This window comes from Ovis aries, chromosome X, assembly GCF_016772045.2.
Source record: "Ovis aries strain OAR_USU_Benz2616 breed Rambouillet chromosome X, ARS-UI_Ramb_v3.0, whole genome shotgun sequence".
Classification (NCBI taxonomy): domain Eukaryota; kingdom Metazoa; phylum Chordata; class Mammalia; order Artiodactyla; family Bovidae; genus Ovis; species Ovis aries.
Genome location: NC_056080.1, coordinates 138,597,410 through 138,741,588, shown reverse-complemented (window position 1 = coordinate 138,741,588; position 144,179 = coordinate 138,597,410). Strand labels below are relative to the sequence as shown.

At 40.3% G+C, this 144,179-nt stretch overlaps 1 protein-coding gene, 1 long non-coding RNA gene and 1 pseudogene across 2 annotated transcripts; 2 read left to right on the top strand and 1 right to left on the bottom strand.

The window, feature by feature from the left end:
* The first annotated feature begins 3,502 nt into the window (after positions 1-3,502).
* LOC101104212 (small ribosomal subunit protein eS25-like) lies at positions 3,503-3,876 on the top strand (annotated as a pseudogene).
* A 70,377-nt stretch (positions 3,877-74,253) lies between these two features.
* LOC132658722 (uncharacterized) lies at positions 74,254-121,093 on the bottom strand. The gene is made up of 2 exons (XR_009598708.1): positions 117,372-121,093; positions 74,254-75,546 (listed from the first exon to the last, which is right to left on the bottom strand). It is a non-coding gene; the product is annotated as an uncharacterized LOC132658722 (long non-coding RNA).
* A 302-nt stretch (positions 121,094-121,395) lies between these two features.
* LOC101102964 (E3 ubiquitin-protein ligase SIAH1-like) lies at positions 121,396-122,241 on the top strand. Its single transcript, XM_027963516.2, has one exon. The coding sequence runs from the start codon at positions 121,462-121,464 to the stop codon at positions 122,239-122,241; it is 780 nt and encodes a 259-aa protein (XP_027819317.1). The 5' UTR covers positions 121,396-121,461.
* Positions 122,242-144,179: the final 21,938 nt, after the last annotated feature.

Sequence of the window (144,179 nt, the reverse complement as noted above, 5' to 3'; positions counted from 1 at the left end):
CAGGCAAGAATACTGGAGTGAGTTGCCTTTCCCTCCTCTAGGGGATCTCCCAGCCCAGACACTGAACTCATATCTCTTACGTCTCCTGAATTGGCAGGCAGGTTCTTTACCTCTTGCATCACCTGGGAAGCTCAATCAACTATACTCCAATATAAAAATTTAAAAAAAAATAAAGAAATGTTAGTATCAAACAACCAACCACCATACTATAATTTTCACGACCTTTGCTTACCCTTCTTATCTCATCTTGGTCACTATGTTCCTGCATCACTGGTTTTCTCTTTATTTCGAACACACTAAGTTCCTTTTCATCTCAGGCCCTTGCGCTTGTTTGCTCTTCCTGCATTGTTTTCCCCCTACATTCACCTGCTGGTTAAATCCTATTCACCCTACAGTAATCAATATGAATATCATTTCCTCACAAAACCTTAACTATCTCCTCGGATGAGTTTTTCTTCCTGTTACATGCTCTCAGTGCCCCCTGTACTTTTAAATTTTAGCCCTTGCATACTAAAGAATGTCACTCCCCATCTGGTTCTACAAGAATGAAATCACGAGCCACTACAGTCACTGACCTTCAATACCCTCTAAAAGGAGTTCAGGGTGGAAATCAGGGAAGAAGCACTCTGTGCTTTGTGAAAAACTGGCATAAAAGGACTTCACACATATTTTCAGGATAAACTTTTATGAAACATATTTCTTTCATCTTCTCATACCTAGATAATCTCTAAAATTATTAATGGAAACACATCTGCTCCTTGTGATTAGCACCAAACTTCTACCAAGATATGTGTGATTGATCACACGTATCCCCTTCTCCAAAATCTGTTATATACTGACCTCTCCCTCTGCCTCTTCAGAGCAGTTCCTCAAAGCTATCTGAGAGTCTGTCTCCTGGGCTAAATCCCTTAGTAAACCCCAAATAAACCTGAACTCACAGCTCTCATGTTGTATCTTTTATTTTTCAGTTGACACCCAAATCTCATTGTAATTAAATAATTATCCATGTAATTGCTTATTGTCTGTATCTCCCACTAGACTAGACTGTAAGTGTGACGAAGACAGGATTACATCAGTATTATTCAGTATATTCCCCATGGACAGCACAGGGCCTGGAATATAGAGTTGCTCAGTGAACATTTACAGAAGGAAGAGAGAAGAAAAGGAGAAAGGAAGATGAAGAAGAAGGAAAGGAGGGAGAAAGGAAGGAAGGAAGGCAGGCAAGCAGACAAGAAGATTGAATGTGCATTAAGAAGAGAGCGACTTATCCTTGTTTATGGGAGTCAGAGGCACTAATTTTTGAGGTTTGTCTTTTCATCAAAGTTATTTATTCTGTTTCTTCATAACCCCTTTTCTTTTTTTAACTTTTATGGTGGTTCAAAGGGTAAAGAATCTGCCTGTAATGCAGGAGATGCAGGAGACATGAGCTCAATCTTTAGATCGAGAAGATCCCCTGGAGAGGGGCATGGAAACTCACTCCAATATTCTTGCCTGGAAAATCTCATGGACAGAAGAGTTTGGTGGGTTACACTCCATAGGGTCCCAAAGAGTCAGACATGACTGAAGTGACTGAGCACAATAGTTGATTTACAACGTTGTGCCAATCTCTGCTGAAGAGCAAAGTGACTCAGTTATAAACATTTACAGATACTTTTAAAAATATTCTTTTCCATTATGGTTTATCACAGAATATTCAGTATAGTTCCCTGTGCTATACAGTAGGGCTTTGTTGTCTATCCATTCTATATATGATAGCTTTCATCTGCTAACCCCAAACTCCCAACCCTTCCCTTTGCCACTACCCCACTTGGCAACCACAAGTCTGTTCTCTATATCTGTGAGTCTGTTTCTGTTTTGTAAATAGGTTCATTTGTGGCATATTTTAGATTCCATATAAGTGATATATGGTATTTGTCTTTCTCTTTCTGACTTAGTATGATAATCTCTATTTACATCCATGTTGCTGCAAATGGCATTATTTCATTCTTTTTTATGGCTGAGTAGTATTCCCGTGTGTGTGTGTGTGTGTGTGTGTGTGTGTGTGTGTGTTGTACTGCACTACTGTGCTTTTCAAGGTACTGGACTGTAAGATTATTTTTTAAATTTTTGTATTTTTTTAATGTATTATTTGTGTGAAAAGTTTTATAAACCCATTGCAGCACAGTACTATATAGCCGACTGTGTTAGTTGGGTACCTAGGCTTACTCTGTTGGACTTATGAACAAAGAAAACTTACAAATGTGCTCTCAGAACAGAATTTGTTCATGTGTAGATAATTACTTTATCTCTAGTTTCCAAACCAGGAAGCTGTGCTAGCACTAACTTTAAAGTGACCTCAATACAGTACAACCTCAGTTCGTTTCGATATGGGGCCTGCTGAATGCAGTTCCATACTCATCCCGACTCCTTCCTTCTTTAGTTAAACCTTTTGTGTTATACCTGCATCTGTGTCTGCATCTCTATCTTGATGATGGAGAAAGTAGAAAAGAAACATCAAAAATTTGATCCTTTAGGTCATGTGTAAAGCACTTTTTCAATCTGCCCTCCATTCCCATGAATAATTACAAGTTACTTGTAGAAAGTTATTGTCATCAGTCTTAGATTAATGTGAGCAAAACTAACAATTCCATTCTCTCCAAGTTAATGCCTTCAGTCAGAGTTTTTTTACATTAATATAAAAAAGAAAGCAGCCAAGACAAAATCAGTCTTCTTAGAAGCTTCAATAGCAATCTAGTCTCTTTCAAATATCAAACAGCAACTCCCTCTCTATATTTCAAAAGATTAATATAGCATTTGAAATTATCTTTTCATTCTACTTTTATTATAATGTTCCAATTTCAAGTTACTATAGTAACCACTTTGGATTTAAGTGAAAGCTTCATTATTGTCACTTTAATTGTTTGATTTTGTTTTCTATTCTATCTACATTGGAGTTAAAAAATAGAAAATAGATTTATCTTTTACTATTCTCTGAACATTATGGAGTGCAAAGACAATTCAGACAATGATTCTGTATCACTATTACTGAAACTATCTGTTTATATACTAATCAATGATGTCTGTTTAGAAACAGCAGATTTTGTACTAAAGCAGACCATTGTTCCATATAATTAAACAGAAGAATTCTGGTAACTAATATTCAACATTTCACTAAAAAGCATACAACATGCAACTACTTCTGTGATATTTAATTATTAAAAACATTTATTTGTTACTTATATTGAGGAATGTAGAGATAGTGGTCATGATACTTACATCATAACACAATCTGTGCATTCAGAGAGAGGACCTCATAATGAATTAGTCTGATTTAGTCATAATAGTCATCAAAGTTACCAATTAATATAATTTATGTTGTCCATGTCTCTTTTAAAAAAATTTCCTATGTGTCTGATTATCTTCAATTGTTTTACCAGTTATCGCCCTTAAAAAACTGTTTGTGGACTTTGGGTCCAGCGTCTTAGCAAGGTAGCAGTGGCAGCAGCACTCTCTAAGCTTCACTATGCCACTCAAGGATGACAAGGAGAATAAAAATGCCAGAAAGCTAGCTAAGAAAGACAAAGACCCAGGGAACAAACTTGGCAAGGCCAAAAAGAAGAGGCGGTCCAAAGGCAAATTTTGGAATAAGCTCAAAAACCTCAATTTGTTTGACAGAGCAACGTATGACAAAGTCTATAAGGAAGTTCCCAGCTGCAAGCTTAAAACTGCAGCTGTGGTCTCTGAGAAACAAGATTTGTAGTTCCATGGCCAGGGCAGCCCTTCCGGAGCTCCTTAGTAAAGGACTTTCAAAACTGGTTTCAAAGCACAGAGTTCAAACTAACTTACACCAGAAACACCAAGAGTGGAGATGCCTCGACTGCTGGTGAAGATGTATGAACAGGTCCCACCAACTATACATTTTGAAAAATAAAACTTTATTAAATCAAAAACAATTGTTTGTGGAGATTCTCCAAGGCTTGTAATAAGCATACTTTCCTTCTTCTGGCTGTGTTTTGGGGACTCTACAAGTTGGGGATCGCATCAAGCCAAATTCTTTGACTATCTATGCTATATATTCCTAGGGTACAAATCTGCCATATATTCCTAGGGTACAGATCTTCTCAGGAGTATTTTATCCCCCTTCCTTTCCCTTCTTTTGCTCTGTTTAGATTGGAGGATCAGGATGTGACCAATTAGTTCTGATTTATCCTAATCTTGATAGTGTGTACCCCTTGGGGATCCAGCTTAATGTAGGTAAATGTATCGTGTAGAAGTCTCTACATTGAATGTGCTCTGTGCCTTGAATTCTATCACCATTACCCCTCCAATGTCTTCAAGGCAAAAGCAACTTTGACACTCAAACAATCTGCTAGCCTCTTTGGTCAAAGTGTTAGTCTCTCAGTCATGTCCAACTCTTTTGTGATCCCATGGGCTATAACCCACCAGGCTCCTCTGTCCATAGAATTCTCCAGGCAAAAACACTGGAGTGGTTTGTCATTTCCTTCTCCAGGGGTTTTTCCAGACCCAGGGATCAAACCTGCATTTCTTACATCTCCTGTATTGTAGGCAAATTCTTTACCATCTGAGCCTCCAGGGAAGCCCATGCTTCCCCTCAGAATGGGCCTGCTAGGACTGCATTATCTTTTCAACTCCTCAGCGGTTTTTTTTTAGGGTAAGTTTCCTATGCAAATTTATTTATTTTTGGCCATACCAAGTGGTTTGCAGGATCTCAGTCTCCTGACAAGGGACTGAACCACAGTCATGGCAGTGAAAACTCAGAATCCTAACCACTAGGCCACCACAGAATCCCTGAAAATTCTCACTGTTTGTACGGTGATTTATTCAGTTGTTTTCAGCCAAAGGATTTGATCCAAATAATCTGCTGCCTAGTTTGCCCTTATGGGAAATAGCTATTACATTTTTATTGTATGAAATTATGCATTTGTATTTAACAACTGTGATATTTCCTTTCAGGAACTTCACAGGGCAAAAAGATGAAGGCAATGTAGCCCCACAAGTTTTATTTGAGAAATTAGTAACCATATGGAAGACTGCTCTGCTGTAGACTTTTGGGGGGAAAGGGTGTGAGGCTTTTGATAGATTGTCCCATTAACATTATAAAACAGAAGAACCCATCTTGCTGATGACAGTTGTTTTTTTCCTCAAGGGGTAACTTCAATTGGTTAGCCAATAAATTGTATCTTTGCCTTGAAAAAATAACCATCAAAGGAAATTCACTCCTAGCTGGTTTCCCAACCACCTCCGCCTAATCTTGAGCTGCCTTGTGGCGGCCAAAGTCCAGCCTCATGCAGGAAAGCTGTTGAGGGCACCTGGCTGAATCAGACAGTAGAGACATAATTTACTCAGGAGCCTTGTCTCAGGTATCCTGCTGCCTTTGAACTCCAACGTATGTCTGTGACAATGAAGACAGAGTCCAAACTCTGGCACAAATAAGTGGATAAGCTTGGGCCGAGTTTGTGACTTCACAATTCGTTAACAACAGCACCATTCATGGCTCCATGCTTAACTACCCAGAACAATGGATTTGATTCCAGAAAGAACAAATCAGTGACGCTGGACACCACAGCTTTGAGGGCAGGATTATGATGAAAGTAGTATTTTATATCTTACAAAGGAACAGTAAATTTACATTTACTAAAGACATAGTTTAGGTATTAACATACTTTCTTATAGTGGAGAGGGAAATGGCAACCCACTCTAGCATACTTGCCTGGGAAATCCCATGGACAAAGGAGCCTGGTGGGCTACAGTCCATGGGGTCACAAGAGTTGGTCACAACTGAGCGACTGAGCATGCATGCACATACTTCCTTATATATATTTAAATATATATATATACTTAAAGCTTGTCTAAATTACCCAATATTAACCAAAAGGAAGCATAGGAATGCATTGCAAATATGAAAAAAACACTAAACGTAAAATCGCAACAATGTGCTATTCTTCTCTTAGCATATAAACATCGAGGTCATCTGAAATTCACTGAATATTAACTTGTTGTTTTTGCATGTACATAAATAACACATTTTACCTAAGACACTGGACTTTTTATGAAAATAACTAGTCCATTAAAATTAGTTCAGTGCCTTTACAAATGAATAAGCTGAAATACAAAGTAAGATTTATTTATCCAAAAACAAACTGAACCAGGATTTTAATTTATTAGTGAAACAAAATTATTAATCTTCTACTAAAAATTATTTGTATAATATCCCACAGTTTATAAAGTACTTACACACCCAACATCTTATTTAATCCTTTCAATAGCCCTATGAGGTAAACATTACCACCATTTTACAGATTAAAGACTCATTTAGAATATTGTTGCTATTTAATCACTAAGTCATGTCCAACCCTTTTGCAACCCCATGGACTATAGCCTACCAGGTTCCTCTGTCCATGAGATTTCCCAGGCAAGAATACTGGAGTGGGTTGCCATTTCCTTCTCCAGGGGGTCTTCCCAACCTGGAGATCAAACCTGCATCTCCTGTGTTGGCAGGCAGATTCTTTACCACTGAGCCTCCAGGGAAGCCCCATTTAGAATATACATCTTCCTAAGTTCACAGAATAAATCAGGGGCAAATAAGTCTTAAATTCAGTCATCTGACTTACAGTCCAGTGCTTTTTACACTGTTTATAATTTACATTGTTCTCATCATTGCAGAAATCACTACTAGCATCATCATAGGAATAAAAGCAACCCTTACAACTCTATGCCATGTGTGCAGATAATCCATGAAAAAATACAAGTTTCATGAACTTGCAGTTCAAGTTTGTCAATCAAAAGATTCTATATTTACATGTGTACTCAGTAGTGTTCAACTCTTTGGGACTCCCTGGACTGTAGCCTGCCAACTTTTCTGACCATGGGATATTCCAGGCAAGAATACCAGAGTGGGTTGTCATTTCCCTCTCCAGAGGATCTTCCTGACCCAGAAGTCAAACCCCCTTGTCTCTTGTATCTCTGGCATTGGCAGGTGGATTCCTTACCACTGTACCACTTGGGAAGCCCTACAGACAGAGGAATTCCTCCATGATGAATTCATAGCAATGCCTAGAAAATATTCTCCAAGTCTAAATGAACAACACTTCAACTATCTAATAAGGGAATTCTACCTTCTAACAAAAAGAGTTTTTCCCTCCATACAAGTGAAGTTAAATCCTAGCTTAAGGCCAGAGAGTTAAATTATTTTTGTCATCCTTAAAGCTAGAAGTTGCTCTTCTTAACTAAATTCACAGAAACACTCTATATATTTTAAGAATTTTCATTTAGTGTTATATCAACTTTCACCTTTACTTTATGGCTGAAACTTTGAATGCATGCCAATAAATCATGACTGAGATGAACAAGATCCTTAGAAGCAGAATAATCAAGACATATGCATTTGAGAGACCTGGAAGTATAAATGAATGTTACCTGCTCCTTCAATTTAGCTTGCATTAAATTTACATTTATTCTGCCTAAAATTATTAAGACTTGAATTTGATATACCTCCTAAGTCATTAGTGCTTAAGATATCATACCATTTTAGAGGAAATATTTAAACATTATATGAATATTGACCTATAAACTACACGTTTGTAGGAACTTCTCAATACAGTTAATAATTCTGTTAAACCCCAGTGTTTTTATTTCTTTCTACAAACTATAACATTCCAATGATATTTATCTATATATTAATGCATTCATTAACGATTCATTTCATATTTGTAAATTAAAAGTTAACTTTACAGTACATATTCCAAGTTTATAGGCCAAAAGGATTATTTTTCTCTAATTGACATTGAAACAAATGATTAGCATGCTACAGTACTTGTCCAACTCTTTTATATTCATTAATTATTTAGGATTAATTCTGTGAAAATCCAGAGAATGCTCATGATGATGAGATTTTAAGATATATAACTGTTCCAGGAGATAAGAAATGTTCATGAATTTATCATGTGTTGAAATACACTATAAAGCTCTTGACTGCTAGAAATGTCTTCTATATTTTTAAAAATATAATTACTAAATGTTGGTGGATAATGCACATTAACATTTGCCCATTAACACTCAATTATACTTTTATGAACTATTAAGATTTATTAACCTTGTGCAAAGTTATATACAAGCTATTCAAATGCTTTTTATTTGTGAAGTACTTTATATATACATTTGGGCTTCCCTGGTGCCTCAGATGGTATAGAATCTGCCTGCAATGTAGGAGACCCAGGTTCAATCCCTGGGTGGGGAAGATTCCCTTGAGAAGAGAATGACAACCCACTCGATTATTCTTGCCTGGAGAATTTCATGGACAGAGGAGCCTGGCGGGCTATGGTCCATGGGATTGCAAGAGTTGGACACAACTGAGCGACTTTCCCTGATATTATTTCACATGCATTGTCTCATCTGATCCTCTTAACAATCCTGGCAATATGGGGAGCAGTTAGTAAGCCCATTGTAAAGGAAGAGAAGACATGTCCCTACTAGAAGCCCAGCAGAGGAAGTGTCAACTCTATGTCAGGTACAGTAGTAGATACTTATGATGTAATGAACAAGCTGCATAATCAGACTGTTTTTGATCTAGCAGAGAAGACAATTAAATAAGAATTAAGAATAAGTTGTGATGCTAATGGAAGAATCAAAGATGCTACAGATGCTCAGAAAATGCAATGTAACTTCATCTCAGAGCAGTCAGGAAAGTGTCCTTGAAAGAAGATAGATTTGGCAGACACAAAATCAGAAACTTCCTTGCATGATATGTTCACTGGTTTGTATCTTATTGTGAAGGCTATAGGAGCAGCGGGAGAAAAATGAGAGGAGATACTGGAAACACAGGTCTGAGATATAAAACACATTTTTGAAAATTATACTAGCATTCATTAGCCACTTAAAGGTGGGGCAGGAATTGTGGTGAATCTATTTCTGCGATCTACATTTTATTACATGCTTACATCAACCCTGGGAGTTAGTTACTAATGGTATTGATATTATTACTAGTAGCAATAGTAATGGTAGTGTTTGACCTAAATGTCTAAATATTTGTTGATTACTTAAATACTGTGTAACAGGTATATAGCAAACATAGTAATTACCCATCTCACATAAAATAAAAGAAAATGTCATACAAATGGTCCATCCTCAAAAAAGTAATGAGAGTGATTGTTATGGATTGATTTGTGTCTCCCCCAAATTCACGTATTAAAGCACTAACTCCCACTGTGATTGCATTTGGAGATAGGGCCTTTAAGAAGATCCCAAGTGTGAGGCCCTAATCCAATCTGACTGGCATCCTTAGAATAAAGGGAAAGAGACACCTGGGCTATGGATGCACAAAAGAAAAAAAAAGGCTACATGAGGACACAGCAAGATGGCCAGCCGCAAGCCAAGGAGAGAGGTCTCAGGAAAAATCAAGCATGCTGACATCTTAATCTTGGACTGCTAACCTCTAGAACTGTGAAAAGTAACTTACTGTTGTTTAAGACACCCAGTCTGTGAGATTTTGTTATGACAGCCTGTTGTGCTGTACCCACAGTTAGAGGGAGCATGATGTCAGAAGAGCTCCTTCATTGCAAGGGCAGCCAAGGCAAGGACTGCTCCTTTCCTACTGATGGCCGAATATACTGGGCTTTTCTAGTGCCAGGGCTAGAACAATCATTAGCTGAGGGTCAAGCCAATCACACAGACAATTACTGATGAAATTTTCAGCATAGGAGAAGGAGGCAATCATACACAGAAAGTAGAGGCAGGGCCAGGTAGGGAAAAGGTTGCACAGAGAGCAAGAGAGCAGCCATTTTATGGGCCTTGACCATACCTTGCAAGAGCAGAATAACACAGTTACATCATTTATTTTCAACCAAGTCATCATATTGACCAGCCCACTTTCAGCCAAAAGAAAAAAATAATTGTTTTGGATAACATTTTGCTCATTTGTTTGCTTTAAGTCTTGTATTTTCTAGTGAAAGGAGGGTGGATACTCTGCCCCAAGCTTCAGCAGAGTGTGAGCCACAGGTGTGGAAGCAAAGGAAACCAAGCCTATGTCCAAGGCACTCACACCTTATACATATATGTAAATTCCTTAGAAGATTTCTTACACATTGTAAGTGTAGTACATATATTGTTTATTTAGTTGCTAAGTTGTGTCCGACTTTTTGTGACCGCATGGACTGTTGCCTGCCAGGCTGCTCTGTCCACGGGATTTCCCAGGGAAGAATACTGGAGGGGTTGCCATTCCTTTCTTCAAGGGATCTTCCCAACTCAGGAATCGAACCCATGTCTTCTGCATTGGCAGGCAGATTCTTTACCACTGAGCCACCAAGGAAGCCCAAAGGGGAGGTGGTATACATATTTTAAATGTCATTATATATGAGAGTATGGGGGTCATCATTTGTTTTACAAAGATGGTATTATAACACACAGATCCTTTTGGAAGGAGGATCATGTTTTCCTGATAGGTGAGACATAACAATGTATTTCATTAAGTCTTTAAATGCACTTGATTGAGAGATGCATTATTACTTTGTGCACCACTAAGAAAGAAAAGCAGGGCTCCCCAGGTGGATCAGACGGTAAAGGATTTGCCAACAGTGTGGAGACATAGGTTCGATCCCTGTGTCAGGAAGATCCCCTGGAGATGAGAATGGCAACCCACTCCAGTATTCTTGCGTGGAGAATCCCATGGACAGAGGAGCCTGGCAGGCTATGGTCCATAGGGTTGCAAAGAGTCAGACACAACTGAGCAACTTTTACTTTTTGCAAAGAAAGAAAGTGTTACCAGTTAAATATGACACAATGTTTTCTTCTCATTTAGTCTTCATTCTTATTAAAAGATTTATTTGAGACATATTTACACATAGAATTTTATATTATTCTTATGCATATGTTTGTTTTAAAAACTATAAAAGAACTAAATTAGTTACAGTATTCTTTTAAAAACTTTCTCAGGAGTCCAATTCTTCTGCACACTCTCAAGTCAGAGTTATCATAACCCATGGGTTTATACCCATTTTTTCCTGTGTCATCAAGAGCATTGGTGTTGAGTCATTTCTTTAAGAAGGGCTTCACTATCATCACTGGGATTTTATTTGAAGCCACGTACACCCATTCTGCAATTCTTGATGCTGCAGTCATCTTGATCACATTAGAAAGTGTTAATACAAAGTTTTCAAAAAACAGGGGAATTCTCTGGTGGTCCAGTGGTTAGAACTCTGTGCTTTCACTGGCAAGGTCCTGGGTGCGATCCCTGGTTGGGGAACTAAGATCCCACAAGCTGCATGGTGCAGCAAAAACCAAAAAACTGTCAGGACTCATATTCTTTTCTCCAATGATTTGCTTGAGTGAAATATTGAAGAATTGTAGTTTCCTAGCCATGCTTCTGGGAGAAGGCAGTGGCACCCCACTCCAGTACTCTTGCCTGGAAATCCCATGGACGAAGGAGCCTGGTAGGCTGCAGTCCATGGGGTCGCTAAGAGTCAGCCACGACTGAGCGACTTCACTTTCATTGGAGAGGGAAATGGCAACCCACTCCAGTGTTCTTGCCTGGAGAATCCCAGGGACGGCGGAGCCTGGTGGGCTGCCGTCTATGGGGTTGCACAGAGTTGGACACGACTGAAGCGACTTGGCAGCAGCAGCAGCCATTCTTCTGGGAGCAACAGCCATTCTAGTGCATATGCAGTGGGGTAACTATGTGCTGTGCTATGCTTAGTCGTTCAGTTGTGTCCGACTCTTTGCAACCCCATGAACTGCAGCCCTCCAGGCTCCTCTGTCCGTGAGGATTCTCCAGGCAAGAATACTGGAGTGGGTTGCCATGCCCTCCTCCAGGGTGGGTAACTATAGCTTGACTGTTACATAGCCCACAGTGACTATAGAATGTCATCAATTCTAAGGTACATTCCAACTTTAGAAATGAAAATCTGACAGAAAAAACATGTGTTTGAACTAATGCAATATTGTAACCCATTATTCTGATTAAAAAATATTTTCCCTGACTGCCACTGAGCTTAGTAGGAGGAGGATGTAGTCTTCTGTGATTTGTTTTTTTATCTCGTTAATTTTTCTACTGGGCTATTTTCTGTTTTTTTGTTTTATTTTGTTTTGTTTTTGTCATTTCATAACAGTTCTTATATATATGATAGATTTAATTCTTTGTTATCATCAGTACTAGAATTTTCCCAAATCTGTAATTTTATCTATTGACTTACTGGACTTTTTCTCATACCAAACAGTTTCATTTTTATATGGTCAACATGTACACTTTTTAAAATAACTTTTCATTCTCCTGCCTTGCCAATGTCTCTTCTATTCCAAAGCTGTAAGTATAGTCACTTTATTTTGCTTCCGTGATTTTTATTTTGTTTGCTTACACACAGTATTTAACTCACCGATCTGTTTCTCTGGTGTTTTTTTTTTTTTAATATGTTTTGAAATTGGAGTCTAACATTATTTTCTTCCATATAGATAGCCAGTTGTCCCAGAACCATATATCAAGTATTTCATCCTTTTCCCACTGAATTTGAAATACCATCTTTGTTATAGATTATCTTCTCATATACATTGGGGTTGATTCCATTCTATGTGGTAGATTCCATTCTTCAAATTCATCTTGAATTTATTCTTTGGCAAATGGTTATCCAGTTGTTTACAGTTATATATTGAGTAATTATGCCTTTTCCACTGATTTGAAATGCCATGTGTGTCTGTTCCATTCATCCTTCAACTTTGGCAGTAACATCACCCCATTTCAATTTTTGGCCCTCTATACTATATTTTTATATCTAGTAGACAAGCCATCTCTTCCCATTCTTTCATTCTTCCTTATCAGAATTTAACTGAATATCTTCTTATGTTTATTCTTTCATATGAACTTAAAGATGCTCTGGTCATGTAACATCTCTCTCCCCACACACATAGATACTAAATAAATAATAAATATTGTGAAGTGGTTTTGATTAAGAGTGTGTTGCATGAATAGATGGATCTCTCCATTAAAATACTTTTCATAATATGTTCCTCCATTTACTAAAGTGTTCTTTCATGTCTTTAGTTAAGCTTTGTAGCTGTCTTAATTTGGTGGTGCACATGTTTTTGTAAACTTTATTATTATTTTTTGTTAATACAGTGATTTTTTTCATTTTATTATCAAATGAGTTAGTGTTAAAATATTAAAACATTTTGGTTTTAGTATATTAATGTCATAGTTTTGTACTTCATTTTCTAGGAGTTACAGATAGAGAATTGTACCACTTATGAATAATAAATTTTTGTATTTTTTTATTTATATTTGATTTGTATATTTGTATTTTAGAAACTCATGGACAAACATATCCATATCCATATTATGTTAAACAATAGAGATGGTGAACAATCCCATTTGTTTTGAATTTTAACAGGAATGCTTTTGGTATTTCCTCATTAAGTATGATGCTACTTTTAACTTGCATTAGTTTTTTTATCATGTGAAGAAATTCTCTATTTATATTTTACCAGGGGTTTTCTTTAGGAATGTCTGTTGGGTTCTTCCCCTCAAAAGATATTTAAGCATCTGTTGAAATATCTTTCTCCATTGATTTATTTTGAACTAATATTAGTTTCTTAATATTGAGTCATCTGTGTTAATGGTATAACATTTACTTAATCAGCAAATATTAATATTTGAATATATCACTAGATTCAATTTGGTTTGTCATTTAAGATTTGTACGCCAATATTTACAACTGGTGTTGAACAGATGTCAAAATTTGTGCTTTCAAATTTTGGCAACAGGTTTATACTAGCTTTGTAAAATAATTCGTAAAAGCTTTCTTTCTATCTCTACCGTCTCTCACTTGGAAGTTTTTAAATAATGTAGAATGAAATTGTCTTGACAAGTGGCTTTTACAAGGTGTTTTCTTTGATAAGTCTTAATTATAATCGTTTTCTACCTCTGCTTGGGTTGATTTTAATAATTAATATTGCCCCAAATATTCATGCATTATGTTGAGATTTTCAGATTTTTTATACTTTTTTAAAAGTGAATTTCTATCTCTAGTTATACCACTTATTTATTTCCTCAGTCAGTTCATCAGTTCAGTAGCTCATTCGTGTTTGACTCTTTGTGACCCCATGGACTGGAGCAAGCCAGGCTTCCGTGTCCATCACCAACTGCCAGACTTGCTCAGACACATGTGCATCGAGTCAGTGAGGCCATCCAACCATCTCATCCTTTGTCATTCCCTTTTCCTTCTGCCTTCAATCTTTCACTGCATCAGGGTCTTTTCAATGGAGTCGGTTCTTCACATCAGGTGGTCAAAGTATTGGAGTTTCAGCTTCAACATCAGTTCTTCCAAAGAATACCCAGGACTGATCTCCTTTAGGATGGACTGATTAGATCTCCTTGCAGTCAAAGGGACTCTCAAGAGTCTTCTCCAACACCACAGATCAAGGGCAACCATTTTTCGGCATTCAGCTTTCTTTATGGTCCAACTCTTTCATCCATACATGACTACTGGAAAAACCATAGCTTTGACTGGATGGACCTTTGTTGGAAAAGTAATGTCTCTGCTTTTTAATATGCTGTTTAGGTTGGTCATAGCTTTTCTTCCAAGGAGCAAGCATATTTTCAGCATCTGCAGTGATTTTGAATCCCGAGAAAATAAAGTCCGTCTCTGTTTCGATTGTTTCCCCATCTACTTGCCATGAAGTGACGGGACCAGATGCCATGATCTTAGTTTATTGAATGTTGAGTTTTAAGCTACCTTTTTTACTTTCCTCTTTCACATTCATCAAAAGGCTCTTTATTTCCTCTTCACTTTTTGTCATAAGGGTGGAATCATCTGCATATCTGAGGCTTCTGATATTTCTCCCAGAAATCTTGATTCTAGCTTGGGCTACATCCAGCCCAGCGCTTCTCATGATGTACTCCGCATATAAGTTAAATAAGCAGGGTGACAATATACAGCCTTGATGTACTCCTTTCCCTATTTGGAACCAGTCTGCTGTTCCAAGTCCACTTCTAACTATTGCTTCTTAATGTGCATACAGATTTCTCAGGAGGTAGGTCAGATGGTCTGGTATTCCCATCTCTTTCAGAATTTTCCACACTTTATTGTGATCCACACAGTCAAAGGTTTGGGCATAGTCAATAAAGTAAAAGTAGATGTTTTTCTGGATCTCTCTTGCTTTTTTGATGATCCAACAGATGTTGGCAATTTGATCTCTGGTTCCTCTGCCTTTTCTAAATCCAGCTTGAACATCTGGAAGTTCACAGTTCATGTACTGTTGAAGCATAGCTTCGAGAATTTTGACCATTACTTTGCTAGCATGTAAGATGAGTACAATTGTGTGGTAGTTTGAACATTATTTGGCATTGCCTTTCTTTGGGATTGAAATGAAAACTGACCTTTTCCAGTCCTGTGGCCACTGCTGAGTTCTCCGAATTTGTTGGCATATCGAGTGCAGCACTTTTACACCATCATCTTTTAGGATTTGAAATAGCTCAACTGGAGTTCCATCACCTCCACTAGCTTTGCTTGTAGTGATGCTTCCTAAAGCCCACTTGACTCTGCATCCAGTAAGTCTGGTTCTAGATGAGTGATCTTATCATTTTGCCTTTTCATACTGTGCATGGGGTTCTCAAGGCAAGAATACTGAAGAGGCTTGTATGGATGTGAGAGTTGGACTATGAAGAAGGCTGAGCACCGAAGAATTGATGCTTTTGAACTGTGGTGTTGGAAAAGACTCTTGAGAGTCCCTTGGACTGCAAGGAGATCCAACTAGTCCATTCTAAAGATCAGCGCTGGGTGTTCTTTGGAAGGAATGATGCTAAACCTGAAACTCTAGTACTTTGGCTACCTCATGTGAAGATTTGACTCATTGGAAGACTCTGATGCTGGAAGGGATTGAGGGCAGGAGGAAAAGGGACAGCAGATGATGAGATGGCTGGAAGGCATTACCAACTCGATGGACGTGAGTTTGAGTGAACTCTGGGAGATGGTGATGGACAGGGAGGCCTAGAGTGCTGTGATTCATGGGGTCACAAAGAGTTGGACACGACTCAGTGACTGAACTGAACAGAACTGAGGTGAGTGATCACACCATCATGATTATCTGGGTCGTGAAGATCTTTTTTGTACAGTTCTTCTGTGTATTCTTGCCACCTCTTCTTAATATCTTCTGCTTCTGTTAGGTCCATACTATTTTACTGTGCCCATCTTTGCATGAAATGTTCCCTTGGCATCTCTAATTTTCTTAAAGAGATCTCTAGTCTATTCCATTCTATTGTTTTCCCCTATTTCTTTGCATTGATCTCTGAGGAAAGCTTTCTTATCTCACCTTGCTATTCTTTGGAACTCTGCATCCAGATGGGTATATCTTGACTTTTCCCCTTTGCCTTTAGCTTCTTTTGTTTTCTCAGCTTTTTGTATTTACTTCCTACTATTGCATATTTATGCTTTTTTTTTTTCCTGTTTGGCCTTGCTAAAAATTTGTCCGTTTAATTCCTATCTTTGGAGAAAATAGCTCTGTTATTGTTCATCAGTAAAACTGTATAATAGAGGAAAACAATAGAATGGGAAAGACTAGAGATCTCTTCAAGAAAATTAGAGATACCAAGGGAACATTTTACTCAAAGATGGGCTCAATACAGGACAGAAATGGTATGGACCTAACAGAAGCAGAAGATATTAAGAAGAGGTAGCAAGAATACACAGAAGAACTGTACAAAAAAAAGATCTTCATGACCCAGATAATCACGATGGTGTGATCACTCACCTAGAGCCAGATATTCTAGAATGTGAAGTCAAGTGGGCCTTAGGAAGCATCACTATGAGCAAAGCTAGTGGAGATTATGGAATTCAACTTGAGCTATTTCAAATCCTGAAAGATGATGCTGTGAAAGTGCTGCACTCAATATGTCAGCAAATTTGGAAAACTCAGCAGTGGCCACAGGACTGGAAAAGGTCAGTTTTCATTTCAGTCCCAAAGAAAGGCAACGCAAAAGAATGCTCAAACTACCGCACAATTGCACTCATCTCACACGCTAGTAAAGTAATGCTCAAAATTCTCCAAGCCAGGCTTCAGCAATACATGAACTGTGAACTTCCAGATGTTCAAGCTGGTTTATGAAAAGGCAGAGGAACCAGAGATCAAGTTGCCAACATCCGCTGGATCATGGAAAAAGCAAGAGAGTTCCAGAAGAACATCTCTTTCTGCTTTTTTGACTATGCCAAAGTCTTTGACTGTGTGGATCACAATAAGCTGCGGAAAATTCTGAGAGATGGGCATACAAGACCACCTGACTTGCCTCTTGAGAAATCTGTATGCAGGTCAGGAAGCAACAATTAGAACTGGACATGGAACAACAGACTGGTTCCAAATAGGAAAAGGAGTATGTCAAGGCTGTATATTGTCACCCTGTTTATTTAACTTATATGCAGAGTACATCATGAGAAACGCTGGGCTGGATGAAGCACAAGCTGGAATCAAGATTGCTGGGAGAAATATCAATTACCTCAGATATGCAGATGATACCACCCTTATGGCAGAAAGTGAAGAAGAACTAAAGAGCCTCTTGATGAAAGTGAAAGGGAACAGTGAAAAAGTTGGCTCAAAGTTCAACATTCAGAAAACTAAGATCATGGCATCCGGTCCCATCATTTCATGGCAAATAGATGGGGAAACAGTGGAAACAGTGGCTATTTTTCTGGGCTCCAAAATCATGACAGATGATGACTGCAGCCATGAAATTAAAAGACGCTTACTCCTTGGGAGGAAAGTTATGACCAACCTAGATAGCATATTCAAAAACAGAGACATTACTTTGCCAACAAAGGTCTGTCTAGTAAAGGCTATGGTTTTTCCTGTGGTCATGTATGGATGTGAGAGTTGATCTGTGAAGAAAGCGGATGCTTTTGAACTGTGGTGTTGGAGAAGACTCTTGAGAGTCCCTTGTACTGCAAGGAGAGCCAACCAGTCCCTCCTAAAGGAAATCAGTCCTGAATATTCATTGGAAGGACTGATGCTAAAGCTGAAACTCTAGTACTTTGACCACCTGATGCAAAGAATTGACTCATTGGAAAAGACCCTGATGCTGGAAAGGATTGAAGACAAGAGGAGAAGGAGATGACAGAGGATGAGATGGTTGGATGGCATCACCAACCTGATGGACATGAGTCTGAGCAAGCTCCGGGGGTTGACAAAGGACAGGGAAGCCTGGCGTGTTGCAGTCCATGGGGTAACAAAGGGTCAGACATGACTGAGTTACTGAACTAAACTGAACTGAACAAAGACAGATTATCTTAAATAAGAACAAAAATTAGACTGAATAGCTTTTTTGAAAAAGCAATATTATGTACCAGGAAACAAAAAATAATATTGTCAATGTCTTAAGAGTAAAGTGTTATTCCCCCTTAAGTTACCATTCAAGAATGTTACCAAAGGAGGGAAGAAAAAGAGGAAGGAAGGAAATAAGAAAAGGAGGGAAGGAGGGAGAAAGAAACAAAGAAAGAAAGAAAATAGAATCCAGAATGAAATCACTGGATAGAAAAACACAAAGCTAAACAAAGAAGTTGTCAGTAAAACAAATTAATTTGTTTATTATAAAAATGAAATATCAGCTCTCTTTAAGCTTCAGAAAAAGTTTAATACAACAGTAGCAAAAATGCACATTAAAGTAAGTCCTTATTGTCATCAAATGGAAGAGAAAACCTAAGCAATCTATGAGAAAATATATATATATAAATTTAAGGTCCAACTTACATTTCTACCAATGGGGAAGACTAGATAACCTGAAAATTCCCCAACCACAAAACAGGTAGAAATGCTGGAATAATAAGATATAATTGACATCCTTTTAAAAGCATAGCTGCGCTTTTATGAAAGGAAAGGAAATCACCAGTTGCAAAGAATGAAGAGGAAGCTGAAAGCCAGAGAAATAAGTTTCTGAGCTGATATTGCAGGAGTGTTGAGGAAAGTTTCTGGTCACAAAAATTTAGGATTTTAAAGTCCAAGTAAGGATAGGACATCAGGCTTAGAGAATACACAAAGTGTGGAGTTGAAACTGAAAAATTCCTCACAAAAAAAAAAGGGTCTCCAATGGCTACAATTTGATTAAAAGGAAGAAGCAGAAAAATGTAAACAACTGGTACAAGGAGAAAACAAAAACAGTTGTCTGTATTGTCTTGCTTGATTTGTGGGGAGAAGGGTAGGCAGGGGATCACCTCTGAGAATTCCTAACCACAGCCTTGCTTTTAAACAATGCATTTGTGGTATGAACTTACATTACCTGCTTGATCGAATCTAAAGAAACTAGCTCATATGATTATAATGGTTGCCAAGTCAAAAGTCTTCAGAGTGGGCACATAGGCTGGATATTCAGTGAAGAGCTAATGCTGCAGTTTAAGTCCAAAGGCAAATAGCTAAAGACTTAGAAAAGAGCCAGTATTACAGTTGAAGTTTAATTATCATCTGCTGCAGAAAAGTCCATATAGTAAAAGATATGGTCTTTCCAGTATTCATGTATGTACGTGAGAGCTGCTGAACCATAAAGAAGGCTGAGAGCTGAAGAATTGATGCTTTTGAAATGTGGTGCTGGAGAAGAGTCTTGAAAGTCACTTGGACATCAAGGAGATCAAACCAGTCAATCCTAAAGGAAATCAACTCTGAATATTCATTGGAAGAACTGAGGCTGAAACTGAAGCTCCCTTTGGCAACCTGATGCGAAGAGCCAGCTCATTAGAAAAGGACCTGATGATGGGAAAAGTTGAAGGCAGGAGGAGAATGGGATGACAGAGAATGAGACGGTTGGATGGCATCACTGACTTGACGGACTTAGGTTTGAGCAAACTCCAGGAGATGGTGAAGAACAGGGAAGCCTGGTGTGCTGCAGTTCATGGGGTCACAAGAGTCCAACATGACTGATGGACTAAAAACAGCAGGGGAGATGAGTGTGTCTTCTATTCAGGCCTTCAACTGATTGGATAAGGCCCACCCATATTATAGAGGGTAATCTGGTTTACCCTTAAATCTGTTGATTCAAACGTTAATCTTACCCCCAAAACACTCTCACAGAAACATGAAAAATGTTTGACCACATATTTGTGCACTGTGGCCCAGCCAAAATGACACATAAAATTAACCATTACAGTTAGCTGACTCAACAGTCATCTACAGCTTTATTTTCCCTTGCCTCTTACCCACAAATACTAGAGATGGTGGAGAAAGTACATGCTCGCTTTTCCAATCTCTGGGAATGGCTATATGACCCAGATCTGGTCTCTGAGACTTAACTAGAAGTTGACTATTGCAAAGGGAGTGGTTTCTTTTGTGGGTAACAAAAATACCCTAAAATTGATTGTGATGGTTCCAGAATTCTGTAACACTTCATATAGGTGAGTTGTATGATAATGAATGAATGAATGAATGAATAATGTATGAATTATATCTCAATAAAGCTGTCACCAAAAAATACTTGTTTCTACACATCATTTTCTACCTAATTCTTTACACATGATTACAGTATAGAACTCTCCTCCCTGAAAGAAAGTAAGAAAAAAGAAAAGAGGAAAAGTCACCTCTGGCAACTCTTTTCAGGCCCTTGAAAGTGAAAGTGAAAGTGAAGTCGCTCAGTCGTGTCCGACTCTTTGTGACCCCATGGACTGTAGCCCACCAGGCTCCTCCCTCCATGGGATTCTCCAGGCAAGAGTACTGGAGTGGGTTGCCTTCTCCAGGGGATCTTCCCAAACCAGGGATCAAACCCAGGTCTCCCACATTCCAGGAAGACGCTTTAACCTCTGAGCCACCAGGGAAGCCCTTGAGAGAGCAGAAATCTGAACCAGACTATTTCCAGCTTTCTATGTGATAGTGACTAACCCAATCATACAATGGGTCAAGATTGATTGCTTTGTATTTGTTTATACTTTACTGCCTTGCTCCTAACTGAAATAATCTCTGACACCCTTACCAATATTCTTGGCAAGTAACTTTCTCTTGGGACAAAGAAAATCATCTTTATTTTTAAAAATGGTGGGGGAGGGGGTTCAGTGGGCAAGCGGAAAGAAAGCTATTTGACTTTGCCTTTCTTTGTGTCAAATTAAGCACAATGAGGTTCCTTCAATCCTTATGCAGTTTCCTTCGATCCTTATACAGGTTCCAAAGACAAACATGTACAAAACAATTTTAAAAACATAACAAAAGACTTCAGAGAAATTCCTCAGACTGGCTACTTTGGACTATGCTTCAAGAGTTACTAAAAGTGCACGTGTGACTGGGAGCTTTTAAAATGGCCCTGAGTGAGCTCCACCTCTTGATAGTCAGACATCCTGTAGTTTCATCCCCTTGGGTATGAAGTGGAATTTCTTTCAACAAATAAAACATGTCTGAAAAGATGGGATGCCATTTTTAAGTTACAAAAAGATGGTGGCTTCCATCTTGGGCTCCCTCTTTCACACTTTCACTTCAAGGGAAACCAGATGCCAGCTTGTGAGCTGTGCCATAGAGAGGCCCACAGGATGAGCATCTGAGGCCTGCCAACAGCCATATGACTGAGCCTGGAAATGTGCTCTTTCCAGTTGAGCCTTGGGATGATGGCATCCCAAGTAGACACTTATGGCAGTCTTATGAGAGACAGTGAAACAAAGACACTCAAGTGAACAGCACACAGACTCCTGATCAACAAAAACTGAGATAATATGTGTTTGTTGCTGTGCGTCTGCAGTTTGAGGTAATTTGTTAAGCATTAACAGATAACTACGGGCTTCCCAGGTGGTTCAGTGTTAAACCTGCCAATGCAGGAGACACAAGAGATGCGAGTTTGATCCCTGAGTCAGGAAGATCCCCTGAAGAAGGGAATGGCTACCCACTCCAGTATTCTTGCCTGGGAAATCCCATGAACAGAGGAGCCTGGCAGACTACAGTTCATCCGGTTAGAGTCAGACACAACTGAAGCAACTTAGCACGCATGCACGTGTGTGTGTGTGTGTGTGTGTGTATGTATGTATGTATAAATCACTGTTGCACATCTGTAACACAACATTGTAAATCAACTAGAGTTCAATAAAAAATTAAAATTTAAATGAAAAAGAGAAGACTGGTTATTGTATGTCCAGGGAGCCTTTTCATCCAGCTAGAGTTCTAGAACAGATGGCAATGCATTACAATTTATTGACATATCCAGAAACATAAACTATGTCATTTACTATGTGCATCACTCCCCTTTACACAATCCTTTACAAATCCATCCATGATGGGAACTGAATGGTGACCTTTACCCTTTAGTTTTACACAAGTTTGGGGCTTATATTCAGCATTGTTGTTTGACCCTCTCCCTCAGTTTGACATGCATACAACTAAGGCAGTGATTTTTCCATTATTAATAATTGCATATAAACTGATTTTTTGGTACTATAGATACTCCTATAGATACTCCTAGTAAATTATGCATGGGTTTGCCAAGAAAGTTATAATTCTGCCATTCCAAATACATTGTTCAACCAGGATATCTGGACTGATTTAAAAGTATGCTGTGATTGTAAACCACTTTGGGATCCTTTGGGATGAAGCGCAATGTATTATAATGTTACATCATATGAGATCCGGTAGAAACAAGAATGACAGAGCATATGAGGAGTTAATCTTTTAATATTATTTCTAAATTATGTAAAGTGATTCCCAAGACAAATGTTATCTTCATTTTGACATCAAATCCATGTCAACTTGATAAGTAGAAAGCAGACTGCTGCTTTATATTTTCTTTACCTTTTCCTTTAGATTCATAAGTCAATAGTAAGTTGGCTTGTTTCTTCACAAAAGACAGAACTACATCAATAGATATCATCCATGAAATAAAATTCAGATCATACCCCAGGGAAACAGATTTTCCCCGGATACTCTTAAAATCCCCGCAGTGGTCAACCAACTGTTCTAACCTCTCTGTCTTTCACATGGACAGAAATTGCTTTCTTTCTTGAATTCAACAGATTTGGCTTTTTCTAAGGCAGCCCTAAGGGACATTCTGAAAGCTTTCTCAAGATGGTATCATTTATTTATCTGCCACAGAGAAATGCAAGCAAAAAGCCACGTTGTAAGTAACAGCTAGAATTACATTTGAAGTCCTTCTCTCCTTACACTCAGGTCAAGGCCTGGCTGTTTAGTTCTCAACCACAGAGTAAGTCATTGTTACTATTTTGTAAAAGGAAGCAAACTGAGGGAAAGTGAGGCAACTCTTTTAGGGAAGAGGGGAAAAAATAAAAGATCAGTGAAACTCAATAATCTACTTTCTCCAGTTGGAGAGCAGGCTTTTATCTTTCCTTTCAAGAATATATATGGAAGAGCTCGTCTTTTCCTTCGATCACGTCAATGAAAATTTTCCTCGTGTTGCTAATGAGAATTCTGAAGACACTTCCAAAGGAGTTTTGACATCATCTTTATGATTAAAGGAAATATGTTTAAATGAAAGTTGGGAAGATTGCAGCAAAAAAATCATCAAAACAAAATTTAGCATTTTAGCTTAGGAGGCATCTCATATTAGTGGATTAAAGATTATATTTTTGAAGTCCTGCCTATTATAAAAACCCCCAGGTTCTGTGAAAAGGTTTATTTCCAAGACGTGGTGGAGCTTCAAAGAACATATACTCAGCCCAACATAAGCAGTCAATCTACTCGAAGACTCAATGCATTAAGGGCACCATATTTTTTTTTATTTTTTAAATTCATTTATTCATTTTAATTGGAGGCTAATTACTTTACAATATTGTAGCGGTTTTTGCCATACATTCACATGGATCAGCCATGGGTGTGCATATGTTCCCCATCCTGAACCCCCCTTTCCACCTCTCTCCCTATCCCATCCCTCAGGGTCATCCCAGTGCACCAGCCCTGAGCACCCTGTCTCATGCATTGAACCTGGACTGGTGATCTATTTCACATATGATAATATACATGTTTCAATGCTATTCTCTCAAATCATCCCATCCTCACTTTCTCCCACAGAGTCCAAAAGTCTGTTCTTTACATCTGTGTCTCTTTTGCTGTCTCACGTATAGGGTCATTGTTACCATCTTTCTAAATTTTATATATATTCATTAATATACTGTATTATTGTTTTTCTTTCTGACTTACTTCACTCTGTATAATAGGCCTCCAATTTCATTCACCTCATTAGAACTGACTCAAATGCATTCTTTTAAATAGCTGAGTAATATTCCATTCTGTACATGTACCCTGCTTTCTTATCCATTTGTCTGCTGAGGGACATCTAGGTTGCTTCCATGTCTTGGCTACCGTAAACAGTGCTGCAATGAACATTTGGGTACATGTGTCTCTTTCAATTCTGGTTTCCTCGGTGTGTATGCACAGCAGTGAGATTGCTGGGTCATAAGGCAGTTCTATTCCCAGTTTTTTAAGGAATCTCCACACTGTTCTCCATAGTGGCTGTACTAGTTTCCATTCCCACCAACATTCTCTTTTCTCTGCACCCTCTCCAGCATTTATTGTTTGTAGGCTTTTTGATAGCATTCTGATACCATTCTGACCAGCGTGAGATGGTACCTCATTATGGTTTTGATTTGCATTTCTCTGATAATGAGTGATGTTGAGCATCTTTTCATGTGTTTGTTAGCCATCTGAATGTCTTCTTTGGAGAAATGTCTGTTTAGTTCTTTGGCCCATTTTTTGATTGGGTCGTTTATTTTTTTGGAATTGAGCTGCAGGAGCTGCTTGTATATTTTTGAGATTCTTTGTCAGTTGTTTCGTTTGCTATTATTTTCTCTCATTCTGAAGGCTGTCTTTTCACCTTGTTTATAGTTTCCTTCATTGTGCAAAAGCTTTTAAGTTTAATTAGGTCCCATTTCTTTATTTTTGCTTTTATTTCCATTACTCTGGGAGGTGGGTCATAGAGGATCCTGCTGTGATTTATGTCAGAGAGTGTTTTGCCTATGTTTTCCTCTAGGAGTTTTATAGTTTCTGGTGTTACAATTAGATAAAAAATCCATTTTGAGTTTAGTTTTGTGTATGGAAGGGCACTATTTTTTGTGTCTTGAGAATCACGTATATAAATATGTATCCCTCTGCAAATGAATATAAAAACTGATGGCACATGTCTGTACAACTGAATTATATATAAACTATAAAGAATTAATAAGCAGGAACCTCAATTAAATAGATTTGGGAAACCAGAAGGGAGAACTCTCATGCCCTGTGATGATAACAGAGCCCAACAGAAAGAAGAAACACTCCTATTCTTTCCTAGCAAGGACTTAGCCAATGAAAAGCCATGGATTCTTTGTTTACTACAGGCCACCCAACTTCCTTTTCTATTTAAAATATGTTCTCGTTCCTTGCCCTGTGAGGACTTGCTTGCGGCTTGCCATAGTTGCAGACCCTGAATGGCAATTCTCTGCTGATCTAGTCTTTGCTAGAGAGATATCTGATGGTTTATTTGATGCTAATCAACATTTGGTGCCCTTACAGGAACCAGAGAAGACTCCTGTTGGTTCTAGGACTGGTAAGCAAATAGGTGTGGTGCCCAAAATTGAGCCCTTGTTGCACACTGCTTTTCTTGCCAACCCTGGAGTTCAAAGGTACATCTTTCTCCTGGATCTGAATTCATGTCCGTGTGAAATGGAATATCTGCCATATCAGTAAACAAGGATGTCACAGCTATCTGGGATTCTGGTCCTCCAATGTTAATTTCTGAGTCATGTGGACAAGCAGCAGACATGAATTCCAGAACCATGCTGACAAGCAGTGTCACTCTTTACAGGAGGAACTTCAGGGTGTCACAGTCATCAGTAATTACAGCCCTTGTGTGTGAGCAGAAGGCCTTAAGGGAATTCAAGAAAAAGAACAAGATCTCTGTAAACATGCAGGATGCTGGCCCCAGATAGCTGAGATGCAAATAAAAGGACTGACTTCAATAAGCCCAGACTCTTGCATCTCCCCATGCACAGAAGAATGTCAAATTCCTTAAATTTATACATGGTTTTCCTTACTTAAAAATAATCTTTAAAATTCATATTGTCTGCCCCTTTGTTGCAAGCTTGTATATACCGTGACTTATGTCCTGCCTCCTTGGAGCAGTCTCTCAGGGCTACTTAACATTCCCACCAAATAAAATAACTCTCTACATTCAGGTTGTAACTGTATTTTTTAGTCAACACCCTCTTTGCATTTGAAGCCCCCCCAGCATGGCACTAGTGGTAAAGAACCTGCCTGCCAATGCAGGAGACACAGGTTTGATCCCTGGGTCAGAAAGGTCCCCTGGAGGAGAGAATGGCAACTGTCAGGGGAGTGTGTAATTTCCTCAGTTCTGTCTCGTCACAACAAAAATTTGAACTGACGGATGTTAAAGCCCTTGGCACATCACAGCTCTCAGACAGTGTTACTGCTCCATGTTACAGCTCAGTTTTATTTAGAAATAAAGGAAAATACATCCTTGAGGCATGAGGGCTGCTGCTGCTAAGTCGCTTCAGTCATGTCCGACTCTGCGCGACCCCACAGCCGGCAGCCCACCAGGCTCCCCCGTCCCTGGGATTCTCCAGGCAAGAACACTGGAGTGGGTTGCCATTGCCTTCTCCAGTGTATGAAAGTGAAAAGTGAAGTTGCTCAGTTGTGTTCAACTCTTAGGAACCCCATGGACTGCAGCCTACCAGGCTCCTCCAGAGGCATGAGGGCATGCTGACCCAAAAGACTTGAAGAGGAGAGAGAGAGAGAAAAAAAAGAGAGAGAGAGAGAGAGAGAGAGAGAGAGAGAGCACATGCGTGCACGCACAGGAGGGAGACCCCCGGCCCTTTGACTCCTCTTTTCATATGTTTTTTCCTCCCCCGGGCCTGCCCTATGTAAACTGGGATAGCCAGGAGTGCTCTTTGCTCTACCTGAAGTCCTCACTCTGGTCCTCTTGAAGGAGGAAACAGACAGAACAGACTCCATCTTGAAAGCAGGACCCCATATTGGGCCGGACTGTGGACTTTGAGCTATATGCTGAGTATCTATGGAAATAACATACCAACTGGAAAACCAGACCTTCCCCCCCACACCTTGGAAGAGCCCCAGGGCTCATACCTAGACTCTCCATCACCTAAAAGAATACCCTAATTGTCTGTGTAACCAAATAGAATCATAAATTCTATTATGCTTATTGGGGTATGATCACAGGCCTATTGATAATTCTCCACTGTTAACTACCTAGGCTTAAGGCAAATGAATCACTGGTTAACTTCGATTGTATCTTTTTTTTCCTTTGTTCAGACTAGTTTCAGGGAATTTGGAGGGGTGGATTCGGACACATACACTTAGGGTATATAATGTTTTCACAAAAACTGGTCAGGGTCCTTGGCTAAGAGGAGACTCTGCCTTGGGCCCACTGGTGTAATAAACTGCATTCCACTATCTGCTTTGTCCTTCTGAATGAGTTTGTTTCCCAGAACGCACTGGTACAGCATTTGGTGCATTGGCTGGGAAACTCCTCACTTCAAGGAGACAAGTCCCATTTGGGTCTACTCTGAGGCCTTGCAGCTCAAATCTTCTAGAAGGGGGAAGGCACCTCACCCTTCTAGAAGGATTCTGCTTCTCAATGCTGGACCTTTCACGTTAGCAGGTAGTGGATGGCAGCAGGGGAACTGAGCACTCAGGTGAGGAGGAACCCCCCCAGAAAGGTGAAAGAGGAGGCCTGATCACCCCACTGGAGGGACTAGAAGGGGCACGGACCCACAGGAGCCTGGAATAGGCAGGTGGTAGCTTGCTTGGTACACAGGTTGACAAAACTGTTAGAGCTTAGGAAGGAAATTTGTGAATATCATTGAGAAGGTGGTGTCCACGCCATCTTGGGGAAAATTATTACAAAGCAATTGCCAGGGGATTGTTAGGAGAAGAAGCTTGGTCTTTGGGTGTTCATATTCTGCCCTCCCCAAGGAGGTGTCTCATCTGCTGTGAAATTCTTGACCCCCTCGGAATTGTCAGGCTAGAAGGAGGGGTATACATAAGTGAATATGAATTGACTTTTCCGGAGACGGCCTGGGATGTGGGATATTTAACCCATCTGTGTTTTCATCCGCACCCAATCAAGCCCACCAAGGCAGAATGGACTTTAAAAGTTAAGGGAGAAACAGTCGTGGACCAGGTGGTGTTCTGGTTTGGCAGTGCTGACTGGCAGGTGAAGACACACTGATCCCCCTTCTCCCTCTGAGATCTGGCAAGTAGGGTTCTTCTCACCCCAATTAGGAAGGAGGTGGAATGGCAATTTAAGTGTTTCATGGAGTGGAAATATCAGAAGTACATAGGGTACTGAGAACTTCTTAGACAGAACGAAAAGGAAAAGTAGAAGAAGGTCCGAGAAGGTAAGCAAGATGAGGGGAAGTGAATCTAAGGCAACTGTATTGGAGTGCATAGTCAAAATTTTAAAGAAGGGATTTGGAGGGGACTATGGGGTGAAGATGACTCCTAACTGCCCCCACATATTCTGTGAGGTCAAATGGCCCCCTATGGGAGTAGGATGGCTGCCAGAGAACACCATGAACTTAAAAATAGTGGAAGCAATCTATACAGCAGTCATAGGAGAGCCAGGACACCTGAATCAATATCCATATATTGACTCATGGCTAGGGTCAGCTCAAGACCCTCCTACTTGGACAAGGTTCTACATCCAGAAAGAAAAGGGGAAAATATTAATGGCACAAACATTGACTGATGATTAAAAAAAAAAAATTCTACAGGATTTGGACGGGGATGACCTGACCCCTCCCCCATACTGAATAATGATGTGCCTGCCTCCCAGTGCTCCACCAGGATCGGAGGCTGCCTTAACGCCCAATTCAGGGCCAGGTGAAGTTCCTGCAGTGGTCGCTGCTCTTCCACCAGCTCTCCCAGAGATCACAGAGCCGCCATTTTGGGAGGCTCTGATTCCAACAATGGAGATCTCTGGTCAAAGTCCCCAGAATTCCACCTCAGCTGGACCTCCTAGACTGTATCCCCCTCTCCCAGTGAGCAGGGGAAGGGGGAAGAAAACAGGAATTAGACAGAGGCTTCCCTCCACCAAGGAACAGGGGATGCCACTACAGATGCCCCTCAGAGAGCTACAACACCCTCCGGTTCAGGACGCATGTGGGCACTACCATCAGCCCCTTGTAGCCTATTATTACCAGCCATTTTCCTCTACAGATATATTAAACTGGCAGAGACACACTCCACCATACTCAGGAGAGCCACAAGCCATGATTAGGCTAGGAGACTATTTTTCAAACCTACCACCCTATATGGGATGACATAATCCAACTACTAGTCTCCCTTTTCAGCCCTGAGGAAAGATACAAGATCCTAACTGAGGCCAGAAAAGGGTTAAGAGAAATGGAACCTGAGGGTACTGCAAATCTGCAGCAGTGGGCAGAACTAGCCACCCCTGATGAGAGGCCCAACTGGGACTGTAACACAGAGGAAGGGAGGGGCCACCTGGAGAGATATCGGGCAGCTATTTTACAAGGTCTCAAGAGGGGGTCCCAAAAACCTATGAGTATGGCAAAAACCCTCCAAAGTGATTCAAAGGGAAAGCAAATCACTCTCTGAGTTCTTTGAAAGACTGTGCAAGGCCTGTAGACTTTATATGCCAAAAGATCTAGAGGCTGCTGGGTCTCAGATGGTGATAAATGCAGCCTTGGTGTCTCAAGCCTACCCCAAAAATGTCAGATGGGGGACTCCAAGTGACTCAATTTTTATACATCCCTGAATGCCCAGTACCTTTGTTGGGAAGAAACTTGCTGTATAAATTGGGGGCACAAGTGACCTTTCCCCACAACAAAAGACCCACTCTTTTGAGTGGGCTCAACCACCTGTTTACATTTCCTCTCAGTAACCCCTCAAGATGAATGGAGGTTGCACGATCTCCCGGAAGAGAAACCAGATGGGCTAAACAGTTGAGAAAGAGAGTTAACTCAACAATTCCCTGAGGTCTGGATGGAAGACAGCACCCCAGGCTTGCAAAACAAGTCCCACTGTTAACAAAACTCAAACCCAGTACAATTACATCAGCACCCGCCTTGGGCCTATAAGACCTTGCTAAGCCATTAACTCTTTACATGACTGAAAAGGACAAGGTGGCTATGGGAGTGTTGTCCCAGACTATGGGGACATGGGACAGACCTGTGGCTTATCTCTCAAAATGGCTGGACAGTGTTGTCACTGGGTGGTGGGATGCTTATGGGCAGTTACTGCAGTTGCCTTACTGGTCCGGGAGGCAACCAAGCTGACTTTGGACAAAGATTTGATAGTAAAAGTCCTTCATGAGGTCAACACTCTCCTGTGAGGGGACCCCCATAAATGGCTGTCGACATCCCAGATTACTCAATACCAGGGACTGTTATGTGAGAACTCCCATGTTACTATTGAGCCTTGTCAGGCCCTGAATCCGGCCACTCTCCTTCCTATGGGAAAATGTGGGCCCTCACATGATTGCAAAGAAATATGCCAGCAGACCTGTCTTGAAAGACCAGCCAATCCCGGACCCAGATTTGGTCCTGTACACCAATGGCACCAGCCTGGTGAAACAAGGACAAGGACTGTTGGGATATGCAGTAGTCACAGAAGAAACCACCGTTGAGGCTAGCTCTCTGCCATCATATTGGTCTGCTCAATGGGCCAAACTAAATGCTCTAATCTGGGCCCTCCAGCTGTCAAAAGGTAAGAAGACAAACATTTACACAGACTTCAGGTATGCTTTTGCCACACTACATGTACACAGGGCTCTGTATAAGGAGAGAGGCCTTTTGACAGCTAGTGAAAAAGATATTAAAAATAAAGAAGAAATTAAGACCCTATTAAATGCTGCCTGGGAGCCAGAAAGGGTTGCAGTCATACACTGCGGAGGACATCAAAAAGAGGATAACCCCCGAGCTTGGGGAAACAGACTGGCAGATGAGACCGCCAAACAAGCAGCTGAGGGCTTGGGGGTGACAAGTGAAGCCCCTATTAAAGCTTTTATATTTGCAGAGCTGTCTGAGCTAACACTGGACTCTCCAAAATACAGTGAAACCCAAAACCAACTAGCCAAAGTGGAAGGGCCCATCAAGACTGAAAAGGGATGGTGGGAACTGCCAAGTGGCAAATTATTGGTACCGGAGGAGCTGGCACCCACTCTGGTAAGCCAAACACACCAAGCGACCCACCTAGGCCATGATAAACTGGAAAAGCTAATTTGAAAATATTTCTTGGTTCCCCACCTATCTTCCCTATGCAGGACAAAATCTCAGAACTGCACTACCTGCTCACAGGTCAATGCTGCCTCTCGGCACAGACAAATGTCCGGGGATTCAACTAAAAGGCACGCTGCCCTTTGAACACCTTGAAGTGGACTTCACTGAAATGAAACCTCACTGACACTACCGTTACTTGCTGGTCATGGTATGTACGTTCTCAGGATGGGTAGAAGCTTTTCCTACCCGGACTGAAAGAGCATCAGAAGTAGCCCGGTGCCTGCTTAGGGAGATAGTTTTCAGATTTAGATTTCCTACCAGCATTGGATCAGACAGTGGCCCAGCTGTCGTAGCTGATTTAGTACAATGAGTAAGCAAAACTTTAAATATCAAGTGGAAATTACATACAGCATATAGGCCCCCGAGTTCTGGGATGGTGGAGGGAACCAACTGGACACTTAAAGAGACACTCTCCAAGTAGATCATAGAGACTGACTGTTCCTGGGTGGACTTGTTTCCTATGGCTCTGCTCAGACTCAGGATGACTCCACGGTCCCATGGCTATTCTCCATACAAAATTGTGTACAGGAGGCCCCCTCCCATAGTAAAACAAGTGTCAACAAATTTGCCTCAGGTAAGGGGAGATGAGATTTCACAACAAATGGAACAACTGGGTAAGGCAATAAATCAGGTAACTAAGTTTGTACAAGAAAGGGTGCCGTTCCCCCTTGGGGAACAGATTCACGAATTTGTGCCTGGGGATCAAGTGTGGGTCAAGGACTGGAAAGATGACTCCTCAACCCCCACATTGGAAGGGTCCATATACTGTTGTTCTAACCACCCCTATGGCAGTTAAAGTTGCAGGTGTCACCCCCTTGAATCCACCACATGAGGATGAAGAGAATATACCACGCAGACCCAGAAAACGCTGAGTGGACGGTGCGGAGGGACGCCACTGACCCTCGAGAGACTAAGATCATCCTTAAGAAGAAGGAAAAGAAGATCCTGGACAAGCCCCTTCAGGATGAAGCCACATAATCAACTCCTGCTGCTTGGCCTCATCAATGTGATTTTGAATTTAACTTCTGTTTCAACTCAGGACAATGTTTTCATTTCATGGATACATTCCTATGCGGACTTCCACAACACCTCCAACTGCTGCGTATGTGGGGCTCTGCCTCTGTCTGTGATGGATGGTCTTCCTTGGTGAGTGTCACCGCTCCACCAAGGAGATTTTAAACCATTCAGCTCCTTTCTGAGATGATGAAAAGAGACTTTCCTTTCTCTTGTCAATCATAATCTCTCCCTGCTGTCTTGGTGTAAGCCAGACCTACAGTCAATAGACTCGGATCATGGGGTTACATTTGATGTAAACACCAGTTTCATAGAAGTAACAAAATCCTATACCTCATATTTAAAGAACAAAAAGGAAAAAAGCTCCCTGACCAGCAAGGGAGGACAGGCCTCTAGGTATGTTAAACAATTCTACCAAGTCTGGGATGAATATTTCTGGATGACCCCAGAAAAGAGTGAATTAATTACTCCTGCCACTATATGCTGGGAACAAAAAGAACACAGGGTAGGGTTTAGTGTCCATCCATTAGACTCAAAAGAACTAAAATATATGGGGTATCTATCCCCCGAACAATGTAAATGAACATTCAAGGTCACATACAACCCCAACCAGTCCATCCATTAGCCAGGCTCTGATTGGAAATATAACCCTGGAATCCACTGAGTGGTGAGCAACAGAACCCAATGGTTTTGTGGGCCTAACATTTGCTCTTGGTTACCAATCGGCTGGGTAGGCTGCTGCACACTGGGATTTGCCTTTGCCCATGGCAGCATAAAGCCTAACCTACAGCAAGCCCTGGTAAATCTACTTATTTACATGCTAGGTGGACAAGGTCTGTGTTTCAATGGTATGAGTATATTGCTGCTTTATTCATACCTTCTATAGGGACAACAGATATTATGATTAAAGTAGAAGCCTTGAATAATTTCACAAAACAGGCCCTCCTAGATAGTGCTAAAGCCATCCAAGCCTTAAATGAAGAACAAATCCAAAAGAGAAAAGCGGTAATTCAAAATAGAATGGCTTTGGACATGTTCACAGCTACTCAAGGAGGGACCCGTGCTATAATTAAAGTTGAATGTTGTGTATATATTCCTAATTTATCTGACAGTGTATCAGTTGCTTTAGATGACATGAAAAACCAGGTAAAAGCAATGTCAAATGAAAACATTCCTTTCTGGACTTCGGTCCTATCTTGGGTGAAGGGCAATTGGTGGAAAACTATATTTACCATTGTTATAGTTTCCTTGATAGTTCTGCTTTGTGAACCCTGCATTTTACAATGTATTATGAACTTTGTAACCCAAAGGTTGGTGTCATTCTCCCAAATTGGCAGTCAGAGAGCCAGGGTGCAATATATCCCTAGATGCTCATACTATGAGTTAAGAGCATCAAGAAGGGGGGATGAAGGAGGAAACAGACAGAACAGATTCCATCTTGAAAGCAGGACTCCATCTTGGGCAGGACTGTGGACTTTGAGCTATATGCCTAGTATCCATGGAAATGACACACCAACTGGAAAACCAGAACCCACCCCATCGCCTCGCCCCCCATGGAAGAGCCCCAGGGCTTGTACCTAGACTCTCCATTGCCTAAAAGAATATGCTAATTATCTGTGTACCTGAATAGAATCATAAATTCTATTATGATTATTGGGGTATGACCACAGGCTTATTGATAACTATCTACTGTTAACTACCCAGGCTGTATGCAGGTCAGGAAGCAACAGTTAGAACTGGACATGGAACAACAGACTGGTTCCAAACAGGAAAAGGAGTACATCAAGGCTGTATATTGTCACCCTGCTTATTTAACTTATATGCAAAGTACATCATGAGAAACACTGGGCTGGATGAAGCACAAGCTGGAATCAAGATTGCCGGGAGAAATATCAATACCCTCAGATATGCAGATGACACCATCCTTATGGCAGAAAGTGAAGAACTAAAGAGCCTCTTGATGAAAGTGAAAGAGGAGAGTGAAAAAGTTGGCTTAAAAGTCAACATTCAGAAAACTAAGACCATGGCATCCAGTCCCATCACTTCATGGGAAATAGATGGGGAAACAGTGGCTGACTTTATTTTTCTGTGCTCCAAAATCACTGCAGATGGTGATTGCAGCTATGAAATTAAAAGATGCTTACTCCTTGGAAGGAAAGTTATGACCAACCTAGACAGCATATTACAAAGCAGAGACATTACTTTGTCAACAAAGGTCTGTCTAGTCAAGGCTATGGTTTTCCAATAGTCATGTATGGATGTGAGAGTTGGACTATAAAGAAAGCTGAGCACCAACGAATTGATGCTTTTGAACTGTGGTGTTGGAGAAGACTCTTGAGAGTCCTTTGGACTGCAAGGAGATCCAACCAGTCCATCCTAAAAGAAATCAGTCCTGGGTGTTCATTGAAAGGACTGATGTTGAGGCTGAAACTCCAATATTTTGGCCACCTGATGCGAAGAGCTGACTCATTTGAAAAGACCTTGCTGCTGGGAAAGATTGAGGGCAGGAGGAGAAAGGGACAACAGAGGATGAGATGGTTAGATGGCATCACTGACTCAATGGACATGAGTATGGGTAAACTCCGGGAGCTGGTGATAGACAAGGTGCCTGGTGTGCTGTGGTTCATGAGGTCACAAAGAGTCAGACACGACTGAGCAACTGAACTGAACTACCTAGGCTAAAGGCACATGAATCACAGGTTAACTTTGATTGTATCTTTCTTTTCCTTTGTTCAGACTAGTTTCAGGGAATTTGGGGAGGTGGGTTTGGGCACATACACTTAGGGTATATAAGCTTTTCACAAAAACTGGTTGGAGTCTTTGGCTAAGAGGAGACTCTGCCTTGGGCCTGCTGGTGTAATAAACTGCACTCCACTATCTGCATTGTCCTGAGTGAGTTTGTTTCCCAAAACTCATGGCTACAACACTCTGACTTTCCTTTTGTTCTATTTTCACGGGCTTTTCCCTCCCTTGTCTTTTGGCCACCATCATTCTGGACTGCTTTTTCCTATTCTAACTACCTAACAGCAAGCCACTCCAGTATTCTTGCCTGGAGAATCCCATGGGCAGAGGAAACTGGCAGGCTACAGTCCATAGGGTTGCACAGAGTCTGACATGACTGAAGTGAAGCCACACAGCAAGCAAAGCAAGCATTTACTCAAGATCCATTCAAAGATTTTGTCTTATGGTTAAAGCCTTCCCTGTATGCAAGTGCTCATTTGGTATTAATACTTCAGTCTGCTTTGGGATCAGACTGTTTGACTGAAATGGGCCGGCCTTTAACCCTCTCAGGAACAGCTCTTGTTTCTCTGAAACAGGGCTGGGTTTTTTAGTCTTTGGCCTAGTCCTTTGGAGACAGGCTTTGGCCTGGCTCTGGGACCAAGCTCTCTCCCTAAGACCAGCTGGTATTGGCTTGCAAGCTATTTGAATTGAGCCCTTTGTGGTATTTGTAAGCCATTTAAGCTGTTGGACAATGGCTTTTTAAAAAAATAAATTTGGAGTGCAAAATCTTGATTCTGCTCCTGGTTTTCCCACTGATTCATTATATGGGCAATTGCTCTTTACTTTAGAGGAAAAACCTCTAGGAAATGGGATCACGGTTATCTTAAGTATTTTAAGGGTGCCTCCCTACACTGACCTCAATCCATTTTATGTTAAAAAATAACCATAACCTGAGTCCTTCCTCATGCACATTTCTAAGAAAATGGACCAACCTGACCAAAGGCAATTTAGAATATCTGTGGCCATTATGGAGAACTTTTGAAGTCCTCAAATTTAATTAACTTACATCTGAATTGGACTTAATTTCCCTAAAACTAAAGTGAGCTACTTCCTAGACCTGAGTGATTCTTAGTTCGATCGGTATTTTGAGGCTGAAATTGCCTCTCTGCAAAATAACATTTTAAGATTAGCTGAGGCAAACTGGCAAAATGATAAAAGATAAAATGACTCCCAAAGCCTCAGGCTCTTCTTCCCTGGCTTCTTTGTCTCAAATTTCACCTCCTTCCCTTCTCTGTCACCAAAACTCTTGTCTTCAACTTGAGCAAATGAAGGCTACTAAAAGAAACCAAAACTCCTCAAGATTCTGCTACTGTTACAAAGAGCCAAGACCCTGGAAAATAGATTGTTTACCAATTTAAGAATTTCAGGCATCTTCAAGTCTTTAACCAGCCTTTGTAACATCCTCCTAATTCTCCAAGGGCCCTTCCCAATCTTCCTTCTTAATCTGCTTAGGAAAACAGTTTCCTATATTAGGGATGAATCTCTTCCAGTCCTAACTGACACCAGAGTCACACACTCAGTGCTCAAACCCTCTAGTGTAAAGCAGCCACTGCCTCAGAGTACTAATGCTTGTGCTCCGTCACTTCAGTCATGTGAGACTCTTTGCAACCCTATGGACTGTAGCCCACCAGGTCCCTTTAGCCATGGGATTCTGCAGGCAAGAATACTGGAGTGGGTTACCATGCCCTCCTCCAGGGGATCTTCCAGACCCAGGGACTGAACCCATATCTACTACATCCCCTGCATTGGCAGACAGATTCTTTACCCACTGAGCCACCTGGGAAGCCCCCTCAGAGTATTAAGACAATTCAAAGAATAGGATTTCTAATAAATCTCCAGAGATTTCTGTCTGTGAACCCCATTCCCTTTTGTTTAGGCTCTTTGAAAGATACACACCCTTGTCCCCTTAGTTTTTCCATGTCTGTCCATTTATTAGACCAAGACTTCTTACAGAAATATCATGCCAGAATTCATTTCTCCCAAAAGGGGGAAATCATTTGAGAAATTGATAGTTGTCATCAAAGCAACAAGGCAAGTGAATTAAATGACCCTTTGGCATCTTTTACTTGTTCCTCTCTGATGACACTAGAGCTGACTCTGGAAACACTAATCACTTGTCCCTATTGAATCAGCTACCACTTTCTTTTCCTGTACAAGTTCTTCCCTGTAGCTCAAACAGTAAAGAATCAACTGCAATGCAGGAGACCTGGGTTCGATCCCTGGGTTGGGAAGATCCTCTGGATAAGTGAATGGCAATCCACTCCAGTATTCTTGCCTAGACAATCCCATGGACACAGGAGCCTGGCGGGCTACAATCCATGGAGTCACAGAGTCGAACATGACTGAGCAACTAACACTACCACTACCACTCTCCTCATGGGCAAAATCTGTAACTGATGTTGGCAAGATTCACAGCAAACCTCCCAACAAAATTCAAATAGACCCTCAAATAGAACCTTTTCCCAGAATTAATCAATACTCTATAAGTAAAAAGCCTTCAAGGCATAAGTCCATAATAGATTACAAGGCTCAAGGCTTCATTATCCATTGTACTAGTCCCTATAATACCCCTATTTACTGGTGAGAAAACCTACAGCACCTCCAAGCAATAAGCAACATTGTTATCCTTCCAAATCCTGTTGTTGCTGACTCTCATAGGCTACTAACATCCACTCCCACTGGAAGCAAATTATTTACTGTAATTGATTTGTGATTGCATTCTTTAGTATTCCAGTTGATGAAGCTAGCCAATATACCTTTCTTGCATTCACTTGGGAAGAAAAACAATTCGCCTAGACAGTCATGGCTCAGGGTTGTACTGAAACTCCTTATTTCTCACAAATCCTGAAGGCTGATCTAGATGATGTAAAATTCCCTAGGGCTTCTGCTTTGTTGTAATATGTAGATGATTCGCTTCTTTGCTCTACTTCTTATGCTGCCTCACAGGAAAAGAGCCACCACATGCTAAAGCTTTCAGCCTTAAGGGACATAAGGTCACCAAAGAAAAACTGCAGTATTCCCAGACCCAGGTTGGTTTTTTTTTTTTTTTTCTAAATGAAGGATAATTGCTTTACAATGTTTTATTGCTTTACAATATTTTATTGCTTTCTGCCATACATCAACATGAATCAGCAATATGTATACATATGTCCCCCACCCCTTGAAACTCCCTCCCACCTCTCACCCCATCCTACCCCTCTAGGTTGTCACAGAGCATCACCAAACCCAGGTTTGATATTTAGAATATCAGAATAAGGGCTACAGCTAGATCCAGACAGTGTCCTGTGTTTCCCAAAACTAAGCACCAACTAAGAGGCTTTCTCGAGCTAGTTGCTTATTGATGAAATTGGATTCAAAATTTCTCTCTTATGACCAAACCCGTATATGTTTTAATAAATAGTTACAACTGTAATCCAGTTTTATAGGGAAAACCAGATAACACAGCCTTCAAGGCCTTAAAGGAAAATTTGAAGAATCCACCTGCCCTTGGCCATCCCAATGATCAGATTCCCTTTTTCTTCTTTGTATATGAAAGGAAAGGGAATGCCCTTGGGGTACTCACCCCAAAACATGAGAACCACCATTGAAACATAGAGTATTATAACCAGCAACTGTACCTTGTGGTACAGGGGTGCCCCCCGCTTACCTTAAAGCCATTACAACCACTGCCCTTTCAGTTAAGGCCATTGAGAAAATCATTGTGGGATCTCCTTTAACCATTTTTATACCTCACGTATTAAGACTATGATGTGTTAGTCACTCAGTCGTGTCCGACTCTTTGCGACCCCACAGACTGTAGCCCACCAGGCTTCTCTGTCCATGGAATTCTCCAGGCAAGAATACTAGAGTGGATTGCCATTCCCTTCTTCAGAGGAACTTCCCAACCCAGGGACTGAACCCTGGTCTCCTGCCTCACAGGCAGATTCTTTACCATTTGAGCTACACAGGGAAGTCTCCTGAATTCTCATCACACTCAACATTTCTCAGTCAGCACCTCACCTCTCAAGCCCTTTTGTTAACTTCTTCTCATATAACTCTTTTATGTTGTAGTAACCTTAACTTGGCTGATCTTTTCCTCTTTGTCACCAATGAAGTCCCTCAGGACTGCTTAAGGCTGACAGACCATCTCCTGACTCCTTGTAATGATCCGCAGGAAATTTCACTGGGTAATGTTGGCCTATCATGGTTCACTGATGATTCTGATTTAAATGGTGGCCATAACAACTACTCTGCTGGATGTGGTATTACAAATTGTTTTGAAGTTGTTGAAGCAACACCTTTACCTATGACTACTTTGGCACAATAGGCTGAATTATAAGCTCTTACACAGGCTTGTGTTTTAGCCAAGGACAAAACTGCCAATATTTACACTGATAGCAGATAAGATTTTAGAGTAGCTCATGATTTTGAAATGCTGTTGAAACAACATGTCTTTTTTACTTCCAGTGGAAATAAAATTTAAAATGGCCTCTATGTTCAGGAATTATTGAGTGCAATATTTTTATCTGCCACTTAAGTTCTTTTTTTTAAGCTTTGTGGACATTCTATGGAGAAGGCAATGGCACCCCACTCTAGTACTCTTGCCTGGAAAATCCCATGGATGGAGGAGCCTGGTAGGCTGCAGTCAATGTTAAGGGTCAGACACGACTAAGTGACTTCCCTTTCACTTTCCACTTTCATCCATTGGAGAAAGAAATGGCAACCCACTCCAGTATTCTTGCCTGGAGAATCCCAGGGATGAGGGAGCCTGGTGGGCTGCCGTCTGTGGGGTCGCACAGAGTTGGACACGACTAGACTCTTTGGAAGCTGCTAAGAGAAATCACCTTGCTGATATTTCAGCAAAGATTGTTAAAGGGATCAATAGCAGCCAAACCTCTGTCATGGTCCAAAGGGATATTTCATAAAAGTGACATTGATGTCTAGAAGAGTGATATTAGAAAATAACAGATCCCAAACACAGAACTGGTTGATTGCAATTGAAATGTGGGACAGTCGAATCTCCTGCCTCCAGCCATGAAATTGACAGTAGATTTTGCATTAGTTTATTAAACTACCCCTGTTGCATCTTAGGACTTGAGCTTACCAAACTTTAGAGGCTTGATATAAATACTTCAGGATACTGGATTTCATTGTCTACTGCCTTTGTCCTTGAATAGGTGCCTATTCAAGGAGGATAAAAGGTATGGTCCATGTTTTTATGTGTGATAGTGGATAGGGAAGAAAATATACTTTCTGCTTATGGCTAGAAATAAAAAATGGCTGACAGATAGATAATCATCAATCTTACCAGGTTGGAAGTACTGTATGTATACTCTGCTCCAAGCTAAACTTATGTGAACAAGTTTTGGGGAACAGCAGATATATCAGGACATAAGACCAATATAGATCTCCTAGTTGCCTACCAAAGACCTTATCCTGTGCATTTCCTGTGTCACAGAGGACACAATTACCTGCATTTTAAGGAACTATTAGGATTCTGCCTTGGGCAAGGGGCAGATTAGCTGTACCTCCATCATACCCTAACCTACTTTAACTTCTCCCAAGAAACAGAAGTTAAATGCTATTTAACTAAGGGCTGTGTCAATGGGTAGAGTATCTTGGTTGGTTGTACGAAGGCAGAAATTCTAGGACTTCTTTGATGGTTCGGTGGTTAAGATTCCACACTTGACATAGAGGGGGCCCAGGTTTAATCCCTGGTCAGAGAACTAGATCCCACATGCTGCAACCAAGATCAAAGATTCTGTGTGCCACAACTAAGACCTTGCACAGCCAAATGAGTAAAGTGTTAGTCACTCAGTCACGTCCAACTCTTTTGCAACCCCATGGACTATAGCCCATGAGGTTCCTCTGTCCATGGGATTCTCTAGGCAAGAATACTGGAGTGGGTTGCCATGCCTTCTTCCAGGGGATCTTCCCAACTCAAGGATTGAGCCTGGGTCTCTTGAACTGCAGGTAGATAAATATTTTTAAAATATTTTTTTTAAGGCAGAAATTATGAGGCCCAGACTCAAGGTCTATGACTCTAAGAGAAATGTGCCTTTGGTTACCAGACCATGAAACTGACCAGATGCAAACTGGCAAAAGCAAATTAAAATTTTATCAATAAAAGGACTGGATTGGAGTCTGCCTGAAAATAAGCCAAAACAGTGAAGAGCACTACCAAGAGAAAGACATTCTAATGGCATTGGTGAAATACCTTGAATTTCCCAGTTAAATGAATGAACGTATACTTTTTTTTTTAAAGACTGTTTGATGAGGGTTTCCACCACTTGTAACTAAGAGTCTTGACTAACACAAAGCTAAAGTGAATGGGAAGAAAATTAATCTGTATTGAGAAGTTATGATGTACCTGAAACTGTGCTAGGTGCTTTCCAATATTTTGATTCAACATTCACAATAAGCCTGGAAAGTGTTAAGTATCTTCCCTCATTTTGTATGAAGGAAATTGAGGCTTAGAGACATAAGCACATATTAAATACCCATGGCTACCTTGTTAGTTGTTCCCTGGTAGCTCAGACAGTAAAGAGTCTGTTTGCAATGCAAGAGACCCGGGTTCGATCCCTGGGTCAGGAAGATCCCCTGGAGTAGGGCATAGCAACCCACTCCAGTATTCTCACCTGGAGAATTCCATGGACAGAGGAGCCTGGTGGGCTACAGTCCATGGGGTGGCATAGAGTTAGACACAACTGAGTAACTAGCACACACACACACTGTTAGTAAGTGGTATATCCAGAATTTAATTCAAGTCTGTTTCTTGCTAAAATTCATACTAGTTTTACTAAACCACATTCCTCTTCAAAAAAATGAGGATCGCAATAGTGCTTGCCTCATAGGGTCACTGTAAGCACTTAGAGTATTATCAGGCACATAGTAAGTGCTAGATAGTTAAACAAAATGCATAAGGATAAAATAAATAAATAGACAAATAGTAGACCAATATGTTCCTCCTTGACATCAGAATTTAACATAATCTACAAACGACATGCTGTTTGATTGTGACAAATCCTATGATGCCTCCATTATTTGAAATCTGTAATCAGAAGATGGTTATATTCACTCACCAGCTTAAAGAAGATTAATTATAAATGCCACAAACTTTTAAAATATAAAAGCTACCATAGTCAAAGTTGATTTGGTTACCTTTTTTTCAGGAGAGCTAAAATGATTAAAATATGTTTACTATAAAGACACTGTTTGGACATTATAATTCTTTCAGCATCCCAGGCTGGGAATTTTTAGCATGAATAGTATAAAATAAGAAACATTGAATTCTGGACTTTTGTAATGAGATTTCTCACTTAATATGCAATACTACACATAGGACTTGAACTTGCTGCTATCTTGACTGGTATCTGCTTGAAAATTTCGGTAACATCAACTTTGATCTGCCCAGAGTTTCCAGGTATAAAATAAATTATTCATAATGAGTTAATTATCATCTCAATGTACCATAATTCTTATCATTAAGATGATATTCAAACGATTAAATCCTCTGGAATTTAATCATAATTTGCATACATAGTTTTGAAAATAAGTAACAGTCTCTTGATAAATGCAAAATTACAAAATCCTCCAAATGAAAGATAACCTTGACACCAAAATACAGATAGAAAAATATTTTCCTGTCAAAAAAGCTAACAACTACCCTCAATTCCTTGCAGGCATTATATAGTTTATTTTAATAAATTGTCTCACATTCCCCTTTTTTATGAAAAGAGGAAAAATTATATTTCCAATTCTATGTGGGTCTTTGATTTTCAGGACATCCCTGTAGCTCAAATGGTTAAGAACCTGCCTGCGATGCAGGAGGCCAGGATTCGATCCCTGGGTTGGGAAGTTCCTCTGGAGAAGGGAATGCCAATTCACTCCAGTATTCTTGCCTGGAGAATCCCCTAAACAGAGAAGCCTAGCCAGCCACAGTCTGTGGGGTCACAAAGAGTCGGACACGACTGAGCGACTAACACACAGGGCACACACACACTTTGATTTTCAGCACATAGAGCTTCAATAATTGAGTTTCTGTTTCTGCTCTTTTCCTCTGAATATATAGGTGTTTGAATCACTGAATCTCCTAAACACAAAATGGTGACCGACACATAGTGTCCCCCTCCAAACTACTTAGACTTGCGTAGACATGAAACTACCAGATTGTCCCAGAAATTATTATTTTCTCCCTGAAGACGAATGAAACACAATGTGGAACACCTGAGCAGGATGAATGCAGGCATCTCTTTTTCCTCTGGACCCCAAAGCAAGCCCTTGTGATAACAAGAGCCAAACATTACCTAAGAGCAGACGCAGCATCTCTTCCACTTTGAAACTAAAGAATCAATAGATATGAAAACTTTATGATTTCTCGTATTTAGTTTACTACCAAGTTATGTTTTAGACTAGTATTTCTTCCTGCACAGAAATCCACAAAACTGTAACATATTGAGAAATTATACAGAATTAAACCATTTCATTTTACAAGCATATTTATTGTTTCATTGAACATGTTACAGATCACAGTTAAATCTTGATCTTATCATTTACTGCTTAACTCAATAAATGTGTTTTCCCCAAATTTATTACAAACTCCAAGTGTTATTGTCTGAAGACTCTATGTAACACTTCCATATTCTCATTGTATACTTTATCCCAGCATTGACACTGTACTCTGTACTACTTTTTCAAAAACAAAACATGTTTGCTATGATTCTAACCAAATAGAATCTAGACATCAAAAGAAAAGTTTTCTCTAATCTTTCCACCTTTTCAAATACTCAGAGAATTTACTGGAGAGGAAGAGAAGAAAATGGGATCAAAGTTTTAGCATTTTTTAAACTGTATGTTCCCATTTCTTGATAGATACAGAGACAATGAATAAGATCTGCATCCTGTGATCAATAGAAATGTAGAGGTTTGAGTTTTCTTATTTTTCTCTTGCTTGCCTTTAAAAAATGAATAGCACTTGCCAATGACTTCATTACACCCAGCACTTCAAGGTAAACATAATAGAATTCTACTTCTCTGCCACACTGCAATGGTATGCTTTTCTTGGTAAATAAAAGATGATACTGAATTAAAGAACTTATTTCTTTATAGGAACTCAATTATAGCCTTCTCTGGTATTTTCCTGAATCAAAGCCAGGGCTACATCTTGTGTTAAAATTCTCATACACTCCCTTGGCACTGAGGTAAAGAAAGGCTTCTCTGTCTCCCTCTTTGATTTTCCTGTTCAACCAGGTTAAACTTCAACCCAGGATTTTAACAAATATAACTGTACATAAAAAACAGTTGCTAGAAAACAAAGGGATTCTTAATAGATTTGAATAACAATGTAAAAAAACAAACGTTCAAATACCCAAATGCTGCCAAGTTCTCCAGTCTTCTGAAGCTACTCTTTCATCTAATACCCAAATATAAAATGATATGTCACTATTACTTATATAATGAAAAGTCTAGCACTCTCCCTAATATCCAAGGATTCCTGGGATGGGGACGCTGGCCGCAGAGGTGCAATCTCATCCCCAAGTACATCCCTCACTGATTCTGAATCCCTTTGTCATCATATGTCTGAAAAGCTGCTGACTTCTTATCTCCCCTACTTTGTAGGCCCCCTATCCTCCCACCCCTCTTCAACTAGCACTCTTCCTCCTTGACTCCCCAAAGTGCCACAAACACATGTACTGCGGAGTTCAAGGAAGTCATGTGGAATCAAACGAAACCAAAATGAGATGTGGAATTAAACTGGAGAAACAAATGAAGAGCAAAACAGAAACAGACTCACAGATACAGAAAGCTAACTAGTGGTTACCAATGGGGAGAGGTAAAGAGGGGGGCAAGGGTAAGGGATTAAGAGATACAAAACTACTATGTATAAAATAAATGTTTCAAGGATATATTGTACAGCACAAAGAATATAGCCAATATTTTATAATAATTTTAAATTGAGTACAATTTATAAAAATTTTGAATTACCATATTGTATACCTGAAACTAATATAATACTGTAAATCAACTAGTACTCTTGTTGCTGTTTAGTCACTAAGTCGTGTCTGACTCTTTTGCAACCGACCCTATGGACTGTAGCCCGCCAGGCTCCTCTGTCCATGGGATCTCCCAGGCAAGAAAACTGGAGTGGGTTGCCATTTCCTCCTCCAAGGGATCTTCCCAACCAGGAATTGAACCTGCATGTCCTGCGTTGGCAGGCAGATTCTTTACCACTGAGCCACCTGGGAAGTCCTAATTCAACTATGCTCCAATTTTTTTTTAATTTATTTAAAAAAAAAAGTGTTGCCCCAGGCAAAAAAGTCAAACAGAAGAAATATCAAACCAATAAGCCCAAAGGTGACAATGAAGACAGAGATGTAGCTCCAAAAATATGAGTCTTGAAGGTCTCTGCTTTCAAGGAATGTATATACAGTCTATTGGGACATTTTGAAATATACTTGAGCACAACTTAGGCTCAAGTTGGGGCCTCTGTTATACACTTAATGTCTTTCCATGATGGCGTTTTTTCCCTTTAATGAACCCAATGATCAGAGGTCTGTCAAAGTAAATAGGAAGCCAGAGAATAAACAGCTAGCTCGTGGTGTGCTTTATAATTGGCCAAGTGATTGAAGACCTGTCTTGAGTGAATAACTGGACAGGAAGTGGCCAGGGAGGGACAATATTTTCAGAAGATTTGACTGAGTGGAAGTTGTATTTTCCATTGTCTGATACTTGCCAATCATTACACATATGTCAGTAAAACAGAGTTTGTTCAGCCCATTCAGTGCACCTGTGTGATCATGTTCTAATTATCTTTCTCTCTCTCTTTTTTTTCTTTTTTTGGCTTAAAGAACTAACATTTATTTTCTCAGTTCTGGAGTTTGAAAGTCCAAGGTCAGCATCTAATTCTTGATCAGAGTTCACTTGCTTTAGGGGAAGCCATTTCCAAATGAAATGTTACTATTTCATTCTCCTTATTTTTTCTTTGCTTTTTGGAGCCAAAGAAGTGCTTCTTTCAAAGGGTAAAATTTTCTGAAATATCCAGTGAGCTGAAAACTCAAATAAATGCCAGATTCCAACTGTAAATAGGAAGAGCAGAAAAGAAAGTCTATCTGAACATTGGATTGTAGAAATATGTAATCAGAGTTGGGAAGAGTGATGTAGAAATAGACAAGACTGTCAAAAAAGATTCTTCCAGGAATCCTTGTAATATACTTAGATATTTCGAGTATTTGACCTTGAAGCAACTTCTGGCAACTTGGATGGCATAATTTCCTAGAATATCATAGTGGATAAATCCATTAGCCCAATGAGCCTCACTTGGCATTTTTCAAAGAAATTTACTGCCAGTAATAAGGTTGTGAACACTAAAAGCTGCCTGGCTGATGAAAATCTTGCTTAAAAAAAAAATCTAGGCAGGTTTCTCACAGGAGTTTCACCAAATACACTCACACACCCATACTATCAAAATGTATGTAAAGTGAAAGCGAAAGTTGAGTCCGACTCTTTGAGAACCCATTGACTATATGGGCCATGAAATTCTCCAGGCCAGAATACTGGAGTGGGTAGCCTTTCCCTTCTCCAGGGGATTTTCCCAACCCAGGGATGGAACCCAGGTCTCCCACATTGCAGGTGGATTCTTTACCAACTGAGCTATCAGGGAAGCCTGTCAAAATGTATACCTTTTAAAAATATGCATTAAGGCCTGAGGCTATTATGGATATTACAAATCTATTTCATCTATGAAATTATTTTTAATCCAGCAAAAATGTTGTCAGACATACTTGGTGCAAGACATATGCTTGCTTAGGAGAGCACAGAGAAGAATGTTACTAGAACAATGTCTTATCTGTTCCTTCACAGATAAGACAACTAAAACAGAAATACTAAATAGAGAGACAAATAACCTCCTGGGAGAGCTCAGGGAAAGAAGCAATTGATTATGACCAACAGGATTAGGGGAGACTTAATTGGGGACAAAACTGACTCATAGAAACAAAAGTAAGCCACACTTTTTGTGGAATCAAACATGAATTCACATTCTTTAGCTAGATTTATACACGACTGGAAACCCGTTTAAAGATTATCCATCATACAAAGGGAGAAATGTTATTAATGAAAAAAAAAAAACAGTTATCCACAATGTCATCACAAATTACACAACCTGTGGAAAATTCTTCCAGAGATGGTAGTACCAGACCACCTGACCTGCCTCTTGAGAAACCTGTATGCAGGTCAGGAAGAAACAGTTAGAACTGGACATGAAACAACAGACTGGTTCCAAATAGGAAGAGGAGTATGTCAAGGCTGTATATTGTCACCCTACTTATTTAACTTATATGCAAAGTACATCATGAGAAATGCTGGGCTGGATGAAGAACAAGCTGGAATCAAGATTGCCAGGAGAAATATCAATAACCTCAGATATGCAGATGACACCATCCTTATGGCAGAAAGTGAAGAGGAACTAAAAGCCTCTTGATCAAAGTGAAAGAGGAGAGTGAAAAAGTTGGCTTAAAGCTCAACATTCAGAAAGCTAAGATCATGGCATCAGGTCCCATCACTTCATGGCAAATAGATGTGGAAACAGTGGCTGACTTTATTTTGCGGGGCTCCAAAATCATGGCAGATGGTGATTGCAGCCATGAAATTAAAATACGCTTACTCCTTGAGAGAAAAGTTATGACCAACCTAGACAGCGTATTAAAAAGCAGAGACATTACTTTGTCAACAAAGGTCCATCTAGTCACTACTACTACTACTACTAAGTCACTTAGTAGCGTTGTGTCCAACTCTGTGTGACCCCATAGATGGCAGCCCACCAGGCTCCCCTGTCCCCAAGATTCTCCAGGCAAGAACACTGGAGTGGGTTGCCATTTCCTTCTCCAATGCATGAAAGTGAAAAGTGAAAGTGAAGTCACTCAGTCATGTCCAACTCTTCGCAACCCCATGGACTGCAGCCCACCAGGCTCCTCCATCCATGGGATTTTCCAGGCAAGAGTACTGGAGTGGGATGCCATCGCACCAACAAATTGATGCTTTTGAACTGTGGTGTTGGAGAAGACTCTTGAGAGTCCTTTGGACTGCAAGGAGATCCAACCAGTCCATCCTAAAGGAAATCAGTCCTGAGTGTTCATTGGAAGGACTGATGTTGAAGCTGAAACATCAGTACTTTGGCCACCTGATGTGAAGAGCTGACTCATTTGAAAAGACCCTGATGATGGGAAAGAATGAAGGCAGGAGGAGAAGGGGACAACAGAGGATGAGATGGTTGGATGGCATCACCAACTCAATGCACATGAGCCTGGGTAAACTCAGGGAGTTGGTTATAGACAGGGAGGCCTGGCGTGCTGCAGTTCATGGGGTCGCAAAGAGTCAGACACAACTGAGCAACTGAACTGAACTGAACTGAAAATGCTATCAGTAAATAATATCTGTTCTGGGAATTGCAACGTTTTACAAAAGTGTATTTAATTCAAAAAGGACAACATCATGACTCTTAGTTGCAGAAAAATAGCATTTTGAACAGTGGATAACAGAGCAGGAGGACATAAATATTCTGCCCCTAGAAAGGTGTGCTATAGAGTACAACAGGAGTAGTTTGCTTGTCCTAAACATGTCCACGATGCACTCTTCTCCCAAGACTATCAATTAGTTTGCTCTTATTTCACAAATACCTAGTAGATCTTTGATTACTAATGTACAGTTTTCCCTCAGTATGCACAGGGCACTGGGACCCTGTCTCCTCCCCCTGGAGGTTACCAATATCCAAGGATGCTCAAGTCCCTTATATAAAATAGCATAATATTTACATATAACCTATGCATATCCTTCCATACACTTTAAACCATCTCTAGATTACTTATATTTACTACAATGTGAAAGCCATATAAATAGTTGCCAATGTGCAGCAAATTCAAGTTTTGCTATTTGGAACTTTCTGTAATTTTTTTTCTCTTATTATTTTTGATCCATGGTTGGTATAAGCCACAGATTTGGAACCTGTGGATAAAGAGGGCTGATTATAAGCATGCATTTTAATCATAGAAAGGAAACTGAAGAATAGCACTAATCTTTGAACTCCTTGAGGGCAAGGACTATACATTGGTTATTGTTTTTGTTTGTTTGTTTGTTTAGTCACTAAGCGATGTCTGACTTTTCTGTGACTCCATGGACTGTAGCCCACCAGTCCCCTCTGTCCCTGGGGTTTTCCAGGCAGGAATACTGGAGTGGGTTGCCATTTCTTTGTCCAGGGGAATCTTCCCAACCCAGGGGCCAAACTAATGTCTCCTGCAGTGGCAGCCGAATTCTTTACCACTGAGCCACGTGGGAATTTATACACTGGTTAGCATAGATCAACACAACAGTGCTTGGTGACAGCTTATGTAAACTGACAAAATTGAAAATTCACAAAACTGTTAAAAATCACAATTTGAAGTACCAGCAAAGCAAGGTAGGCTCTCATACATCCTACCAGACTCACAAATTTACCTTCTATATCCTTATTTTACAAAAGAAAAGAAAGCCAGTAGAAAAATGATGGAAGAATCCACATAAAGTAATCTGATATATACGATGGGCCTATTATTTTCAGTTTAACAACAAGTATTTGATATCAGAATCAGGTGGAAAGCTAGATGATCAAGGATCTATTTAAATTTTTTAAAATTGTATCAGAAATATTTTAATAATATATATGATGAGAGAATGCAGAACATTTTTCAAGCAGGTCAAAACTAGAGCACAATGAAGTTAAGAACAAAATCTAATGAAATGAGTATATCTTGCTTAGTTAAATTTATTTTAAAGTCTTGTGATTCAAGGATTTAGAAATACTTCCTATTTAGTAGAAATTTTATCCATTTATTTATTTGAGAACTATTCATTAAACAGCTACTCAATGTTGGCATTGAGTGTACAGTAGTGATGAAGACAGGTACTATTCATCTTTTTGAAGCCAGGGCCAACTTATCCATTAGGCATGGTGAACACAGTGCCTAGGAACCACAGTACTTTTCAGGGGTCCACAAAAATATTTTAATTTTCTTTAAGATGAGAAAAAAGAAATTAATGTAATCCTGGCTGGATTGTATTAGTCTTTATTCTAATGCAGTGATAAAATATAATTCTAATGTTAGTTATGGACAAAGAGGCCCACAAAAGCACAAGTTGTTAGGATGGGCCTGTGGGGATTTTATGTTCTATTAGAGGAGACTGGATAATAATTACATTAAGTAAAAGACAGTGTGAAATGAGCTGAGATAGGGGTAAATGCAGGGTGCAGTGGGAACCCATCTCAAGGGGTCATGGAAAGCTTCTCAAAAACCTCAACAGAAACATGAAGAGTAAAAAGTTTGTTGTTTTGTTTTGTTTTTTTTTTAAGAGCTTGAAAGGAAATGCACAAGAGCAAGAAAATGCACAGATCTGGGCAGCACACCAAGCGGTCCTGGGATGTACCTCTTCCTTCAACAGTATTTGGATGCAACAGACCCAGGGACACCCCTGCCTCCAGCCTCCAACCACCCTCCAAACTTTTGTCCAGTCACAACCTTTGAAACCAGCCACTCAGCTATCCTTAGCCTCCAGGACCAGTTAACACAAGTTTTTGTTTTTAACTCCTCATTGCTGATCAACCATGAGCTCCCAGATTCATCAGAATGTCTCCACCAAGGTGGAGGCCCTGTCCACTGCTCCATCAACCTCCATCTGCGTGCTTCCCACACTTACCTTTCTCTGGGCTTCTATTTCCACAGGACAATGTGGATCTGGAGGGCCTGGGCCTCTTTTTCCATGAATTGGCCTAGGAGAAGCACGAAGTCACGCAGCATCTCTTTAAAATGTAAAATCAGAGCAGCATCTGTGCCCTCCTCCAAGACTTGCAGAAGCCTCCCCAAGATGAGCAGGCAAAAGCCCAGGAGCCTACGGAAGCCACCTAACTTATGCAAAAGAAGCCAAACCAGGTCCTTTTAGGTCTACATTCTTTGGCCACCTGATGTGAAGAGCAGATTCATTGGAAAAGACCCTGATGCTGGGAAAGATCGAAGGCAGGAGGAGAAGGGTCCAACAGAGGATGAGATGGTTGGATGGTATCACCCACTCAATGGACATGAATTTGAGCAAATTCTGGGAGATAGTGAAGGACAGGGAAGCCTGGTGTGCTACAGTCCATGGGGCTGCAAAGAGTCAGGCATGACTTAGGACTGAACAACAGCAACAAAGCCCTGGGTGCTGCCTGTGCAGATCCCCATCTCCGTGACTTCCTGAAGAATCATTTCCTAGATGAGCAGGTGAAATTCATCCAGAAGATGATCGACCACTTGACTAATCTCTGCCAGATGACTGGTTCCCAGGGGCAGCTGGGAGCCGATCTCTCCAAAACGCTCACCTTCAAGCACAACTAGAAGCATTTGGAGCCAACCAGTCTTTGAGAAACCCCTCTGGTGTCAGGGTTTCTGCCTGCAGCCTCTCTAGACAGCTTTTTAAACCTGTAGCCCTCTGTCAAGCCTTGGACCAAATGGAAACAATAAAGATTTGCCAAAAAAAAAAAAAAAGAGCGTGCATAGGTCTGAAACTAAAAGAGGTGATGATGAGTGGGAGAAATGCCAAGTACCTTCATATGCTTAGAGCGTGCCTGTTAAATCGCTTCAGGCGTGTTCAACTCTTGGTGACCCCATGGACTGTAGCCCACCAGGATCCTCTGTCCATGGGATTCTCCAGGCAAGAATACTGGAGTGGGATGCCATTTCCTATTCCAGGGGGTCTTCCCCACTCAGGGATCAAACCCAGGTCTCCTGCATTGGCAGGCGGGTTCTTTAGCACTAGCACCACCTGGGAAGCCCATATGCTTAGAGCAGTGGTTCTCAACTCAGGGCGAACTTGCCTCTCAGAAGACATGCGACATTTTCTGGAGACATTTTTGGCTGTCATAACACAGAGGGGATGTTACTGGCATCTAGTAGGGAGAGGCTAGGGATGCTGTTAAACATCCTACGGTACACAGGACAGTGGCCCATCACAAAGAATGATCCTGCCTCAAATGTCAACAGTTGGGAAACTATTAAAGAATTAGAACTGGAGATTTAAAAATGTTAGTCTTTGCAAGTTCAATACCAGAGATAGTATCTTTTTGCTTAGATTTACATTTCCTTGGTTACTAGTGAACATACATGTTTAAAAGTTTTAAATGTATTTATTAGCTATGCAATTTCGCCTTTTGTACATTTTCTGTTTGTGACCTTTGGAGATTTTTTGACTAGTTACTGATTTGTTGCTTAGTGTCCTGGAAGAACTCTTTATCTATTACAGATAGAAAACCTGTGTGTCATTTATGTGGCAAATATTTCTCCTACTTTATCATTTTTCTTGATGTTTTGTTTTGTTTCTGTGAAGAATCTAACTTTTATACAGTCAAGTCCATTATTCTCATATTTTCTGCTTTTATATTGTAAAAGTTGTTTTCAACCCAAATTACATAAGCTGATTACTTTGATACGATGTGATAAACAATATGGTAGAATGGTACCATATTGGTACCTATACCAATAGTGTGGAAGACACAAAAAGGAGTCAATTAAAATGTGTGTAAGAAGTAGAATTAATTTCTTTTTATTGTGCTCTGTATCCTAAGTGCCTAGAAAACTGCCTGGCACATAATAGGCCAGAAATATTCATTCGATGTTGAATGAATAAATAAGTGGTATTTAATTGGTCAAGTAATTGCAGTTTTTGAAATAGTATAAAATATTCACACTCACAAATGTTCTTTGTAGAATTGGATAATGAGTAAAAGAGATCATATGCTTTTGCATTTCTCCTAGCTTATCCCCTTCAAAGCTATGTTTCAATCTAGGGCTTCCAGGCTCTCAAAGTCATTCTAGGCAAGGACTAATCTAAATGACTTTGAAGATATCTGTGTATCTCCAAACCCCCTTCTCAACCCAAATTGACTTTTGTTTTTGTTTTGAAAGGAAAGGATGATTATTCTTTCCCTTAGACACACACACACACACACACACACACACACACACACACACACACATTTTAAGTACAAAGTGAAAGCTCCTTTGAATCCCAACCCAATTCTCAGAGGTTAGATGCTTCCTTCCATTTTTAAAATGTATTTGTGATAGGCATGAATTTGTTCCTGATTGCTTTGGTACAGGAAATAAAACATTTTGTGGTCTTATTTTCTAAATTAAATCCAACTTAGTTTTGAGCCCTCACCTTTCTAGCTGATAGGGCCCTCACTTGCTATCAGTCTTTCTTGGAGCTTTCTCCCCTATCAGCTTTCATAGGAATTTCAGAGCTTACTAAGTCACAAGAAAATGAGAGAGAAAGGCTAATCCTTAGTATATGGTGATCACCATCATTACTAATGATTCCGCTACTCAATGATGCCATTGAATTCTGATTCTCTGCCACCTGCTGGGCGTCATTGCTCTCTAGAAGAGAGGGCAGGAAGCAAGATGACAGACTTGCCTTTCAGCGATGTTTTCTCCCCGCCTCCAGTGACTCTAGGATTTTCCCCAGGGGATCCTCATTGGTCCTGTCAAGGAAAGACTGAGGATCTTTTTTGATCAGTCCCCAGCATATACCTACCCCCAACAGTAGTAATGTCACCTCTCTGACCACAGTCTTAAGGAATCTCTTCCTATCCAGCAATAATCACTGACCAAAGTATAAACTTCTATCTGCTCTTGCCCTCTAGGGCAACTCAAGACTTTACTAACTTCGACCTGGACAGATGTTATGATTTGCTTTTTCCTGGAGTGGTTTTAGTTTGTGTGTTTTCCTGCTAGTGCTGCTCCTAATAAAGAAAGAAAAGGAGGAAGGGAGGAAGGAAGGAAAGAAGGAAAGACGGCTGGAAGAATGAAGGGAAGGAAGAAGGAAACAGTCATTAACCTTCGACCTCCCATCCCCCATAAAGAGACTGATTCTTAGAAAAGCAAGATAGGTTTAAGACTCCAAGACTTGTATTCAGCGTGAGGAAAATCTTAGGAAGACTCTGAAATAAAGATCATCTTTAATAATCCTCATGGAACACATTTGAAATCTATTCAAAGGAAAGAACTCAGAAGATAGGAAAATATTTCGACCCACTGGATCCTCTAAAGTTCACTAATTTTAACAGGTCATCACAGCCATTTCTCTTTCCTCCCTCACATTGGCAATGACCCACATGCTTTTTGATTGCTGACTAAGATAAGATCATGTGACCTGCTAAGAGATTTTTAATCAATAGAAAAGAGCAGCAGGCGCAAATGTCTGGAGTTTATCAAACACTGGCATAGCAACATAAAATTTGATTAGAGTGGATTTCCACTTTAAATGACAACATCAAGTTACTGTATTATTGGAAGGCCATTACAAGTGAGGATGAAGCAGAGCATAGACTACTTTAGGAGATGTATATTTTAGAATCTTTTAGCAATAAATGGAAAAAGTTATTTTATATTATCTTCCCCAAACTTTGCTTTTCTGAGAATACTCAGAGTTGCAGTCATCTTTAACATGAGTTAAAATGTTTCCAGAAAGTTCTGACACTAATTTTTTAAGTCAAACTTACTGGGATAGTTTTGCAACCCCAGAGTATCAGTTCTATGATCACACTGCCATTTAGATTTCCTGCTGTAAGGCACTGCACCAAAAGTTATGACTGGAAAAGTTATGGGAAGTATTCTGCCACCTTAAGGCAAAAGAGGCCCTGGGTTCAAGGAACTGAATCAAGTACCTTATTTATACCAGCTGGCACACTACAAAGATTATGTAAAAGAGATTGTTAAACACTAGATGATGCGTAAATAATCAGTTCTCATATCTTTGAAGTAGCTGAAAGAATGTCACCAAACACACCACACACACACACACACACACACACACACACAAATCTCTCTGAGGAATAAGTACTTGCCAATACACGTATGCAATCACAGCAACATTCTTTTCTCTGTTTAGAAGTGAGAGCAGACTAGCTCAAGACCAGTTGTTTGGTTTTTTTTTAAGTGGCATTGATTTACAATTTTATGTTAGCTTCAGGTGTACAGCAAAGTGATTCAGCTATATATTGTTTTTCAGATTCTTTTCCATAATAGATTATCATAAGATATTGAATATAGGTTCCCTATGCTATACAGTAGGACCTTGCTGGTCCATTTTATATACAGTAGTGTGTATTTGTTTGTAACGGGGAAGGATTAATTTTTAATTTACACTGGATCTGCTTCTGTAACTTTAATTCTTTTTGTTAAACATAATGGCCTGCCTCAAGGAGATAACCTGACCCCTCCCACCTGTGAAGGACTGTGACAGTCTTGAATTCTTTGTGTGGCAAATGGTGCAGTGCCCAGTGCCCCTTGTCTGCTGCTTACCTGTTCAATTCAGTTCAGTTCAACTCAGTCGCTTGGTCGTGTCCGACTCTTTGCAACCCCATGATTTGCAGCACACCAGGCCTCCCTGTCTATCATCAACTCCCGCAGTTTACCCAAACTCATGTCCATCGAGTCAGTGATGCCATCAAGCCATCTCATCCTCTGTCGTCCCCTTCTCCCCTGCCCTCAAACTTTCCCAGCATCAGAGTCTTTTCCAACGAGTCAACTCTTCCCATGAGGTGTCCAAAGCATTGGAGTTTCAGCTTTAGCATCAGTCCTTCCAAAGAACACCCAGGACTGATCTTAGAATGGACTGGTTGGATCTCCTTGAAGTCCAAGGGACTCTCAAGAATCTTCTCCAACACCACAGTTCAAAAGCATCAATTCTTTGGCGCTCAGCTTTCCTCACAGTACAATTTTCACATCCATACATGACCAGTGGAAAAAGCATAGCCTTGACTAGATGGACCTTTGTTGGCAAAGTAATGTTTCTGTTTTTGAATACGCTATCTAGTTTGGGCATAACTTTTCTTCTAAGGAGTAAGTGTCTTTTAATTTCATGGCTGCAATCAGCATCTGCAGTGATTTTGGAGCCCCCAGAAATAAAGTCTGACACCATTTCCACTGTTTCCCCATCTATTTCCCATGAAGTGATGGAACCAGATGCCATGATCTTCGTTTTCTGAATGTTGAGTTTTAAGCCAACATTTTCACTCTCCTCTTTCACTTTCATTAAGAAGAGTTTTAGTTTCTCTTCACTTTCTACCATAAGGGTGGTGTCATCTGCCTATTTGAGGTTATTGATATTTCTCCTGGCAATCTTGATTCCAGCTTGTGCGTTTTCCAGCCAAGCGTTTCTCATGACATACTCTGCATATAAGTTAAATAAGCAGGGTGACAATATACAGCCTTGACGTACTCTTTTTCCTGTTTGGAACCAGTCTGTTGTTCCATGTCCAGTTCTAACTGTTGCTTCCTGACCTGCATACAGATTTCTCAAGAGGCAGGTCAGGTGGTCTGTATTCCCATCTTTTTCAGAATTTTCCACAGTTTATTGGGATCCACACAGTCAAAGGCTTTGGCATAGTCAATAAAGCAGAAATAGATATTTTCTGAAACTCTCTTGCTTTTTCCATGATCCAGCAGATGTTGGCAATTTGATCTCTGGTTCCTCTGCCTTTTCTAAAACGAGCTTGAACATATGGAAGTTCATGGTTCACATATTGCTGAAGCCTGGCTTGGAGAATTTTGAGCATTACTTTACTAGTATGTCAAATTGGTGCAATTGTGTGGTATTTTGAGCATTCTTTGGCATTGCCTTTCTTTGGAACTGGAAAGAAAACTGACCTTTTCCAGTCCTGTGGCCACTGCTGAGTTTTTCAAATTTGCTGGCATATTGAGTGCAGCACTTTCACAGCATCACTTTCCAGGATTTGAAGTAGCTCAACTGGAATTCCATCACCTCCACTAGCTTTATTTATAGTGATGCTTTCTAAGGCTCACCTGACTTCACATTCCAGGATGTCTGGCTCTAGGTGAGTGATCACACCATTGTGATTATCTCGATCGTGAAGATCTTTTTTGTACAGTTCTTCTCTGTATTCTTGCCACCTCTTCTTAATATCTTCTGCTTCTGTTAGGTCCATACCATTTCTGTCCTTTATCTAGCCTATCTTTGCATGAAATATTCCCTTGGTATCTCTAATTTTCTTGAAGAGTTCGCTAGTCTTTCCCATTCTGTTGTTTTCCTCTATTTCTTTGCACTGATCACTGAGGAAGGCTTCCTTATCTCTCCTCGATAGGTGCCCAATATGCTACTTGAGATCAGTGGAGAAATAACTCCAGAAAGAATGAAGGGATAGAGTCAAAGCAAAAACAATACCCAGTTGTGGATGTGACTGGTGACAGAAGCAAGGTCTGATGCTGTAAAGAGTGATATTGCATAGGAACCTGGAATGTCAGGTCCATGAATCAAGGCAAATTGGAAGTAGTCAAACAGGAGATGGCAAGAGTGAACATCAACATTCTAGGAATCAGCGAACTATAATGGACTGGAATGGGTGAATTTAACTCAGATGACCATTATATCTACGACTGTGGGCAGGAGTAGCCATGATGGTCAATAAAAGAGTCCGAAATGCAGTACATGGATAAAATCTCAAAAACGACAGAATGATCTCTGTTCGTTTCCAAGGCAAACCATTCAATATCACAGTAATCCAAGTCTATGCCCCAACCAGTAATGCTGAAGAAGCTGAAGTTCAATGGTTCTATGAAGATCTCCAAGACCTTTTAAAACTAACACCAAAAAAAGATGTCCTTTTCATTATAGGGGACTGGAATGCAAAAGTAGGAAGTCAAGAAATACCTGGGGTAATAGGCAAATTTGGCCGTGGAATATGCAATGAAGCAAGGCAAAGGCTAATAAAGTTTTGCCAAGAAAATGCACTGGTCATAGCAAACACCCTCTTCCAACAACACAAGAGAAGACTCTACACATGGACATCACCAGATGGTCCACACCAAAATCAGATTGATTATATTCTTTGCAGCCAAAGATGGACAAGCTCTATACAGTCAGCAAAAACAAGACCAGGAGCTGACTGTGGCTCAGCTCATGAACTCCTTATTGGCAAATTCAGACTCAAACTGAAGAAAGTAGGGAAAACCACTAGACCATTCAGGTATGATGTAAATCAAATCCCTTATGATTATACAGTGGAAGTGAGAAATAGATTTAAGGGCCTAGATCTGATAGATAGAGTGCCTGATGAACTATGGATGGAGGTTCATGACATTGTACAGGAGACAGGGATCAAGAACATCCACATGGAAAAGAAATGCCAAAAAGCAAAATAGCTGTCTGGGGAGGCCTTACAAATAGCTGTGAAAAGAAGAAAAGTGAAAAGCAAAGGAGAAAAAGAAAGATATAAGCATCTGAATGCTGCTTACCTGTGCATCCCAGAAATTCACATTTGGGGAGGCTGGAATCACAGATAGATGTGACATCTTTGTTTGTTGACATGACAGGAGATGTTCCATTTCACACTACCCGTGAAATGACTGTACGGAAGTGAAACTAACACATCCCTCTGTCAGAAGCTTGTCATTCTAGGAGATATTTGCAACAATTAAATGGTATTTTTACTTTGTTTCCTCATCTCCCCCATCTCTGATACATAAATAATCTGACATCCAGGTCCCAACAAGATGGTTACTTTGAGGCATTAGCCTGCCATCTTCTAGGTCTGCTAGTTCCCCGATTAAAGTCTTTTTCTTGCCTCAACAGCCTGTCTCTTGGATTCATTGGCCTGTCGTGAGGTGAGCAGAGGGAGTTTGGACTCAGTAACATGCTAACCCCATACTTCTAATTTATCCTTCCCGCCCCTCCTCTTTCCCCTTTGGCCATAAGTTTGTTTTTTATGTCTGTGAACTCAAGACCTATTCTTAAGGGCAATTACTGACAGACATATGAGCTCCTTTACCGTGTTTTCATTAAATAGTTATAAGTTTGAGTTAATTTCAGTAAGTTAATTCATCACTCTGGATCTTTGTCTCCCTATCTAGAAAGTGGAGATAATAATAAACTGCCCTACCTACTAGTCCATGAAGCTTATGAAAGGCTGAAATAAGATGATGTACATAAGAGTTATTCACAAAACTTAATGGTTTGTTTTCACATATTTCACATTCTTTTAGCCGAGAGGCACCTAGTGGTGCTCAAGACATAAAAGTGAAGTCAACAGAGTCACTGTTTTCATGGACTTTATAACACAAGATGTTCAATGGGCAGACCTATTTCAACCGCTAATATGGTAGTCACTGTGCTAACTGAGGGGGTTAATGAGGATGAAAAACAAGGTCCTTAAAGTTAACGCTGTAAATCAATTACACTTCAATTTTTTTTAAGGGAAAAAGAAATGCAGGATCCTTACCTTCACAAAGCACAGTCTATGCAAGAGGCTTGCCCATTAACCAGCAACTACAAAACAGCACAGGTAGTACCTTGAGAGAAAAGAGCGCAAGAGGAAAGGCTCCCATGCATTTCTAATCATTTCTAATGTTCTCTGCCTGTGCTTCAGAGATGCTGCCAACAGTACTGACCCGGCTCTTTCGGCTTGAACAGTTGGGTTCCCTGCACGTGTGTGTAAACTGAATAACATATTAGCATGCTTTGTATTCCATTATCCATTTTACTGGATTGGCCAAAAAGTTCATTTGGGTTTCGAACTTTTTGGCCAATCCAATCCAATTAAAAAGCCTGAAATCTTTATTAAAATAGGTTAAGCACCAACATTAAAGAATGAAGCAATAGTAACCCAAGACAACTTTTTAGAAAAACATTAACTCCTCAGTTCAATTTCTTTTTTTTTTCTCACTAATGCTAAACAAACATTGTTTAGGAAAGATCCATATTTTTGGCATTGTAGTCCTCAAAATCAAAATATCTATTTATTGTTGGAAAAACATCTCAGAATTGCTTTTATTAATTACCTAATTTAATCTGACTTGAAATATTTAGGCAAAATAAATTTAAAATTCCAACTAGAAACATAAAAGATTTACCAAAGGAAACTTCTACTCTAAGCACTTAACTGACATGAGATATTATTGTGTATGAGCTCTTCCTGTTTTTTTAATAAAGTATCAAGTTTTCCCAAGATAACATCCCATGGGACCTGGAAAATTTATTTTTAAAGGGTGTAATTTTTTTTCTTTAATACGCTGCTATAATTCTAGGACAGCAGTCTCTCTCTGGGGGAAAAAAAAAGGCATTCCAGCGGGTTGCCATCTGTATAGCCCCATTCCAAATGATGGGAACAAGCTGGTTCAGAAGCTGAATGACAAATATTATGAATTTCAAACAAATCTAAACCTGCCATTCTTCTCAGCTCGGATGCTCAGGAAATCATTTAAAACATTTGATAACCATGTCATTGCACACATTGAGAGGTGTTTTGATTTCAGGGATTACAATTACCTGAGAAACACAGAACCATTTCCCTTGCAGAAGCTATTTAGATTTGAAGACCTCTTCATCATAGCCCTGAAACTTCATCTTACATCGTCTCCCGATGCGAGCTGCCTGTATTATACTTAGAGCTGCTTTGAAAAGTGCAGCCTTGTTTTACTGCCAAGTCTCACAGACAGCGTTAGTATGATAGGCTGTGACACATACAGGTACTTTTGAGGAGAGGTTAAATCCTAGAGGGAAAAGGGTTTGGGGAACAAATGACTTAACAACAGGAAGAAATCAGTTAGCCAGCAAAGCAGAAGGACTGAACAGGTATTTAGCTCTTTAAGGAAACATCCAACTATGTATCAAGGTCAAGGAAAAGCATGAGATCAATTGGAGTAGATATTTACAGGTACTTAATATTTGATGATGCTGATATTTAAAGACAAATGACAAGGAATTCATCATTTCTGTGTGCCATTAATTTATAAATATTCTTCATTTTAAAAAAACTTTCTTACAAAAATGATGTCCATTTATCATATTTCTTTTTTGAAATGTATTTCTTGTTTAATTTGCTTTCTTTATTTTATTTTATTTTTAATTTCAACATCTTTAATTCTTACATGCGTTCCCAAACATGAACCCCTCTCCCACCTCCCTCCCCATAACATCTCTCTGGGTCATCCCCATGCACCAGCCCCAAGCATGCTGTATCCTGCGTCAGACATAGGCTGGCGATTCGATTCTTACATGATAGTATACATGTTAGAATGCCATTCTCCCAAATCACCCCACCCTCTCCCTCTCCCTCTGAGTTCAAAAGTCCGTTATACACATTGGTGTCTTTTTTGCTGTATTGCATTCAATAATTGAACTATATCAGAGCATACCACTTAAAATGCTTCTTCATTTAACCCCAAAGTGATTAAATCAGTAATCGGCATGTATTATGAATAACTTTATCAATCAATGTCAGCCTTTCAAATGTTTGAAATTGTTCAGTAATATCCAAGATAATGATTTCAGAAATACAGGGGAGGCATCATGACTCAATGTGTATTATGACATTTATGAAATGTTAAGGAGAAAAAATGAGAAAGAAAAAAAAGAAAAAGAGCTATTAAAGGCAAGCATGTCAATTTCATGAAGTGGTTCAAGATTAGTATTTTATTCAGAACAAACTAATTTAGTATTATTTTATAATCCTCAGACCAATAGACCAGTCTCCACTTCAAAAATGCTCAGATAACATTTTTTGAATTTAAAGTTTCTCTCTGCTTAAGGTTTAACTATCCAAAGAATAATATTTATAACAATTACAAGTTTCATCTATTTTTACCTCACTTACCAGTAATAGCCTCAAAAGATTTCATGCCTTCAAAGACTAGATTGTTTCTTCCAAGATTTTAGCTATCAAAGTTTTAAATTGTTCCTTGGGATATGTTAGGGTAATTAGATCACTGCCCTCAAAATCTGCATTCAATAGTGGTGATTTTATTTCAAGTTTTGAAAGAAGTAAAGCAGGAATTATCTCATTAGAAGTTCATTGGCTAGAACTTTATTAAAAAATACTTCTTTTGGGTGTCATTTTATCTTTTATTAGAAGCCTAATAGATTCATTCTAAAATCAAAAAGCATAAATCCCTTTCCAAATTCTCAAATATGTTTCTAAGAAAAAAGGTTTTTATTTTGAATTGGTTTCCACTATTAAATTCTTATTTTAGAAAATTCCTTCCTCTTTTATATACACTTACATATTATAAAGATGACACATATAGTAACCTTTGTATATATCTGCGTATCATCTTTGCATACATTATGTTATTATTATAAAATTGAGATGTCAAGGATATTGTCAGTCTTTAAGGTATTTTGCTGATCTCTTGAATAATAAAGTGAAAGAGGTTAATATTATTTCATTATCACCCCCCTTTTTTCTGTTTCTGTACTCAGCATGAATCATTCATTCAATAAGCTTTTTTGCTAAACATTGTGGGTAACACACACAAAAAAGACACACACACACTCTAGGAAGTCAAGACACATATACTATCAAAGAGAAAAAATGATTAAATGCCAATACAGCTGGAGTTATGATAGAACTTTTTAAATAGATGGGATTCATCTTCACTGAAATTTATGAAGATGTTGATGGGACTTGAGCTGGGTCTTAAAGTATACTGGATTAAGTTGAAAGGAAGGGAAAGGGTATGTACAAAGGATACTGAATTAAGTGAAATGAAAAGAGAGGGTATGTACAGGAAGAGTTAAGAAACAAAAGAATGAGCATGACCAGGAGACAGTGAATGGAGACAGCTTAACATAAGTGGGAAGATGAAGATGTTGACCTGCTGCTGCTGCTGCTGCTGCTAAGTCACTTCAGTCGTGTCCGACTCTGTGCGACCCCATAGACGGCTGCCCACCAGGCTCCCCCATCCCTGGGATTCTCCAGGCAAGAACACTGAACTGGGTTGCCATTTCCTTCTCCAATGCATGAAAGTGAAAAGTGAAAGTGAAGTCCCTCAGCCGTGTCTGACCCTTAGCGACCCCATGGACTGCAGCCCACCAGGCTTCTCTGTCCCTGGGATTTTCCAGGCAAGAGTACTGGAGTGGGGTGCCATCGCCTTCTCCAGAAGATGTTGATAGGGAAAGATAAATTTGGAAATAAATTTTGGAGGAATGTAAGTACTAAAGGGGAGATTTGGCGCTAGTTTTACACTGGGAATGGGGTAGAAATGGTGAGTACAGATGTCCTAGAGACGGAAACATCAACAGGGTTTTCATCTATTCATTCCAGCAAGTATTTGTCAAGTACCGTGTGTGTGTGTGTGTGCCTGTGTGTAGTCGCTCAGTGTCCTACTCTTTGCAACTCGTTGAACCATAGCCCGCCAGGCTCTTTTATCCATGGGATTCTCCAGGCAAGACTACTGGAGTGGTTTGCCATTCCCTTCTCCAGCGGATCTTCCCAACCATTTTAATTGGTAGAATATTGAGTGGGCTGGAGATTCCAATATGGCTTCAAGGCTTTGAGATTTCAAAAACAAATTTTATGTTTACTGAAATTTTATTATGCTCTCTGGTCCTTTTAAAAATAAAATTCTAAAAGGTGCTTGAACCACGTGAGGAGAGGGAAACAGATGAACCAAATTTGTGTAATGAGTTCCTGAACTGACCTTCAATTCCACTGTGCTCCTTGCCTTTGAATCCTTCAGTTTCTAAACCTTTCTGTCTTCAGGTCCTTTCCTGCCTCACCTCTCCAACTTCCCAGACCCTAACTACTTTCTTTCTAGATGTTGTTCCAACTTGGAGGTTTAGATGACCCTGGGCAAAGCTTAAGATAGCTTTCCTTTTCTGGTTTGCACTGGAAAAAACTGACTTGGAGAAAAATTAGGAAGTTTCAGAAGATAAACAATTGGGGTAGGAGAAAATGGATCACTTTGTCTATGTTCTGTTGACTTTCACTTTTGTGGCTTCCCTTATAGCACAGTTGGTAAAAAAAAAAAAAAAAATATGCCTGCAATGCAGGAGACGCCCGTTGGATTCCTGGATCAGGAAGATCTGCTGGAGAAGGAATAGGCTACCCACTCCAGTATTCTTGGGCTTACCTTGTGGCTCAGCTGGTAAAGAATCTGCCTGCAATGTGGGTGACCTGGGTTTGAACCCTGGGTTGGGAAGATCCCCTGGAGAAGGGAAAGGCTACCCACTCCAGTATTCTGGCCTGGAAAATTCCATGGACTATACAGTCCATGGGATCACAAAACGACTGAGCAACTTTCACTTTCATTATTGACTTGGTAGTGATGGTGGGATTCACTTTCATATAGGTGAGTCCTGACAGACAGTTGGAAAATATCAAATTGGAAATTAAGGTAGGAAACAAGATTGGAATGCAGATTTGGGAGTCTTCACTGATGGCAATTAAAGTCTCACAAATGCCCTGAAGAGTATGCCCCTTTCTGTGAGTGGTCATTAGTGGTAAGGAAACAGGTCTGTGGTGTTCTTCATGGTCAACTAATATTAATGTGCTGAGTCTTATTAAGTTTTTTCAACAACTCTATGAGGTAGGAAGGTGAGACAGATTGTCTATCATTTCTTATTAGGATTTTTTCTAATTAGATTAAGAATTTTACTCATATTAAGACTGATATACATATTATTCTGAGACTGATTTCTTCTAAGGCCCTACACACATAGACCAATACTTTATTTTCATGCCTGGTCTAATTATTCCAAAAATTAGCTGACTCTGTTGTCTTTCCTATCAGCATACACAGTCTTGCTCTCACAAATAAATGTGATTAGAAAAATTGCACATGTTAAAAAGAAGACCAGCTTAAGGAAATTTAGTCTATAACACACATATCCACTTGTCAGCTAAAAATAAAGCAAATGTGTAAGGAAAAGCATAAAAGTGAAAAGGGCTTGTTATTCTTTGAGAGATATGTTTTGAAACCATTGGTAACTGTACCTGGAAAAACAATAGACTATGAAAAAAAATCAGTCTTTTTATTCATTTACTAATTTTCTACTGAACATACTATATTGTATTCAAGTTCTTTTCTCTCTTTTAAATCATTTTGTTATATACCATCAACAGGAGCCATAAATATAAATCCTAGAAGATGGGACAACATTCACTAACTATAAGACATGTGTGGGAAATTAGAAATACAGAGAACTCTTATTCACTCCTTTGGATCACCAGATCATAGAATTGAAAGGAATTTGAAAAAAAATAAATTAGGCATCTTTAGTTTAAAGAAGAAACCACAACGCAGAGAGACTGTGAAAAGCTTAAAGTCCTATAGCTGGTAAACAGTAGAGCTTTCATTCTGCGGCACCACACTAATACTAGTCCCCACACCTTGACTAAATGAATGAATCCGAAAGTAACATTTGAGTTCCCACTATTTGGTATGTGTTGAAGGGGAAGCTAAAGTTTAAAAGAAAGTGAAAGTGAAGTTGTTCAGTCGTGTACAACTCTTTGCGACCCTATGGACTGTAGCCCGCCAGGCTCCTTCATGATGGGATTTTCCAGGCAAGAATACTGGAGTGGGTTGCCATTTCCTTATCTAAAAATTTAAAACAGAAGGGTTTTAAAAATCTATATGTCCATCGACAGCCTTCCCAGGTGGCTCAGTGGGTATAGAATCTACCTGCAAAGCAGGAGACACAGGCAGACATGGATTCGATTCCTGAGTCAGGAAAATTCCTGAAGGAAGGCATGGCACCCCATTCCAGTATTCTTGCCTTGAGAATCCCATGGACAGAGGATCCTGGTGGGCTACAGTCCACAGGGTCACAAAGAGTCAGACACGACTGAAGCGACTGAGCACACACACAGACATGTCCATCAACAGAGGAACATATATATATCAAATCCATGTCTGCCTGTGCCTCCTGCTTTGCAGGTAGATTCTCTACCCACTGAACCACATATATATATATATGAATCACTTTGCTGTACACCAGAAACTAACACAACATGGTAAAACAACTATATTCAATAAAATGATTTTTATTTCTTAAAAAGAGTTTTAAATTTGAAGACACTTACCCTGTTGCTAGGAGTTTTGAAATTGATGCGAAGTCAGCATACAAGAATCAGTTAACAAATACAATCAGAATGAGTCTGTAATCAAATGTTCAATGGAGCAGGGCATTGACTAGGAATAGAAGTTGGAATTGGATAGAACAGAGTAGGGAAGCATCTATTATGCTCCGAAGTTATAAGAGAGGACTCTGAGAAGTTATTCTTTAGCAAGGAGGTGTGCCAACACCAACATACCAAGAATAAAAAGGCACTCTGTAATCACCTTTGTCACAGGGTACAAATAGAAAAGTTGATGAGAATTTAAATTTGCTAAGAAATTTTATTTTATATTAATTTTTACCAGAGTATATTTGTTGTATACAATGTTGTGTTAGTTTATGCTGTACAGCAAAGTGAATCAGCTATGCATATTTTGGATTTCCTCCCTCTTTTTTGGATTTCCTTCCCATTTAGGTCACCGCAGAGCACTGAGTAGAGTTCTCTGTGTTATATAGTTAGGCTCTCATTAGTTATCTATTTTATACATAGAAGTGTGTATATGTCAATCCCAATCTCCTAATTCATCCCACCACTCTTTTCCCCCCTTGGTTTGCATACATTTGTGACTCTATCTCTGCCTTGTAAATAAGTTCATCCATACCAATTTTTCTAGATTCCACATATAAGTGATACTATATAATATATGTTTTTCTCTTTCTGACTTACTTCACTTTGAATTACACTCTCTAGATACATCCACACCTCTGTAAATGGCATTTCATTCTTTTTGTGGCTGAGTAGTATTCCTTTATATATATATATATATATATGTATATATCACATCTTCTTTATCTATTCCTCTGTTGATAGACATTTAAGTTGCTTCCATGTCCTGGCTATTGTAAATAGTGCTGTAGTGAACATTGGGGAGCATGTATCTTTTTGAATTATGGTTTTCTCTGGGTAAATGCCCAGTAATGGGATTGCTGGGTCATATGGTAGTTCTATTTTTAGCTTTTTAAGGAACCTACATACTTGTTTTCCACAGTACCTGCACCAACTTACATTCCCACCAACAGTGAGGGAGAGCTCTCTTCTCTCCACACTGTCTCTAGAATGTATTATTTGTAGATTTTCTGATCATGGCCACACCAGCTATACCGGTGTGAGGTGATATCTCATTGTAGTTTTGATTTGCATTTCTCTAATAATGAGCGACTGAGCATCTTTTCATGTGTTTGTTAGCCATCTATATGTCTTCTTTGGAGAAATGTCTATTTAACATGAGTCTTCTGTCCATGTTTTGATTGGGTTGTTTGTTCTTTTGATATTGAGCTGCATGAGCTGTCTGTGTATTTTAGAGATTAATCCTTGTTGGTTGCTTTGCTTGCAAATATTTTCTCCCATTCTGATGGTTGTCTTTCATCTTATTTATGATTTCCTTTGCTATAAAATTTGCTCAGGAATTTTAAATCCCTGCCCCCCAGATAAGCTGTATTTAGTCTTACTGTGAAATTATCAAAATTCCTGCCAAAGCAGTTTCCTCCACTTTAAGATCTTACATCTCACTAACATATGATAAATATTATAGTCTCCTTTTTATGGCAAACAGCACATAACACCAGAAAAAATGCAGATGAAGCTTTGAGCATAAGTCCTCATTGAAGTGGAAGCACTCAGTGCCCCAAACTGCTTGCTTTAAATTAATGGTTACTATCAAAAGGCTAAGATACAAATGTATACTTATCCAATGGTTTGAGACAATCAAAAAAAAAAAAGAAAAACATGGGCAAGTAATATTACTCTTGAGTTGTACTCATTCACAATAAAGCTGCTGCTGCTAAGTCGCTTCAGTCATGTCCGACTCTGTGCGACCGCATAGACAGCTGCCCACCAGGCTCCCCCATCCCTGAGATTCTCCACGCAAGAACACTGGAGTGGGTTGCCATTTCCTTCTCCAATGCATGAAAGTGAAGTCACTCAGTTGTGTCCGACTCTTAGCAATCCCATGGACTGCGGCCCACCAGGCTCCTCCATCCATGGGATTTTCCAGGCAAGAGTGCTGGAGTGGAGTGCCATTGCCTTCTCCACAATAAAGCTATTATACTGCAAATATTAAAACCACAAACGTATTTAACCTATTTCAAGGAAAAATTGCATCATCTATAGAGGAATTTTAAAATGCATGTTTCATTGAATCAGTATTCTTTTTCATTGCTGAGTTTCTCCAGGGCCTGTAATTATGCTGACACATAGTAGGCATGCAATAAATATTGTTGCAGTTTTCTAGATCAGGTCCTTTTCTCTCTCTAATTATATTAACATTTAACCTCAATGGTTGCTTAGGCCCCAAGGGCAAAACAGAGACTAAAAACAATTTGAAAACATACTTTCAAAGCCATTTCATAAACAATGCTAAAATTAGATATAGTTCTGTGGGGGAGCGAAGGCATTTCTCTTCTTTCTGTGGAAAAATTAAGGATTAAAACTGGTGAGATCTTTCAGAGCTGCAGTGTAAGTTTGAATAACAAAGAAAGAAGGAAATAAAAAGGAAAAAAGCAAGTAAAGCAAGTCAGCCTGATGTAGAATAAGATAATTAGGAACTGCTTTTATCACTAACCCCCAGGGGAAAAAAAAAGTTGATAAATGGGGCAAAAATAAGGTAAATACTATACTCCCAAAACAGAAAACTGAAATTTTATGAGGCTGTTGCCAGCTGATATTTCCTACCTACTTGGCTTGAAACAAATGAGAGGCAGAAGAGTTCAATGCTCTGGTGTTATGAGACCAAATCTGGGTCCACTAGTCCACATGTAGTAAAGTCAATCTACGGACACCAGGTTGTGGTGAAGAAAAGTGCAACGTTTATAGCAGGGCACCAGGCAAGGAGTCCAGGGCAGCTAGTGCTCAAAACCACCTAACTCCCCAGTGGATTTCAGGAAAGCACTTTTAAAGACCCACTCCCAGATGAGAGGGGGTGGGTCTTGGGGTGAGTGTTCAGCTCATGTTCAGCTCAATTGTGATTCTCTGATTGGTTGATGGTGAGGTAACAGGCTGGTGTCACAGGGGTTAACATTATGGACCCTCAGGCTCCAGTAAGTCTGGGGGTACATGCTTCTGGTCATCAAGTAGTTAAGTCTTACACTTGGTGGAGGTTTTAGCATCTGTAAAACAACTCAGGAAATGCACATCAGCTACTATTAGCTACATACTTCAGAGAGGAACTAAAGCCAGGGATATGGGAGGAGGACTATCCCAGGAAGGACCCGTTGGGTCCCACTTGGTTACACTGGTTTTGGAGTCAGATCAGGATATTCACTCCAATTCTGCACTTAAACAAATGTGAGACTTTCAAGGTTACTGTGATATTAGAGAAAATATTAATAAATAGCAGCTTTCAATAAGTACAGCTTTTTCAGCTCCTTAAGTTATAATTAGTATTTCAATTGTGGACAATCATGCTGAATTTAGTCCTAATAAGGCAATTTTTCTGCCTAAAACAAATACCCACACCATAGGCACTATGAACATGCCAGTAAAATCTTGTTGGAATATTTTTAGCCAAATTTTTTATCACACTAATAATATCCCTAGAGTCAATACAGACAAAATAAAAAAATGTTGCTATAGTACAATCAACTGTTTAAAAAATAAGCATGAAATAAGTTCCTACTATGTGACATGTTTTGCCAGGCAGAGGCTACACAATAAGCAAGGCTTAATTTTTGCCCTTAGGGGAGACAGTGGGGAGAAGAACCTTGTAAATATTTATAAAAGGGGTAATGAGTAAGTCCATTGTTTTCAACTCAGCGAGTCTTGTGGCAGAAAACAACTTGGGATCAGAAACATTCTTGGTCCTAGTTCCCATAATCCTGTAAACCACTACTGGAGATTTCTAGTAGGCCACCACTAAAATGTGAGCCATCTAAACTCACTGTAAACAATCACAATTAAAAAGAAAAGAGTCCATATATCCAAAGCATGATATGAAGCACTCTTAAAAAAGTAAGAGCTAACAGAAAATCAACATTTTTATAGAGTATGCAATTTACCAAGCACTTTCCTTTCTATAATCTCATTTGACCATAATTGATACGGAGTCCAAGCTCACTCTGCTTGCCGCACGGCAGGACAATGAATCCGAGAAATGAGATGTTGAGACCAGGAAGAGACATTAATTGGGGCAGATCAAGAAGATGGCAGGCTAGTGCCTCAAAATAACCACTTTATTGGGGTCTAGGTTCCAGGTTCTTTCATAGATCAGAGAGAAAGAAGAGAAAGAAGCAATGAAGAACTAAAGTCAAAAGGCAGAAGAGAGAGGGAGAGGCAGTGGGAAGTAAAGTGAAAGGGTCTCCAATCTTGCAAAACATCTCCAAGGTTATGTCCAGCCTTCAGAAGGGGTGTGTTAATCTCTTCTATTCACAGGTGGACAGGGACAATCTATCTCACCTTGAGCTGAACAAAGGCATTTTGGTTTACAGTCAAGCAGGGGGAAGGGTTCTCTAGGCAAGCCATTGTGTATGATTATAATAATGAAAGCAAGTCAAAGAAACAGTTTCCAACATGAAATCAGAATTGGCTTCCTCCCTGCAACATCATAAATCCATGAACTAAGCAACCATTCTTTGGCATATTTCATAGGTAAGGAAACAGGTTTCAAACAGTGGAGCAAATAATTTGAATTGGTATCATATGCTGGGAAATAAAAGCAGGTGTTCTTGAGGAGTGCAAAAAAGAAATGCTCCAAAGGTAGAACTCAGGTGGGATCAAATTAAAGAAAAAAAGGAAGGGAAGAAGGGAGGGAGAGAAAAAAAGCAAGGAAGGAAGGAAAGGAAGGAAGGAAAGAAATAAAGATAAGCCACAGTCCAAAGGCACAGAGGAGGAAGAGCTCCTGAAAAGTGAGGAGACTTTTTGAGGTGCTTCTAACACAGAAATGGCTGAGACCATGGAGCAATCAAAATGATGATAGGTGAGCCCTACAGCAGAAGCAGTGAGAAATTTTGACCCCACTGTAATGCTCTATCATGATCTTGGACCAGATAGCCAAAAAAAAGTTGCCTATGCGTCCTATCTCCATTTCCTTTCCTTGATGCCCTTAGACCACTCTAATCAGATTCTAGCCCTTCCATTAATGCCACCAACAGTGCTCTCATGGAGGTGACTAACGAACTCCAAAGTTGTTGTGGGAGCATGTAATTTCCTCAGTTCTGTCTCATCACAATGAAAATTTGAAGCGGCAGACGTTAAAGCCCTCAGATAGACCGTGTCTCAGCTCTTGAACAGATCAGCGTTACAGCTCTTGGACAGATCAGTGTTACAGCTCCGTGTTACAGCCCAGTTTTATTTAAGAAAATACATCCTTGAGGCATGAGGGCATGCTGACCCAAAAGAAGCGAAGAAAGGAGAGAGAGAGCCCCGGCCCTTTGGCTCCTCTCTTTGTTTTCTCCTCCCCCGGGCCTGCCCTGTGTAAAGGGCTAGCCAGGAGTGCTGCTTGTTCTACCTGAAGTCCTCACTCAGGTCCTCGGACCTTCCTTTGTTCTATATTTGTGGGCTTTTCCCTTCCTTGTCTTTTAGCTACCACCATTCTGGACTCCTTTTCCCCATTCTAACTACCTAACAAAAGTGTTAATCCAGTAGTTAATTCTCAGTTCTCATCTTACTTGACTTGAATGTTCGTGTGCCACAAATTCATATGTTGAAATCCTAATCCTAACAGGGGAGGCTTCTGGGATGTGCTAGGTCATGAGGGTGAAACGCTCATGAATGGAATTAGTGTCCTTATAAAAGAGGCTCCACAGCCCCTTCCACTGCATGAGGACACAGAAAGAAGTTGGCAGTCTGAGACCCAGAAGAGGGCCCTCACCCAACCATGCTGGTACCCTGATCTTGGACGTCCAGCCTCCGAAACTGTGAGAAATTTCTGTTGTTTATAAGGCCCCTAATATGTGGTATTTTGTTATCGCAGACCAAATACACAAAGAGGATTTATCTGGAAAATTAAACACAATAATGGACATCTCTTCCTCCATATCTGAGAGACAATTCAAATTCAGCATGTTCAAACCTGAACTCCTGGGCTTCTCCCTAAAACTGCTCTACCAGGCTTCCTCATCTCAGTGGATGTCAGTTTCATATTTCCAGTTGTTCAGGCCAATAAAAACCTTGAAGTTACTATTTTTTAAAAAAATAATTCTTGAAATAAGTATATGTATTAGACATCTAATGTTTAAGAATTTATACAAATTGAAGAAAAGCAGAATCAGAACTGGGAGTCCTCTGGTAACCTAGAGATTAGGATTCTAGGATTTCACTGCTATGATCTGAGTTTAATCCCTGGTTGGGGAACTGAAATGACACAGCCATGTGGCAGAGCCAAAAAAAAAAAAAAAAAGTAAAAAGTAAAGAGAATTTTAATAATATCACAGAAGTCTTCTTTAGACTTCCTCCTTCTACTCACTTCAGTTCAGTTCAGTTCAGTCACTCAGTCATGTCCAACTCTTTGATACCCCATGGACTGCAGCACGCCAGGCCTCCCTGTCCATCACCAACTCCCTGAGGTTACTCAAACTCATGTCCATTGAGTCAGTGATGCCATCCAACTATCTCATCCTCTGCTGTCCCTTTCTCTTCCCACATTCAATCTTTCCGAGCACTAGAGTCTTTTCAAATATGTCAATTCTTTGCATCAGGTGGCCAAAGTCTTGAAGTTTCAGCTTCAGCATCAGTCCTTCCAATGAATATTCAGGACTGATTTCCTTTAGGATAGACTGGTTGGCTCTCTTTGCAGTGCAAGAGACTCTCAAGAGTCTTCTCTAACACCAGAGTTCAAAAGCATCAATTCTTCAGCTCTCAGCTTTCTTTATGGTCTGACTCTCACATCCATACATGACTACTGGAAAAAAAAAAACATAGCTTTGACTAAATGGACCTTTGTTGCCAAAGTAATGTCACTGCTTTTTAATATGCTGTCTAGGTTGGTCATAGCTTTTATTCCAAGGAGCAAGTATCTTTTAATTTCATGGCTGCAATCACCATCTGCAGTGATTTTGGAGCCCCCCAAAATAAAATCTGTCACTGTTTCCATTGTTTCCCCATCTATTTGCCATGAAGTGATGGGACAAGATGCCATGATCTTAGTTTTTTGAATGTTGAGTTTTAAGCCAACTTTTTCACTCTCCTCTTTCACTTTCACCAAGTGACTCTTTAGTCCTTCACGTTCTGCCATAAGGGTGGTGTCATCTGCATATCTGAGGTTATTGATATTTCTCCCGGCAATCTTGATTCCAGTTTGTACTTCATCTAGCTCAGCATTTCTCATCATGTACTCTGCATAGAAGTTAAATAAGCAGGGTGACAATATACAGCCTTGACATACTCCTTTTCCTATTTAGAACCAGTCTGTTGTTCCATGTCCAGTTCTAACTGTTGCTTCCTGACCTGCATACAGGTTTCTCAGGAGGCAGGTCAGGTGACAGGATTCTCATCTCTTTAAGAATTTTCCGCAGTTTGTGGTGATCCACAAGGTCAAAGGCTTTGTTATAGTCAATAAAGAGAAATAGATGTTTTCTGGAACTCTCTTGCTTTCTCCATGATCCAGTGGATGTTGGCAATTTGATCTTTGGTTCCTCTGCCTTTTCTAAAACCAGCTTGAACATCAGGAAGTTCATGGTTCACTTATTGCTGAAGCCTCGCTTGGAGAATTTTGAGCATTACTTTACTAGTATAGGAGATGAGTGCAATCGTGCGGTAGTTTGAACATTCTTTGGCATTGTCTTTCTTTGGGATTGGAATGAAAACTGACCTTTTCCAGTCCTGTGGCCACTGCTGAGTTTTCCATACTTGCTGGCAGCTCTTTCACAGCATCATCTTTTAGGATTCGAAATAGCTCAACTGGAATTCCATCACCTCCTCTAGCTTTGTTCATAGTGATGCTTCCTAAGGCCCACTTGACTTCACATTCCAGGATGTCAGGCTCTAGGTGAGTGCTCACACCATTGTGGTTATCTGGGTATCTAGTTACTAGTACCTCTTCCATAAAACACATGGGTTTCTGAATATAAAATAAAATCTGGATATTTTAGCATTTGTCTATCATCAGAGCCAGAGAAAAATGAAAGTTTTTTAAAAGCAAATAGGAAGGAGGAGACAAACTATCATAGAAGAAAATTTCCCAGAACTAAAGAAAGACATGAGTTCTCAGACTTAAGAAGCCCATCAGTTGTCAAGTGCAATATATGGATAAAGACCCACACCAAGACACACTGTTGTGGAATGTCAGAATAAGTGTAAAAACAAAAACAAAAGCCTCTTAGCTTCCAGAAAGTAAAACATTGCCCTAAAGGAGCAATAATCAATGACATCTGAATTGCCATAGGCAACTTTGTGAAGGAAGACGATGGGACAATATTAAAAATTAAGAAAATAAGATTCATGTTAATGTTTTAGATCATATTTATATATCTGCACATTACTGAAAAAACAGATTAAAAAGCTTGCATTCCAAAACGAAAATAGTCCATAATCCCACCACTTAACCAGGTCAATGATTTTTTTTTTTTTTTTGCCAGGTTTTATTCTAGTCCTTTTTTATATGCATTTTCAAAGTTAATATATTTGCAATAGTATTCAAGGTAGACATTATATACATATCTATATATAGATATAGATATATTTGGGCTTCCCTTGTGGCTCAGCTGGTAATGAATCCGCCTGCAATGCAGGAGACCTGGGTTCTATTCCTGTGTTGGGGATACCCCTTGGAAAAGGTAAAGGCTATCTACTCTAGTGTTCTGGCCTGGAACACTAGTGGTATGGCCTTAGACTACCACTCTTTCTATCTTTGTTAGTTTCTCAAAATTTCTCAACTCTTCTAGGTTATTTTCTCTACCTCTTAAAAGTTAGAATCAGCCTATCAAACTTGAAAGAAAATTTCTGTTGGCACTGCTATATTTAAAGTGGATAACCAACTTACTGTATAGCACAGGAAACTCTGTTCAGTGTTACATGGTAGCCTGGACAGGAGGGAAGACTGGGGGAGAATGGATGCATGTATATGTATGGCTGAGTCTCTTCATTGTTCACCTGAAACTATCACAACATTGTTTGTTAATTGGCTATAACCCCACTACAAAATTAAATGTTTTTTTTTTTTAATTTCTGTTGGGTTTTAATGGAAATTCCATAGGATTTACAGAATAGTTTGATGAGGACTGCCTTCTTTAGAAAATTGAGCCTTTCCATCTAGGGGCATTGCATGTCTTTCCATCTATTGCAGTTATCTTTTGTGTGGAGGAACTGCTAGCATCACTGTCACAAACAAGTGGCTATGTCTATTATTCACATCCTCAGTTCAGTTCAGTTCAGTCACTCAGTCGTGTTCGACTTTTTGCGACCCCATGAACTGCAGCACACCAGGCCTCCCTGTCCATCACCAACTCCCGGAGTCCACCCAAACCCATGTCCATCGAGTTGGTGATGCCATCCAGCCATCTCATCCTCTGTCGTCCCCTTCTCCTCCTGCCCTCAATCTTTTCCAGCATCAGAGTCTTTTCATATGAGTCAGCTTTTTGCATCAGGTGGCCAAAGTATTGGAGTTTCAGCTTCAACATCGGTCCTTCCAATGAACACCCAGGACTGATCTCCTTTAGGATGGACTGATTGGATCTCCTTGTACTCCAAGGGACTCTCAAGAGTCTTCTCCAACACCACAGTTCAAAAGCATCAATTCTAAAAACAAAACAAAACAAAACAAAACATCAATTCTTCGGCACTCAGCTTTCTTTATAGTCCAACTCTCACATCCATACATGACCACTGGAAAAACCATAGCCTTGACTAGACGGACCTTTGTTAGCAAAGTAATGTCTCTGCTTTTTAATATGCTGTCTAGGTTGGTCATAACTTTCCTTCCATGGAGTAAGCATGTAAGTCTTTTAATTTCATGGCTGCAATCACTATCTGCAGTGATTTTGGAGCCCAGAAAAATAAAGTCAGCCACTGTTTCCACTGTTTCCCCATTATTTGGCATGAAATGATGCACATCCTATGACCCAACAATTCCTTTATCAATTTTGGAGTAATATCCATACTTAAACGTGCCCTACAGTATTCTCTATAGTAGGGGAAAAGGGAAATAACCTAAATGCCCTTCGATAAGGGGATGGATAAAGAACACATTTCCATCCATTGTTAAACAAATCACATCACAAAACACATTTATATTCATGTGAAGCACACATGCATGTACACAACACACACATTTTCACCACTCATCAACTTTAAAATCTTGAACTTACCTAATACTTACTTCACTTCATTGTTATTTTTCTAATTTGTGAGAGGATTAAATGGATTAATACTTCTAAAGTCCTTAAAGCAGTGGCTGGTACAAAGTAAATGCACTCAATGCTAGCTGAAGTAATTGCATTCAATGCTGTGTGTGTGTGTGTATCTGTGTGTGTGTGTGTGTGTGTGTGTGTGTGTGTATGTTAGTTGTGTCCAACTCTTTGTAACCCCAGGACTGTAGCCTACCAGGGTCCCCTGTCCATGGAATTCTCCAGGCAAGAATCCTGGAGTTGGTGGCCATTTCCTTCTGCAGAGGATCTTGCTTACCAAGGGATCGAACCCTGGTAACCTGCATTGCAGGCAGGTTCTTTACCATCTAAGCCACCAGGAAAGCCCTGCTACCTGCTATTGTTGTTGTTATTATTATTATTATTATTAGTCTTAGTTAAATTCAACAGATAATTCATTAACTAACCACCTTGTGTGAGGCACCCCATTATCCATTGGTGATGCAGAAACGAAAAAGAATCTGTCCCCATCATTGAAAAAGCTTACACAATGTGGAACAAATAGACACATATGTCTGCAATGGCCATATAATGTGGTAAGCACTTTGAAAGAATAATTGGGGAATGCTGTGAGCATACAGAGGAGGCTCACTCAACACAGGATTGGAGCAGGATGGGTAGAAGAGTGGGGCATTTTTTATATGGAAAATTCTAATGACAACTTTCTTTCCATCCCCTGTCCTTGTTAAAGGAGAGAAAGTCCTTCGTACATTATTTATTCTTCTCCAAACCTAAAAGTACCCACCACAATTTATGTTACCACAAGATTTTCTGATTACCGCTCAAGCTTGCCAACCAAAAGTAACCATTATGAGACATGACAGGGTTGTTCAGCAGGACAAGTTGGGAAATAACTATAAATCTTGCTGTCAGGCTCACAAGGAATTGACTTTATTCTGCAGGGTGCCAGCCTTTCATAACATAGTTTCCACATTCAGAGAGCATTTTATGGTCAGCTTCCAAACATTGTGTTGCACAACAAATATCTAAATCCCTTGCCAAGGGTTTAAGATTATATAAACTCAAGATAAACATGAGTCAGCATTGCATCACTATTTTTTTATAAAGGGGGGTGAGCCATGACAGTGGCATGTATTAACTAGAGTATATTAACTAGGAACCATATGGTAAGTTTCCAACTTGGATCACATTCTTACAAGATTCAGTCTGAAAATTCAAAAGAGAGATGGAAAATCTAATACTGATTAAAAGACAAACCTATAAGACAGTGATGGATTAAAGGAATATGGAATGTTTTTGAACTAATTCAATAAGAACTGTTCATTCTAGGACAAGCAAAAGTGAGAGATTTTCTGCCCATAAAAGCTCATGGTCTAGTCAGAAAAACAAAGTGCAAACACATAAAATGGGATGCTATAAAGTCTTTTACAATATGAACTTTAAGCATAGGCTAGAGCAAGTGGGATTTTAGCTAGATTTTTAACAAGGATTACACATCCCTCGTGAAAAACTTGTCATGGCTTCTTATTGCTGACAGGATAAATCTGCTTTTCTCACCTTGTCCCACAGACTATACTCAATGGTAATCTTCTAGTCCAACTAGAATGGCTTAAGCAGTATGCCCCAAGTTTCCCATCTGGAATACTCTTCTGTACAAAACCTAACCATGGGGAGCCATGTTGATCCCATCTCTTCCATGGAACCTTTGTGAATCAGAACAGAAAACACTCAAAGTTCCCTAGCATGGTCAGAATAGGCCTTCAACACTTGACTGCATCTTAATTGAATTAGTTTAGGTCTCTAAGGAAAGCAAGGGTCAACCACTAAAAGGATAACAAATCTAAAAAGCTGGAACAGCTAGCTTTGTCGAACAGCACTTTCCTGGGGAGAGGAAGACTTGGGAAGACTTGAATATTTTTATTTCCTACACGGAAGAATTGTACAAAAAAGATCTTCAGGACCCAGATAGTCATGATGATGTGATCACTAATCTAGAAACAGACATCTTGGAATGTGAAGTCAAGTGGGCCTTAGAAAGCATCACTACAAACAAAGCTAGTGGAGGTGATGGAATCCAACTGAGCTGTTTCAAATCCTGAAAGATGATGCTGTGAAAGTGCTGCACTCAATATGCCAGCAAATTTGGAAAACTCAGCAATGGCCACAGGACTGGAAAAGGTCAGTTTTCATTCCAACTCCAAAGAAAGGCAATGCCAAAGAATGTTCAAACTACCACACAACTGCACTCATCTCACATGCTAAGTAATGCTCAAAATTCTCCAAGCCAGGCTTCAGCAATAAGTGAACCATGAACTCCCTGACGTTCAAGCTGGTTTTAGAAAAGGCAGAGGAACCAGAGATCAAATTGCCAACATACACTGGATCATGGAAAAAGCAAGAGAGTTCCAGAAAAACATCTATTTCTGCTTTATTGACTATGCCAAAGCCTTTGACTGTGTGGATCACAATAAACTGTGGAAAATTCTGAGAGAGATGGGAATACCAGAATACCTTACCTGCCTCTTGAGAAATCTGTATGCAGGCCAGGAAGCAACAGTTAGAACAGGACATGCAACAATAGACTGGTTCTAAATAGGAAAAGGAGTATGTCAAGGCTGTATATTGTCACCCTGCTTATTTAACTTCTATGCAGAGTACATCATGAGAAACGCTGGACTGGAAGAAACACAAGCTGGAATCAAGATTGCCAGGAGAAATATCAATAACCTCAGAGATGCAGATGACATCACCCTTATGGCAGAAAGTGAAGAGGAACTAAAAAGCCTCTTGATGAAAGTGAAAGAGGAGAGTGAAAAAGTTGGCTTAAAGTTCAACATTCAGAAAACGAAGATCATGGCCTCTGGTCCCATCATTTCATGGGAAATAGATGGGGAAACAGTGGAAACAGTGTCAGACTTTATTTTTTGGGGCTCCAGAATCACTGAAAGTGGTGACTGCAGCCATGAAATTAAAAGACGCTTACTCCTGGGAAGAAAAGTTATGACCAACCTAGATAGCATATTGGAAAGCAGAGACATTACTTTGCCAACAAAGGTCTGTCTAGTCAAGGCTATGGTGTTTCCTGTGGTCATGTATGGATGTGAGAGGTGGACTGTGAAGAAAGCTGAGCACCGAAGAATTGATGCTTTTGAACTGTGGTGTTGGAGAAGATTCTTGAGAGTCCCTTGGACTGCAAGGAGATCCAACCAGTCCATTCTGAAAGAGATCAACCCTGGGATTTCTTTGGAAGGAATGATGCTAAAGCTGAAACTCCAGTACTTTGGCCACCTCATGCAAAGAGTTGACTCATTGGAAAAGACTCTGATGCTGGGAGGGATTGGGGGCAGTAGGAGGAGGGGACGACCAAGAATGAGATGGCTGGATGGCATCACTGACTCGACGGACGTGAGTCTGAGTGAACTCCAGGAGTTGGTGATGGACAGGGAGGCCTGGCGTGCTGCGATTCATGAGGTCATAAAGAGTCAGACACGGCTGAGCGACTGAACTGAACTGAACTGAAGAACCTCTTTGGTATAATTGTTCTCCAGTTTGTGAGTTGCCTGCCCGACTACTCTGTAGTAGCACTAATGGTGACCTCCTCCAAGAGGACCTATGCCACACACTTCATCTCCTAGGACTGATGTTTCTAGAGCTTCTGTCCTCATGGTAGGCCACTGCTGACTCATACCTCCATAGGAGACCGTCAAACACTCAAAGGCAGGTCTGTCTCTATATTTTGTCGGGCCTGCTCCTTTGCCTTGGTCCTGGTGTGCACAAGGTTTTGTTAGGGCCCTCCAAGCATCTCTGGTGGGTGTGAAGTTTGGTTTTAAACACAATTGCACCCCTCCTACCATCTTGTTGTGGCTTCTCCCTTGCCCTTGGCCATGGGGTATCTTTTTTTGATGGGTTCCAACATTCACCTATCAATGACAGTTCAGCAGTTAGTTGCAATTTTGGTGTTCTCATAGGAGAGAAATGAGTAGTAATGTGTATCTATTAATCTCAAATGAAATATTTTTAAAAAAGTTCCTGGCCAAGCCATTTGCTATCCTCACAAATACAGAAAAAAGGAAACAAATTAGCATTTTACCAGAAAGGCTTTAGATGACACATAAAGAATGAAGAACTGTGTTAAACCTTAGACAGTGTTACCAAAGGAACTGGCACAAAAGGGAATCTCTAAAAATAATATTAATACAAATTAGTTTGAACTATTTAAAGAGATTGTGATGGGTGTCCAAGAGATGTCCTGGATAATTTCTTAAAGTTGCTTTCATTTTCAAACCAATGAATTTATGAGACAACTTGTTTTTCTCCAGGTATAAGCTCCATACATCTAATAAAGAAGCACTAAAAAGGAAGCATAATATTTTATTTAAAAATAATTGATACTTCCAATTAAATCATATTATACTAAATTATATTTTTTCATGCTCGTTCAAAACAGACTGTATAAAATAAAGATTTTTTAAGAATTATTCTGCAATGTGTAACCGTAATGGGTAACTAAAATTTAATCCAATTTGATGGCTTTAGCCTTAGGTCATATAAATTTCTATTTGGCCATTTATGATGAAAGATTAAGAAGAAAGAGATGAGGTTATAAATATTGCAGAGGTGGAATATGGAGAATGTCAAATAAGTAAATTGCCTGTCTTCATTACAGCAACAAAATTGTGATGTAAAGCCTGGTCCATTGGAGAAGGGAATGGCAAGCCACTTCGGTATTCTTGCCTTGAGAACCCCATGAACAGTATCAAAAGGCAAAATGATAGGATACCCAAAGAGGAACTCGCCAGGTCATTAGGTGCCCAATATGCTACTGGAGATCAGTGGAGAAATAATTCCAGAAAGAATGAAGGGATGGAGCCAAGCAAAAAAAGTTACCAGTTGTGGATGTGACTGGTGATAGAAGCAAGGTCCGATGCTGTAAAGAGCAATATTGCATAGGAACCTGGAATGTCAGGTCCATGAATCAAGGCAAATTGGAAGTAGTCAAACAGGAGATGGCAAGAGTGAACGTTGACATTCTAGGAATCAGCGAACTAAAATGGACTGGAATGGGTGAATTTAACTCAGATGACCATTATATCTACTACGGTGGGCAGGAATCCCTTAGAAGAAATGAAGTAGCCATGATGGTCAACAAAAGAGTCCGAAATGCAGTACATGGATTCCATCTCAAAAATGACAGAATGATCTCTGTTCATTTCCAAGGCAAACCATTCAATGTCATGGTAATCCAAGTCTATGCGCCAACCAGTAACACTGAAGAAGCTGAAGTTCAATGGTTCTATGAAGACCTAGAAAACCTTTTAGAAGTAACACTGAAAAAATATGTCCTTTTCATTATAGGGGGCTGGAAAGCAAAAGTAGGAAGTCAAGAAACACCTGGAGTAACGGGCAAATTTGGCCTTGGAATACGCAATGAAGCAAGGCAAAAGCTAATAGAGTTTTGCCAAGAGAACGCACTGGTCATAGCAAACACTCTCTTCCAACAACACAAGAGAAGACTCTACACATGGACATCACCAGATGGTCAACACAAAATCAGATTGATTATATTCTTTGCAGCCAAAGATGGACAGGCTCTATACAGTCAGCAAAAACAATACCAGGAGCTGACTGTGGCTCAGATCATGAACTCCTTATTGGCAAATTCAGACTCAAACTGAAGAAAGTAGGGAAAACCACTAGACCATTCAGGTATGACCTAAATCAAATCCCTTTATGATTATAGAGTGGAAGTGAGAAATAGATTTAAGGGCCTAAATCTGGTAGATAGAGTGCCTGATGAACTACGGACAGAGGTTTGTGACATTGTACAGGAGACAGGGATCAAGATCATCCCCATGGAAAAGAAATGTAAAAAAGCAAAATGGCTGTCTGGGGAGGCCTTACAAATAGCTGTGAAAAGAAGAGAAGTGAAAGGGAAGGAGAAAAGGAAAGATGTAAGCATCTGAATGCAGAGTTCCAAAGAAGAGCAGAAAGAGATAAGACACCATTCCTCAGCTATCAATGCAATGAAATAGAGGAAAACAACAGAATGAGAAAGACTAGTGATCTCTTCAAGAAACATAGAGATACCAAAGGAACATTTCATGTAAAGATGAGCTCAATAAAGGACAGAAATTGCATAGACCTAACGAGAGAAGCTTTGCTAACAAAGGCCCGTCTAGTCAAGGCTATGGTTCTTCCAGTGGTCATGTATGGATGTGAGAGTTGGACTGTGAAGAAAGCTAGGAGCTGAAGAATTGATGCTTTTGAACTGTGGTGTTGGAGAAGACTCTTGAGAGTCCCTTGGACTGCAAGGAGATCCAACCAGTCCATTCTAAAGGAGATCAGGCCTGGGTGTTCCTTGGAAGGAATGATGCTAAAGTTGAAACTCCAGTAGTTTGGCCACCTCATGCGAATAGTTGACTCATTGGAAAAGCCTCTGATGCTGGGAGGGATTGGGGGCAGGAGGAGAAGGGGACGACAGAGGATGAGATGGCTGGATGGCATCACTGACTCGACGGACGTGAGTCTGAGTGAACTCCGGGAGTTGGTGATGGACAGGGAGGCCTGGCGTGCTGCGATTCATGGGGTCGCAAAGAGTCAGACACGACTGAGCAACTGAGCTGAACTGAACTGAACAGAAGCAGAAGATATTAAGAAGAGATGGCAAGAATATTGAGAAGAACTGTACAAAAAAAATCTTCACGACCAAGATAATCATGATGGTGTGATCACTCCCTAGAGCCAGACATCCTGGAGTGTGAAGTCAAGTGGGCCTTAGAAAGCATCACTATGAACAAAGCTAGTGGACGTGATGGAATTCGTTCGAGTTGAGCTATTTCAAATCCTGAAAGATGATGCTGTGAAAGTGCCGCATTTGCTATATCAGCAAATTTGGAAAACTCAGCAGTGGCCACAGGACTGGAAAAGGTCAGTTTTCATTCAAATCCCAAAGAAAGGCAATGCCAAAGAATGCTCAAACTGCCACACAATTGCACTCATCTCACACGCTAGTAAAGTAATGCTCAAAATTCTCCAAGTCAGGCTTCAGCAATACGTGAACTGTGAACTTCCTGATGTTCAAGCTGGTTTTAGAAAAGGCAGAGGAACCAGAGATCAAATTGTCAACATCTGCTGGATCATGGAAAAAGCAAGAGAGTTCCAGAAAAACATCTATTTCTGCTTTATTGTCTATGCCAAAGCCTTTGACTGTGTGGATCACAATAAACTGTGGAAAATTCTGAAAGAGATGGGAATACCAGAATACCTGACCTGACTCTTGAGAAACCTATATGCAGGTCTGGAAGCAACAGTTAGAACTGGACATGAAACAACAGACTGGTTCCAAACAGGAGAAGGAGTATGTCAAGGCTGTATATTGTTACCCTGCTTAGGTAACTTATATGCAGAGTACATCATGAGAAACGCTGGACTGGAAGAAACACAAGCTGGAATCAAGATTGCTGGGAGAATTGTCAATAACCTCAGATATACAGATGACACCACCCTTATGGCAGAAAGTGAAGAGGAACTAAAAGCTTGATGAAAGTGAAGGTGGAGAGTGAAAATGTTGGCTTAAAGCTCAACATTCAGAAAACAAAGATCATGGCATCTGGTCCCATTACTTCATAGGAAATAGATGGGGAAACAGTGTCAGATATATTTTTGTGGGCTCCAAAATCACTACAGATGATGACTGCAGCCATGAAATTAAAAGACACTTACTCCTTGGAAGAAAAGTTATGACCAACCTAGACAGCATATTGAAAAGCAGAGACAGTACTTTGCCAACAAAGGTCTGTGTAGTCAAGGCTATGGTTTTTCCAGTAGTCATGTATGGATGTGAGAGTTGGACTGTGAAGAAAGCTGAGCGCTGAAGAATTGATGCTTTTGAACTGTGGTGTTGGAGAAGACTCTTGAGAGTCCCTTGGACTGCGAGGAGAACCAACCAGTCCATTCTGAAGCAGATCAGCCCTGGATTTCTTTGGAAGGAATGATGCTAAAGCTGAAACTCCAGTACTTTGGCCACCTCATGCGAAGAGTTGACTCATTGGAAAAGACTCTGATGCTGGGAGGGATTGGGGGCAGGAGGAGAAGGGGACGACAGAGGATGCGGTTGCTGGATGGCATCACCAACTTGATGGACTTGAGTCTGAGTGAACTCCAGGAGTTGGTGATGGACAGGGAGGCCTGGCGTGCTGCGATTCATGGAGTCGTGAAGTGTCGGACACGACTGAGCAACTGAACTGAACTGATACATCTGAACGGCTTCCCTGGTGGCTCAGTGGTAAAGAATTTGCCTGCCAAGCAGGAGACAGGATTTTGACCCCTGGGTCGGGAAGATCCCTTGGACAAGGAAATGGAAACTTACTCCAGTATTCTTCAAGAGTCAGACAGGACTTAGCGTATAAACCGCAACAAAGATATCCAAGACCTAATTCTCCAGAACCTCTGGACATGCTGTCTTAACATGATGAAAGCAAATTTGCAGCTGTTGTTCACGTAAGGATCCTGTAGGGGCTTCCTCAGTGGTAAAGAATCTGCCTGCCAATGCAGAAGATGCAGGTTTGATCTGCGGTTCAGAAAGTTCCCTGGAGAAGGGGATGGCTACCCAATCCTGTACTGTTGTTGTTGTTCAGTCACTAAGTCATGTCCGACTCTTTGCAACCCCATGGACTGCAGCATGTCAGGCTTCCCCGTCCTTCACTTTCTCTCAGAGTTTGCTCAGACTTATGTGCATTGAGTCAGTGATGCCATTCAACCATCTCATCCTTGTCACCACCTTCTGCTCATGTCCTCAATCATTTCCAGCATCAGGATCTTTTCCAATGTGTCAGCTGTTCGCATCACAGGGCCAAATATTGGAGCTTCAGCTTCAGCATCAGTATTCTTGCCTGGAAAATCCCATGGACAGAAGAGCTTGGCAGACTACATGGGGTTGCAAGAGTCAGACATGACTTAGCAACTATAGAATAACAACAGTGTATCTAAAAATTAGGGTTTAGGGACTTCCTTGGGAGTCCAGTGACTAAGACTTGGCACTCCCTTGTCAAGGAACTAGATCCCACATGCCAAAACTAGGAATTCACATTTCGTGATTAAAGATCCCACATGACAAAATGAAGATTAAAGATCCCCTGTGCCACAAATAAGACCCAGTGAAGCCAAATAAGTAAAAAAATAATAAAAACAAATAAAAATTAGGGTTTAGAATTAGAGATAGCATCTTGCTTTTTTAGTTTCATTCAGTTCAGTCGCTCAGTCGTGTCCGACTCTTTGCGACCCCATGAATCGCAGCACGCCAGGCCTCCCTGTCCATCACCAACTCCTGGAGTTCACTCAAACTCACATCCATCCAGTCGGTGATGCCATCCAGCCATCTCATCCTCTGTCGTCCCCTTCTCCTCCTGCCCCCAATCCCCCCCAGCATCAGCGTCTTTTCCTATGAGTCAACTCTTCACATGAGGTGGCCAAAGTACTGGAGTTTCAGCTTCAGCATCATTCCTTCCAAAGAAATCCCAGGCCTGATCTCCTTTAGAATGGACTGGTTGGATCTCCTTGCAGTCCAAGGGACTCTCAAGAGTCTTCTCCAACACCACAGTTCAAAAGCATCAATTCTTCAGCACTCAGCCTTCTTCACAGTCCAACTCTCACATCCATACATGACTACTGGAAAAACCATAGCCTTGACTACACAGACCTTTGTTGGCAAAGTAATGTCTCTGCTTTTCAATATGCTATCTAGGTTGGTCATAACTTTTCTTCCCAGGAGTAAGTGTCTTTTAATTTCATGGCTGCAGTAACCATCTGTAGTGGTTTTGGAGCCCTCCAAAATAAAGTCTGACATTGTTTCCACTGTTTACCCATCTATTTCCCATGAAGTGATGGGACCAGATGACATGATCTTCATTTTCTGAATGTTGAGCTTTAAGTCAACTTTTTCACTCTCCTCTTTCACGTTCATCAAGAGGCTTTTTAGTTCCTCTTCACTTTCTGCCATAAGGGTGGTGTCATCTGCGTATCTGAGGTTATTGATATTCTCCCAGCAATCTTGATTCTAGCTTGTGTTTCTTCCAGGCCAGCGTTTCTCATGATGTACTCTGGATATAAGTTAAAGAAGCAGGGTGGGAAGGCAAAGAAAGGCTTTATTTTCCTCAAACATAAAGCAAAGACTTGGGCTGGACAGTCATAAAACATATGCAAGAAAAACTCCACATAAAAGTAAAACAAAAACTAAAGTGGACAACAGATGACTTTAATCATTTTTGATGATTTTCAATTGACTACATTGTATAGGAAATTGCCTGTGAACCAGCCAAGGCACAGAGAATTTCCTGGGAGAAATTCCTGGACAGAGACATACCACAGAGATATTGCTTCCAGACCACCACAATAAAGCAAATATGGCAATAAAATAGGGCCCATGACATTTTGGTTTCCCCATGCATGTAAAAGTTATATTTACACAGTTTTATATTAAGTATGTAGTAGTATTATTTCTAAACACTGTACATATCTTAATTTTAAAATGCTTTATTGCTTAAAAGTGCTAAACATTATCTGAGCCCTCAGTGAGTTGTAATCTTTTTGCTGGTAGAGGGTCTTGCCTTGATGTTGATGGCTGCTGACTGATCAAGGGTTGTGGTTGCTGAAGTTTGTAGTGGCTCTAGCAATTTCTTAAGACAACAATGAAAATTTCCACACAGATTGTCTCTTCTTTTCATGATTTATTTCTCTGTAGCATGCAGTGATTTTTTAAAATTAATTTATTTGTTTTAACTGGAGGTGAATTACATTTCAATATTGTAGTGGTTTTGCCATACATCAACATGAATCAGACACGGGTGTGCAAGTGTCCCCTCATTCTGAACCCCCCTCCCCATCCCATTCCTATGGATTGTCCCAGAGCACCAGTTTTAAGTGCTCTGTAGCATGCAGTGATATTTTATAGCATACTACCCCTAAAACTACTTTCAAAATTAGCATCAGTCCTCTCAAACCCTCCCATTGCTTTATTAACTAAGTTTTTGCTGTATTCTAAATTTTTTGTTGTCATGTCAACCATCTTCACAGCATCTTCACCAGAAGTATTCAACTCAAGAAACCACATTTTTTGCTCATCCATGGAAGCAACTCCTCATCTGTTAGTTTTATCGTGTGTTAGTCACACAGTGATGCCTGACTCTTTGTGACCCCATGGACTGAAGCCTGCCAGGCTCCTCTGTCCATGGGATTCTCCAGGTGAGACTATTGGAGTGGGCTGAAGGGAATCTTCCCAACCCAGTGACTGAACCCAGGTCTCCCGTGTTGCAGGCAGATTCTTTACTGTCTGAGCCACCAGGGAAGCCCTGGTATAAAACTGAAATTCAACCTGCACATAAAGGTGGGCTGGTTTGCCTTTATCATGAGATTGCCACAAATCAGTCACATCTTCAGGCTTCACTTCTAGTTCTCTTCCTATTTCCACTATATCTGCAGTGACTTCCTCCACTGAAGCCTTGAACTCCTCAAAGTCATTCATGAGGGTTGCATCAGCTTCTTCCAAACTCCTGTGAACTTCGATATTTTGTCCACTTCCCATGAATCCTGAATGTTTTTCATGGCATCTAGAAGGATGAGTACTTTCCAGAATGTTTTCAAATTACATTGCCCAGATCCATTAGAGGAATCACTGTCTATGGCAGCTATATCCTTATGAAATGTATTTCTTAAATAAGATTTGAAAGTTGAAATTACCTCTTGATTCATAGCCTGCAGAATGGACACTGTGTTTGAAGCATGAAAAAAAAAAAGAACACATTGATCTCATTGTACATTTTCACCAGAGCTCTTGGGTTACCAGGTGCAGTGTCAATGAGCAGTAGTATTTTGAGAAGAATCTTTTTTCTGAGCAGAATTCCTTAACAATGCAATTAAAATATTCAGTAAACAATGTGGTAAAATGATATTCTCTCATCCAGATCCTGCTGTTCCACTTATAAATGGAACACAGACACAGTAGATTTAGCATTCTTCTTCTTCTTTTTCTGGCTTCACAGTACAGCATGTGGGATCTTAAATCCTGAACCAGGGTTCAAAACCAAACCCCCTGCAGTGGAAGAATGGAGTCTAAACCATCAGACCACCAGGGAAGTCCCCAGATTTTGTGTTATTCTTAAGGGCCTTAGGGTTTTCAGAGTAGTAAATGAACACTGACTTCAGTTAAAATCACTAGCTGCATTAGCCCCTGACAAGAGAGCCAGCCTATCCTTTAAAGCTTTGAAGCCAGGTATAGACTTCTCCTCTCCAGCTATGAAAGTCTTAGATGGAATCTTCTTCCAATATAAGGATGCTTTGTCTACATTAAAAATCTATTGTTTAGTTTAGCCACTTTCATAAATGATATTATACATCTTCTGGATAACTTGCTGCAGCTTCTACACCAGAACTTACTGCTTCACCTTGCACTTTGATATTATAGAGATGGCTTCTTTCCTTCAATCTCATGAACCAACATCGGTTAGCTTCAAAATTTGCTTCTTCAGCTTCCTCGCTTCTCTCAACATTTATAGAATTGAAGGGAGTTAGTGACTTGTTCTGGATTTGGTTATGGCTTATGAGGAGTATTGTAGCTGGTGTGACCTTCTATCCAGACCACTAAAATGTTCTCTATTTCAACAATAAGGGTATTTCAATTTCTTATCATCCATGTGATAAGCACAAAGAGCATTAATTTCCTTCAAGAACTTTTCCTTTACATTCACAACCTGGCTAACTTTTGGGTACGAGAGACCTAGCCTTCAGTCTATCTCAACTTTCCACATGCCTTCCTCACTAAGCTTAATCATTTCTACTTTTAAAGTGAGAGATTTTTTATTCTTCCTTTCACATGGCACTTAGAGGCCATTGTAGGCTTAATTTCAATTCATAGGTCTAATTTAAATATCGCTGTTTCTTAGGGAATAGGGAGACCCAAGGAGATGGAGAGACACAGAGAGAACGACCAGTCAGAACACAAAAAATGTTTTTTGGTTAAGTTTCACCATCTTATATGGGTGTAGTTCAGTTCAGTTCAGTCCCTCAGTCGTGTCCGACTCTTTGCGACCCCATGAACCGCAGCACGCCAGGCCTCCCTGTCCATCACCAACTCCCGGAGTTTATCCAAACTCATGTCCATTGAGTTGGTGATGCCATCCAACCATCTCATCCTCTGTCATCCCCTTCTCCTCCTGCCCTCAACCTTTCCCAGCATCAGGGTCTTTTCAAATGAGTCAGCTCTTCACATCAGGTGGTCAAAGTACTGGAGTTTCAGCTTCAACATCAGTCCTTCCAATGAACTCTCAGGACTGATTTCCTTTAGAATGGACTGGTTGGATCTCCTTGCAGGCCAAGGGATTCTCAAGAGTCTTCTCCAACACCACAGTTCAAAAGCATCAATTCGTTGGCTCTTAGCTTTCTTCACAGTCCAACTCTCACATCCATACATGACTATTGGGAAAACCATAGCCTTGACTAGATGGACCTTTGTTGACAATAGTGTCTCTGCTTTTTAATATGCTGTCCAGGTTGGTCATAACTTTCCTTCCAAGGAGCAAGTGTCTTTTAATTTCATGGCTGCAATAACCATCTGCAGTGATTTTGGAGCCCCCCAAAATAAAGTCTGACAGTTTCCACTGTTTACCCATCTATTTCCCATGAAGTGATGGGACTGGATACCATGACCTTTGTTTTCTGAATGTTGAGCTTTAAGCCAACTTTTTCACTCTCTTCTTTCACTTTCATCAAGAAGGTCTTTAGTTCTTTTTCACTTTCTGCCATAAGGGTGGTGTCATCTGCATATCTGAGGTTATTGATATTTCTCCCGGCAATCTTGATTCCAGCTTGTGTTTCTTCCAGTCCAGCATTTCTCATGATGTACTCTGCATATAAGTTAAATAAGCAGGGTGACAATATACAGCCTTGACATACTCCTTTTCCTATTTGGAACCAGTCTGTTGTTGCATGTCCAGTTCTAACTGTTGCTTCCTGACCTGCATACTGGTTTCTCAAGAAGCAGGTCAGGTGGCCTGGTAGTCCCATCTCTTTCAGAATTTTCCACAGTTTACTGTGATCCACACAGTCAAAGACTTTGGCATAGACAATAAAGCAGAAATAGATGTTTTTCTGGAACTCTCTTGCTTTTTCCATGATCCAGCAGATGTTGGCAATTTGATCTCTAGTTCCTCTGCCTTTTCTAAAACCAGCTTGAACGTCAGGGAGTTCATGGTTCACGTATTGCTGAAGCCTGGCTTGAAGATAGTGGTGCCCAAAACAATTACAATTGTAACAGCAAAGATCACTGACTGAGGATAGATCACCATAACAAATATAATAATGATTTTAAAAGTCTGAAATATTGTGAGAATTACCATAATTCTCATATAAAAACATAAAATGAGCAAATGTTGTTGGAACAATGGTGCCAATAGACTGGCTCATTTCAGGGTTTGCCACAAACATTCAACTTGTAAAAAAAAGCGCTGTATCTACAAAGAGTAATAAAGTAAAGCCCAATGAAAGGAGGTATGCCTGCAGTTATATTTTGATTTTATCTATGGTTATTGCTCTTCTCAAGTTGTCTATAATTTTGAAAAATTATTTTCTAAATCTGCAAAAATAAAACACAAGCATACCCATGTAAAATGAAAACTAGATAATACAGAGAGTGAAAACGTGAGCTCTCTTTCATCTTCCTGAGGTAATAAATTTGGCAGTCATTTCTGCATGCATTTACATAGAGAATGTGTATATACATAGATTATTTGTAGCTTTGTCTTTACACAAAGTGTAATGCTAAACTTATTACTCGATTTCTTTTTATTTAATAACATAGCAAGGTCATTTTTCCATACCATTTCTTCCATACCACTATATAGAGAGACACAATTTTTAAGCATTTTATAATGGTCCATTGTATGGATTAACATAATATTCTTAGCCAATAGTCTCTTGATGGATATTTGGGTTTTCAATTTCTTGCTATTACATATGACAATGAAATGAATCTTCTTCTAACCCATATTTCCATATTTTAATCTTCTTGATAGAGGCTAATGATGGTATGTTAAGCTTTTGTAATCCTATTTCTGTTCATTTATATTTTTAGCATCATCAAGTGCTTAATGAATTTTAAAAAGAAAGTAAAACTCACTCAAGTCGTGTCTGACTCTTTACAACCCCGTGGACTATACAGTACTTCTCCAGGCAGTTTCATAACCTTTAGCAAGTCCATAATTAAAATTAATAAAGGTGTAACACATCTGATAATCACAATAGTGTGAGAGCTTGTATAGTAAACAAGCACTTTCTTCTACTATTGGCACCAGTGTTTCCCCTATCATCTTTTAAATGGGAAATTCATGATGTCTTTCAAAATTTGGCTCAGCAATTCCAGTTGAAATTTATCCTACTTTTGTGAAAGTCATTCAATCATGTCTGACTCTTTGTGACCCCATGGACTGTATAGTCCATGGAATTCTCCAGGCCAGAATACTGGAGTGCATGGCCCTTCCTTCTCCAGGGCATCTTCCCAACCCAGAGATCAAACCCAGATCTCCCTCATTGCACAAAGATTCTTTAACAGGTGTAACAGGTGAGCCACAAGGGAAGGCCAGTGAATTTTGATATTACTTTTTTTCCCCCTACATCATGTCTTCTTTATTTTCAACTTGTAAACGGATGTAGAGAGATGCTAGACTTTAGGCTTTACAAATGCAAATAAATTCCAAGACTGTTTTCTGAATTTCCAGTTACTATAAAAATTAACACTTAGAGGTAAATATTTTACATGACTTTTGTTTTGTTGTTATTTTTTTAACATTTTTCCATGAGAGCATTTATTATTCATCTATTATGTTTATATTATTGCAGTTTCTTTTTTTAATTTATTTTTTAATTGTAGGATAAATGCTTTACAGAATTTGGTTGTTTTCTGTCACCTCAAAATGAATCAGCCATAGGTAAGGATATGTCCCCTCCCACTTCAACCTCCCTCCCATCTCCCTCTCCATCCCCACCCTAGATTGGTATAGAGCCCCTATTTGAATTCCCTGAGACATACAGAAAATTCCCATTGGCTACCTATTTTAGATATGGTAATGTAAGTTTCCATGTTACTCTCTCCATACGTCTTACCCTTTCCTCCCCTCTCCCCATGTCCATAAATCTGTTTACTATGTCTGTTTCTCCACTGCAGCCCTGCAAATAAATTTTTCAGTACCATCTTTAGATTCCGTATGCATGCATTAGAATAAAATATTTATCTTTCTCTTTCTTACTTCACACTGTATAATAGGCTCTAGGTGTATCCACCTCATTAGAACTGACTCAAATGTATTCCTTTTTATGGATGAGTAATACTCCATTGTGTATATGTACCACAAATTCTTTATCCATTCATCTGTTGATGGACATCTAGCTTGCTTTCATGTTCTAGCTATTGTAAATAGTGCTGCAGTGAACATTGGGAAATTTGTGTCTTTTTCGATTTTGGTTTCCTCAGGGTATATGCCTAGGAGTGGGATTGCTGGGTCATATGGTGGTTTTATTCCTAGATTTTAAGGAATCTCCATACTGTCTTCCACAGTGACTGTATCAATTCACATTCCCACCAACAGTGCAAGAGGGTTCCTTTTCTCTACACCATCTCCATCATTTATTGTTTGTAAACTTTTTGATGATGGCCATTCTGACAAGTGTGAGGTGATATCTCATCATAGTTTTGATTTGCATTTCTCTAGCAACGAGCAATGCTTTTGAACTGTGGTGTTGGAGAAGACTCTTCAGAGTTCCTTGTACTACAAGGAGATCCAACCAGTCTATCCTAATGGAAATCAGTCCTGAATAGTCACTGGAAGGACTGATGTTGAAGCTGAAACTCCAATACTTTGGCCACCTGATACAAAGAACTGACTCCTTGGAAAAGATCGTGATGCTGGGGAAAACTGAAGGCAAGAGAAGAAGGGGATGACAGAGGATGAGATGGCTGGATGGCATCACTGACTCGATTGACATGAGTTTGAGTAAGCTCTGAGAGTTGGTGATGGACAGGGAAGCCTGGCACGCTGTAATCCATGAGGTCGCAAAGAGTCAGACATGACTGAGCGACTGAACTGAACTGAGAAATGAGCAATATTGAGGATCTTTTCATGTGTTTGTTAGCCCTCTGTATGTCTTCTTTGGAGAAAGGTCTGTTAAGGTCTTTTTCCCACTATTTGATTGGGTTGTTTGTTTTTCTGGTATTGAGTTGTGTGAGCTGCTTGTATATTTTGGAAATTAATCCTTTGTCAGTTGTTTCATTTGCTGTTATTTTTCTCCCATTCTGAGGGTTATCTTTTCACCTTGTTTATAGTTTTCTTAGCTGTGCAAAAGCTTTTAAGTGTAATTAGGTCCCATTTGTTTTCATTTCCCTTACTCTAGGATGTGGGTCATAGAGGATCTTGCTTTCATTTATGTCATCAAGTGTTCTGCCTGTGTTTTCCTCTAAGAATTTTATAGTTTCCAGTCTTATATTTAGGCATTTAATCCATTTTGATTTATCTTTATGTATGGTTGCAGGAAGTGTTCTAATTTCATTCTTTTACATGTAGCTGTCCAGTTTCCCCAGCATCATTTACTAAAGAGGCTGTCTTTGCCTCATGATATATCCTTTTCTCCTTTGTCAAAAATAAGGTACCCATAGGCTCATGGGTTTATTTCTGGGCTTTCTATGTTATTCCATTGGTCTATATTTCTGCTTTTGTGCCAGTACTATACTGTCTTGATGACTGTACCTTTATAGTATAATCTGAAGTCAGGAAGGTTGATTCCTCCAGCTTCATTCTTCTTTCTCAAGACTGCTTTGGCTATTCAAGGTTTTTGTGTTGCCATATAAATTGTGGGTTTTTTTGTTCTAGTTCTGTAAAAAATGCCACTGGTAATTTGATAGGGATCAAGTTGAACCTGTAGGTTGCAATTGGTAGTACAGTCATTTTCACAATATTGATTCTTCTTACCCAGGGACATGGAAAATCTCTCCATCTGTTTATGTCACTTTTTATTTCTATCATTAGTATCTTATAATTTTCTTTATACATTTCTTTTGTCTCCTTAGGTGGGTTTGTTCCTAGATATTTTATTCTTTTTGTTTTAATAGTGAATGAGATTGACTCCTTAATTTCTTTTTCCAATTTCATTATTATCATATAAGAATGCAAGGGTTTCTCTGTATTTATTTTGTATCCTATGACTTTGCTAAACTCACTGATAAGCTGTAGTAATTTTCTGATAGTACCTTTAGGGTTTTCTATTTATAGTATCATGTCATCTGCAAACAGTGAGAGCTTTACTTCTTGTTTTCCAATCTGGATTGCTTGCATTTCGTTTCTGTCTCTGATTGCTGTATCTATGACTTCAAAACTATTTTGAATAAAAGCGGTGAGAGAGGACACCCTTGCTTTCTTTCTGATCTTAGGGGGAATGACTGCAGTTTTCCACCACCAAGAATAATGTTTCCTGTGGGCTTATCATATGTGGCCTTATCATATGTTGAGGTAGGTTCCTTTTATGCCCATTTTCTGAAGAATTTTAACCATAAATGCATGCTGAATTTCAATAAAGGCTTTTTCTGCAACTATTGCAATGATCTTCAAGAAAGTTAGAGATACCAAGGGAACATTTCATGCAAAGATTGGCTCAATAAACGACAAAAAGTGTATGGACCTAACAGAAGCAGAAGATATTAAGAAGAGGTGGCAAGAATACACAGAACTGTATTTAAAAAGATCTTTACAACTCAGATACTCATGATGGTGTGATCACTCACCTAGAGCCAGATATCCTGGAATGCAAAGTCAAGTGGGACTTAGGGAGCATCACTACAAACAAAGCTAGTGGATGTGATGGAATTCCAGTTGAGCTATTTCAAATCCTGAAAGATGATGCTGTGAAAGTGCTGTATTCAATATGCCAGTGAATTGGGAAAAGTCATAAGTGGCCACAGGATTGGAACAGGTCAATTTTCCCACCAGGCTCCTCCATCCATGGGACTCTCCAGGCAAGAATACTGGAGTAGGCTGCCATTTCCTTCTCCAGGGTATTTTTCCAAGCCAGCGATCGAACCCAGGTCTCCCGCATTGCAGGCAGACTCTTTAACCTATGAGCCACCAGGGAAGCCCAATCCCAAAGAAAAACAATGCCAAAGAATGCTCAAACTACTGCACAATTGCACTCATCTCACACTCTAGTAAAGTAATGCTCAAAATTCTCCAAGCCAGGCTTCAGCAGTACGTGAACCGTAAACTTCCTGATGTTCAACTGGTTTTAGAAAAGGCAGAGGAATTAGAGATCAAATTGCCAACATCCGCTGGATCATGGAAAAGCAAGAGTTCCAGAAAAACATCTATTTCTGCTTTATGACTATGCCAAAGTCTTTGACTGTGTGGATCATAACAAACTGGAAAATTATTCAGGAGATGGGAATACCAGATCACCTGACCTCCCTCTTGAGAAACCAGTATGCAGGTCAGGAAGCAACAGTTAGAACTGGACATGAAAAAACAGACTTTTCCAAATAGGAAAAGGAGTATGTCAAGGCTGTATATTGTCACCCTGCTTATTTAACTTATATGCAGAGTACATCATGAGAAACTCTAGGCTGGAGGAAGCACAAACTGGAATCAAGATTGCCGGGAGAAATATCAATAACTTCAGATATATAGATGACACCACCCTTGTGGCAGAAAGTGAAGAATTAAAAAGCCTCTTGAAAGTGAAAGAGGAGAGCGAAAAGTTGGCTTAAAGCTCAACATTCAGAAAATGAAGATCATGGCATCCGGTCCCATCACTTCATGGCAAATAGATGGAGATACAGAGGAAACAGTGGCTGACTTTATTTTTGTGAGCTCCAAAAATCACTGCAGATGGTAACTGCAGCCATGAAATTAAAAGATGCTTGGTCCTTCGAAGGAAAGTTATGACCAACCTGGACAGCATATTAAAAAGTAGAGACATTACTATGCCAACAAAGGTCCATCTAGTCAAGGCTATGGTTTTTCCTGTGGTCATGTATGGATGTGAGAGTTGGACTGTGAAGAAGGCTGAGCACCAAAGAATTGAAGCGTTTGAACTGTGGTGTTAGAGAAGACTCTTGAGAGTCCCTTGGACTGCAAGGAGATCCAACCAGTCCATCCTAAAGGAGATCAGTCCTGAGAGTTCATTGGAGGGACTGATGTTGAAGCTGAAACTCCAGTACTTTGGCCACCTGATGGAAAGAGCTGACTCATTTTAAAAGACCCTGAATCCGGGAAAGTTTGAAGGTGGGTGAAGGGGATGACAGAGGATGAGATAGTTGGATGGCATCATCAACTCAATGGACATGAGTTTGAGTAAACTCCAGGAGGTGGTGATGAACAGGGAGGCCTGGTGTGCTGCAGTCCATGGGGTTGCAAAGATTCGGACATGACTAAGCAACTGAAATGAACTGATTGCAATGATCACGTAATTTTTATCTTTCAATTTGTTAATGTAGTTTGTCACCCTGATTGATTTCTGTATATTGAAGAATCCTTGCATTCCTGGAATAAACCCAACTTGATCATGGTGTATGAGCTTTTTACTCTTTTGTTGAATTCTGTTTGCTAGAATTTTGTTGAGGATTTTTGCATATATATTCACCAGGGATATTGGCCTGTAGTTTTCTTTTTCTGTGTTGTCTTTGTCTGGTTTTGATATCAGGGTGATGGTGGCCTCATAGAATGAGTTTGAAAGTGTTCCTTCCTCTGCAATTTTTTAAAAGAGTTTTATAGGGATAGGCATTAGCTCCTCTCTAAATGTTTGATAGATCTCCCCTGTGAAGTCATCTGGCCCTGGGCTTTTGCTTTTGGGGAGATTTTTTTTTATCACAGTTTTCGATTTCAGTGCTTGTAATTGTGTTATTCATACTTTCTATTTCTTCCTGGTTTAGTCTTAGAAGATTGAACATTTCTAAGAATCTGCCAGTTCTTCCAGGTTATCCATCTTATTGCCATGTAGTTATTCATAACAGTCTTTTAAAATCCTGTGTATTTCTGCATTGTCTGTTGTAACTGCTCCTTTTTCATTTCTAATTTAATTGATTTGATTCTTCTCTCTTTTTTTCTTGATGAGTCTAGCTAAAGTTTTGCCAATTTTGTTTATCATCTCAAATAAGCAGCTTTTAGTTTTATTAATCTTTATTATTGCTTCTTTCATTTCTTTTTCAATTATTTATGCTCTGATCTTTATGATTTCTTTCTTTCTGCTAATTTTGGGGTTTTTTGGTTCTTCTTTTGCCAGTTGTTTTAGCTCTAAAGTTTGGTTATCTACTCAATGTTTTTCTTGTTTCTTGAAGTAGTATTGTATAGTTACAGGCTTACCTCTTAGAACTGTTTTGTTGCATCCCATAGATTTTGAGTTGTCATGTTTTTATTGTCATTTGTTTATAGGAATTTTTTTTATTTCCCTATTTATTTCTTCAGTATCCTGTTCGTTATTTAGAAATGTATTTCATAATCTCCATGTGTTTGTGCTTTTTACAATATTATTCTTGTAGTTGATATCTAGTCTCATAATATTGTGGTCAGAAAAGATGCTTAATATGATTTCAATTATCTTAAATTTGTGACCCAGGATGTGATCTATCCCAAAGAATGTTCCATGTGCACTTGAGAAGACGGTGTATTCTTCTGCATTTGGATGGAATGTCCTCAGGATATCAATGAGACTCATCTCATCTAATGTATCACTTAAGGCTTCTGTTTCCTTATTAATTTTCTGTTTTGATATCAGTCCACTGGTGTGAGTGGGGTGTTAAAGTCTCCTAATATTGCTGTGTTAGTGTCAGTTTCTCTTTTTATGTCTGTGAGTGTTTGTCTTATCCATTGGGGTGATCCTATGCTGGGTGCATTAGTCAGTTCTGTCACTCAGTCTTCACCAACTCTTTGCCACCCTACGGTCTGCACCATGCCAGACTTCACTGTCGATCACCAACAACTGGAGCTTGCTCAAACCCATGTACATTGAGTTGGTGATCCCATCCAGCCATCTCATCCTCTGTCATCCCCTTCTCCTCCTGACTTCAATCTTTCCAAGCATCAGGGCTTTTTCCAATAAGTCAGTTGTTCATATGAGGTGCCAAAGTATTGGAGCTTCAGGTTCAGCATCAGTCCTTCCAATGAATATTCAGGACTGATTTCCTTTAGGGTTGACTCATTTGATCTCTTTGCAGCCTGAGGGACTCTCAAGAGTCTTCTCCAACACCACAGTTCAAAAGCATTAATTTTTTGGCACTCAGCTTCCTTTATAGTCCAACTCTCACATCCATATATGACTACTGGAAAAACCATAGCTTTGACAGGATGGACATTTGTCAGCAAATTAATGTCCCTGCTTTGTACCATGCTGTCTGGGTTAGTCATAGCTTCTCTTCCAAGGAACAAGCATCTTTTGATTTCATGGCTGCAGTCACAATCTGCAGTGATTTTGGAACCTAAGAAAATAAAGTCTGGCACTTTCTCCACTGTTTCCCCACCTATTTGCCATGAAGTAATGGGACTGGATGCCATGATCTTTGTTTTTTGAAAGTTGAGTTTTAAACCACCTTTTAACTCTCCTCTTTCACTTTCATCATGAGGCTCTGTAGTTCTTCTTCACTTTCTGCCATAAGGGTGGTGTCATCTGCATATCTGAGGTTATTGATGTTTCTCCCTGCAATCTTGGTTCCAGCTTGTGCTTCATCCATCCTGGCATTTTGCATCATGTACTTATATACTTTTACATGTACTTATACACGTGGCTAAGCAGGCACAGGAGGGCCGAGGGAGCTATCCCACATTGAAGGTCAGGAACAGTGGCGGTAAGGAAATACCCCTCATCCAAGGTAAGGAGCAGTGGCTGTGCTTTGCTGGAGCAGCCGTGGAGAGATACCCCACGCCCAAGGTAAGAGAAACCCAAGTAAGATGGTAGGTGTTGCAAGAGGGCGTCAGAGGGCAGACACACTGAAACCATACTCACAGAAAACTCGTCAACCTAATCACACTAGGACCACAGCCTTCTCTAACTCAATGACACCAAGCCATGCCTGTGGGGCAACCCAAGACGGGTGGGTCATGGTGGAAAGGTCTGACAGAATGTGGCCCACTGGAGAAGGCAATGGCAAGCCACTTCAGTATTCTTGCCTTGAGAATCCCATGAACAGTATGAAAAGGCAAAATGACAGGACACCAAAAGAGGAACTCGCCAGGTCATTAGGTGCCCAATATGCTACTGGAGATCAGTGGAGAAATAACTCCAGAAAGAATGAAGGGATGGAGCCAAAGCAAACACAATACCCAGCTGTGGATGTGACTAGTGATAGAAGCAAGGTACAATGCTGTAAAGAGCAATATTGCATAGGAACCTCGAATGTCAGGTCCATGAATCAAGGCAAATTGGAAGTGGTCAAACAAGAGATGGCAAGGGTGAACATCAACATTCTAGGAATCAGCAAACTATAATGGACTGGAATGGGTGAATTTAACTCAGATGACCATTACATCTACTACTGTGGGCAGGAATCCCTCAGAAGAAATGGAGTAGCCATCATGGTCAACAAAAGAGTCCAAAATGCAGTACTTGGATGCAATCTCAAAAACGACAGAATGATCTCTGTTCATCTCCAAGACAAACCATTCAATATCACAGTTATCCAAGTCTATGCCCCAACCAGTAACGCTGAAGAAACTGAAGTTGAACGGTTTTATGAAGACCTACAAGACCTTTTAGAACGAACACCCCAAAAAGATGTCATTTTCATTATAGGGGACTGGAATGCAAAAGTAGGAACTCAAGAAATACCTGAGGTAATGGGCAAATTTGGCCTTGGAATGTGGAATGAAGCAGGGCAAAGACTAATAGAGTTTTGCCAAGAAAATGCACTGGTCATAGCAAACACCCTCTTCCAACAACACAAGAGAAGACTCTACACATGGACATCACCAGATGGTCAACACCAAAATCAGATTGATTATATTCTTTGCAGCCAAAGATGGAGAAGCTCTATACAGTCAACAAAAACAAGACCAGGAGCTGACTGTGGCTCAGATCATGAACTCCTTATTACCAAATTCAGACTCAAACTGAAGAAAAAATACACAGAGGAACTATACAAAAAAGATCTTCATGACCCAGATAATCACAATGGTCTGATCACTCATCTAGAGCCAGACATCCTGGAATGTGAAGTCAAGTGAGCCTTAGAAAGCATCACCACGAACAAAGCTAGTGGAGGTGATGGCATTCCAGTTGAGCTATTTCAAACCCTCAGAGATGATGCTGTGAAAGCGCTGCACTCAATATGCCAGCAAATTTGGCAAACCCAGCAGTGGCCCCAGGACTGGAAAAGGTCAGTTTTCATTCCAATCCCAAAGAAAAGTGAAGCCACTCAGTCATGTCTGAATCTTCGCGACCCCATGGACTGTAGCCTATCAGGCTCCTCCATCTATGGGATTTTCCAGGCAAGAGTGCCGGAGTGGATTGCCATTTCCTTCTCCAGGGGAACCTTCCCAACTCAGGAATCGAACCCCGGTCTCCCGCATTGCAGGCAGATGCTTTACTGTCTGAGCCACCAGGGAAGCCCAATCCCAAAGAAAGGCAATGCCAAAGAATACTCAAAGTACTGCACAATTGCACTCATCTCACATGCTAGTAAAGTAATGCTCAAAATTCTCCAAGCCAGGCTTCAGCTATACGTGAACCGTGAACTTCCTGATGTTCAAGCTGGTTTTAGAAAAGGCAGAGGAACCAGAGATCAAATTGCCAACATTCACTGGATCATGGAAAAAGCAAAAGAGTTCCAGAAAAACATCTATTTCTGCTTTATTGACTATGACAAAGCTTTGGCTGTGTGGATCCCAATAAACTGTGGAAAATTCTGAGAGAGATGGGAATACCAGACCACCTGACGTGCCTCTTGAGAAATCTGTATGCAGGATAGGAAGCAACAGTTAGAACTGGACATGGAACAACAGACTGGTTCCAAATAGGAAAAGGAGTACGTCAAGGCTGTATATTGTCACCCTGCTTATTTAACTTCTATGCAGAGTACATCATGAGAAACGCTGGACTGGAAGAAACACAAGCTGGAATCAAGATTGCCAGGAGAAATATCAATAACCTCAGATATGCAGATGACACCACCCTTATGGCAGGAAAGTGAAGAGGAACTAAAATGCCTCTTGATGAAAGTGGAAGAGGAGAGTGAAATGTTGGCTTAAAGCTCAACATTCAGAAAACGAAGATCATGGCATCTGGTCCCATCACTTCATGGGAAATAGATGGGGAAATAGTGGAAACAGTGTCAGACTTTATTTTGGGGGGCTCAAAATCACTACAGATGGTGATTGCAGCCATGCAATTAAAAAACGCTTACTCCTTGGTAGAAAAGTGATGATCAACCTAGATAGCATATTCAAAAGCAGAGACATTAGTTTGCCAACTAAGGTCTGTCTAGTCAAGGCTATGGTTTTTCCAGTGGTCATGTATGGATGTGAGAGTAGGACTGTGAAGAAGGCTGAGCGCCGAAGAATTGACACTTTTGAACTGTGGTGTTGCAGAAGACTCTTGAGAGTCCCTTGGACTGCAAGGAGATCCAACCAGTCCATTCTGAAGGAGACCATCCCTGGGATTTCTTTGGAAGGAATGATGCTAAGGCTGAAGCTCCAGTACTTTGGCCACCTCATGCGAAGAGTTGACTCATTGGAAAAGACTCTGATGCTGGGAGGGATTGGGGGCAGGAGGAGAAGGGGACAACTGAGGATGAGATGGCAGGATGGCATCACTGACTCGATGGACATGAATCTGAGTGAACTCCGGGAGTTAGTGATGGACAGGGAGGCCTGGTGTTGTTCGATTCACGGGGTCGCAAAGAGTCGGACATGACTGAGAGACTGAACTGAACTGAGGCAAGTGGCTACCTGGCTACAAGTCTCCCTCAAGTGCCAGGTCCAGACTGGGTTTCAGGCCTATTCTTCTAAAAAGAAATAAGATTTATTTTGTCTACTAAATCCCAGTTATCACTCCTCCGACTACTTCTAATTGGGTCTGTTACACCAAAATGGCAGACCAGGGGATTAGGACTTTCATCATACGAGATTCAGATGTAGAACTTAGAACTCAGAAGTACTTCCAATTCAGTGTCTATACTCCAAGCTGAGGGAGTCCTTTGCTCCATTTTGACAGGAAGTTATCACAGTCATAGTTGCCCAGTGTCCTAAATCAAAACTGAGCGGAACTCTGCAGGGCTCTGGAGTATAGATCTGTTCTGTCTTCTCCATTTCTTGTCTGTAGGATACAGGCTTCATTCGGCCTCCTTGACCTTCCCTGAGTTCCAAAGGGTAGATTCACACAATTGCTAATCAGGGAAGGGAGGGGATACAGAAACAGGAGAAACAATCAAATGTTGGTACAGCCTCCAGACAGAGTCCTGGTTCCTACTCAAAGAAAGATGCATAACAATGTCTTTGAACCCCCACCCAGGTGGAGGATGGTAACTTCAGACTGAACACAAGATTCCTGGAGCACAGCTCTGTTGCCCCACCACCAACCAATCAAAAAGGTTCACAAACCCTGCAACCCTCACCCCAAATGCTCCTTTCTGTTTCCAGGGACCAGAGATGACTATCCTTTAGGTCTCCTGTTTGGCCCTTGTCTATTTCATCTCTGAGAGGGGCCAACAGTTTCAAACTAAATTTCTGTTACTGCAAGTGTAGAAGCTGGTTTCAGATGTGGAACACCCCAACTTAGATCAGGTAGAGAGAGACTTCTGCTTTGCTAGGCAGGCCTACGCTCATGTACAGCAGGATAAGTTACAGAAGAAGGAGACCTCTGCCCCAATTCCCAAGAAGTATCTTGTGTATGAAGTCTCTCAGGGAGGAGTTGTTAGGGGAAGCACACTGATTGGAACCGCCCACCCTGGCCAGGCATCATAGCACCCATTTGCATGCGTTGTTTTATGACAGGAGATCCTGATAAGGAATGGAACTAATAAGCCACCATCAACCAGAAGAGTTCGGGAAAGGTCTAAAGGAGACACTGTGTGTCTGTCCACTTCCCAGAATCCCTCTCGCTAGCATCCATCTTGGCTGAGCGATGCGTGCACCACCAGAAAAGACTCTGACTTAGAATGATTGCTCAAAGACCACCCGGAAACTAATCCCATCACCATAAATCCCAACATTGCGAGCCACGCAGCAGAGCAGTTCTCCTGGGTTTCCTTCCCCTACTGCTCTCCACCCGGGTGCCCTTTCCCAATAAAATCTCTTGCTTTGTCAGTACATATGTCTCTCGGACAATTCATTTCTGAGTGTTAGAAAGAGCTGAGTTTCAGGCCCTGGAAGGGGTCCACCTTCCTGCAACACTAATACTCCTGTTTCCCCCCCGAGGGAAACAAAATCCCACCAAATTTTACATGGTTCAACATGTTGTTTTCCTGTGGTCAGGTACTGCTGTCCACTCTCAGCTGGTGTCTGCAAGCACTTCTGTGTCTGAAGGTGTATTCCTGATGTATCCATGGACAGAGATATACTCCACGTTCACCTAATCCTTCCACATCTTGTTCATCCTTGGTATTACTTTTTAGTGCACAAAATTCAGGACTAAAATACCTTCATTTGGATTTTTTAATGAATATAAACTTATTTTGCTCCACTAAGTGTTTTTTCTTCTATTTTCTTCTATTTATCCAATATTGACAGCAGTTTTCTTTTTGGATGTGACTGTCATAAATATGTAATTCACTCACACATTTCTTTTTGGCATTTCTAGATGGCTGAGTTTTGGGAGTCTCTCTCATAAACAAAACATGGCTGAGTGGGCTGCCCCATTATTCAGTATCAGAATTCTCATCCTTCTTGAGTCTGTCTCCATGAACGTGGAAGGGAGGGTTAGGTCAGTAAAACAGCCCCATTCTCAAAAGAAGTCTGTAAGGAGTAGACATACCACCTCTTGCTATTTAAATAAGCCAAAACAAAAGAGTTTTAAAATCAGTTGAATCTAGCAATCCCACTCCTGGACATATATTCTGAGAAATCATAATTCAAAAAGATACATGTACCCCTATGTTCACAGCAGCACTATTCACAATAGCCAATGTGTGGAGACAACCTAAATACTCATGGACAGATAAATGGATAAAGAAGATGGAATACTACTCAGCCATAAAAAGAATGAATAATGTCATTTGTAGCAACATGGATGGACCTAGAGATTATCATGAGAAGTGAAGTACATAGGGAAGAGCAAGACATATCATACAGGAACAGGAACGTCGCTCAGTCATGTCTGACTCTCTGCGACCCCATGAACTGCCAGGCTTCTCTGCCCATGGAATTCTCCAGGCAAGAATACTGGAGTGGGTTGCCTTTCCCTTCTGCAGGGGATCTTCCATGACCTGGCTATCAAACCTGGGTCTCTTGCATTGCAGGCAGGTTCTTTACCATCTGAGCCACCAGGAATCCCCAACAATTCTGGAATGGGTAGCCTTTCCCTTCTTCAGGGGATCTTCTGAACCCTGGGATCAAACGTGGGTCTTCCACATTGTGGGCAGATTTTTTTACCATCTGAGCCAGACACTTGCCAAGTGAACAGAGAGAAAGTTGGAAGATGGTCCTGCAGTACCTAAAAGTTGTCATACTCAGGCTGCGTATGTTAGGCCACAGAAATCTAAATGAAATATACAGCATGGAGAATTACAAAGCTTGACTCCAGAGGTCAACTACTTGGATTTAAATCTGAGCCCTGCCACTTAAGAGCTCTAGGTGAATTTTGACAAATTACTTAATCTTAGGGTCTCATCTGTAATAAATTAGAGATGTCATAGTACCATCTCCCCAAAGTATTACATGAGTCAATATATATAAAGCACTTACTGTCAGATCAGGCACAGAGCAAGTCTTTAATATGAATAAATTTTACAATTCATCGACTCATACCATTGTTTTTCATGGGAGTAAATTGGGCTAGAGTTTACCCAAATGTTTGCTAAAGTGGAAATTTGGGGAATGGTTTTTTCAGTTAGGTAGAATTTGATAAATATTTATTTGAAACTGAATTGAAAATTATTTACTCCCATCATCCCATCAACAGAAAATAGGATTAAAGATTTAATGAGCATGGCCCCACCCATCAGTACAAGACTGAGTTTCCTCACATTAAGTCTCTCCCACTGGGAAGCTTCCATAAGCCTCTTATCCTTCTCCATGATAGGGGAGATATCATGAAAACCACAGTCACAGAAACCTGGCCAAACTGCTCACATGGATCACAGCTTGTCTAACTCCATGTAACTGCGAGCCATGCCGTGTAGGGCCACCCAAGATGGATGTGTCATAGTGGAAAGTTCTGACAAAACGTGGTCCACTGGAGAAGACAATGGCAAACCACTTCAGTATTCTGGCATTGAGAGCCCCTGAACAGTATGAAAAGGCAAAGAGATACGACACTGAAAGATGAACTCCCCAGCTTGGTAGGTGCCCGATATGCTACTGGAGAAGATTGGAGAAATAACTCCAGAAAGGAGGGAGAGACGGAGCCAAAGTGAAAACAACACCCAGCTGTGGATGTGACTGGGGATGGAAGTAAAGTCCGATGCTGTACAGAAAAATATTGCATAGGAACCTGGAATGTTAGGTCCATGAACCAAGGTAAACTGGAAGTGATCAAACAGGACATGGCAAGGTTGAACATCGACATTTTAGGAATCGGTGAACTAAAGTGGACTCTAACGGGTGAAGTTAATTCAGACGACCATTATATCTACTACTCTGGGCAAGAATGCCTTAGAAAAAGTGGAATAGCCCTCATAGTCCACAAGAGAGTCTGAAATGTAGTACTTGGGGGCAATCTCAAAAATGACAGAATGATTTCTGTTCGTTTCCAAGGCAAACCTTTCAGTATCACAGTAATCCAAGTCTATACCCCAAGCACTAATGCCAAAGAAGCTGAAGTTGAATGATTCTATGAAGACCTACTCAAAAATGATGGCCTTGGGGGACGGAGGGAAAGATGGCAGAGGAATAGGACGGGAAGACCACTTTCTCCCTCACAAATTCCTCAAAAGAACATTTCAACGCTGAGCAAACTTCACAAAACAACTTCTGTAGGCTGGCAGAGGACATCAGGCAACCAGAAAAGCAGACCATTGTCTTCAAAAACAGGTAGGAAAAAATATAAAAGACGAAAAAGGAGACAAAGGAGGTGGGGAGGGAGCTCCGTCCCGGGAAGGGAAGCCCGTCCCGGGAAGGGAATTTTAAGAAGAGAGGTTTCCAAACACCAGGAAACACTCTCCCTGCCGAGTCTGTGGCGAGCCTTGGAAACACAGAGGGCAACATAACAGGAAGGGAAAATAGATAAATAATTAAAACCAAGAGATTACAAGCCCAACAGTAACTCCCCCAGCGGAAAAGCAGCACAGACGCCTGCATCTGCCATTGGGAAGTGGGGGCAGGGCAGGGACGCGCGGGCGTGGGCTGCAGAGCTTTGTAAGAATCGGGCAGGAACGCCCCACGCACAACCAGAACGACCTAACTTGGGCTAGCAAACCAGACTGTGGGATAGCTACCACGCGAAAAGCTCGAACATAAGACACCGCCAGGACCGAGCACAGAACAAAGGACGGAACGGAAAAAGCCGGCTGCAGACCATCCCCCGCCGGGGACAGGCAGCCAGAGCCGTAAGGACTGGAAAGGGGCAATTGCAGACCCGGAGAGACTTTACGTACCTAACTGCAAGCAGGCTCCATTGCTAAGACTCCTGGGGGTGCTGGACAGTCACAATCTGCCTCACGGGGTGTGCCAGCGGTCCACCCAGAGAGCTGAGCAGCAGCGGCAGAAAAGGTGACAAGCCCCGGCGATCGCGCTCGCCAAACTCCTGAGCTACTCGGACCTGGGAAGGGCACAAAGCGCAGTTCCAGCCGAATCTGTGCCTCTGAGAGCTGCCTGAGCGCCGAACCTGAGTGGCTTGGACCGGGGAAGTGCATGCAGCCTAGGGCCGGCCCCAGACGGTTCCGGCTGAGCATCCTAGAACCAGAGCGGTTTGTGCGCCGCGAGAAAGGACAGGTCCAGGGGGGCAGAGATACTGTGTGCACACGACAGTGCTATTTGTTTGCAGCATCCCCCCTCCCCACAGCGCGACTGAACTAGTGAGCCTAAAAAACCAGCAAACAGAAGAAGTTAAACAGAGGGAACCACCTTGGAAGTGATCCCACATGGCCCATAACACCAGAAAGGGAGAGATATATTTTTAATATTTTTAAAATCATTCCTTTTTTTTTTTTTTGCTTTTTTTTCTAACTTTTTTTAATTGTTAAGTCTTCTATTTCTCCTCTAATTTTTATTTCTATAACCTATTATTACTATTATTTTTTTAAGACTTTTTTTTTTTTTAAGGCAAACACGATATATAGTCTTTGGATGGTTGTTGATGGTTTTTTTTTTTGATTGTTTGTCTGTTTGTTTGTTTGTTTTTAATAATTCTTTTTCTTTCTTTTTTTTTCTTTCTTCCTTTTTCCTTCTGCTTCTCTTTAATATTGTATCTTTGAAAATCCAACCTCTACTCTAGATTTTTAATCTTTGCTCTTAGGTGTTTGTTGCCAATTTTGTACATTTAAAAACCCAAACTTCACTACCCCAGTTTACCTGAGAGCGAGATTACTGGCTTGACCACTCTCTCCTCCTCTGGACTCTCCTTTTTCTCCACCAGGTGGTCTCTGTCTCTTTTCTCCCCCATCTCTCCTCTATCCAACTCTGTGAATCTCTGTGTGTTCCAGACGGTGGGGAACACCTATGGAACAGGTTACTGGCAGGATTTGTCTCTCTCCTACTCATTCCTCTCTCTGATCCTCCTGGTCACCTCTGTCTACTTCCTCCCTCTCCTCTTCCCTGTATAACTCTGTAAATACCTCTGAGCGGTCCAGACTATAGAGTGCACTATAAGGAAGTGACTACTGGCTAGCTTGCTCTCTTCTCTTTTGATCTCACCGCATCTCATTCCAGTTACCTCTAACTACCTCCTCCATCTTCTCTTCTCCTTATAACCCAGTGAACCTCTCTGAGTGTCCCTCAATGTGGAGAAACTTTTCATCTTTAACCTAGATGTTTTATCATCGGTGCTGTATAGATGGAGAAGTCTAGAGGCTACTGTAAAAATAAAACTGAAAACCAGAAGCAGGAGGCTTAAATCCAAAGCCTGAAAACATTAGAGAACTCTTGAATTCAGGGAACATTAAGCAATAGGAGCCCATCTAATGCCTTCATACCTACACCGAAACCAAGCTCCACCCAAGGGCCAACAAGTTCCAAAACAAGACATACCATGCAAATTCTCCAGCAACACAAAAACACTCCCCTGAGCTTCAATATACAGGCAGCTCAAAATTATCCCAAAACCTTTGATGTCTCGTAACCCATTACGGGTTACTCCACTGCACTGCAGAGAGAAGAAACCCAGCTCCACCCACCAAAACTCCAACACAAGCCTCCCTAACCAGGAAACCTTGACAAGCCACTGATAGAACCCCACCCAAAGTGAGGAAGCTCCATAATAAAGAGAACTCCACAAATTACCAGAATATAAAAAGGCCACCCCAAACGCAGCAATATAACCAAGATGAAGAGACAGAGGAATACACAGCAGGTAAAGGAACAGGAGAGTTGCCCACCAAACCAAACAAAAGAGGAAGAAGTAGGGAATCTACCGGAGAAGGAATTCCGAATATTGATAGTGAAAATGATCCAAAATCTTGAAATCAAAATAGAATCACAGATAAATAGGCTAGAGACAAAGATTGAGAAGATGCAAGAAAGGTTTAACAAGGACCTAGAAGAAATAAAAAAGAGCCAAAATATAATGAATAATGCAATAAATGAGATCAGAAACACTCTGGAGGCAACAATTAGTAGAATAACGGAGGCAGAAGATAGGATTAGTGAAATAGAAGATAGAATGGGAGAAATAAATGAATCAGAGAGGAAACAAGAAAAACGAATTAAAAGAAATGAGGACAATCTCAGAGACCTCCAGGACAATATGAAACGCTCCAACATTCGAATTATAGGAGTCCCAGAAGAAGAAGACAGAAAGAAAGATCATGAGAAAATCCTTGAGGAGATCATAGTTGAAAACTTCCCTAAAATGGGGAAGGAAATAATCACCCAAGTCCAAGAAACACAGAGAGTTCCAAATAGGATAAACCCAAGGCGAAACACCCCAAGACACATATCAATCAAATTAACAAAGATCAAACACAAAGAATAAATATTAAAAGCAGCAAGGGAAAAACAACAAATAACACACAAGGGGATTCCCATAAGGATAACAGCTGATCTTTCAATAGAAACTCTTCAGGCCAGGAGGGAATGGCAAGACATACTTAAAGTGATGAAAGACAATAACCTACAGCCCAGATTACTGTACCCAGCAAGGATCTCATTCAAATACGAAGGAGAAATCAAAAGCTTTACAGACAAGCAAAAGCTGAGAGAATTCAGCACCACCAAACCAGCTCTCCAACAAATTCTAAAGGATATTCTCTAGACAGGAAACATGAAAAGGGTGTATAAACCCAAACCCAAAACAATAAAGTAAATGGTAACGGGATCATACTTATCAATAATTACCTTAAACGTAAATGGGTTGAATGCCCCAACCAAAAGACAAAGACTGGCCGAATGGATACAAAAACAAGACCCCTCTATATGCTGCTTACAAGAGACCCACCTCAAAACAAGGGACACATACAGACTGAAAGTGAAGGGCTGGAAAAAGATATACCACGCAAATAGAGACTAAAAGAAAGCAGGAGTGGCAATACTCATATCCGATAAAATAGACTTTAAAACAAAGGCTGTGAAAAGAGACAAAGAAGGCCACTACATAATGATCAAAGGAACAATCCAAGAAGAAGATATAACAATTATAAATATATATGCACCCAATATAGGAGCACCGCAATATGTAAGACAAATGCTAACAAGTATGAAAGGGGAAATCAACAATAACACAATAATAGTGGGAGACTTTAATACCCCACTCACACCTATGGACAGATCAACTAAACAGAAAATTAACAAAGAAACGCAAACTTTAAATGATACATTAGATCAGTTAGACCTAATTGATATCTATAGGACATTTCACCCCAAAACAATGAATTTCACCTTTTTTTCAAGTGCTCATGGAACCTTTTCCAGGATAGATCACATCCTGGGCCATAAATCTAAACTTGATAAATTCAAAATATCGAAATCATTCCAAGCATCTTTTCTGACCATAATGCATTAAGATTAGATCTCAATTATAGGAGAAAAACTATTAAAAATTCCAACATATGGAGGCTGAACAACACACTTCTGAATAACCAACAAATCACAGAAGAAATCAAAAAGAAATCAAAATATGCATAGAAACTAATGAAAATGAAAACACAACAACCCAAAACCTGTGGGACACTATAAAAGCAGTGCTAAGAGGAAAGTTCATAGCAATACAGGCATACCTCAAGAAACAAGAAAAAGTCAAATAAATAACCTAACTCTGCAACTAAAGCAACTAGAAAAGGAAGAGTTGGAGAACCCCAGAGTTAGTAGAAGGAAAGAAATCTTAAAAATTAGGGCAGAAATAAATGCAAAAGAAACAAAAGAGACCATAGCAAAAATCAACAAAGCCAAAAGCTGGTTCTTTGAAAGGATAAATAAAATTGACAAACCATTAGCCAGACTCATCAAGAAGCAAAGAGAGAAAAATCAAATCAATAAAATTAGAAATGAAAATGGAGAGATCACAACAGACAACACAGAAATACAAAGGATCATAAGAGACTACTATCAGCAGTTGTATGCCAATAAAATGGACAACGTGGAAGAAATGGACAAATTCTTAGAAAAGTACAATTTTCCAAAACTGAACCAGGAAGAAATAGAAAATCTTAACAGACCCATCACAAGCATGGAAATTGAAACGGTAATCAGAAATCTTCCAGCAAACAAAAGCCCAGGTCCAGACGGCTTCACAGCTGAATTCTACCAAAATTTCGAGAAGAGCTAACACCTATCCTCCTCAAACTCTTCCAGAAAATTGCAGAGGAAGGTAAACTTCCAAACTCATTCTATGAGGCCACCATCACCCTAATACCAAAACCTGACAAAGATGTCACAAAAAAAGAAAACTACAGGCCAATATCACTGATGAACATAGATGCAAAAATCCTCAACAAAATTCTAGCAATCAGAATCCAACAACACATTAAAAAGATCATACACCATGACCAAGTGGGCTTTATCCCAGGGATGCAAGGATTCTTCAATATCCACAAATCAATCAATGTAATTCACCACATTAACAAATAGAAAAATAAAAACCATATGATTATCTCAATAGATGCAGAGAAGGCCTTTGACAAAATTCAACATCCATTTATGATAAAAACTCTCCAGAAAGCAGGAATAGAAGGAACATACCTCAACATAATAAAAGCTATATATGACAAACCCACAGCAAACATTATCCTCAATGGTGAAAAATTGAAAGCATTTCCCCTAAAGTCAGGAACAAGACAAGGGTGTCCAGTTTCACCGCTACTATTCAACATAGTTCTGGAAGTTTTGGCCACAGCAATCAGAACAGAAAAAGAAATAAAAGGAATCCAAATTGGAAAAGAAGAAGTAAAACTCTCACTGTTTGCAGATGACATGATCCTCTACATGGAAAACCCTAAAGACTCCACCAGAAAATTACTAGAGCTAATCAATGAATATAGTGAAGTTGCAGGATATAAAATCAACACACAGAAATCCCTTGCATTACTATACACGAATAATGAGAAAGTAGAAAAGAAATTAAGGAAACAATTCCATTCACCATTGCAACGAAAAGAATAAAATACTTAGGAATATATCTACCTAAAGAAACTAAAGACCTATATATAGAAAACTATAAAACACTGATGAAAGAAATCAAAGAGGACACTAATAGATGGAGAAATATACCATGTTCATGGATCGGAAGAGTCAATATAGTGAAAATGAGTATACTACCCAAAGCAATTTACAAATTCAATGCAATCCCTGTCAAGCTACCAGCCACATTTTTCACAGAACTAGAACAAATAATTTCAAGATTTGTATGGAAATACAAAAAACCTCGAATAGCCAAAGCAATCTTGAGAAAGAAGAATGGAACTGGAGGAATCAACTTGCCTGACTTCAGGCTCTACTACAAAGCCACAGTCATCAAGACAGTATGGTACTGGCACAAAGACAGACACATAGATCAATGGAACAAAATAGAAAGCCCAGAGATAAATCCACACACATATGGACACCTTATCTTTGACAAAGGAGGCAAGAATATACAATGGAGTAAAGACAACCTCTTTAACAAGTGGTGCTGGGAAAACTGGTCAACCACTTGTAAAAGAATGAAACTAGATCACTTTCTAACACCGTACACAAAAATATACTCAAAATGGATTAAAGATCTAAATGTAAGACCAGAAACTATAAAACTCCTAGAGGAGAACATAGGCAAAACACTCTCAGACATAAATCACAGCAGGATCCTCTATGATCCACCTCCAAGAATTCTGGAAATAAAAGCAAAAAAAAGAAAAAAAAAAACAAATGGGATCTAACTAAAATTAAAAGCTTCTGCACAACAAAGGAAAATATAAGCAAGGTGAAAAGACAGCCTTCTGAATGGGAGAAAATAATAGCAAATGAAGCAACTGACAAACAACTCATCTCAAAAATATACAAGCAACTTATGCAGCTCAATTCCAGAAAAATAAACGACCCAATCAAAAAATGGGCCAAAGAACTAAATAGACATTTCTCCAAAGAAGACATACGGATGGCTAACAAACACATGAAAAGATGCACAACATCACTCATTATTAGAGAAATGCAAATCAAAACCACAATGAGGTACCACTTCACACCAGTCAGAATGGCTGCGATCCAAAAATCTGCAAGCAATAAATGCTGGAGAGGGTGTGGAGAAAAGGGAACCCTCCTACACTGTTGGTGGGAATGCAAACTAGTACAGCCACTATGGAGAACAGTGTGGAGATTCCTTAAAAAATTGCAAATAGAACTACCTTATGACCCAGCAATCCCACTGCTGGGCATACACACCGAGGAAACCAGAATTGAAAGAGACACATGTACCCCAATGTTCATCGCAGCACTGTTTATAATAGCCAGGACATGGAAACAACCTAGATGTCCATCAGCAGATGAATGGATAAGAAAGCTGAGGTACATATACACAATGGAGTATTACTCAACCGTTAAAAAGAATTCATTTGAATCAGTTCTGATGAGATGGATGAAACTGGAGCCGATTATACAGAGTGAAGTAAGCCAGAAAGAAAAACACCAATACAGTATACTAACACATATATATGGAATTTAGGAAGATGGCAATGACGACCCTGTATGAAAGACAGGAAAAAAGACACAGATGTGTATAACGGACTTTTGGACTCAGAGGGAGAGGGAGAGGGTGGGATGATTTGGGAGAATGGGAATTCTAACATGTATACTATCATGTAAGAATTGAATCGCCAGTCCATGTCTGACGTAGGGTGCAGCATGCTTGGGGCTGGTGCATGGGGATGACCCAGAGAGATGTTGTGGGGAGAGAGGTGGGAGGGGGGTTCATGTTTGGGAACGCATGTAAGAATTAAAGATTTTAAAATTTAAAAAAAAATGATGGCCTTTTCATCATAACGGACTAGAACGCAAAAGTAGGAAACCAAGAGATACCTGAACTATCAGGCATCTATGGCCTTGGAGTTCAAAATGAAGCAAGCAAAGGCTAACAGAGGTTTGCCAAGTGAATACACTGGTCATAGCAATCACCCTCTTCCAACAACACAAGAGATGACTCTACACATGGACATCACCAGATGGTCAATACCAAAATCAGATTGATTATGTTCTTTGTGGCCAAAGATGGAGAAGCTCTATACAAAACAAGAAGCAAAAATAAGGCCAGGAGCTGACTGTGGCTCAGATCATGAACTCCTTATTCTCAAATTCTGACTGAAATTGAAGAAAGTAGGGAAAACCACCGACCATTCAGGTATGACCTAAATCAAATCCCTTATGATTACATGGTGCAAGTGACAAATAGATTCAAGGGACTAGATCTGATACAGTGCCTGAAGAACTATACATGGAGATTCGTGACATTGGACAGGAGGCAGTGATCAAGACCATCCCCAAGAAAAGGATCTGTGAAAGGAAAACTGGTTGTCTGAGGAGGCCTTACAAATAGCTGAGAAAAGAAGAGAAGCTAAAGACAAAGGAGGAAAGGAAAGATATACGCATCTGAATGCAGAGTTCCAAAGAATAGCAAGGATAGATGAGAAAGCCTCCCTCAGTGATCAATGCAAAGAAATAGAGGAAAGCAATAGAATGGAAAAGACTAGAGATCTCTTCAAGAAAGTTAGAGATATCCGGGGAACATTTCATGCAAAGATGGACACTAAAGGACAGAAATGGTATGCACCTAAAGAAGTAGAAGATAGTAAGAAAAGGTGGAAAGAATACACAGAAGAACTATACACATAAGACCTTAATGACTCAGAAAACCATGCTGGTGTGATAACTCACTTAGAGCCATACCTCATGGAGTGTGAAGTCACGTGGGTTTTAGGATCATCGCTATGAACAAAGCTAGTGGAGATGATGGAATTCCAGCTGAGGTATGCCAAATCCTAAAATTGCTGCTGCTAAAGTGCTACACCAAATATGTCAGCACATTTGGAAAACTCAGCAGTGGCCGCAGACTGGAAAAGGTCCGTTTTCATTCCAAACTCAAAGAAAGGCAATGCCAAAGAATCTTCAAACTATGGCACAGTTGTACTAATCTCACACTCTAGCAAATTAATGCTCAAAATTCTCCAAGAGAGGCTTCAACAGTATGTGAACTGAGAACTTCCAGATGTTCAAGCTGGATTTAGAAAAGGCAGAGGAAACAAGGATCAAATTGCCAACATCTGTTGGATCATACAAAAAGCAAGAGAGTTCCAGAAAAATATCTACTTCTGCTTTATTGACTATGCCAAAGCCTTTGACTGTGTGGCTCACAACAAACTGTGGAAAATTTTTCAGGAGATAGGAATACCAGACCACCTTACCTGCCTCCTGAGAAATCAGAATGCACGTCAAGAAGCAATAGTTAGAACCGGACATGCAACAACGGACTGGTTCCAAATCGGGAAAGGAGTACGTCAAGGCTGTATATTGTCACCCTGCTTATTTAGCTTATATGCAGATTACATCATGCGAAATGCCGGGCTGGATGAAGCAAAAGCTGGAATCAAGATTGCTGGAAGAAATAGGGATAACCTCAGATATGCAGGTGACACCATCCTTATGGCAGAAAGCAAAAGAAGAACTAAAGAGCCTCTTCATGAAAGTTAAATAGGAGAGTGAAAAAGCGGCTTAAAACTCAACATTCACAAAATGAAGATCATGGCATCAGATCCCATCACTTCATGACAAACAGATGGGGAAACAATGGAAACAGTGACAGACTTTGTTTTCTGGGGCTCCAAAATCACTGCAGATGGTGACTGCAGCCATGAAATCAAACAACACAGATGCTTGCTCCTTGGAAGAAAAGCTCTGACTAACATAGACGGCATATTAAAAAGGGCAGACATTGCTTTGCTGACAAAGGTCCGTCTAGTCAAACTTATGGTATTTCCAGTAGTCATGTATGGATGTGAGAGTTGAACCATAAATAAAGTTGGACCCCTCAGCTTTAGCTGAGTGCCGAAGAATTGATGCTTTTGAACTGTGGTGTTGGAGAAGACTCTTGAGAGTCCCTTGGAAAGCAAAGAGATCAAACCATTGAATCCAAAAGGAAATCAGTCCTGAATATTTGTTGGAAGGACTGATGCTGAAGCTGAATCTCCAATATTTTGCCCACCTGAGGCGAAGAATTGACTCATTGGAAGAGACCTTGATGCTGGGAAAGATTCAAGGCAGGATGAAAAGAGGATGACAGAGGATGAATGGCATCACTGACTTGATGGACCTGAGTTTGAGGAAGCTCTGCGGGTTGGTGGTGGACAGGAAGGCCTGGCATGTTGTAGTCCATGGGGTCACATGAGTCAGATGTGACCCAGTGACTGAAGTCAACTGAACTGAAAGCAAAAGTTAACGAGTTATTGAGAATATTCAATGACTTAAAAAATTCACATTATATGAAACTAGTTCATTTGCCCTTTCACTCACAATATGGGCAAAGGGACACACTATCATAGGACAGCATCAAGAAAGAACTGTTGATACTAAAATGATTAAAAATCTCATTTACTCAAAACAAGTCTTATAAATGGAGATTACTCTCACAATTGCTCTAGAAAACATAATAAATATTCATGTGCTGTTACAGTTTTATTTACAAATATCAGATAGTTTATAGTGTACTTTTCTCCAGCTACTGCCAAAAATGGAAATCAGTTTTGCTACCACCACAAAGAGCTACATTCATGATCATATGTAGATATAGTTGAGAAGCTCTGAATATTAGTGAATGTATCAAGTAATTTATCCTAAAGTACAGCCTTATGAAAGAAAATTACTTTCATATCTATTTGAGAGCTTAATTGCTAATCAAACATAGATAGAGTTTTAGTTACAAATATTAGAGTTTATTGTGTAATACTTGCAAATAACTGCACTCTAGAAACTTTTGTTTTCAACAGTTCTTGAAAACCAAATGCTTACCATAAACCACAAAATGTTCACCATAACAGTACTTTCCAAAGGCTGTTTACTCAAGCATGAATTTGGAGGAATAATAAAAACAAAAGAATGTGGATACCGGCAATGCTTATATCGTCTCCCAGAAAGGCATGGGAGAGAGTCAATCACATTCCCATTGGTCCAAAAGAAGGGCCGTCTGCCAGAGTCCTGACTCATAAGCAGCCTGTTGGCCATATTTAGCAGAGGAGCCTGCAGTTGATTAGCTGTGCTCTGACAGTAAATAGCCTATCATTGCTGTCCAGGAAAATCACTGCAGTATAGAGAATTTCTAAGACTATAGAGAAATCATGTCAGCCAAGATAGACTCTGCATACATGAAAACACTTAATATGAAGACCTGTTTTCATGACGTATATCTTTGTGGAATTTAGTTAAGCAGGTAATCAAGAGCTGATCCTCACTGTAGTCCACTCACCTATTTTGAGGCTGATTATCCAGTTTCTGGTCTTATCCATGTCTTGCTTTTGCTCCTACCACTCCCTCTGGCTGACAGCCTTTTGACCACCTCACTGTTCATTAGCACCTGCAAAGGATAACTGAAAGCAGATGAACTCAAACCACTCAATTATGCTTCTCATCAGCAGCTCTACTAAGGGGTTCTGTCCACGAGGTGGTTGCAACTATTTGGTAAAATTAGGTTTCTGGATTATCAGTGGATTTCAATTATCCACGTTGCTTCTGCCCCTGATCACCCAGCATAATCTACTGTTGGCCATTTCTGCATCATTTGCCTGGCCAGATGGAGAAAAAGGTGAGAAAACTAAAGATACTGGCTCTCTGCTCTCTCATCTCTATTGAAAGTTTCCTTCCAAATCTACACCCCCCCACACACACCCTGCTTTTTTTTTTGCATAGCTAATGAAAAAGCACACAAGGTTCTCTGAGAATTCATGCTAATTGTTATTTGCTTATATAATTACTTTAGTTGCTAAAACACCAAAAGTCATCTTATGAACTTTAGCCACATTTCTCACATTGGAAGGGCCTTTTGTGAGAGCCCTGAATATGGCGACTCATTATTTATACTAATCTCAATCAGAAATCGGAGAAGGCAATGGCAACCCACTCCAGTACTCTTGCCTTGAAAATCCCATGGACGGAGGTGCTTGGTAGGCTGCAGTCCAGGGGGTCCGGAAGAGTCGGACACGACTGAGCGACTTCACTTTCCCTTTTCACTTTCATGCACTGGAGAAGGCAATGGCAGCCCACTCCAGTGTTCTTGCCTGGAGAATCCCAGGGACGGGGGAGCCTGGTGGGCTGCCATCTATTGGGTCGCACAGAGTCAGACACGACTGAAGAGACACGGCAGAAGCAGCAATCAGAAATACTGTAGCCAGCGAGTGCCAGTAATAATATGCTGTTAAAGGTTTATCCTGTGATTCATGAACAATGGTGTGTCTCCAGGGAAAACAAGACTTGTGTATCTTTTTAAAGCATGAAATATCTCTGTCTAATATAATCACTGTTGTTCCATGCATTTGTATATTTTTATTATGAATGCAGCGCAGATTTATTTTAGTAAATAGAGATAATCATAGAAACTGTCCATAATCCCACCAGTGATGACCAGTTACCATTTGTGGAATCCACGTGCAGAATTTTTCTGTTCAAAATAGATTAACTGCACAAGTCTTCAAATGGGGTCATATGTAATTTTGTTTTCTAACTTGTTTTTTCACTCAATATGTCAGGCAGGTTTTTGTGTATTAATATGTGCACTTTGACAATATTCTTTGAACTGGCTGTATAGTATTCCACTGAATGAATGTGCATCATTTATTCAAATACTCTAGATTTAGCTGTTTAAATGGTCTCCAATTTTTATTATAACAAACCCTCTGAGAAACCCTCTGTGAGGTAAATCTTTGTGCATGTTCTTAATATCACCTCAGGAGAAATTAGTAGAAGTGGAGTTCTGGAACAAAGGAGATGACTGTGTCCCTAATTTTTTTTTTTAACAAATGCCATAATATTAACCATACCGAGTTTGTATAGATTTTCCACCAAAGTGAAATCATTAACACACTCCTTAAGATTTCCCTTGCAGAAAGTAGTGTAACTTCAGAGTTCTGTGCCTGTAGCATTTTCAGTTTAACATAGCGTGGCTTCTTGTCACTCTGATCTTGTTTCTGCTAGTGGTTTCCACCTTCTGTGCATACATATATTTAATTTACAGTTTCCTGGTATCAGTGAATTTAAGATGACCAATAGCACCAAAACTACTTCATTTCTTTTGGTGAATTTCATAGTAAAATACTAAATGAACTCATCTGAATGTGCTCATTAATCTGCTATAATAAAATCTATTCCTTCCATGATAGATATTCTGAATATTCTTTGTACTGGATCATATTTAATCTCAAGAGTGAAAACAAAAATCAACCCCTCAAAGCCCTACTCACAGCTTTGTTGACTTACACAATCAACAGTGAAATGGTTAGTATCCACCACCACGACCATCCTGCCTCAGTGAAGGAAGAAACATGATCTGAAAATGCATTAAAATCCCCAAAGTATTTTTTTAAACATCCTCAATCATTCAACAACCAAGTTTTTCCTGTCTCAATAAAATGATATTTCCCTTCTTCCATTTGCTCAGGGCAAAACCACTCTCATCTTCCTTGATTCATTCGCCTTCTATCAAACACCATATCCAATCCATCAAGGAATCCCATTGGCTATACCTTCAAAAGACACCCTCCATCTGACCAGTTCTCAAACCCTCTGGTGCTACCACTCAATTCCAAGCCATCATCATCTGTGTTTTGGATTATTGTAGCAGTCTCTTCAGTGGTCTTCCAGCTTTGGCCTTTTTACCCGTCTAGTTCATTTTCCACACAGCATCTCAAGAGATTCTGTTCAAATATATGTCAGATCAAGTCACTCTACTCCTCAGAACTTTCCAATGGCATCCCACCTCGCTTGGACTCAAAGCCAAAATCCTTACGATGGACAACAGGGCCCTACAGAACAGATAATGCCCTCACCCTTCAGCATCCCTGAGCCCCTTTCCTGTTGCTCTCCCCTTTCCTCAGCTCACTTTGGTGGGCCTCCGGTCGATTTGTCTAAACAGCAGCAGACAGAGAGAACTTGTACTTTCTTTTTCCTCTTTTGGCCATGCCAAGCAGCATGCAGAGGTTCCCCACCAGGGATCGAACCCTGTGCCCCCTGCAGGGGAAGTGAGGAGTCTTAACCACTGGACTGCCAGGGAAGTCCCAAGAGCCTATACTTAAAAGTAGAGTCCACATGACTGTAGAAATAGCAGTTCATGAATACTGCATCATATTGAGCTCAGGGTGTTTTGACCCTTCACTAAGGCACTCTGGAATGAGTTCCCACACTCATTTCTTAAAAATCACTTAGTCAGCAAGTAGTTCTTGAGGGCCTATCATATTCCAGGCACTGCTGTATATGCATACATCAACGAAGAAAACATACAAACCTGTCTACCTCAGTACCTTCCATTCTGTAGGGAGCGAGGGAAAGAACATGGTTAAGTTAATCGCGAAGCATGTTAGGAAGTGATAATGAAACGGAAAAATATAGAACAGCCAGGTGGGGCTAGAAGTGTGTGCATGTGTGTAAGTGCTGTGTGTGTGGGGAGTTGTACTGTTGCCCCATGCCACAACGTCCCACGTGAGTTTGACATGTTTCTTGGGTTGAGTTTCAATAGAGTATATCTACTTGCAGTATTCTGGCCTCTGACACGATTCCCACGTGAATGCTCTATTCCGATTCTTCCTGTACTTCCAGCATGACCTGTTCCCTGTATTTATTCTTACTCATCCACTGTTCGAACAGACTCATCTCCCTGCTCTCTGGGCCGTTGGTTGAAATTATGGCTGACATCTTATGAATTTGTTGGTGATCTTCTACCACAGCCACTTCTTCCCTTCAGTCTGGTCTTCGCTCTTGTCAACGCCTCAGGCCTGCCAGGAGCAGTCAGTGACACCCACGTGCATTCCCTCACCCCAAAAGTTTGACGAAACTGCCATAGTCAGAAATGAATGATTGACCTGCACGGAATTAGACATGCTGATGTAACTGGTGATTTTCTTAGCAATATGTCCAATTCTATGACCCAACACGCAAAATAGCTCTGGGCAAGGAATGCTGAGATTCTAACATGACCTATTCCTTTCAAAAGATTCCTGTTGGCCCCCTGGGGCCTCAGGCACTCGGGGCCGCGCTTCCCCGCGGTGGCCGCCAGAGTGTGAGGTATTTGGCGCGAGCGCGCACGAGTTTGGGAGCGTGCGCAGGCTGGAGAACGCGCCGAACGCACGCTGGCGTCGGGCTGTCGGGAGCCGCGACGACCGTTGGTGGGCGCCCTCTGACCTTTGGTGGGCGCCCTCTCTAACGTCAGCGGCGAGCCACTGTCCCGTCGGTCCCGACACGAGGCAGAGGCAGTGGCGGTGGCGTGGCCCTCGCTCGTGGGCCTTGGCGGCGGCGACGACGGAGCGTGTGTGAACCAGAACTGAGGTCGAGGTGCGCTCTCCCCCACAGAAATGACTGACAACACTGTGTCCAACAGTGACTTGGCGAGTCTTTTTGAGTGTCCGGTGTGCTTTAACCATGTCTTGCCTCCAATTACACAGTGCCAGAGCGGCCACCTCGTTTGTAGTGAATGTCGCTCGAGGCTCACCCACTGTCCAACTTGCCGGGGCCCGCTGACAGCCGTTCGCAACTTGGCCATGGAGAGAGTGGCCGATTTAGTACTCTTCCCGTGTAGATACGCCTCTTCTGGATGCGGAGCAACCATGCCCCCCACAGAAAAAGTAGACCACGAAGAACAATGTGAGTTTAGGCCCTGTCGTTGCCCTTGCCCTGGCGCTTCCTGTGGGTGGCAAGGCGCCATGGATGCCGTTGTACCACATGTGATGCAGCACTATAACAACTCCGTTATAACCCTAGAGGGAGAAGTTGTCGTTTTCCTTGCAGTCAACGTTAATCTGGCTGGTACCCTTGACTGGGTGATGGTGCAGTCCTGTTTTGGGTCTCAGTTCTTACTAATTTTGGAGAAACTGGAAATCCATGCCGGTTACCGGAAATTCTTTGCCGCTGTCCAGCTGATAGGAACACGCGAGCAAGCTGAACATTTTACTTATCGACTTGAGCTAAATGGTACCAGGCGGCGATTGATGTGGGAAGCCACGCCTCTATCTATTCATGAGCGAATTGAAACAGCGTTTCTGAACTGTGACTGCCTAGTCTTCCACCCCAGAGTTGCGGAACTTTTCGCAGAAAACGGCGATTTAAGCATCAATGTAACTATTTCCATGACTTGAAATGGTGATCAAACATTTTCTGACGAGTGTTTAAAACCAATACATTCAGTTTCACAGAGAATAAGACACCTGTCTTCCTACCAACCAGAAACTTTGGGTAGGTTGAAGCTAGAGACATTAAGCTACAGAAGATGAAAGGGTGTTAAATATAGGAAATAGTTGCATGTAATAACACTAATAGATTTAAAATAAGCCAACAGTAAACCACTAGAAAATATAGGTATATTTATACCCGAGATGGGCATCTTTGGAATTAAAACAGGAACCTTTGAAAACTAATTCTGAAGTTTTGTTTATGGTAAATTGAATGTACTGTTGAAAAATACTGGGTTCTTTTTTGTGTGCCTGATCTGGTGTGTGTGTGTGTGTGTGTGTGTGTGTGCACGCACACGCACATGCTTGGATTTCTTCTCCTATAACTGACAAGCCATATTGAGTGGTCTTGGACCACTGCATTTCCCCTCTGTGAGTCAATACATAGTGCTCTTGTGTGTATTTCTGTGTGTTTATGCATTTGCTAATTTTTAATTCTAGTTTTTAATTAAATAAATTTGACTTTCTTTTCTGTAAAAGAAACTAAAATGACTCTTATTTATTTGATGTCACCACAAAGAGTTTTTCAGGGATTTGGAAATGAGAGCATTTTGTATTTGGTGTAGAGCAAAAAAGCTATTCATGTAAGGGGTTTTCCTGAGAGCTCCACTGGTGAAGAATCTGGCTGCAATGCAGGAGAGCCTGGTTCGATTGCTGGGTGGGGAAAAAATCCGCTGGAGAGGGATAGGCTACCCACTCCAGTATTCTTGGGCTTCCCTTGTGGCTCAGCAGCTAAAGAACTGTCTGAAGTGTGGGAGATTTGGGTTCGATCCTGGGGTTGGGAAGAATCTCTGGAGAAGGGAAAGGCTACCCACTCCTGTACTCTGGCCTATGTGGTCGCACAGATTGGGAGAAGGGACAGACGACCCACTCCAGTATTCTTGGGCTTCCCTTGTGGCTCAGCTGGTAAAGAACTGGCTTGCAATGTGGGAGATCTGGGTTGGATATCTGGGTTGGGAAGATGCCTGGAGAAGGAATGGCTACCCACTCCAGTATTCTGGCCTGGACAAGTCCATGGAATGTATCGTCCATGGACTGTATCGTCCATGTGGTCGCAAAGTGTGGGAGAAGGGATTGGATACCCGCTTCTCTATTCTTGGGCTTCCTTTGTGGCTCAGCTGGTAAAGAATCAGGCTGCAAAGTGGGAGATCTCAGTTTGATCCCTGGTTGGGAAGATCCCCTGGAGAATGGAAAGGCTATGCACTCTAGTGCCAGGGTCCAGCCCTGGTGGATCCAGGGAATTCGAAGGGTGGACGGCATCGGCGTGGAAAGACTTGTTTATTTATTAATGTAAGATTAGATTAAGAAACTATAGTGTAGTAAGAAGATTAAGTGGAGGAAGAGGGCTGAATAGCTTGGTTTACGCGGAAGGCCAATAAAATTCCAGACAAGGAATTTGCACCATCTACGTTGGGCCACCGGCGCCCGCTTGAATATCTAAGGGTGCCTCACCTTAAGCTCCCTTTCGTGCGGGTCTTAACAGCCAGGGCAAGTAAGTAGACCTGGCGAGCCTCCGCGCCCCAGGTGGAGATTCAGCCTGAAGTTAAAGTAAAGAGCAGAGAGAAGGAAAGGGAGAGAAGAAGAAAGAGAGAGAAAGACATGGGGGGAGCCAGAGTCCCAAGAAACCAGGCCAGAGACTAGTTCGAGAAACTGGTCCAAGAAGCTGGCCCCATCCTTTATTGTTCAGAAGGCCTTTTATACTTTTGATAACACGGAGATCAATGGGTAACACGAAATTATGTAGCGTTCGCAACCCAGATTGTTTCCGTATATCATTTTGTATACAAAAGGTCTCAGGTGATTTACATTATCTTCTGGCCAAGAGGCTTGTTAACACTTTTTGGCTCTCTTCCTTAATGAATGTTAATTTTGATTCCCCTGAAGTGTTTTTCTTTAATCTACATCTCCTTAAAGCATTAAAGTTACATCTCTATAGAACAAAGGTGCAGTGGGATATAACAAAGAAGGTACTTAACTCAAAGATCTAATGTTGCTAATACAAGGTCTACTACTTGTTTTTCTGTATACCAACTATATCTACAAATAAAGGATGTGAAAATTTGGCAGCAAGCATTGACTCAACAAATGAAACCTTTAATCAGTCCTATTCTAAAGATTTTGACTCCTCGGAAGCCCCTACATTCCTAGGATGTTTTAAGCTTCCTGTGCCTCCTGCGGTCAGGAGGCCTCAAACAATCACACGCGCAGCTGTACTAGAAAGCCATCAGAGGGTTTTTTGGATTGAAACACTCTTTCAAATGCAGAAGACTAAAGCCCTGAATTGACTTTTTCCAGAAAATGTCAGAAGAGTGGAAAAGCAGAGCACAAAAGCCGGCAGATTTTTGTTGGGGTACATGCTTAGGAATTTCCAGAGGGGTCCCTGAAGTCTGAGCACGCCTTGCGTATGTCAGCTTCCTTCCTCATGACCTTGTCACGGGCGGGATTCCTCACACTGGCTCCCGGCACTTTAGGACTCTGGCCTGCAGAATTCCACAGACTGTAGATCCCCTGGAGAAGGGAACGACTACCCACTCCAGCATTCTGGCCTGGAGAATCCATGGACTCTACAGTCCATGCGTTCACAAGAGTCAGACAGTCCTGAGCGACTTCCTTTCATTGCAGATTAGCTAAAATGCCATGGAAATTTTGTTTCAACACTCAGACTTGGAATTTGAGTTCAGCAATAGACTAGATACATTTTCATGAGAATCTTGGTATTGTATGCCTCTTCCTTCTTCCTTAAACATTTCATTACATTTTTCACAAATATCTCTTAACAGGTTGTGATGAGATATTTCTCTTCCAGGACTGATTAAAAGACATTCATTTGGATTTATAACCAAATGTCTATGAGAAAAACAAGTCGGACTATGACTCCTAGAGTCAATGCAGGAATATTAATACCACTGAATTGTATACCTTGCTATCATGTCACCTTTCCAGTTACCTTGCTAAAAGTAAAACAGAAAGGTAAAAGCTAATAATCTGATCTGAAGCTACCAAGGGTTGAAACAGGCAGGTTATTGAAAGGTGCTGAGAGAACATGTGGCTGTCAGTGTTTTTAACTCTGAACAAGTTCAAAGTTGTTAGCGAGTTGTTAGTTGCTCTAAAATTAGTTCCTAAACTCTAGAATAAAGATTTGATAGACAACAAGGTCTTAATGCATAGCACAGTGAACTATATTTAATAACCATAAAGGAATAATGTGATAAACCATAAAGGAATCACCTTGCTGTGCAGCAGAAATTAACACAACATTGTGAATCTACTAGACTCCAGTAATTTTTTTAAAAGAGTAAGATTTCTTAGTTTATTGCATCTACCTAAGGGAATGAGGATCTACTCTTGTCCATAATAGAGATCATATTTACTTAATGGTCTTCCAGGCTAGCTCTACGCATTCCATTGTTAAGGATGTCAAACATTTAACAGCCTTGTCATGTTAATTATTGATTTTGCAAGGCTTACTTTTGGAACCAATGCTTTACTTGCTTTTGCCCTTTTAGGAGTTCTGTAGTATAGTCTCTAAAACATTAAATGAAGAAAATTGATAATTACATCACAAATAAAGAGGTACATATTAAATTTTGATGTTTTTGAAACTATTGCTATATTAAAAATGAGTTGAACATTTAAACCATAAATTGTCTTAGGAATATACGTGTTCAACGATATCAACTGCATTTAACCAGTTAAAGCAATAATAGTGAATACATGAACAAAGCTAGAATACTGGACAAGCTATCTTTAATGCAAAAGTAGAGAAGAATCATCTATGATATTCAATAGGAAATCTAAAGAGTTAATGTCTAGGTGGAACGGAGAAGGCAATGGCACCCCACTCCAGTACTCTCACCTGGAAAATCCCATGGACGGAGGAGCCTGGTGGGCTCCAACACGACTTAGCGATTTCACTTTGACTTTTCACTTTCATGCATTGGAGAAGGACATGGCAACCCCCTCCAGTGTTCTTGCCTGGAGAATCCCAGGGACGGGGGAGCCTGGTGGGCTGCCGTCTATGGGGTTGCACAGAGTCGGACACGACTGAAGTGACGCAGCAGCAGCAGCAGCAGCAGCAGCAGCAGCACGGGAGGAAAGCACTTCTATGAAAACAGTACCATTCCCACATCTTTCCGTGCTTACATAGTAAGCTTTTAACTAGAGGGTGAGCATATACTTCAGCTATGGAATATTAAATGTTTAAGAGGTGGAAAGCTAGGAGGAAAAATGAATGACCGAATCTCAGTGTGTATGAATGGTTAGTAGCTAGGTGCTACAGTCCTATAAATGACTGGTGGGGTTGCGGTTTCACCAATTTATTAAGAACCAGAGAAGGATGAATATTAGAGTTAGTCAAGATGGCGGGGGTGGGAATTAAAACACACTCCTGGGGAACTAAACAAATGCTATCACTGGACAACAGATGAACAGTGACAGATACAATTTACTATCTCCATACAAGTCAATGCACATTGGAAAAAATTAACCTGCTTGCAGACCCTGAGAGATTTGGAATTAGTGTTGGGTTGACAGAGAAATTCATCTGAGGTTTCTCCATTACATCTTAACAGAAAACCTGGAAGAACTTTTTGGCCAACCCAATATACCCTGAGAGGGGGAACAAAACCCTTAAATGCCCAACCCAGAAAATTCAGTGAGATTGTCTGCTCAGTGCTGACTGTTGTCAAATGCTAAGCAAAATATGAGATGCATTTTGAAACAAGTGAAAAATTATTCAAAAGATATAATGACATACCACGTACATATTCCTAAGGCTTATGACCACAACACACCAAAAAGAATACATACATACGTATGATATTCATTTGGCCTTGTTTAGAGCAAACAAATGTCTTCAACTTTATTTTGGTGTCGTGAAACATAATTGAGGATACACTTAGCATTTCGCTATCCTTCTGTGTCATAAAATGGGAAAAGAAAATACACAGAACCACAGATGTTTAGCATAAATGGGTCTGGAAGAGACTATATAAATAGAAGGTAGTAGGGGATAGCGGCTGTGAGCATAGGCTTTTGAATCAGACACACCAAAGTCCCAATCCCACCTTATCGATAAAAATGCTATCCTTAGCTCGTGAGACTAACCCATTGTGTAGTCTACTAATTCCCAATAAGTGAAGGTTGGAAAAACATGTAGGCTTCCTGTCATAGATAACCATATAGCTTTTCTAGATCTCAATAGGGCCAACTGAGGTTCTATATTCTTTAATAAATGTTTATACTGAAACATAATAATATGCATTCTAAAAAGTATACAAATCCAAGCATACAGCTCAATGAATTTTCACAGCATGAAGAGATCTGTGTGGGAGTTTCCTGGTGGCCTAGTGGTTAGGACTCTGGGCTTTCAATGCCAATTCCCCTGGTCGGGGAACTGAAATCCCACGAGATGTGTGGTGTGTCAAACAAACAACCCCCACCCCTCCACCAAAAAAAAAAACAAACCCTGTGTAACCATTCCCCAAGTCAAATAGAACATTCCCCTTCCCATTCATTATCCTCCTCCTACTCAAAATTAATCACTATTTGTTATCATAGATTAGGTTTGTGTTTTTGAACTTTATATAACTGTAATCAAAGAGTATGTAGTCTTTTGTGGCTGACAGCTTTCACTCAACATGGTGTTTGTGAGTTTCCTCCACATTGCTGCCTGTGGTAATTGTTTGTTCGATTTCACAGCTGTGAAGCATTGAATTAACTGAATGTACTTTATGTATCCATTTTCCTGTTGATAAACATTTACTTGCTGGTTCTCATATGATGCTGCTGTGAAATTTCTTGTACGTGCTACTGGTGAATCTATGTATGTATTTATGTTGGTATGGAATTTCTGGGTCATAAGTTAAGCATATATTCAGCTTTAATCAAGATAGAGAAGCAATTTTCCAAAGTGGCTGTACCAATTTTCACTTCCATCAGCAGTATATAAGAATTCCTGCTGTTCCAATTCCTAGCCAACACTTTTAGTTTTTGTAAATTTTAGTATAATTCTGGTAGGTGTCACCATTTGCATTGCAGGTGGGTTCATTACCACTTAAGCTATCAGGGATATTACTGAGAAAAAGGAAACCAATCTAAAAAGAATACATACTGTTTGATTCCAACTCTGTGACACTCTAGAAAAGGCAAAACTATGTAGATGGTAAAAAGATCAGTGGTTGCCAGGTGTTAGGGTGGAGGCAGGGATGAATCGGCAGAACAGAGAAGTGTTTAGGGCAGTGAAACTATTCTGCTTGAACTATAATGGGGGATCCATGTTATTATGCACTTGTCAAAACCCATAAAACGTACTTCCCTATTGTAGTTTCCCTGGTATAGCTTCCCTGAATATAGCTTCCCTGGTGACTCAGATGGTAAAGAATCTGCCTGCAATGCACGAGACTCAAGTTCGATCCCTGAGTCAGGAAGATCCCCTGGGGAAGGGAATGGCCACCCACTCCAGTATTCTTGCCTGGAAAACCCGATGGACAGAGGAGCCTGGCGGGCTACAGTCCATGGGGTCACAAAGAGTTGGACACAATTGAGTGACTGACACTAGGGGGTGTACGGCACCAAGAGTGAGGCTAACATAAATAATGGTCTTTGGGTGATCATGACGTGTTGATGTAGGTCCCTCATTTGTAATAAATATACCACCCTGGTGGAGGATGTGATAGTAGGCAAGGCTATGCATGTGTGGGGTTAGTGTGTTTATGGGAACTCCCCATACTTTCTCCTCAATGTTGCTGTGAACCTAAAAGTGCTCTAAAAGACAGAGTCTATTTTAAAAAAGTAAAGTAAAAGCTAATGGCTCCTCATTGGGGGATATACTAAGGAAGTGACCCCTGTGAGCTTTATCATAAGAATATGGAGAGGCCAAGACCTGCAGAAACTTTTAGAAGCCTGCAAGCGTTTACTCATTCCCATCAACTTTTCAATTAAAATTATGTTTTCATTGTCTTCATTATCTAGGAATAGGAGGAAAATTAGGACTGTATTTCAGGGCCTCTCTTTCCTCCTGTGTCGGGTAGGGCTGGTGTTTATGTAAGTATTAATAGTCACCTACCTGGTAGAATAAGAGAGATGCTTAAAGGCTACATTTGACCCAAATCTCACCTGCTATTCTGTCATGGAATCACCTTCTTCCTCTCGTGGATTGGAATGTATCCTGCCTGCTTCTCATTTTTAGCACGTCTAGTATGTAGCCCATCACCAAATGACACATGGAAGGTATTCAATAAGTGCTTGTTGAATAAATTAGTTATTGATTCTGTTTTTTAAAATAGGATAAACATCCCTGCCCCCACCCCCACCCCCCGTTTTTACTTCTCGAACTTGTCAAAGTCAAATTGTTAAAGCCCAACTATCTCACAACTTTCTTTGAAACTGCTCTGTTTATCTTGCTTCTTACAAGGGCAAATAACATGACTTTGAAACAAATAGATTCTGTCCAAAGGAGCTGATAGTCCAGTTGATTCTGAATTCACTGATGTTGCAGTTAGCAGTGCTCATTCTCAAATAGGCTGAGTTCCATATTTGGGGTACAAAACACACATGAAATACAAATATTCATACAAATTATTTACTGCTTCTCCTGGTAGAAAGGTCAGATGGCACTCTAGGGTTTTTAGATATAATGAAAAGCAAATTAGAAGCGATTTCTGTAGGTTCAGCTTTATTATCCTTTCCCTTTCTGTTATGCTCCTCTTAAGGCATTACTGCCTCTTCCTGCACCTTCCTGCTTTTCCATGCAAAGCGACAGTGGCACACATCTTCTGTCACTGCCTTACCGCCGGGTCTGGCCCCAAATCACTATAATGCCGTCGCAGACGGATACCTATTTCATTCCCAGCTTTAGGATTGGTGAGCCTCTGATTTTGTACTGATATATAACTAACCGCTTTGGAGTTAAAATAGTTTCGGATTCTGCAAAGTACTCTAGGAAATGACAGGTAGAAAGAGTAAGTGAGGTAAATCATAAAAAGATCACACATTTGTATGAAAACCATCTGTGATGAGGCTGTGGCAGGCCTCTTTTGGCTGCTCGATGACTGCTTTCTCCTGTGCGTCTTCACATTGTCTTCCCTTTGCGTGTCTCTGTCTCTGAGCAAATTTCCCTCTTCAGTAAGGACACTGATCATACTGGATTAGGGCCCACGCTAATGTGACCTCATCTTAACTAATTCCGATTATAATTACCCTACTTCCAAATAAGATCATGTTCTGAGGTCTTGAGGCTGAAGCCTTTAACACATGAATTTTGGGGGAGGGAGACCTAATTCAACCCATAACAGCAACTTCTGAGTAATTTTCTTTAATGTTCTTGGGCATAGTCTCTCCCTGCTCTGCTTTCTCATTGTAGTATATAAAGGAAAGCTGAATCAACATGTTAGACTATTCTATTATTAAAGAACTTTAAAACGAACATATACGTGAGTTCCTTCACTTGTGAGGATATCTAGCTATCTACAAACACCTGTATCTTAATTGACTTTGTTATTGTTGTTCTTTTCTACTCTTGAGAATATTTCATGTGTTGGAGGAGGAGTACATGAAGTATGACTATCGACTAGGTGTTATTTTAGTGAATTTTGAAGATCCAGTACTTGAGGATATGTCAAATAAATAAAAATACTTTTCAAGAGAAATGCAGGAGACTGTAAAAACGAAAACATGTTTATGAATTTGGGAATAGGTAAACTTCAGAGGAATATGAAGGAAGTTCCAGACACAGGACGAGATCAAGTCTCAGTCATGATTTTGTATTTCAACTAAAGTAAATCAAAACACAGTGGTTCCAATCATTTTGGCCACCTTCAGTATAAGTTTGGATGCAGGTGAATTGTTCCAAATATTGACCTTTAAAAGGGTTAAAATAATTGCTTTTTTAAAGCTGATAAAGAATTCCATTGACTGAAATCAAAAGGGTTACATTGAATATCTGTTCTGTTTTCCATCAGATCGTCCAGACCAAAATAAGGAAACAGTTTGCTTTCTTGATTTGGGAGAATAAAGGTGAATTGATGCAATGGTCTTCTGAAGTATAGATTTTTAAAATCTTGCCCATCAGTGTAAGGGGTGCATTTATGTGTTTGGTATTGTGAGAATTGTCACATGTATGTTGAACTTCACTTTTAAATATCTGCACTACTTTGTAAAATTGCACTTTTGTCTCAAATGTAAAGCACTGTGCTCCAGAGGAATGAGTTTTGGAACAAGAGAGAGAAAAATTTAGACTCTAGTTCCAGCTCTGCCCTGTGGCTTTGGGAAAGTCACACAGAGCTCTTGCTCTGCCTCAGAATACTAAAGGGTTCAATCAAATTCTAGGTGAAGTGAAGTGAAGTAAAAGTCGCTCAGTCATGTCCTACTCTTTGTGACCCCATAGACTCTATAGTCCATGGAATTCCCCAGGCCAGAATACTGGAGTGGGTAGCGTTTCCCTTCTCCAGGGGATCTTCCCAACCCAGGGATCGAACCCAGGTCTCCTGCATTGCAGGCGAGTTGAGCCACAAGGGAAGCCCAGCAATACTGGAGTGGGTAGCCTAATGCTAGGTGAGGTCTCCTTCAAATCAGAGGGTCTATAATTTTGTCACATATAATTACTGTTGCTCTAGTACAATATTTTCTCTCAAATGCAAAGTATATCAACAAAAAGCAGAAATTGTTGCTTTGCTGCATGCAGAGTGTGGAAATAGGGACGATCCACTTGCAGAATCTCTTCCATCAGCTTTTCAGTCTTATAATTCTCATATCGTACTTTGGAAAGTGGCCGCACATAAAATGTTACATGCTTTTAAATATTTTGTCTTTATTTCAAAAGATGAAACTTTCTTTGTTATGTCAACATTACTACAATATAGCTGACACCATGTAATTTTATTTTACATAAACCTTGACAAGAATTACCTTGGTGTTTTTGTCTTGGTTAAGAACCAGGTAAATTTATACTGGATCTATACCAACTGCTCTTTTTGTTTTAGAAGTTTACATGGGCCCTATATAATTGATTTTCCCACCTACCTAATTACCTTTGATGATATTATAAATCTTTTAAATAATTAAGTGGGCTATGACTAATTTTAATACTGATAACAATATTTTAACTTGATCCTGCAATTTTAATATTGCTGTTGTAATACTTGGAATGTAAATGCACTTAACTCACATTCTAAATGTTTCATTTTGTGACACTTATATTGAATAATAATGTGTTCAGTATGATGCAACATTTATAAATATAGCTCTTTAATGAAGATAGGGCCATACATTGATTAGTTTATGAACAGAGTTTAATTCTTGAGATGCAATATTTAAAACTAATATTAAATTTTTATATTTTAATTCATGGGGAAATCCATTCTATTACCATAGATCTTACTTTATTTTAATCTGATAACTAGAATTAAACATTTTCATTTTGTTTTCTTTGTTGTCCAATATGATAAGCAATGAGCTCTTTGAAATGGAATTTTGTTTTCATTTCTTAACGCTCTTATATTCTCTGTTTTGGAGTCACTCAAATATTTTGTCACATTTAAAAGTAATCCTTTAATTGGACAGGTTTAGTTTATTACAACATTTTCTGCATTCAAATTACTTGAAACTATATGAACTCAATCCATTTTTATGTAATTTGTAAAGTAAATGAAATCTACGCAAGGTTCTCCATCAGAGCAGAAAATAACGACCAAAAAGATCATATTTCGTATTTTGACACACATTCCTTATGTCTTCCTGCCTCTCCCTTTTATAAAGCATCAATATCATGTGTGTAGTTTTTTTTTTCTTTTAGAAACATGTTGCCACTTCAAAATTTTTTTACCTAATTTCTAGTATGTCTAAGGTCTTTAATTCATAGGACCAAGGTTTAAGATGTTTTGAGAAAACAGAAGAGTCACAATCTGTGTTTTACCTGGTTTTCTCATCAATAAAATGATGATAATTATCCTTTTCTTGTGTACCTCTTCGAGGTTTTGTGAGGTTACAGTGATATACACAAGGGCCTTGAACATATATAGTTAAAATGCTGTGCAAGTATACAGGGTGATCTTGTCATTACTGTCATTGATATTACTGTTCAGTTACTAAGACACCTGATATGGGAAAGGAGAGTAGCATTACTAATTGTGTCTAGTTTTACTCCTGTGTCATAGTGAAATATTTCAACATATTATAATATCTAAAGATTCTGAGCTTCCTATATAATATCATATTACTTATAAGTAGTGTGAAGTAAACTAAAAGAGGGTAAATCATAATAAGGATAGGCTTAGAGGAAAACCAAGCCAAGACTTTGGTGGAGAAAAAGGAGAAATTAATTAAGAACAAAATGGGAAAACAATTCAATTATGAGGTTGGTCCTTTCAGAAGAAGCAGACGATTCATTGCAGTATCCACAGGCAGATGGTTCTGAGGAAGTCCAACTAAGGAAGGGGTCACAGCAACAAGCATCTAGGCCATAAGTTGTATCTTAAGAAGTCTTTCTCTTTACCACACTTTAACAGAGATTCAAGGATTGCCTCCTCCAGGAAGTCTTCCCTGATCATCATCCAGAGTGTGTTTGATCCCTTCCTCTGTGCTTCTATACCTTGTGCTGACCTATAACATATATTAGAACTATTCAGCCATTCATTCAACAGATACTTATTAAGCACCAGCTGTATGCCAGGCATTGTATTAGGAACGGAGGATTCAATAGTGAACAAAACAAAATCCCAACAGTCATAGTGCTGATATTCTAATGAGGGAAAAGAATTTCCCAGGTGGCGCTAGTGGTAAAGAATCCACCTACCACTGCATGTGACATAAGAGATGTGGGTTTGACCCCTGGGTTGCGAAGATCCCCTGGAGGAGGGCATGGCAACTCACTCTAGTATTCTTGCCTGGGAAATCCCAAGGACAGAGGAGCCTGGGGAGCTATGGTCCATAGAGTCACAAAGAGTTGGACACAACTAAAGTGACTTAGCAATAAAAATAAACAAGTAAATACAAAGTATGTCATGGTTATTAGCAAGAATAACGTAGGATAATGGGACGGTGTGGGGGAAAATGTTTTTTTTTTTTTTTGAAAAGACAAAGGAGTAACTTTATTCTTTTTTCCTTTTTAAAAATTGAAGTCTAGTTAATTTACAATGTTATGTTAGATTCACGTGTACAGCAAAGTGATTCAGTTATATGTACATAAATATTCTTTTTCAGATGCTTTTTAATTATAGGTTATTACAAGATGCTGAGTATAATTTCCTTTGCTATATAGTAGGTCCTTGCTGTTTATTTTATATATAATAGAAAGTGAAAGTGAAGTCGCTCAGTCGTGTCCGACTCTTTGCGACTCCATGGATTGTAGCCTACGGGCTTCTCCGTCCATGGGATTTTCCAGGCAAGAGTACTGGAGTGGGTTGCCATTTCCTTCTCCAGGGGATCTTCCCCACCCAGGGATCAAGACCGGGTCTCCCGCATTGTAGGCAGATGCTTTTACCGTCTGAGCCACCCAGGAAGTCGCAAGCATGGAGAGTAGGTGCTGAACGGAAGGATTATAGATGGAGGTGAAAAGATCCACAAATGAAGTTGGTGTAGGGTTTGCCGAGTCTAAGGTGTCTGCGGGAAGGTAGCAAGAAAGGGGTGAATTGATCTGAGAAGGAAAGCTGGAAGCACCCAGGTTTTTATGTGAGATTCTTCCACTTCATGGCCACTCAGGGTCACAGCAAACTCAATGCCGCCAGGTTCCTACAGACCACACCCTCGAGCATGGGAGCCTCGGAGGAGTCCTCCCTACCGCAAAAGCCTCTGGGTAGAGGAGGGTCGGAAATACAGGAGAGCACCGGAGCTTGGTCGCAGCACTTACGACCCTTTTGGGTACATGCGGAGACAGGCTTTCCTGAGTGTGTATATATTAATCCCAAACTCCTAATTTGTCTCCCTCCCCTTCTTCTCCCCCAACCCCTCCACTATCAGCATTTGGTAACCGTAAGTGTATTTTCTATGTCAGTGAATCTGTTTCTGTTTTGTAAATAAGTTCATTTACACTATAAAATGCTACTTTTATATATTGTACTTTTATGTAATCTTTTTAAAGTTCAATTTATGGTCGTTAAAAAATCTTCTAACTTATTAATTTTATGTTTGCATACACATTCCCTCACACGGGTGTATGTAGCATACCTAGGTAACTATTCTCTTATTGTTGGGCATTTGGCTTTTCTCTATCATAAACAATATTGAGAACATTAACAGTTATATTTTGGAGCACACTCTTTATTATTTCCATAGGATAAGTCTCTAGAAGTGGCAGGGTTATTACGTGGTTGTTGCCACACCAAGTAAGTCTGAGTCATCTCCAATTCTTTGGACACTGGCAGTGGTGTTGATAGCCATCCTCTGTATGAGTTAGTGCCAGAGCTTGGCTACTCCCCTCCCCCACCCCGATCTTGGACCCACCTATCCCCCTTTATCTCCCCACCCCGCCCCCTGCCCCCCCCCGCCCCCTGCCCCCCCCCCCCCCGCCCCCCACCAATGGATCCACAAATAGACGGATCAGCAAACTCAATGGTGGAAGCCACAAAGGTTATGAGGTTATGATACCACCAGATGATAGTCCCTAAAACTTATAGAGACTTTGTAGAACACTAAAGGTAATTTTGTTTCAGATCCTAAAATTTCCACTGCAGGCATGGATGTGTCAACTTTCAAGCTGACTGTAAAAGTCTCCAGCTCCATCTTTAGCTTTCTGCAGAACAAAATGAGATTTTGAAACTGCTCCTTGACCTTCACCTTCCAGAATGTGTGACTTCCCTTTCACTTCATTTTTACCACACCTCAACCTTCCTTAGCCCTAGTCTCCTGGCTGACTTCCTAGCTCTGGTTCATAAGTGGTACCTTAACTAGGATTTTTTTTTTTAATCTATAGTTAAGGCAATGGCACCCCACTCTAGTACTCTTCATGGATGGAGGAGCCTGGTAGGCTGCAGTCCATGGGGTCGCTAAGAGTTGGACGTAACTGAGCGACTCCCCTTTCACTTTTCACTTTCACGCATTGGAGAAGGAAATGGCAACCCACTCCAGGGTTCTTGCCTGGAGAATCCCAGGGACGGGAGAGCCTGGTGGGCTGCCATCTATGGAGTCGCACAGAGTCGAACATGACTGAAGCGACTTAGCAGCAGCAGCAGCAACAAATGATTAACCGAGGTACTTTCCAAGTATCAATGAATAGGATAGTACAGCATTCCTCTTTCTTCTCTTTACTCACTACCACCTCCTCCTTATTGATCAAAATGTGCAGAATTGCTGATTCAGAACATTTCAATACACTTGTATGTGTTTGCTCCCAAAGCTCCAAGAAATGACTGGGAAATGGTGTACAGATTAAAGAATATAATAATTAGTTTAGCTATTTACTGGTGGTTTTTTAAAGAACAAACAACATAATATTTAAGGAGGTCAAGCTAATGATTAAAATGGTTTGAGGGCAAAGTTTGTGTTTCATTTGTCCCTGACTGCTTTCTTTTGAATCACAAATGATTACAAATTACCTTTAAATAAACTATTCTATGTTTCAAACAGAGTTTGAGGAACTGTAACTTAGACTTTTGGGGAACTAGCAGTAACGAGCAGTCTAATTAGTTTGCATACCAGTCAACTGACATGAAAGAAAATGACTGGTCACGTGAAAATATGTAATTATTAATTGGATTTTAAACATAGAGACCTTGGGAGTTCCCTGTTGGTCCAGTGGTTAGGACTTCACACTTTCACTGCTGAGGGCCTGAGTTCAATCCCTAGATGGGGAAGTGAGATCCTCAAGCTGTGCAGTGCGGCCAAAAAAAAAAATATATATATATACACACTTCATTGCACAGACTAGTTCATTTTCATCAACTCCACCTTAAGAACTAGAGTTTATGAAGTTATACCAAAAATGCAAGATCTTCCAGGCACAGGAACTTCAGAACTCTGGAAGATGTATGTCTACCTTAGAAAAACAGTCACTTTTTAAAATATAAATTTCAGTAGGAGATGCTACCATTTTCTTTTTCTGCTTTGAATTAAATACACAAAGCTACCCATTTCAACTGGTCTTCTCAAGGTGATAATAGGCAAATGGGAAGCCCCACAGCCACTCATGCATGTGGCTTTCCTCCTGTTTGTGCATCTTCTCCCATCATTACTGCTTTCATCACATGATACGCTTCAAACGAGGCCACGCTGTGCACTACAAGTTCACATTTCCACTTTCAACCTCCCAGACTGAGAACAAAAGTGACTAGTTCATGAGTTCTCTTGTGTGCATCTTTCATTATTTTCCTACTTTCATGGATCTACAAAGGAAATAAACAACTTTAGTAAGGATTTGAGATTTACCTAACCTGGAGAACAATATACTACACAGCATGAGCAAACCCAGTAGGTATGACAGATCTTTCTAGAGATGATAAGTGGTGTTTTCCCACCTATAAATCATAGGTCACACTATTCAATCTCCTCTGTTCCTAGAATGATGGATTTCATAGGGTGTTGTCCATCATATAATCTATCTACCATTATTTCCTTCACTTTTACCTGAAAATGGAGCTGGCAAGACCATCTAGATTTGGTATTGAGAAAAGTGGACATGGAAAATACACTGAGAAAATCATGTTGCTGCATTCATATTAGCTGGGAAGCATTTTAGAATCGCCTTAAGTGATTGTTTCATATTCACGCCAATCTTGATCAGATGTGACAGATTTCCACTGAAGCCAAGACAGATCAAACTGGGGTTGACCAAAGATCAAGAGACAAGAATGATTCACGAGGAGATAACAGAGATCCAAACAGCAAGCCAAAGAAGGTAGTGCAGAGAGATGGACAGGTGATGTCAGGAAGAACCAGTGGGTGATAATAGATAAAAGCCTGGAAAGCATGGGAAGTATGACATTAGGAATGCATGAATTAGGAATTACATTCTGCTATTAGTACTAGAAACTTAAAAAATATTGGTTTTCATGAGCTTTATTCCTTTTATGCAATTAAAAATCTGGAGATTTTTATAGCAGGACTTGTATGGCGGCTTCCAATGATATTAGAGAACCAGTCTCCATTATTCTCTTCATTTGTCATCCCGAGGATGTGTGGTTAGATAATGGCTGCTGCAACTCCATCCATTATATCTGCTTTAATATTGAAATAAAAGACTAAAGTAGGGGAGGACATATCAGATTCTTTAAAGGAGACTTCCAAGGAGTTCTGACTACTTCTGCTTTATATGTCTGCTTATAGCAATCCCATCTTTAAAGAATACCATGATACATTTTTATCTTAACACATTGACATCCTTGAGTGTATAGGAATTCCATTTGTAGGTATGAAGGAAATAATAGACACTGAGAAGCAATGAGCAATCTCCACAACAGTCTAAGGAAATGTTCAGCGGGTGACCTTGCCTTCAGTGACTCATTTCAACACATGACTTTGTGGTAACCACAGAGGGGATGAGATAGGATAGAGATGGCATTGCTACTGGGGAACAGAAAATAAGAACCCCGCCACAGACACAGGTTCAAAGAGTAAGATACTTCTCCATGAAAAAAGCTAGAGGAGTGTTTTCTCATCTTGACTGCAAATTAGAATTATTAGACACATTGGAGCTTTTAATAAGTATGATCAACCAAACCTAAGCCAAATGAGGTAAGAATGGGGCTAAGTACTTTTTCATATCTTATCCAGTAATTCTAGTGTTCAACCAGAGTTGAGAATCATGTTTTTAGAAGGATATAGCTGGAACTCAAACCCAGGAGTACTGAATGCTAGACAAAGATGAAACACACTGAGTTAATTCATCTCATACAAAAATTCATGGAACTATACAGCAAAACAAACTTGATTCTTAATTTTGAGAACCTGAGCCTTAGTCTACTTAGCTTTACCCTTTAATGTCTGAGGTAAAGTGTAAAGGCGTTAGTCACTCGATCGTATCCAACTCTTTGCAACCCCATGAACTGTAGCCTCCAGGCTTCTTTGCTTCATGGAATTCTCTAGGCAAGAATACTGGAGTAGGTTGCCATTTCCTTCTCCAGGGGATCTTTCCTACCCAAAGGATCGAACCCGGTCTGCTTGCATTGCACGCAGATTCTTTACTGTCTGAGCCACTAGGGAAGCCTACTATTTATGCCTTATGTAGCATATATAAGCTAAACTGACTAATTGTTATATTGTTTAATCTGTACACCATTCCCCAGTCATTTTTTTGGAGCTTTGGAGGCAAACAAATACTCACTGTCTTGAGATGTTCTGAATCAACAATTCTGCACAACTTTGAGATGAGGCTAATATAATTAGGGGTTATACATCCCAGCAGTGAAGTTTAGAGGACTCACAGCCAGGGAGCCAATCACACAATTTGAAAAAAAAATCAACCTCCCAGAATCTTTGGAATATATGCTACATAAGGGATAAACAACTTGGCTTATTAGTATATCTCAGTGACTGGAACAGAGCCTGACAGAGCCAGTAGGCAGCAAGTATTTTTTGAATTAATAAACTAGTGTTTAGGGAGATGATTCTACATATTCAGAATGGTGATTTAACTTTTTTGTTTGTATCAATTCAGTTCAGTTCAGTTCAGTTCAGTCACTCAGTCGTGTCTGACTCTGCAACTCCATGGACTGCAGCACACCAGGCCTCCCACTTCATCACCAACTCCCGAAGCTTAATCAAACTCATGTCCATCAAGTTGGTGATGCCATCTAACCATCTCATCCTCTGTCATCCCCTCCTCCTCCTGCCTTTAATCTTTCCCAGCATCAGGGTCTTTTCCAGTGAGTCAGTTCTTCACATCAGGTGGCCAAAGTATTGGAGTTTCAGCTTCAGCATCAGTCCCTCCAATGACTATTCTGGAATAATTTCCTTTAGGATTGACTGGTTTGATCTCCTTGCTGTCCAAGGGGCTCTCAAGAGTCTTCTCCAACACCACAGTTCAAAAGCATCAGTTCTTTGGAGCTCAGCTTTTGTTATGGTCCAAATCTCACATCCATACATGACTACTGGAAAAACCAAAGCTTTGACTAGATGGATCTTTGTCAGCAAAGTAATGTCTCTGCTTTTTAATATGCTGTCTAGGTTTGTCATAACTTCTCTTCCAAGGAGCAAGCGTTTTTTAATGTCATGGCTGCAGTCACCATCTGCAGTGATTTTGGAGCCCCCCAAAATAAAGTCTGTCACTGTTTCCATTGCTTCCCCATCTATTTGCCATGAAGTGATGCCATGGGACCAGATGCCATGATCTTAGTTTTTGAATGTTTAGTTTTAAGCCAGGTTTTTCACTTCCCTCTTTCACTTTCATCAGGAGGCCCCTCAGTTCCTCTTCACTTTCTGCCATAAGGGTGGTGTCATCCGCATATCTGAAGTAACTGATATTTTTTTGTATGCTGCTGCTGCTACTACTAAGTCGCTTCAGTCGTGTCTGACTCTGTGCGACCACATAGACAGCAGCCTACCAGGCTTCCCTGTCCTTGGGATTCTCCTGGCAAGAACACTAGAAGAGTATAAATATGATGAAAGAAAGTGAAAGTGTTAGTCACTCAGTTGTGTCTAATTCTTTGTGACCCCATGGACAGTAGCCCACCAGGCTCCTCTGTCCATGGGATTCTCCAGGCAAGAATACTAGAGTGGGTAGCCATTCCCTTCTGCAAGGGATCTTCTCATCCCAGGGATGAAACCCAAGTCTCCTGCATTGCAGGCAGATTCTTAACTTTCTGAGCCACTAGGGATGGAGTGAAAGTGAAAGTTGCTCAGTCGTGTCCAACTCTTTGTGATTCCATGGATTATACAGTCCATGGAATTCTCTAGACCAGAATACTGAAGTGGGTACCCTTTCCCTCCTCCAGGGGAATCTTTCCAACCCAGGGATCAAATCCAGGTCTCCCACATTGCAGGTGGGTTCTTTACTAGCTGAACCACAAGGGAAGCCCAAGAATACTGGAGTGGGTAGCCTATCCGTTCTCTAGCAGATCTTCCTGACCCAGGAATCGAACCAGGGTCTCCTGCATTGCAGGCGAATTCTTTACCAACTTAGCTATCCAGGAAGCCCCCACCACTAGGGATAATTTCCCTCATATAATGAGAAAGAAAGAGAGAAATAATAGGAGCAAGTCAAGATTTAACATATAGAGTTATAGAAATCAGACAAGTGGGTGCCTGCTGCTAGCGGACGGATTGAGCATAAGGAAATTTGGGAATTAATGTCTCATGTCTTAATTGTGGCTGTGGGTTCATTTTTGACACTCACCAAACTATAAACTTAAAATGGGCACATTTTATTGTATGTAAAGCTTATCTTGGGGCTTCCCTGGTAGCTCAGTGGTAAAGAATCCACCTGCTAATGCAGGTGACGCAGGTTTGATCCCTAGGTCAGGAAGATTCCCCTGGAGAAGGAAATGGCAAAAAGCTCTAGTATTCTTGCCTGGGAAATCCCACAGACAGAGGAGCCTGGTGGGCTACAGTCCAGGGGGTCACAAAGAGTTGGACAAGACTGAATGACTAAACAAAGTATGCTCTATATTAGTCCTCAAATGCTGCATAACAAATTACCCCAAATCGAGCAGCTTAAAACAACACTCATTTATTAGTTCACAGTTTTATAGGTCATAAATCTGGACACTACACTGAGTAAGTTCTCTGCACAGATTCTCCTCAAGCTAAAATCAAGGTGTCAACTGCTCTGTGTTCTCATCTGGGTTAGGATCCTCTTCCAGGTTCACACGGTTGGGATATCATTGGGTTCCTTGTGACTGTATGGCCAAAGTCCCAGTTTCCTTGCCTGCTGTAAATCAGAGGATACTCTAGAGCTCATGTCATTTACTGCATGGAATCCTCCATCTTTAAATCCAGCGATGGATGAATGTCTCTTGCATGGATCCCTATCATGCTTCAAATCACTTTTTTAAGGAAGAGTCCAGTTCCTTTGAAAGGTCCCTGTAATTATTCAATTACATCCACAAAATCTCTTTTGCTATAAATTATGACAATCACAGGATTAATGTCTCACACATTCACAGGTTCCACACACAGACTTAAGAGAGAAGATTGTAAGAGTCATTGGGATCATCTCAGAATTCTGCCTACCACATATACCACTAATATTTATTACAAAAGTACATTAACACATAGGAAATTAGGGAGACTTGAATGTTGACATCTAACCACTCACTCCCATGGCTGCCTCTTGGAGCTGATCATCATCCAGAATTGCTCCACTTTTGAACTCTTACTCAACTTCTGAGATATAAAATGCAGATAGATATAATACTTGTCAATAGAAATGGAGCAACAACACAGTTGGCAGAGATAGGTAAGAGAAAGGCTGAGCTATTCCTTGAAGCGTTAATTTTACTATCATTACAGTTGACACCTTTGCTTCTTTTTTCATTCTACTGGGATCACATTCCACTTGTCAGAAGAGTGTGCATGGGAGGTGGGATTACCAGCACTCCTTAACTGCTTCTTATTCCTGACACCAGTAACTTCAGCAGTGAATTCCTTTCAGTTGTCAAGAAACTCTCTTCATGTGGATTTATGCAGGGGCTTCCCTGGTAGCTCAGCTGGTAAAGAATTCGCCAGCAAAGCAGGAGACATGGGTTCAACCCCTGGGTTGGGAAGATCGCTCTGGAGGAGGGCATGACAACCCACTCCAGTATTCTTGCCTGGAGAATCTCCATGGACAGAGGAGCCTGGTGGGCTCCAGTTCACGGGGTCACAAAGAGTTGGACATGACTGAGCAACTAAGCACAGCACAGCACAGCTAATGCAGGTCCCACTTATTTGAGCAGGGAAAAATAAACAGTATATAATACTTATTGCATATCTTCACAGATTTGAAAAATCAACATTTGGGAAATTTTTCTATCACTGTGCTTATCACTCAGCTACTTTTAACTTATGCTTACGAAACCTTATATAAAAGAACATACTATATTATTTCATACATGTTCTCAGGGAAGTTATCAGGATGCAGGAGATCTGGATCACACAGTGTGTGGCATAAGCCCTCTTGGAGAAGGTCACCATTAACCCCACCAGAGAGCCAGCGGAAGATGACCCACAAACTTCAGAACAATTATACCAATTAAATTCTCACATGTTAAGAAATTTTTGGACCCACAACAGAGCAAGACCGTTTCCCCCACAGTCAGTCTCTCCCATCAGGAAGCTTCCATAAGCCCTTCATCTTTATTAATCAGAGGGCAGACAGAATGAAAACCACAATCAGAGAAAACTAACCAAACTGATCACATGGATCACAGCTTGTCTAACTCAGTGAAACTATGAGCCATGCTGTCTAGGGCCACCCAAGATGGACGGGTCATGGTGGACAGTTCTGAGAAAACATGGTCCACTGGAGAAGGGAATACAAATCACTTCAGTATTCTTGCCTTGAGAATCCCATTAATAGTATGAAAAAGCAAAAAGACATAAAACTGAAAGATGAACTCCCCAGGTCTGTAGGTGCTCAATATGCTACTGGAGACAAGGGGAGAAATAACTCCAGAAACAATGAGGAGATGGAGCCAAAGCAAAAACAACAGCCAGTTGTGGATGTGACTGGGGATGGAAGTAAAGTCCAATGCTGTACAGAAAAATATTGCATAGGAACCTGGAATGTCAGGTCCACGAATCAAGGTAAATTTGAAGTGGTTAAACGGGAGAGGTCAAGAGTGAACAATGGCATTTTAGGAATCAGTAAACTAAAATGGACTGGAATGGGTGAATTTAAGTCAAATACCATTATATTTATTAATGTGGGTAAAATCCCTTAGAAGAAATGGAGTAGCTCTCACAGTCAACAAAAGAGTTTGAAATGCAGTACATGGGTG

Bases quoted from the DNA above. Each gene is read 5' to 3' on its own strand.
- LOC101102964 (XM_027963516.2), top strand. From the start codon at position 121,462: ATGACTGACAACACTGTGTCCAACAGTGACTTGGCGAGTCTTTTTGAG.